General features: G+C 41.0%; 5 protein-coding genes across 5 annotated transcripts; 2 read left to right on the top strand and 3 right to left on the bottom strand.

The window, feature by feature from the left end:
- The first annotated feature begins 546 nt into the window (after positions 1-546).
- Positions 547-1964, top strand: LOC146669226 (uncharacterized). Its single transcript, XM_085407861.1, has one exon. It carries the CDS (start codon positions 570-572, stop codon positions 1962-1964), a length of 1395 nt encoding a protein of 464 aa, XP_085263987.1. The 5' UTR covers positions 547-569.
- A 4180-nt stretch (positions 1965-6144) lies between these two features.
- Positions 6145-7562, top strand: LOC146669225 (uncharacterized). The gene has a single exon (XM_085407860.1). It carries the CDS (start codon positions 6168-6170, stop codon positions 7560-7562), a length of 1395 nt encoding a protein of 464 aa, XP_085263986.1. The 5' UTR covers positions 6145-6167.
- A 15675-nt stretch (positions 7563-23237) lies between these two features.
- On the bottom strand, positions 23238-26862 carry bhlhe40 (basic helix-loop-helix family, member e40). Its single transcript, XM_085405723.1, has 5 exons — positions 26340-26862; positions 26182-26245; positions 25987-26094; positions 25462-25585; positions 23238-25297 (listed from the first exon to the last, which is right to left on the bottom strand). The coding sequence occupies exons 1-5, from the start codon at positions 26414-26416 to the stop codon at positions 24441-24443; spliced, it is 1230 nt and encodes a 409-aa protein (XP_085261849.1). The 5' UTR covers positions 26417-26862; the 3' UTR covers positions 23238-24440.
- A 1660-nt stretch (positions 26863-28522) lies between these two features.
- Positions 28523-112518, bottom strand: itpr1b (inositol 1,4,5-trisphosphate receptor, type 1b). Its single transcript, XM_085405722.1, has 61 exons — positions 112342-112518; positions 111194-111307; positions 103968-104038; positions 95405-95520; positions 95194-95280; positions 94560-94718; positions 92281-92379; positions 92082-92165; positions 91667-91813; positions 91395-91499; positions 91133-91177; positions 90989-91018; positions 90340-90494; positions 88154-88253; positions 87916-88076; positions 87629-87770; positions 87383-87541; positions 87122-87294; positions 86028-86147; positions 85754-85945; positions 85419-85670; positions 85182-85323; positions 84935-85088; positions 84538-84731; positions 84320-84458; positions 84167-84221; positions 83892-84057; positions 83598-83765; positions 83450-83512; positions 83221-83358; positions 82965-83090; positions 82655-82855; positions 82310-82561; positions 82035-82160; positions 81756-81884; positions 80592-80712; positions 80322-80506; positions 78577-78725; positions 77814-77925; positions 70276-70311; positions 69311-69358; positions 68422-68551; positions 64184-64368; positions 57115-57298; positions 56509-56771; positions 55207-55407; positions 53649-53759; positions 53193-53288; positions 52988-53122; positions 52488-52595; positions 51380-51572; positions 47838-47960; positions 41104-41279; positions 40655-40819; positions 40362-40551; positions 39964-40056; positions 39011-39159; positions 37862-38027; positions 35957-36117; positions 31511-31672; positions 28523-30142 (listed from the first exon to the last, which is right to left on the bottom strand). Exons 2-61 carry the CDS (start codon positions 111283-111285, stop codon positions 30056-30058), a joined length of 8271 nt encoding a protein of 2756 aa, XP_085261848.1. The 5' UTR covers positions 111286-111307; positions 112342-112518; the 3' UTR covers positions 28523-30055.
- An 8257-nt stretch (positions 112519-120775) lies between these two features.
- setmar (SET domain and mariner transposase fusion gene) lies at positions 120776-125624 on the bottom strand. Its single transcript, XM_085405721.1, has 2 exons — positions 125495-125624; positions 120776-123275 (listed from the first exon to the last, which is right to left on the bottom strand). The coding sequence occupies exons 1-2, from the start codon at positions 125585-125587 to the stop codon at positions 122478-122480; spliced, it is 891 nt and encodes a 296-aa protein (XP_085261847.1). The 5' UTR covers positions 125588-125624; the 3' UTR covers positions 120776-122477.
- Positions 125625-132049: the final 6425 nt, after the last annotated feature.

Here is a 132049-nt window from a genome sequence, read left to right as displayed (position 1 = left end):
ATCAACACTACTCGGATGTAAGCACCCGTGTATAACACAATAGGCAAAATTACGCTTGCTAACCTTTCCACATCACAGGCTTCACATTAAATAAACATTTTTTCAAATACTCACCATGATCTGAGACCGTTTAAATATTTTGTTACTCTGAAAATATGGCAGTATGAAGCTAAACCTTTAGCTTGACGGCTAAAGCAATGCTAAGATTTACACGGAAACGATCAGCGGACATCGTTAAAGTACTATTGGTCTACATTCTTCTTCTATGGTAGCAGCCTGGGCAGAGTAACAGCCAACTTTAAACTGCGCCATCTGTTGGCACCAATTACAGTAGAAAACATGATTGCGACAACACGTTTTTTGGGGAAAATAACAGAGATTGAAACTTTACTGATAATTTGTCCAAGTTGAAAAATGCCCTCCTCCAAAAATATCACGTGACAACCTCATTGCCTTACAGAATTATGACGTCACACACGTAGAATCTTACCACCATTCTTTCCTTTGATCCAAAAACCTATAAATAGGGGTGAAGCGCAACGACTTTTAGTCCGTTTCTCGCAGCCTTGATGTGTGCAGCATTGAACCGTTCGCCAGAAAAGCCTTTTGAAATATTTGGATCCTTTGCAATTGTAACTGTATCCAGACCCAACATGTCTCAAAAAAATCCAAAGGGACAAGAAGTTGACCCATACGCTCTTCCTTGGGATGAGCCACTAGACTCTTCCCTTTCCTCTCTTCCCTGGTGTGACCAAGTGGAACTAGAGGAAAAGCGTTTGGAAGAACTGGAGGATGAAGCGCTCAGAAACGCAGAGAAGATTAAGTTCTTGATGGAGGAAAATGAGCAAAAGAGCGCTCAACTAAAAAAGTTGTCATTCCAGCTTCAAGAAAAGGAAGCTATTATTGAGGGGAAACAACAGGATCTCCATGACATGGACAAAAAGAACCAGGAGCTCCAAGGAAAACTTGATGAAGCCCTGCAACAAAATAAAAAACTTGTCCAAGAGAAGAAACAAGACGGCATGAAGAAGAGAGGGCTGCACAGCAATCTCAGAGACATGGAGCTAATGTACAGTGTAGACAAAAAAAGGCTTGATCGCACAGAGCAAGCAAATGAGAAGCTCCTCCAAGAGAAAAGGCAACAGGAGTTAAAAGAAAAAGAAATGCATTCCAAGCTTCAGAGAATCAAGCAACACAACGAAAGCTTGCAAGGAAAGCTTGATCAAGCTCTGCGACAAAATAGAAAACTCCTCCAGGAGAAGATGAAAGACAGCACGAAGAAGAGAGGGCTGCACTCCAATCTCCGAGACATGGAGCTAATGTACAATGTTGACAAAAAAAGGCTTGATCGCACAGAGCAAGCAAATGAGAAGCTTCTCCAAGAGAAAAGGGAACAAGAAATCAAACAAAAAGAAATGGATTCCAATCTGCAGAGCATCAAGCAACAAAATGAAAGCTTGCAAGGAAAGCTTGATGAAGCTCTGCGACAAAATAAAGAAATCCTTCAAGAGAAAGAGCAGCTGGACAGAAAGCAGGGAGACATGGAGTGCCAACTCCAGCTCATGGAGGGAAACAACAGGATGCTGCAGGTAAAGTTCGAAGAGACACTGCACAAATATCAAGACCTGCTTCAAGAGAGAGAACAGCTGGTCAGTAAGCAGAGAGAAGAAAAACTTCTTCTCCAGGAGTTTGAGAAACAGGAGGCAACATCTAAAGTGCTGAAAGAAAGGTTGGAAGAAAAACAAGCCGTAATAGAAGAAGTGGAGAAAAAATGCAACAAGCTGCAGAAGCAAAACACCGAAACAATCGAGGAGCTGAAAATCCTCATCCTCGAGAAAAAGGTGCTCGTGGAAGAGCAGCTGAAGAAAAAGAAAAAACGCTTCTGCTTCTTCTGGAGGAGGAACACTCCTTCTTTCAGTACTGCCAATGTCGCCTCTTCCTCTCCCACCTCTGTTCCAGCTTAATCCCCCCCCTTAACTACTAACACCTCTCCCATCTCCCTCCCGTTTTTTCACAGTCACCCCCCAACCAGTCCCGACAGTTGACTGCCCCCTCTAGAGCCTGGTTCTGTCATAGGTTTCTTCCTTTAAAGGGAGTTTTTCCTATCCACTGTCGCCTCGTGCTTGCTCAGAGGGGATTGTTGGGGTTTTCTCTCCTCTCTCCCTTTACTTTCCATCCCACCCACCCCCACCTTTTCTTTTTTCTTAATAATTGAACAATAAAAACAATTGGTCACTAATTAAATGTGTCAAATCAATGTCTTTATTCAAGAATACAAGAAATGCGTTATAGCTGCATGTGTGTTTGTGTGTGTGCATAATATGCATACTTTACGTGTTGGATCCAAATCCCACAAGGAATTAAATAAAACAAGAAGACAAACAAAAACAAATATTTCTCTCCCTTCCCAGGTCAGGAATCAGGATGAGGAAGAAATGAGGTCAGATCAGTGCAGGTTTTTGCACTACTGACATAAAGTTTCTGCTGATTAAAAAACAGTATGTCGATATTTCTGAAATACATTTGCAAACAAATAACTTTGACAACTTGTGTTTTTTCATAAAAGAAAAAAGAAAAATCAGAGAGCAGAGCTGGTAAAACAGCTTAGCTCCGCAGGTTACAGGAGATCAGATGCCAAATACTTTTCATGACAGTCTTCGTTATTGCATAAATCTCCCCTTTTATCATTGATCAGTAAATCACTGCATATACATTCATCTAACCGTTATAATTTCATGAGTAAAGACTCTCAGATGACTGAATGGCGGTTTTAGTAAATGTTGAACTTTATTGTGATTTCTATTTTTAGAATCAATTGCACACATTTTGATTTCGTTTTGCAAGCTGCTGATTTCACACAGATCCACTGCCCAAACGTGCCTTTGAGTTTTTCATCATTTAACAAGAATAGGCTCAGGCAATCATTGTGGAATTAGGCTTTGGGAAGGTCTGGGGACAGGTATGATGGTGGTGGTTTTAAAGCACTGTGGCACAACAGCTTGACTCAGGGAGATGTTAAAGATGCCCGCTAGGACATCAGTCAGCTGGTCAGCACGGGCTCCGAGCACGCGTCCAGGTATATTGTCTGGTCCAGCAGCTTTGTGTGGGTTGACTTTAGTGAGAGTCCTTCTCACACTGGCCGTGGACAGGGACAGCACTTGGTTGTCTGGCAAGCGGGTGGCCCTCTATAGTCCGTCTTGCGTCCCATTTAAGCAAGTGCGTGTTCACACTGCCCCTGGATGTCCTGGCCTCTGAGGTTAAGGTGTACGGCTCCTGGTTGTCAACTGACCAATTTATCATGGCAAAGCCTGTGGTGGACAAAAGACAAGAGGCTGATTATAAAAATGATCCATGCACGCCTTATGACCTACAGCATGTACAGTTAACACAGCTAAATGGCTGTGAAATTGTAAAATTACTTTTGAAATAAAGCTATTCAAAGTCAATTAACTGTGACTATAATAATAGCAATGTTAGCCAGCAAACAAAACGTTAGCACTAATTAAAATAAGCTGCTAGGTGATGTTACTGTTTCAAGTTCTCTCATTGTTTGACATGTAGGGCAGATATTTTGGTGACACTGAGATCAGCCAGACACTAAACAGCAGTGTAATATCAACGCTAGATTAGATGTTTTCTAATCTGATAAAATGACATTATTCCTGTTTATAGAAGATGTTTGTCGTCTGTTTGTTTGACTGACAGGAACAGGAAATAGTGGTTGGAAATTACTGTTGGTGTTACATGAGGGTAAAGAAGGGCTTTAAGCACCTGGGTAAAAACTGGACCCATGATGAAACACTACAACAAGTACAACATATTCTTCAGTTTTAATATGTGACCATACTGTGCAGACTGCTGATGAGTTACACGGTTACATTTCATTAATCATTGTTAAACTAAAGTGGTAAGCAGTTACTTTATCCTTTCACTTAAAATTTCCAGGAAAAACACTACCTTGGCTACTTTTGTGCTTACATTTGATCTATGCTGGGTCACTACTTTTGCACTATAATGCTGCTGCTGACACCTTGGTTCACACTGACAACTAGAAAAAAAGCTGATAGGAAAAGAAGGATGGAAAATGCCTGGAATTTAGTTACACTTGCAAATACTGCTGCCTCCAAACTGCAAGCATCAATAAAATGTTACAGTATTGTTTTCTATATCTGTGCATATATCCTTATTGGTAGTTTTCTCGAAATAGAAGCTCTTCATTTAAAAAAAAAACCTCTGATAACATTGCTGAAGCTAGCGCCCACCCCTACTGCGCATACTGCAAATATAAAACTGATATATACTTACATCATGAAGCAGTTGATGTCTGGTTTCCGACAAATACAGTAAAGAGGTGCGTTCTCCCCCTCCATACCAGTGTTCTCAGGCACTGGTACATGGTCAGTGTCAGACACTTCACTGTCCTACAACATACCACATAGGACCACATTAGAAATGACATGTATGTAGACATGCTAATTATACCTGGCTAAATGGATGCAGTAACAAAATGTTACTAACTACTCTAGTTATTAGTTTCCAGATGTGTGCAGTTGCTCCAGTCTTACTGACAGTATACTGTTTCAAACACCAGTGCCAACATTTTATTTTTTAAATCTTAGTATGATTCTGCACCAAGACTTGTGGCCTGTTGCTCGGTAACTTATTGTCTGACTACATTAACTACAGTTCATAAACATCATTCATTTTCTCCTACTTATTTTATTCAGGTTGTATTTCAGCTGTCATAGGGCAAAAGTACACCCTGGACAGGTCGCCAGTCTGTTGGAGGGTTATTAGAGAGACTCAGACAACCACTCACACCAACAGCCAACTAACCTAACCCCGCGCATGTCTTTGGAGTTCAACACCAGTCTGGCCGAATCACAGATAAGCAGGGTGTCTGTGCTGCAGAGCACAGCTGTGTCAGAGACTCTCGACATCAATGTAGCGTTAAGGATGCGGAGCGATGGGTGCACTAACACAATGTAAATATTAAAGTTCTCGCCATTGTCAATATGCTGTTGCGCTCTTGTTCGTATTATTGCAACCATATCTCGAGTCTAGCTTACCCTAAAAGTTTGGAGAGAATTGGTCTGTTAAGAAACGCAATCGATTGTTTGGGACTGCTCTAGCCATCACGTCGCATAAACAACTCTACTTCCGGTGGGAAAACTAATTAAGGGTAAAGTCGCACTAATAACACCTACCACTCACGTTCATAAGCATACACTATGATCACTTCCACGCAGTAACGTTGTAATAAATATAATCCCCGGTAAAGTCAATTAGCGAACACTACTGGCATGTAATGCCAATGGCGACCATTTCACAAACTGTAGAAAATGCTCAAAATGTTGTCGGCACCAAAAGTGAAGGGCTGACAGTTGTGTTTATATACGAACCGTAAGCGCTAATGTTGGTTAGCATCAGCTAAAGCGAGGAAGTTTGACACTTGCAGAGGCAGTGAACGCAGAGAGAGCTTAAAAACGCATTGTGTTTTTGTTTTGTTTTTTTTTTGCATTAAGACGTTGCACACAAAATTACAGCTATAACGGTGACTTAGCTGCTCGTTGGATAAACCCATGGACCTTAGAAAAGATCAACACTACTCGGATGTAAGCACCCGTGTATAACACAATAGGCAACATTACGCTTGCTAACCTTTCCACGTCACAGGCTTCACATTAAATAAACATTTTTTCAAATACTCACCATGATCTGAGACCGTTTAAATATTTTGTTACTCTGAAAATATGGCAGTATGAAGCTAAACCTTTAGCTTGACGGCTAAAGCAATGCTAAGATTTACACGGAAACGATCAGCGGACATCGTTAAAGTACTATTGGTCTACATTCTTCTTCTATGGTAGCAGCCTGGGCAGAGTAACAGCCAACTTTAAACTGCGCCATCTGTTGGCACCAATTACAGTAGAAAACATGATTGCGACAACACGTTTTTTGGGGAAAATAACAGAGATTGAAACTTTACTGATAATTTGTCCAAGTTGAAAAATGCCCTCCTCCAAAAATATCACGTGACAACCTCATTGCCTTACAGAATTATGACGTCACACACGTAGAATCTTACCACCATTCTTTCCTTTGATCCAAAAACCTATAAATAGGGGTGAAGCGCAACGACTTTTAGTCCGTTTCTCGCAGCCTTGATGTGTGCAGCATTGAACCGTTCGCCAGAAAAGCCTTTTGAAATATTTGGATCCTTTGCAATTGTAACTGTATCCAGACCCAACATGTCTCAAAAAAATCCAAAGGGACAAGAAGTTGACCCATACGCTCTTCCTTGGGATGAGCCACTAGACTCTTCCCTTTCCTCTCTTCCCTGGTGTGACCAAGTGGAACTAGAGGAAAAGCGTTTGGAAGAACTGGAGGATGAAGCGCTCAGAAACGCAGAGAAGATTAAGTTCTTGATGGAGGAAAATGAGCAAAAGAGCGCTCAACTAAAAAAGTTGTCATTCCAGCTTCAAGAAAAGGAAGCTATTATTGAGGGGAAACAACAGGATCTCCATGACATGGACAAAAAGAACCAGGAGCTCCAAGGAAAACTTGATGAAGCCCTGCAACAAAATAAAAAACTTGTCCAAGAGAAGAAACAAGACGGCATGAAGAAGAGAGGGCTGCACAGCAATCTCAGAGACATGGAGCTAATATACAGTGTAGACAAAAAAAGGCTTGATCGCACAGAGCAAGCAAATGAGAAGCTCCTCCAAGAGAAAAGGCAACAGGAGTTAAAAGAAAAAGAAATGCATTCCAAGCTTCAGAGAATCAAGCAACACAACGAAAGCTTGCAAGGAAAGCTTGATCAAGCTCTGCGGCAAAATAGAAAACTCCTCCAGGAGAAGATGAAAGACAGCACGAAGAAGAGAGGGCTGCACTCCAATCTCCGAGACATGGAGCTAATGTACAATGTTGACAAAAAAAGGCTTGATCGCACAGAGCAAGCAAATGAGAAGCTTCTCCAAGAGAAAAGGGAACAAGAAATCAAACAAAAAGAAATGGATTCCAATCTGCAGAGCATCAAGCAACAAAATGAAAGCTTGCAAGGAAAGCTTGATGAAGCTCTGCGACAAAATAAAGAAATCCTTCAAGAGAAAGAGCAGCTGGACAGAAAGCAGGGAGACATGGAGTGCCAACTCCAGCTCATGGAGGGAAACAACAGGATGCTGCAGGTAAAGTTCGAAGAGACACTGCACAAATATCAAGACCTGCTTCAAGAGAGAGAACAGCTGGTCAGTAAGCAGAGAGAAGAAAAACTTCTTCTCCAGGAGTTTGAGAAACAGGAGGCAACATCTAAAGTGCTGAAAGAAAGGTTGGAAGAAAAACAAGCCGTAATAGAAGAAGTGGAGAAAAAATGCAACAAGCTGCAGAAGCAAAACACCGAAACAATCGAGGAGCTGAAAATCCTCATCCTCGAGAAAAAGGTGCTCGTGGAAGAGCAGCTGAAGAAAAAGAAAAAACGCTTCTGCTTCTTCTGGAGGAGGAACACTCCTTCTTTCAGTACTGCCAATGTCGCCTCTTCCTCTCCCACCTCTGTTCCAGCTTAATCCCCCCCCCCCCTTAACTACTAACACCTCTCCCATCTCCCTCCCGTTTTTTCACAGTCACCCCCCAACCAGTCCCGACAGTTGACTGCCCCCTCTAGAGCCTGGTTCTGTCATAGGTTTCTTCCTTTAAAGGGAGTTTTTCCTATCCACTGTCGCCTCGTGCTTGCTCAGAGGGGATTGTTGGGGTTTTCTCTCCTCTCTCCCTTTACTTTCCATCCCACCCACCCACCCCCACCTTTTCTTTTTTCTTAATAATTGAACAATAAAAACAATTGGCCGCTAATTAAATGTGTCAAATCAATGTCTTTATTCAAGAATACAAGAAATGGGTAATAGCTGCATGTGTGTTTGTGTGTGCATAATATGCATACTTTACGTGTTGGATCCAAATCCCACAAGGAATTAAATAAAACAAGAAGACAAACAAAAACAAATATTTCTCTCCCTTCCCAGGTCAGGAATCAGGATGAGGAAGAAATGAGGTCAGATCAGTGCAGGTTTTTGCACTACTGACATAAAGTTTCTGCTGATTAAAAAAAAGTATGTCAATATTTCTGAAATACATTTGCAAACAAATAACTTTGACAACTTGTGTTTTTTCATAAAAGAAAAAAGAAAAATCAGAGAGCAGAGCTGGTAAAACAGCTTAGCTCCGCAGGTTACAGGAGATCAGATGCCAAATACTTTTCATGACAGTCTTCGTTAGGCGTTTTATTAGTTCAATATAGCAATCATTCTATGTTTGAGTAGTTTACAGAACCAGCAGTTAGCAGCTACAACTCTGCTGCTTCAATTCAAGCATGCAAGCATTCCTTTATACACAACATTTCAGTCAGGTTGAGGTCTGGGCTTCCATGCTGCAGATTTGCTTCTGTACCTGGGGTCATTATCCTGTTGCATGGCCTAATTTAGGAGAAGCTTTAGCTGTCGGACAAATGGCCTCACATTTGACTCTAGAAAACTTTGTCATGCAGAGGAGTTTGTCACCTGCAAGCTTACTATCTCTTGTGGCTGCAGAACAAGCTCTTTTTGAAAAAATCACCACCCTTGAACCAGCATAGTTGACAGTTGGTTTGAGGTGTTTGATTCTTGCTGAAGGTCCTGCTGTGCATTATGGCCAAACCTCCACTTTGGTCTCAGATGCAGCTCTTGGGTAAAGAGTATGTGTGGGGAGTTTGAGTGTGTGTACAGTGTCCATTTCGTTTTGTCTCCATGTTGGGCGAGTGTCGAGTATTTATATATGTGTGCATGAGGGTGGGAATGCATGTTTGTGTATGTGTGTGTCTGTGTCAGGTCGGGTCTTAGACAATCTGGGAACATCTCAGGTACCCTCAGACGTCGGTGCATTGGTGGTTCTTGCTGTCCAGGACTGGGCGCTCAGGTATGTACCGGTTCACTACCGGTACCTGCTTTGCAGGGTCTGGCGCCTGTGGCTCAGTTGGGTCCCCTCTGGGGGGTGGGGGGGTTCTCGGACCCCAGGCCTCAGTCTGCTCTGGCAGCTGGCGGAGCCCACGGACACGTCACTGCAGCTCCCTGTGGCTTCTGCACCGTCCCTGCTGCGTGACCCCACATCTCGGGCTCTCCTCAGCTCCTTCCGGGAGGGTGGCGCGGCTGCCCCGCCGATGGTCCTCCTTGGGCTCTCGCGCTCTGGGGGCTTCTGGATGTCTGGGGCCTGGATCTCCTGCATGCCTGCTTCATGCCCTGGGGGGCAGGGCTATGGCTCCCCACAACCTCTAGCAGAAATTCACATGGAGAAACCTTTTGAATACAAGCGCACTCATCTACACAGGTGTGCACACGGGTGATCACGGACACAAACTATATCTATCTTGGCTGCTATCGTGCGCTGTCGGTCTTGTGTGCTGCAAAATAACATTCACTATTTAGTATTTATTGTTACTTACACTTGTCTAGGTTATTGCTGTGGTCTTCATATTGTTTTGCTCTCTTTTTGCTTGTTTTCTTCTTTTTTTTCTCTTCTCTCACTGTCCCTCTTCCTCTCTGTTTTTCTTTCCCTCCCTTTCTTTCTCCCTTTCCCATCCCCCAGTCATGTCTGTCCAGTCTGTAGTAAATAAAATAACAACAACAACAACAACAACAACAACAACAACAACAACAACAATAATAATAATAATAATAATAATAATAATAATAATAATAATAATTCGCTTTGGTGGCCTCAGAATCTCATCTCTGATTTTTGCAGATGATGTGGTTCTGTTGGCTTCATCGGGTGACCGCGGTAAAGTGAGCCGTCATTTGTGAGCCGCGGTCAAGCCAGCCGCCTCCTATCCGCCGCATAAATTTCCTTGCGCTTTTACACCAGTCTTTACGGTAGCGCCTTTTCGCTTTATATCCTGATTGAAAGCCTAGACTCTCGCACACATGCACGCGCGTGAACAGTCACACGCACGCGCGCACACAAATTACAATGGAACAGCCCAATACAGCCATCGTGACAGTCTGGTTGCATATTCAAAAATTCATTAAAAATCATTCTTAAAAGTTGATGCCAAGCTTTCAACACAATCCTCTTCTCGGACACCTACTTTACCTCTGGGCCAGTTTTTACCCAGATTTACTGTAATATTACTCAGAAATCACAGTAAACTCATATTCAGTGCAATACAGTCAATGCACTACAATTATGTTTATTTCAAAAATTCATTAAAAGTCATCCTGAATAGTTGAGGTCCAACTTTCAACACATCCCCCCTCTGGGACACCTACTGTACCTGTGTGCCAATTTTCATCCAGATTTACTGTAGAATTCCTCAGAAATTAAAGGGTACTTGTATTCAATGCAATACAGTCAATACAATAGAATTATGTCAATTTTCAGAAATTCATTAAAAATCATCCTGAGTAGTTGATGTCCAACTTTCAACACATCCCCCCTCTGGGACACCTACTGTACCTGTGTGCCAAGTTTCATCCAGATTTACTGTAGAATTCCTCAGAAATTAATGGAAACATTTATTCAATCTAATACAGCCAATGCACTACAATTGTGTCAATTTTCAGAAATTCATTAAAAATCATCCTGAGTAGTTGATGTACAACTTTCAACACATCCCTCCTCTGGGACACCTACTGTACCTGTGTGCCAGGTTTCATCCAGATTTACTGTAGAACTCCTCAGAAATTAATGGAAACATTTATTCAATTCAATACAGTCAATACACTACAATTATGGAAATTTCAAAAATTCATTAAAAATCACCCATAATAGTTGAGGTCCAACTTTCAACACTTTCTTACTCTGGGCGTCCTACCGTACCTCTGGGCCAAGTTACATCTCAATTCACTGTAATCTTTATCAAAAATTGAAAGAACAATTCTATGTAAATGCTGGCTGTGTGTCCTTTCAAAGTGACACTAAATAACAGAACTCAGGCACATCAGGGAATAATCCAAAAGGCGGATTTATTAAACAAAAACAACATACAAAATATCTCTAACCCATACTACATAACCTAAAAAGAAACAAAGGGACACTTAGAAGCACAAGGAAACAATACTGAAAGGGCAAGAGACACAGTCCAAACACAATCCACAACTAAAATGCCAAAAGAACAAGTCATCCCACATAGCAGACGGGTCTTGCCTGGATCTGGTGTCAAGCCGGCACTGCTGGCTGACTTCTGGCATGGTAAGATGGCACTGTTTATGTGATGGCATGCCACATTTGGCCTGATTGGGTGAATGTGACATGTTGTATAGAGCACTTTGAGTAATATGGGTGAGTAAAAAAGTGCTGTATAAGAATCAGTCCATTCACTGTCTGAACAGAGTTTCGTCATGTTACTTTTGCACTATTATGTTCCAGCACATGTTGTTATTACATGGCTTACATGGCTAAGGTACACATTAGGCTGACATCTGGGGCCAGAGCTGAAACTGTTCTGGGCCAGCACAGGGCCAGCAGTGTGTCTGCAACTGGCCTTGTGCTGGCTCATGTGTGGGCCACCTCTGGTAAACCAGATCTGGGCCACCATAGGGCCGTCATTCTTTGCGGTACGCAGGCCATGTGTAAGCACATTGTGTGGGACAGATCCAGGCCATACCAATTTTGCTATGTGGGAGGAATTATGTAAAAATAGAAACATCATAAAAATGAAAATGAACATAAAGTAAAATGTACTGAAAAGAACATCAGTATGGCCATCATTATTTGCTTGGAAAGTCTAAAGTTCCATGGCTTTGAACAGCCAGAGAACACAATGCCCAGCTTAGAGTGACTAAAAGTAACTTCTTTTAACATTCTGTCATTCTGCTTCTATATCAAAAATCCACTAAAAATAGTCATTTGAAAAAAAATATTCGCCACTTTTCATCAGTTTGGGTTCCTCTGTTTATAGCAATTTTTAGAAAAGAACCCAATACCTTTGTCACTATACAGTTGTACAGTGAGATACAGAGCATCTCCTACTCATTGCAAACATGCTGGGAGGGTGGCTCTATCCGCCTTAGTGCAGCTGCTGTACCATACTGTGATGCAGTAAGTTAGTAGGCTCTCAATGGGCGAGTGGTGGAAGGGTGAGCTGTAGTCCACAAAGAGCATTCTGGCGTAGCTCTGCCGCTGTTCTAGGTGACTCAGCACCGAGTGGAGGGTGATGGCATCTTCTGTGAATCTGTTTGCACGGTATGCAAACTGGTGGGGGTCGAATTCTGGGGGGAGGTAATCCTTGGTGTGCTGAAGGACTAGTTTCATGATTACCGGTGTGAGGGCCACAGGGCAATAATAGTTCAGGCTGGTGATGGGAGACTTCTTTGGTACTGGGATGATTGTGGCTGATTTTAGACAGGATGGGATGGCTGCTTCATCCAGTGAGAGGTTGAAGATTCTGGTGGAGATGAGGGTGAGCTGGTGGGCGCATGGTCTTAGCACTTTACCACGTATTCCGTCTGGACGCCTTCCTGGGGTTCACTGCTAGGAACACTCATCTGACATCGTACTCCGTTACAGTGAATGGAGCGGTGCAGGAACCAGGTGAGGATGAGGATGGGAGCAGGGCTGAGGCAGATGAATGCTGCTGTTGTGGTGTTTCAAAGCGGGCAAAGAAGCTGTTTATGTCCTCTGCTAGCTGCACACTCAGGTTTTCTGTTTTCACAGTTCTGCCTCTGTGGTTTATGATGTCTATTATTCCATGCCATGTGTTGTTGCTGGACAGGTGGGACCCCTTTTCAGGTCAGCTCGAGCAGACCTGTACAGAGCTCTGTCAACAGACCTACAGGGAGTGCAGAATTATTAGGCAAGTTGTATTTTTGAGGAATAATTTTATTATTGAACAACAACCATGTTCTCAATGAACCCAAAAGACTCATTAATATCAAAGCTGAATGTTTTTGGAAGTAGTTTTTTTTTTTTTTTTTAGTTATTTTAGGGGGATATCTGTGTGTGCAGGTGACTATTACTGTGCATAATTATTAGGCAACTTCACAAAAAACAAATATATACCCATTTCAATTATTTATTTTTACCAGTGAAACCAATATAACATCTCCACATTCACAAATATACATCTCAGAATCAGAATCAGAATCAGAATCAGAATCGTGTTTATTGGCCAAGTACAGTGGGGCAAAAAAGTATTTAGTCAGCCACCGATTGTGCAAGTTCCCCCACCTAAAATGATGACAGAGGTCAGTAATTTGCACCAGAGGTACACTTCAACTGTGAGAGACAGAATGTGAAAAAAAAAATCCATGAATCCACATGGTAGGATTTGTAAAGAATTCATTCGTAAATCAGGGTGGAAAATAAGTATTTGGTCAATAACAAAAATACAACTCAATACTTTGTAACATAACCTTTGTTGGCAATAACAGAGGTCAAACGTTTACTATAGGTCTTTACCAGGTTTGCACACACAGTAGCTGGTATTTTGGCCCATTCCTCCATGCAGATCTTCTCGAGAGCAGTGATGTTTTGGGGCTGTCGCCGAGCAACACGGACTTTCAACTCCCGCCACAGATTTTCTATGGGGTTGAGGTCTGGAGACTGGCTAGGCCACTCCAGGACTTTCAAATGCTTCTTACGGAGCCACTCCTTTGTTGCCTGGGCGGTGTGTTTTGGATCATTGTCATGTTGGAAGACCCAGCCTCGTTTCATCTTCAAAGTTCTCACTGATGGAAGGAGGTTTTGGCTCAAAATCTCACGATACATGGCCCCATTCATTCTGTCCTTAACACGGATCAGTCGTCCTGTCCCCTTGGCAGAAAAACAGCCCCATAGCATGATGTTTCCACCCCCATGCTTCACAGTAGGTATGGTGTTCTTGGGATGCAACTCAGTATTCTTCTTCCTCCAAACACGACGAGTTGAGTTTATACCAAAAAGTTCTACTTTGGTTTCATCTGACCACATGACATTCTCCCAATCCTCTGCTGTATCATCCATGTGCTCTCTGGCAAACTTCAGACGGGCCTGGACATGCACTGGCTTCAGCAGCGGAACACGTCTGGCACTGCGGGATTTGATTCCCTGCCGTTGTAGTGTGTTACTGATGGTGACCTTTGTTACTTTGGTCCCAGCTCTCTGCAGGTCATTCACCAGGTCCCCCCGTGTGGTTCTGGGATCTTTGCTCACCGTTCTCATGATCATTTTGACCCCACGGGATGAGATTTACGAATAAATTCTTTACAAATCCTACCATGTGAATTCATGGATTTTTTTTTCACATTCTGTCTCTCACAGTTGAAGTGTACCTCTGGTGCAAATTACTGACCTCTGTCATCATTTTAAGTGGGGGAACTTGCACAATCGGTGGCTGACTAAATACTTTTTTGCCCCACTGTATATGTGCAGACACATACAGGGAATTTGGTTCCGGTAGATGGTGGCTCTCAAGCACAGCAATGTAAATCTCACACACACACACACACACACAAGTGTCTATATATACACATTACACATACATACACAAAGCTGTGTAAACCAACTATAAATAACGAATCTAACCTTATATACATAAAATACAGAAATGAATGAGGTGGAATGAATACTACAAAATGTACATAAGGTGCAGTTGCAGTCTGGCAGTGGGAGCAGTGTGACAGGTCAACTGTTAAGAAGGGAGATGGCGAGGGGAAAGAAACTGTTCCTGTGTCGGGTGGTCCTGGTCTGCAGGCTTCTGTACCGTCTGCCAGAGGGCAGCAGATCAAAAAGTCTGTGTGCAGGGTGTGAGGGGTCTGCGATGATTTTCCCTGCCCGTTTCCTGGTTCTTGAGAGGTACAGATCCTGGATGGAGGGCAGGGGGGGTGCTGATGATCCTTTCTGCTGCCCGTACAGTCCGCTGCAGTCTGCTCCTGTCCTGTTTAGTGGCTGCACCATAACAAACTGTGATGGAGGAGCACAGGACAGACTCAATGACCGCAGTGTAGAACTGGATCAGCAGCTCCTGTGTCGACTGTACTCCCCAAGTTGTCTCAGGAAGTACATCCTCTGCTGGGTCTTTTTGAGGATGGAGTTGATGTTGGTCTCCCACTTCAGGTCCTGGGAGATGGTTGTACCCAGGAACTTGAAGATCTTCACAGTCGACACAGGGCTGTCTGATATGGTGAGGGGGAGCAGAGTTGAGGGATGTCTCCTGAAGTCCACTGTCATCTCTACAGTCTTAAGAGTGTTCAGCTCCAGATTGTGCTGACTGCACCAGAGTACCAGCCGCTCAACTTCCTGCCGGTATGCAGACTCATCACCATCTTGAATGAGGCCAATGACAGTGGTGTCATCTGCAAACTTTAGGAGTTTGACAGCAGAGTTATTGGAGGTGCAGTCGTTAGTGTAGAGGGAGAACAGTAGTGGTGAGAGGACACATCCTTGAGGGCACCAATACTGAGGGACCGGGTTTCAGAGGTGATCTCCCCCAGCCTCACTTGTTGCTTTCTGTCTGTCAGGAAGCTGGTGATCCACTGACAGGTAGCTGGTGACACGCTGAGCTGGGAGAGTTTGGAGGAAAGAAGTTCAGGCACAATGGTGTTAAAAGCCGAACTAAAGTCCACAAACAGGACCCTGGCATAAGTTCCCGGGCAGTCAAGGTGTTGCAGGATGTAATGCAGCCCCGTGTTCACTGCATCATCCACTGACCTGTTTGCCCGGTAGGCAAACTGCAGAGGGTCCAGCTGGTGGCCTGTAATGTCTTTCAGATGGGCTAACACCAGTCGTTCGAAGGATTTCATGACCACAGACGTCAAGGCGACAGGTCTGTAGTCATCCAGTCCTGTGATGGTGGGTTTCTTGGGAACAGGGATGATGGTGGAGCGTTTGAAGCAGGAGGGAACTTCACACAGCTCCAGGGATCTGTTGAAGATGCGAGTAAAGATGGGAGCCAGCTGTTCAGCACAGGTTTTGAGGCAGGAGGGTGAGACGCCATCTGGTCCGGGGGCTTTCCTGGGCTTCTGTTTCTGGAATAGTCGGCTCACATCCTGAGTGTGTATTCTTAGTTTCAGGGAGGAGGAAAGGGGGGTGAGAGGTGTGGTGGAGGTTGTTGAGTCTGGATTGGAGAGGGTGGTGGTGGTCGTTGAGTCTGGATTGGGGAGGGTGGGGGTGGTGGTTGAGTCTGGATTGGGGAGGGTGGTGGTGGTCGTTGAGTCTGGATTGGGGAGGGTGGGGGTGGTGGTTGAGTCTGGATTGGGGAGGGTGGGGGTGGTCGTTGAGTCTTGATTGGGGAGGGGCAGGGTGAAGGGGGGAGAGGTGGAAGGTGTGTTGGGGGTCAATGTCTGAAGCAATGTCCCTGGGGAGGGGAGGGTGGGGCGTGGGAGTCTGTCCGTCTCAAACCTGCAATAGAAAGTGTTTAACTCGTTGGCCAGGTCTTTGTTTGCTTCAATAGTGGGTGGGGGGCGTCTGTAGCTGGTGATTTCCTGCAGGCCCCTCCACACTGACGCAGGGTCGTTGGCTGAGAGCCGTTCTTCCAGCTTCTGGGAGTAGATCCTTTTAGCTGCTTTGATCTCCTTGGTCAGTGTGTTCCTGGCTTGCTTGTACAGGACCCTGTCACCACTTCTGTAAGCGTCCTCCTTGGCCTTACGAAGATGTTGGAGTTTAGGAGTGAACCATGGTTTATTGTTGTTGTATGTGCAAAAGGTCTTTGTTGGCACACACACGTCTTCACAGAAACTGATGTATGATGTCACAGTGTCCGTGAGCTCATCTAGGTTCTCAGATGCAGCTTCAAAAACAGTCCAATCAGTGGAGTCAAAACAGTCCTGCAGTTCCTGCTTTGCTGCGTTAGTCCACTTCTTCACAGTTTTGACTACAGGCTTGGCACGTTTGAGTTTTTGCCTATAAACTGGAATAAGATGGACCATGCAGTGATCAGAATGTCCCAAAGCTGCCCGGGGCACAGAGCGATAGGCATCTTTTAGAGTGGTGTAGCAGTGATCCAGTATGATGTTGTCCCTGGTGGGGCAGTCTATATGCTGTCTGTATTTAGGGAGTTCGTAGTTTAGGTTTGCTCTGTTAAAACCCCCAAGAATAATTGTAAAGGAATCCGGGAATTTCCTCTCCAGGGTAGTAATCTGGTCAGCCAGCTCGCACAGTGCGTTGTTCGCGTTGGCCTGTGGAGGGATGTAAACTCCGACCAGCATGAAGGAAGAAAACTCCCGCGGTGAATAAAAAGGTTTACAGTTGATGAGAAAACTTTCCAAGTGTGGGCTGCAGTGTTTCTGTAACACTGTGACATCAGTACACCAACCTTCATTAATGTAGAAGCAGACTCCACCACCCTTTGTTTTCCCTGAGAGCTCTGTTTCGCGGTCCGCCCGGTGAAGTTGGAAGCCCGGCAGATTTAAGACAGCGTCTGGGACTCGCTCACTGAGCCAGGTTTCAGTGAAGCAGAGGGCAGCAGAGCGTGCAAAGTCCTTGTTAGTCCGGTTTAAGAGCAGTAATTCGTCGACTTTGTTTGGAAGAGAGCGGAGATTCGCGAGGTGAATGGAGGGGAGTGCCGTGCGGAATCCTCGCCGACATTCAAAAACAAAACAACAACAAATCAGCGACCAATATAGCCACCTTTCTTTGCAAGGACACTCAAAAGCCTGCCATCCATGGATTCTGTCAGTGTTTTGATCTGTTCACCATCAACATTGCGTGCAGCAGCAACCACAGCCTCCCAGACACTGTTCAGAGAGGTGTACTGTTTTCCCTCCTTGTAAATCTCACATTTGATGATGGACCACAGGTTCTCAATGGGGTTCAGATCAGGTGAACAAGGAGGCCATGTCATTAGTTTTTCTTCTTTTATACCCTTTCTTGCCAGCCACGCTGTGGAGTACTTGGACGCGTGTGATGGAGCATTGTCCTGCATGAAAATCATGTTTTTCTTGAAGGATGCAGACTTCTTCCTGTACCACTGCTTGAAGAAGGTGTCTTCCAGAAACTGGCAGTAGGACTGGGAGTTGAGCTTGACTCCATCCTCAACCCGAAAAGGCCCCACAAGCTCATCTTTAATGATACCAGCCCAAACCAGTACTCCACCTCCACCTTGCTGGCGTCTGAGTCAGACTGGAGCTATCTGCCCTTTACCAATCCAGCCACGGGCCCATCCATCTGGCCCATCAAGACTCACTCTCATTTCATCAGTCCATAAAACCTTAGAAAAATCAGTCTTGAGATATTTCTTGGCCCAGTCTTGACGTTTCAGCTTGTGTGTCTTGTTCAGTGGTGGTCGTCTTTCAGCCTTTCTTGCACTGAACATAAGTTCCCTGCAATTTCTGAAGAATATTACAGTAAATCTGGCTGAAACTTGGCCCAGACGTACAGCAGGTTTCCCGGAGGAGGGATGTGTTGAAAGTTGGACCTCAACTACTCAGGATGATTTTTAATGAATTTCTGAAATTTCCATAATTGTAGTGTATTGGCCGACTGCATTGGATACAAGTACACATTAATTTCTGAGGAATTCTACAGTAAATCTGGCTGAAACCTGGCACACAGGTACAGTAGGTGTCCTAGAGGAGGGATGTGTTGAAAGTTGTACATCAACTACTCAGGATGATTTTTAATGAATTTCTGAAAATTGACATAATTCTATTGTATTGACTGTATTGAATTGAATACAAGTTTCCTTTAATTTCTGAGGAATTCTACAGTAAATCTGGATGAAAATTCGCACACAGGTACAGTAGGTGTCCCAGAGGAGGGATGTGTTGAAAGTTGTACATCAACTACTCAGGATGATTTTTAATGAATTTTTGAAAATTGACACAATTGTAGTGCATTGGCTGTATTAGATTGAATAAATGTTTCCATTAATTTCTGAGGAATTCTACAGTAAATCTGGATGAAACTTGGCACACAGGTACAGTAGGTGTCCCAGAGGGGGGATGTGTTGAAAGTTGGACATCAACTACTCAGGATGATTTTTAATGACTTTCTGAAAATTGACATAATTCTATTGTATTGGCCGACTGCATTGGATACAAGTACCCTTTAATTTCTGAGGAATTCTACAGTAAATCTGGCTGAAACCTGGCACACAGGTACAGTAGGTGTCCCAGAGGGGGGATGTGTTGAAAGTTGTACATCAACTACTCAGGATGATTTTTCATGAATTTTTGAAAATTGACATAATTCTACTGTATTGACTGTATTGCATTGAATACAAGTTTCCTTTAATTTCTGAGGAATTCTACAGTAAATCTGGCTGAAACTTGGCACACAGGTACAGTAGGTGTCCCAGAGGGGGGATGTGTTGAAAGTTGTACATCAACTACTCAGGATGATTTTTAATGAATTTTTGAAAATTGACATAATTCTACTGTATTGACTGTATTGCACTGAATACAAGTTTCCTTTAATTTCTGAGGAATTCTACAGTAAATCTGGATGAAAATTGGCACACAGGTACAGTAGGTGTCCCAGAGGAGGGATGTGTTGAAAGTTGTACATCAACTACTCAGGATGATTTTTAATGAATTTCTGAAAATTGACATAATTCTATTGTATTGACTGTATTGAATTGAATATAAGTTTCCTTTAATTTCTGAGGAATTCTACAGTAAATCTGGCTGAAACCTGGCACACAGGTACAGTAGGTGTCCCAGAGGAGGGATGTGTTGAAAGTTGTACATCAACTACTCAGGATGATTTTTAATGAATTTTTGAAAATTGACACAATTGTAGTGCATTGGCTGTATTAGATTGAATAAATGTTTCCATTAATTTCTGAGGAATTCTACAGTAAATCTGGATGAAACTTGGCACACAGGTACAGTAGGTGTCCCAGAGGGGGGATGTGTTGAAAGTTGGACATCAACTACTCAGGATGATTTTTAATGAATTTCTGAAAATTGACATAATTCTATTGTATTGACTGTATTGCATTGAATACAAGTACCCTTTAATTTCTGAGGAATTCTACAGTAAATCTGGATGAAAATTGGCACACAGGTACAGTAGGTGTCCCAGAGGGGGGATGTGTTGAAAGTTGGACCTCAACTATTCAGGATGACTTTTAATGAATTTTTGAAATAAACATAATTGTAGTGCATTGACTGTATTGCACTGAATATGAGTTTACTGTGATTTCTGAGTAATATTACAGTAAATCTGGGTAAAAACTGGCCCAGAGGTAAAGTAGGTGTCCGAGAAGAGGATTGTGTTGAAAGCTTGGCATCAACTTTTAAGAATGATTTTTAATGAATTTTTGAATATGCAACCAGACTGTCACGATGGCTGTATTGGGCTGTTCCATTGTAATTTGTGTGCGCGCGTGCGTGTGACTGTTCACGCGCGTGCATGTGTGCGAGAGTCTAGGCTTTCAATCAGGATATAAAGCGAAAAGGCGCTACCGTAAAGACTGGTGTAAAAGCGCAAGGAAATTTATGCGGCGGATAGGAGGCGGCTGGCTTGACCGCGGCTCACAAATGACGGCTCACTTTACCGCAGTATCGGGTGAGGGCCTTCAGCTCGCACTGGAACGGTTCGCAGCCGAGTGTGAAGCAGCGGGAATGAGGATCAGCACCTCCAAATCTGAGGCCATGGTTCTCAGCCGGAAAAGGGTGGAGTGCCCACTCCGGGTCGGGGATGAGTTCCTGCCCCAAGTGGAGGAGTTCAAGTATCTCGGGGTCTTGTTCGCGAGTGATGGGAGAAGGGAGCCGGAGATCGACAGACGGATTGGGGCTGCACCGGTCCGTCGTGGTGAAGAGGGAGCTGAGTGTAAAAGCGAAGCTCTCAATTTACCGGTCGATCTACGTCCCTACCCTCACCTATGGCCACGAGCTGTGGGTAGTGACCGAAAGAACGAGATCGCGGATACAAGCGGCAGAAATGAGCTTCCTCCGAAGGGTGGCTGGCCTCTCCCTTAGAGATAGGGTGAGAAGTTCGGCCATCCGGGAGGGGCTCAGAGTAGAGCAGCTGCTGCTCCACATCGAAAGGAGCCAGCTGAGGTGGTTCGGGCATCTGACAAGGATGCCCCCTGGGCGCCTCCTGGGTGAGGTGTTCCAGGCATGTCCCACCGGGAGGAGGCCCCGGGGCAGACCCAGGACACGCTGGAGAGATTATATCTCTCGACTGGCCTGGGAACGCCTTGGTATTCCCCCGGACAAGCTGGAGGAGGTGGCTGGGGAGAGGGAGGTCTGGGCCTCTTTGCTTAGGCTGCTGCCCCCGCGACCCGGCCCCGGACAAAGCGGATGAAGATGGATGGATGGATAATAATAATAATAATAATAATAATAATAATAATAATAATAATAATAATAATAATAATAACAAAGGTCAATCAAGTTACCATAATGATCCACTTGGTAAAATTAATTCATTGGGCATCTTTCTTGGCCTTCAGACAATAATTCTGATTGCTAAAGTACCAAACGGGACAGGCAGAATAAAAGAAAAGAAAAGAAAAGAAAAGAAAAGAAAATAAAATAAAATAAAATAAAATAAAATAAATCATCATTTTAGGGGCAGCCTGCTCGTCCCTTGTGAGTACACAGCATCTGTGTTAGTCTTTCATTTCAGGCTTGTCCTCTTCACCCCAAGTCAGCATCCTGTCCCAGGATAGACACGGGCCACGTACCCGTCCTCTTTCTTTTAAAGTCCATCGCCATCTCTTTTTTAAAAAAGTTTTATTCACATTAAGAAGCACACGATTCCTTTCAGACAACTCCATAAATCATCCACTAGTGCTCTACACTCCTCCTCTGCCCATCATTAATATGTTCAACCACTACAGAATTATCAGAGTACTTCTGTAAGTAGGATGACCTGGATTTGTACTGAAAGTCTGAGGTGTACAAGGTGAACGGAAATAGAGACAACACAGTCCCTTGTGGATCTTCTGTACAGCACACCAACAAAAATCAGACAGAGCTCCACATTCTTCCGCCTGTTTTGTCAGGTATTCATCCTATTTTAATTTAAGAATGCGCTGAGTAAATAAACCAATTAAAAACACACTGGCACAATTAAATGTTGTTTTTGATTATATCCAAGGCTTATTAGACTCTGGTCTGGTTCCACCAAATCATGAGAAAAATATCTGAAGTATAGTAACGGCTAAATCGGTCAGCTGTTGTCATTTTATTTGCTCGTTGTTTGGTGCTGGTGAACAGCTGTTAGCTACAGGTGGAAAAAATTGACCTCACCAATGAGTTGGGTAAAAGAAAAGTATTTGAATTTCATTACTAATGGAAACCCATTTCACACCCCATGAAGTAATCTGAGAGACTTACTATTCATTGATTAGTGCAGTTTTCTGCAAATTCTGCAAACACACGCTGACCAAGGCAACAGTGAGAATGTATTTTATTTTGATGAGTGCTTTCAGCAAACTTCTATAAAATGTAATCGTTACTGAAACGTTCCCTGAAATATTTTGCTCTTATTAAAATTTATCACACGAAATGAAGCTCTAATTCCATAAGGTGGCGCTTGTGTCGCATGGTTGGATTAGTCAGGCGCATTTGCAACCTTAACAGTCTTTGTAGACTAAATTTAAAAAAAAAAAATCAACATACTGTTTACAAGAAAAGAAAAACTGTCATTTCCACGCGCCTCATGGAGACGTAGTCTGTGGTAAGCGGCTCATGATATCGGCCTTGTTATTTTCACTATTACTACAGCTACAGCTGCATTACCACGCAGGAAACAGCCCCCAAACGAGCGGCAGAAGGTCGGCGGAGACACGTATTCCATATTAAACACGAAAGTAAATCAAAGGCTTAAAAGTCCTTTCCCTCATAACCTCAAATACCATTTTCAGTGTGGTCTTCTAAAGCTGCCAGACACATCTTATCTCCAGACATAGGTATGGCCCACTTGAGAATTAAACCACAAAAGGTAAACTTCTCGTAATTCGGTGAACACGAAGTTCATGCCCACTTTATTCTTTTTTAGGAACAGTATCTCCAGGTTTCAGACTCACACTATGGATCGTCATACTAGTGGGTTATAATGGCAAGTTCTTCCTTTCCACTGTTACTCATCTGTAATAGCCGACGGTTAAATAAATATGAACGATTCCTTTGCACATTTCTGTAGATATCCTTCGAAATTGAAAATGTTCACAACCTTTACAGTAGTCTAAGACACGCTATTGATTTACAGAGACTGTGCTGCTTTATGGGTTATGTAAGTGTTATGTAAGTATGCCTTGTTATGAGAAACTGTCAGGGTGGCTGGCTACAACACGTTTAAGCCAACAGGCAGTCCAACACAAATTCCACAGGGAGGGGAAAAAGCTTTATTAATACTTTAATATATATCAATAATACTTTATATACAAAATATGTACATCCTTTGCATTACATTTCAAAATAAAAATCCCAAGTACCTCTTTCTATACAAAACTATTATATTTGTTTTACTTTACATTCACTCTCTTTGCCACAGACACATTTAAAGCAAATATGTTTGAATCACCTGCCACTGTTTGTGTCTGTGTTAAAACGAGTAAAGGCAACAGCGTGAGCTAAAAACAGGCCTGGACTCGACTGGAAAGCAGTGGGCAATATGCAAATCAGGCTGACGCCATATGTATACTGTACACGATGTCGCAACGTACAGCCAATCGCTCCCTCAGCCTTTCCCTACAAAATACACTCAGTGGGTCACGTATCAAAAATAGAGATGTACGAGTAGTATAAGCAAAAGAAATAATTACAAGACACTGCTTCACAGGAACTCCACCTAAAAAAATGCAGAAACAGTCATGAGCAACAAATGAAATCATAAAAGCGTGTATGGCCACATCATTCATCGACAGACATGAGTGACACACCTCGTACGGCGACAACGCCCTGAATTCTTTGAACTCTAAACTCTGCGTTCATTTAGCTTTGCCATAACTGAAGGAGTTAAAGGGGCAATTTTTTTTTTTTTGTTTTGTTTTTTGTGGTAGGTCTAAAACAATAGTTTGTTGCATTTACAGGAGCAACAAACACTGAAAGTAGATCATCCTTAAAAGTCATTCAAGCAGCATCTACGACGGAGCTTTTGTTCAATCTTTACATTCATTACAGACTGGCGTGTGTGTTTGTGTGCGCGCGCAAAGAAAATAGCTCCAAAATGTTTTTAAATGGGGTGTGTGTTTGTGTGTGGAAGGGTTAGTCTACACCTTACATTCTAGGTTAACCTTTGACATTCAACAATAAGTGCTGAGATGACAGGTATTGCAGAAAAACACTTGCGCGCTCCCTCGTGCACTCTAAACTGACCGTATTAAAACTCACAGTATTTCAGAGCCATGCAAAAGGTCTAACATGAGCCTTCTCGTGGCCATGCCAGAATCCCCACAGAAAGTCTCATTTCACTTCAGGAGCTCATGGTAGATGGAGGTGGGACACAATGGGTCAAACTACAGCTGCTGTTTAATGGGATACCAGTGCTTTCGTGTTCGTTTATCCCATTCGACATTCAGAGGACACGATTTGTGACACATCTGCTCAGTCTTTGGTTTCCAGATTCAAGGGAGCGACCTGCTTTAAAGCTTTGTGAAACGTGGGGGAGTCCATGCGACTCTGGTGGTGTACTGGAGATCCTGCCCTCGGGGACATGGACATCATCAGAGACGAGGGAAGTGCCTCTGGGGGTAGGCCTGCTGCAGAACCGCTCATGCCTGGGTACATGACAGGCAAGCCCCCAGGGTACCAGCATTTCTCCAGCATGGGCAGATACGCTGCTGCTGCGGGGGGGATGAGGTAGAAGGGAAGGCAAAACGGGTTCTGGTTAGGGGAGAAGCTCAGGTAACTACCAGGAACTCCTGTCGTGTGACTGGAGAGAATTTCATCTTCCGGGGAGTCCGATCTCAGCTTCTTGGCCCGAGGCTCATCATCCTCCTGCTTGATGGCACTGGCCATGCGCTCAGATCCCGAATGGTTGAGCTCCCCCTCCATCGAGTGGCTTTCTGACCACTGGGCTTTGGGGTCCCGCTTGTCATGTTCTCCCCCATAGCCACTGTCAGTGTCTGTGTCACTACCGCTCAGCTCCCCTGTCCCGTGGGGATAAGTCCTTTGAATGACTGGGACGCAGTTCTTAGCAGGGCCTTCAGAGGCCCTTTGTGGCTGTCCGGCGGATTTCTTCACTTTTTCAGAAGAGCCCACATCCTCATCCGGCCGAAGGCTGCTTTGATGCTGCAGGACTTCCGCTGCTACCTTTTGGATGTGAGTGATTACGTGCGAAGGAGTCAAGTCCCTGCTGCTTTCTTGGGTGGCCATATAGTGCAGAACCTCTTTGGCGCATAAGTGAAAGCCAGAGCGGAACATCTCCTCACTGCTCTCAGCGCTGTCAACTCCATGATCACCTAGGTGATTAAAAAAAAAAAAAAGTTTAAATCCTCTTTACAGCAAGTTTTACCTCAATAAAACACAACAGACCACACAGTGCCAGCCCCAGTGATGCCTCTGTACCATTTCCACTTCACAGCCTAAACAAATACGAAAAATAAAAATGAAAACTCAAACTTACCAAGCTGCAGGTCCTTCTGTAGAGCGATAATTTTCTGCTGCTGCTGCTCCAGGAGAGAACTCAGGGTTTTCACATGCTTGAGAGTGAGTTCCAGCACCACAGCTTTCTCCAAATGACCCAGCGTCTAAAACAGGAAGACCTTCAATAAGCATGTTGATCTTTCTTATGTAACACATTCTGCAGCTGAACAGAGAACAAGTCTGGAACACCCGGGAAGTCATGCAGTCCATGTACACACGTACAAAAACTTCTAGTAACAAATTTTAAAATAAGAGCAATTAAATGAATTTTTTTTAAGTACGATTGCAATTAAAATTTAAAAAATAAAACTTTTTAAAAATTATTATTATTCGGTTCTTCTCTTAATAAAAAATAAATATAGATATATGTATATAAATATATATATTTTTAAGGCTTCAAAGCTGAACTGAAAATATGGCGCAAACAAACTGCTCAGCAGAACCATGTGGCGTCTCAGATTCTCTGGCTGTTAGCAAACCTGCCATATGCTGAAATAATACTCACTGTAAGCTTAAGATGTTCTGGCAATAAATCTTTCAGTTGGGCAATGCATTCGTTTATTCTGTCGCGTCTCTTCTTCTCGATAAGTCGGTGGGGCAACTTGTAGGTCTCCTGGAGAGGGTTGTGAAAGGTGGTCAGTGAAATTCTGCTCAGATTTAACTGTTTAAATATATTACACTTGTAAAAACTAGAACTTACCTTGCTCTCATTATCTCGCTTCATGCCCCTCCTGGGTTTATACACATAAATTGGAAAATCCACTCTTTGGAGAGAAGATTAAATTAGTTGATTTCACAGAGCTTCAGTATAAAGTGCAGAATGACATTTTTTTATGTAATAGAAATTGCTTCGTTTACCCTTGCATGTCAGCTATATCCAGAGAGGGGTGTTTTGGCATACAGGGAGGTGGTTGCGCGCTGGTAATCCTCTCCATGTCGATTAAATGTAAAACCTGAAGAAAACGCTTTTTTTTTTTTTTTTTTTTAAAAACTCCAAAATTTGTCCCAGCAGCCGCAATTCAAAATGAAAAAAAAAAAAAACTTTCCAAGATAAAAGAAATAAATGAGAAAAAATTATTTCCTCTTATCCAGTGTGAGTGTGTTTTCCTGTTGTGAGCTGCAGTCGAGCGCAGCTGGAGTTTTGTCGCCCTTAGGTCCGGGACTCAGTAGTATGTCTAGGGAGGCTCCACGCCCGGCGCAATGTGTGAGAGCTGGGTGGATTTCTGACTACGTGTTAAATAAACCCTGTGACTGCAGGCACGTCTCTCAGCTACAGACACAGACTCCGCTCCGTCACATGAGCCTCACGTGTTGGACGGTGCTTTCAACTCCTCACCTCCCCGCTCGCTCCGCCCCCTCTCTCTGCTGCTGGAGCACACCCATTTGTGTAGTACTCCTCCACCGGGGCCGAGTCCCGTGTACCACCACGCTTCGGATCTCGGGGGTTGAGTCGTGTTTGCAGAGCAGAGCGTGTTTATGGAGGCAGAAAGTAGAGCAACAGATTTCCCCTGGACAGTTAGGAAGTGTGGAGCCGTTTTCCCCATGTTAACTGGCATAGTAAGCTTCATAGTAAGCTGCACTATAGAAACACTAGCATAAAATACTATAGCCTCGACGCTGAAATACAACTTTTTTATTTTTTATTATTGGGTATTAGCAAAAGGCCTACATTTTGAGATGAAACAAAAAGTGTGGTAAAATTAAGCGAAACTAGTTAACATGTAGAAATTATAACGCAGAAGAAGCTTTTATCATTAAGTTGCAACACTTGTTTACAAAAACTCTTCCAAGACTTTGCTCATTTTAGACGCTTTATTTTCTCACGCTAACATACTTACACTGGGCTCAATGCGGGCGAGACAAACAGTTGCGACACGATGAGTCACGCGATAATTATCTATGGGGTCTCAACGTTTCAGTGCGGCCAGCGGACCACTCATTTTAACTCTCCGCATTTTCAGAGCCTGCCAAGTGTCACGCGCTCAATGTGGCGTGGACACCCGTGTAATTTCATTCTGTACGGGTCTGGTGTGCGGCACGTGCACGTGCACCTGCGGCAGGATGACAGAGTCCCTGTGGTGGAGCGTTTTCTTTCTACATACCCGCACCGTGCTGGTACTTATTAGACCTGCTTGTACCCAGCGCGCTGTCACGTTGAGCTCCTCATGGCCGGGAGAGAGCCGAAGAGCGGATCCCTGTCGGTGACGTCAGTCCAGCAGACGACCGAGAATGCCCGACTGGTCGGTCGGTTCCACCCGCCGACGTCCCGAAGCAGACAGACTAAATATAGAAACAGCTTCAAAACAACGGAGAGGAGGGAACGGGAAGGGGTTGCAGATAAGATTTTGCACTTAATTCCGATAAGGGGGGGAGGGGTGCCAACTACTGTTTTCAACTCATCTTTCCGTTTTCACTGTTCTGTGGAGATGCAACTGTCTGCATTTCTTATCATTTCACACAATTAGGTGCCAAACTGTGTGGTTTTAAAATAATATTAACAGTATCTGATTACCCCGAACTGTGTGCATATAGCCTACTCCCATTAGTGTAGAAAATTTGCACTCGTTCTCCGTGCCCTAAAATATTAGTTGATATAAGTCAATATAAGTTGTTTAAGAATCATTGTAACCACGCTGCACCCTTAAAGTTTGCATTTACAGATGCAGAAAGTCTGCACCTACTACCACCTTCTTTATGCAAGAATCGGCATTATGAAGCATGAGCTTCTCTGACCACAGTTTATCTGCTGAAAAACACTCAAGCAAGAATGCTGATTTTGCACCGAGGGACTCGTTTAAGGGTTTTGGAGGGATAATTTTGTAGAAAATTGTTTACATTTTTCTGGAAATGACTGACAAATGAATGGCTCTTGTATGCAGACATTTCATTAAAAAATGAATTAAAAAAAAATCTAAATATCAGGACACCAACTGATTGAACCTGGACAGTTACACATTAAGTAGAGCTTGGTGAACATATACTTGGCTGTCAGAGAATCAGGAAAGTCCCTGATCAATGAGGATATATTCTACTCAGATGTTCCTCGTTTCCAGTCAGCATATACAGATTCTCTGAAAGCCAGAAGAATAATTCGGGACGTGGCCCAGTTTAATTTTTAAACCAAACTTTCCGTGTGAACCCATATAGAACATTTTGCTTATTGCCAGTGAGCGGCATTTGTATTTCAGTATCCATTTGTGTGATCAGATGAAGACAAATTCATACATTTTTCTGCTTTATAAGTCTGCAGTTACTGAAATAAAGATACAAAGGCAGTATTAAAAGAAATGAGTCATGTGGTAATGTACGAATGTGTGCATTTGTAAACAAAAACACATTATAAATCCTGTAAAAGCACATCAATAACAAACACAGCAAAGGGAGTAAAGGATAATTACATCAATTTTAATAAATAATTCTACTCCAGTATACAAATTGATAGCGCCTAAATTTTTTTTAAGTAATTATAATATTCATAAGTAACCGTTTTTCCCCCCCTCTTGTCATTTTTCTATACAAAAGCGAAGGTAAGCAACAAATTGTATATACACATAGGTAGTCCAAAAATGAGAGAAGTCTAACAGTAGCAACTAATGAGTTTTGGTGGAAATAAAAGTGACTCAGCACAAGCAGCAAACATGTCTCAGACTTAACTCGAGGACCAAAAACGGGCACAAATGGAAGAAGTCTGCTGCAAAAACTGGACAAATTTATTATTGTAAAAATGACACAACTCCTGAGCAAATATTAGCATGAGTGGCACTAAATGTCCTTTACGACCCAGTTAAATAAGAAAGCAAATATATCATAAAATTAGTTAGCGCTGAGATATGACACTGTTGGCTTTACACAGGTGAAAGTAAACTATCCGTATATATTGCTCTCAAACAATATGCTATCTATACTGAGTGCCGTTGCCCCTCAACAAGTACGCACATTTTCAAGAAATAAAAGAAGAAAGTAAAACTGAGAAGGCCAGCTTATTAAGTATTATCCCTATCTGTGTGTAAGTACAGGCAACCAACAGCTCTCTATTTTATCCAGAGACAAAACATCGGGCTGTGCTTTTAAATAAGACAAAAATGATGGAATTTCAACCCACACACCAATGAGGTTGCATATTTAAGTTAATATATTGCACAACATACAAAAATAAGACGTGTAATACTGCTCATTATTCTAGAAATATAAATAGAGAACAATAACATAAAAAAAAGAACAACAAATGGGACTATTCCCTCTTGTCCAGTCAGCTTTTTCCCCCCATTTCAAGTTCAACCAGTGAAGGCCTTGTGGTCAGAAATCCAAATGATTTCTACCTAGGAAACATTTGGCACCAGTTCTGACAGGCCTGAACAGAATGAGGTGGGTGAGTGTCACGTTCTAGAGTAACACATGCGTGGTGGGTAGAGCTACACATCGCCTTATGACTACCTATGTTACAGTGTTTCCCTACCGTTATAAGTTACACTCAGTGCAGTATACATTATGTGCAACCTCGGCGTGAGGAGTGCGCGCTCCACCTGGGCGCAAAGCCGACGCGGAGCTCCTTCAGGGCTGTGTGCCGGTCGACCTCACGCAGGCTGCTGAGGGTTGACGTTCATGTGCTGAGGGTGTCCCAAAAGGCCGATCCGCTGCTTCTGCTTCCTCTGCTCTGTCATCTGAGGGGAACAGAGAGGGCTCGTTTTGTTAAAAGAAGAAAAAAGAAAAAATTATTCCACCTTCTCTGCTCTGCAGTCTTAATCGATTCAGTCTTTCGTAGCACCTTATAGAAACTGACAAAATGCAGCAGCAAACTCTGCATGCAGCTCAACTGAAACACATTCTTCTGAAATCCTGCCAGCCTTGTCATCCACTTTGCTGTGTCTTCTGACGAAAGCAGCCGAATACAAACTACTAATCCTGAAACTCAGTCAAGAGAAATTTCAGAGATCAAGAGAAGCGCATGAGTCAAAACGCAGGTGCTAACCTTTATACGAGCAGGAACAAGAGAGGGTTTTCTGCTAAGAATTTACTTTAATTGACATAAAGTGGTGATTTGCACCTCGGCAGTGAAACACAACAATATTAAAAGTGAGAAGACAAAGTGGTCCTGTAATGAGTGTTCCAGCAGAAATAATTCTGCGCAGAGGGACGTGTTAGACAAAAATATCATTTAAAGTCAGACAGCAATAGCATGCTGTCCTTTTTGCGCTATAATTTGCTAATTATGGCAATCTTTTGAGTGACTCAACATGGAGAGCGCTCATGGCATAATTTTCACTCTCCGGTGAATAAACGTTGGTTTGTTCCTGAGAAAGTAAAGAGTTTAAATTCATCAAGCGAAGGAAAAGAAATCAAAGCAGGCTGTGCGAGCATTTGTGCGTTGCAGCGCGATGTGACAGATGTTCCTGTGCCCGTCATCGCTCTTGGAGGCACAATAATCATTTCCCCCACTGTCTGGGTCAAAATGTCTCTGAAACATTCACTTCCTCACAAATAGTTCTCATTTCGAGGGTAAAAGGCTTTTTACAATTCTGTTTACTAGAAACAGCAGACAATCGTCTGCAACAATCGTCTTGTTTTCCTGGATATGCAATACCAGCAGAACTGTATCCTTACACAACTTCTAGTGTGTCTGCTGAATGCAAAAAGTAAAATCTTTTACAGAATAACCAAACTGAACTGAAGTTTGGTTTAATAACGCACCGAAATAAGACAGATACAAAGAAAAAAGCTTAGCTAACGGGTCTATAATCCAGAGAAACAAAAATGTGCTTATAACTCAGTGATGAAAATAAAATCAGATTGAGAATCTCATGAGCGGTGCTGTGAACTATGACTCACCACCTTTTGCATTTAGAAAGCTTTGCATCTAAAGGGCAATGAGGAGCAAACAAACAAACAAAACTGAAAAAACGTCAGCTTTGCTCTTTACAAAAAGAAAAAGAAAAAAACCCCTCTAATGCTTCATGTTTTCTCCCCCTGACAAAGTGTCAGACATCAAAATCAGATTCTCGGTCTTTTGATCAACTTTAGCTCAAACCGACCTGTTCCTTGAGCTCGGTCAGCTGGCCTGAGAGGTTGGACACCAGTTTCATTGTGGACTCCAGTTTCTCCTGCAGATTTCTGATCTCATTTTGCTCCCCATCTGCGTCACTGCTGACCAAAGACATGGCCCGCATTCGTGGAAACCAGTCCAAGTTGTGCTCCTGGTAAACAGAAATTTGATTTGTTAGGAGAGGTATGAAGACACAATGAAATGTATTTATCACGTTCCCCGTGACTGCCTTCAGGGTGCTGGAACCTTTGCAATTTTCTAGGAAGTTTTTCACTTCTCATTCTAATTTTAACTCACCAGAACAAGCTTAAATGGCAAAAGGCCATATGAAATTTGTACTCCCCCCCCCATCTAATGCCCAGTTTTAGTGTCTGGCTTGTGTGCAGTGATTTAAAGCTGACTCTAAAAGTGGAATCAAACTAATTAGAATGGGACTTTCCATATTAGAATCACATGGGATACGCAGGCATTCTTGAAATCACTCACACGAGGCAGCTCACTTGTTTGATCTGTTTCTATCACGCCTAATCTTAAAGAACAGACGATCACACTGGCAGGCGTACAGAAATTTTCTCATATGACTCCACATTCTTTGCATCATATACACAGATAAACACCGAGATCTCGAATGTTCTCATCACTACTTCAAAATGCTCTCTGAGATATATATATAGATATATAGATATATATATAGATATATAGATATATAGATAGATAGATAGATAGATAGATAGATAGATAGATAGATAGATAGATAGATAGATAGATAGATAGATAGATAGATAGATAGATAGCAATACTAATATATAAAAAAAATAAAATGTTAATAATGTTATTTAGATGAAGCAGCATACAGAAAGGCATGTCATGTTCCTTAAATCAGCACAACGATCTGCCCTAATGCTGCATGAATGAAATGCAAGTGTGCGGCACTGCAGGCACTGTCCAGAAATCGTGCAGTGCCAAAGAACTGGGCTGAAAAAGTCCCCGCGTTTCAGTGGTCGATTTGGAGACATCGACGCAAGTGAGGTGGCCGTGCATACCGCAAACCAGCCCTGGGTCAGACGGCAGCCCGAGGGGGAATCACACAACACTAAAATAATGAGCAGCAAACAGTCATTCTGAAAGGAGGAGAGGACGGCTGTGAGCAAGTTCCACTTCCTGAATGCAAAGAGACAGAGGCTGTGTTTACTAGTTTACCTGCCTCCTCCCACTCTAACACGCACTTCTATATCTGAGGACAGCTACTGCAATATTTGGTACGTGTAAGAAATTAAATTAAATAAAAAGATACAAATGTGCCATTTTGATTATTGGAACGCTCCAGTTTCTCTAAGAAAGATTGTCATCTCTCGCTGACTGTCACAGATATAATAATTTGAAAACACCTTCCTGTTCCCAGACTCGGCTCTGCTTAAAAAAAACAAAAGCAAAACAAAACAAAAAAATCACCTAAACACGACAGAGGTCATTTCCCCCATTTGGATGTAGCCCACAGGTTGCAGCCACACGTGTGTTTGTTTGACGACTTTATCACTTAACGGCCTAGCCTTCTTTCCATCCCCAGTGTTTACATATGAAAGCACTTCCAGTAAACTGAGAAGTGCAGGCATGACTTAAGAGTCTACAACGTGCTGGTTCAATGGAAATGACGGAAGTACATTTTTCATTATTAAAACCGCACGGGCCATGACAGAGAAACAGGATGCTGTGTGGTTAAAATAGCAACACAAAACGTCACAGTCATGCCACAAGCCACCTGATGAGCTGACGACCCACTCACTTTACAAATATGCAAATAAAGGCCCCCCCTTCTCCCCCCTCCCAGAATTATCACAGTCTTGAACGTTTACGGCAGCGGATGATTGGAAATAGAGCAAATAGAGCATGGGTGTCATTTTTTTTTAAGCGTCGGACATAATTAGAAGTAGGACAATTGGTGCAAACTGAGCATCGTCTTTTTTTACTGTTTTCTTTTTAACACCTTAGATATGACATTTCACCCAGAGCCCTCCACCATTGACGTCAGTCCCAGTCATTGTCAGAGTAGTCTGACTTCTACACCCCCTTATGTCCCGCTGCTTCTTCCACGTTAGTGCAGCATCAAAAAAATCGAAACACAGTGGGAGAGAGGCAGCTCAGATTGAAACACAAGAGCCTGAAAATATACCATCTGCTAATCAAATCACTGGTAAATACAGTGGAATATGTCTGTAATAAAAGAAAAGAAAAAACAAGAGCTAACAACTGAAAAAGCTATAACAAAATAATTCATTAATAACTCCTATTACTGTTGGCAGAAATTATATTCATTATTATTATTATTATCGTCATGCAACTTTTGTGCATTCAAATAAAGTTTAACACAGCAAGTATCCAAAAATTGGAGAAAAATCAGAAACCAGCACAGTTGAAATTAGCTGTATGTTGTATAAAAAAATAGATGTATATATGACTGTACGATAATTTATTGGCACTACTGCACTCTACATTATTATGGTTTAAAAAATATGAATATTATTGTGAAGTTTTATTTAATGTAGATAACATTACATGTTTACTTACATTTTTTCATGCAGGATTTTTTTAATATCTAAAAAATAAGTTAAATAAGTTGTATGGTTTTCCGTCTGCCACCCAACCAAAAAATAAAACCAAAAAACTCCAATAAACCTCATCCCATTTTAAAAGCTGATAAAACGATATCCTTGCACACAACGTGACTCAATTTAACCTCTGTGAATGATTTACTGAATGCGTTTTATGACAGACGCTCTATGAATGATATACTCTTTGTAACGAGACACAAGGACACTTGCTGAGAGTTGATGTTAAGGATGACTGGGCACGCCAGCATCTTTCAAACAATGTGCAACTTCTTCTGTTTGGCTAAGACCCTTAACCCAGTCGGAATGAACCCTTGACAAACGTATTTTGGCTCAGTGGGAGTACACCGCTAATGAGCGAGAGGACAGGGAGTTAATCCCAAATCAGGTGGTTCCTCACAAGACTAAGGGTAGCAGATCAAGGCAAAAAGCAGGAAAGTGGGCTAAATGGCATCGAATGAGAAACTGGGTCAAAAACTGACAGCAGCACAAGTGCGTCAGGGGAGCAACCACTTCAGAAACAGGGGCTTTCCTGTGGCAGTTAAAATGCTTTCTAATTGCTCACAGACTACAGGTATGATGCAGCAATCAAAACAATCACTTTTCAGACCCTTTTATTTTTCTGAAAGGCACAATTCTACAGATATCCACTTGAATCACTTTCTCCGCTGGCTGTACATTTATCTGATTGGCATAAACACGAGCACTTGGCATTTGCTATCTTATAGTATTTTATGATAGCAAAGCCTTTGTTGGAACTAATAACAGTGATGACGTACTTTCTATACAACACATAGAAATATGCATTATGTCAGGATAGAAAAAAGTAAAATAAATAACCCAAGGTTTCAGTGTGTTTGCATGCCAAAGTGGCTGTCATGTGGTGATGTAAAGGGTGCATGCATGTGTGTTTAATGATTAAAACAATGCATGCCTCCTTCGGAGGATTAAAACCTTTTATGCCAATGGCAGACTGTGCCTGAATGTTAATTGTCCATTCATAAAATGGACTGATGTGATAATGCTTTGGAAGGATTCAAGGTCACAGAGGTAGGGATTACATAAAAGCAGAGCTGGTACACTAGAGCACACGAGGTGAAAAAAAATAAATATTACTGCCTGTCACAGTGCAGGAAGCGAAAAAGACTGCAGTAATCACTTCTGTCCGAACCCATATAAACCTTTACGCCTAGTCGAAGCGCCTACAGTGTTCTTCACGAGTGAAGGTTAACCTCAGTTAAGACCACAGCGGTAGCAGATACAGTGTTGCACCGTACGTTTTGCTAATGTAGACTTTGAGGCACACCTGTAGCACTGAAGAAGATGAGCGAGAGCTCTATTTTGAGAGGAAGGCAGCTAGAAGAAAGTGAAAAACAAGTCGATTACAGAATTTCCGGAGTGTCTGTGAATTTGAAGGATATAAAAAAAAAGAAAAAAAGATTGACGATCAGGTAGATGTATCAGTCTGTAATATAAGTACCTAGTAGCTCAGTTCTTAATTAGTATCAACCCCAACAAAGCAGAAAGCAAATAGATGGAAATATACACTGTTGAAAAACAAATTTAAGTAAATTCATATTATTAGGAACTGGGACTCGCATACTACCTTACTGAAGTAGCTTTAGCAATAATTAAATTAACGTCTAAAGCAAAGAAAGAAAATATCCACAACGTACCTAATTAAAATAAAGGTCTTTCAACATCTTCTTTGGGGCTTTTTTTAACGCAACTGAAATCAAGACTCGGAAGACTTGCAGCTACACTAGTATTTACTCCAATAAGACCCTCATTAAACTAGTGCATGTGCATGTCAGTGACAACATCCTTACCCGGATCATTTCAGCCACATAGCTCTCTGGGCCAGTGTACTCTGTTGAGTCCTTGACCTTCACCAGGACAATGAAGAACAAGTAGTGCCACATGTTGTGCTCAACTTTGATGTGCTCTTCAAAGGTGACCGTCTTGTTGTCAAACTTATCTCTTTCCAAACCTAAAAATAAATAAATAAATAAATAAATAAATGACATAATTTCTCTCACACACACACACACACACACACACACACACACACACACACACACACACACACACACACACACACACACACACACACACACACACACACACACACACACACACACACCAAATAATCTGTCCTCTTTACTTCTTAGGAAAAGTGAGGAAATAAATTTTCTTATGCAAGCCTGCATCATCATTTTTGTGACCTAAATAATGACAGATGATGATCTTTTTTTTTTTTTAAAGACAGGAAATGGGGGTATGAGGGAATGGGCAGACAAAACAAGCAAGCACAATTTCAACTTACTACTGATTATTTAGTTGAAATTACCCTCCTGACATAAAAAAAGAAGAAAAGAAGAAAAAAAAGTGGCGGTGCAGTGACAGATGAGGCCAGTGTCTGAGTATGTGTACTGTCTAACATGGTCAAGACCCATATGGTAACAGGAAGAAACACTCCTCCTCCACATCAGCACCTGCCATGACTAACCATTCATTCTGGGAAGAGGAGGCGTTTGGTTGTTTACCCAGAAGAAAAAAAAGAAGAAAGAAAAAAAGCCCCCATTTGAAAACAGACCTGATGTGAAGTTGCATCATAGCAGGAGCATGCTCATATGAGAGCTGAGAACAGGGCACTCGTTTGATTTCCCTTAATTTCATCATCATCATCCATTTGCATCGTTCACACCCGCAAAATTACCGAGTCTGTAGCGAAACGTGTTGCGTATTGACTGTAGCTTCGACTCGAATGGAACTAAAAAGGCATTTCCGCTTTTTCTTTTAAACTTGAAGAATGGAGTGCTACTAGTACATAGAAATGAGGGTTAAAAAGACAGGAAAAGAAGTGTCAAAGGTCATGAGTCATATTCCCATAATGCTGACATATTACAGCGTTTGCCGAGTAGGCAGAATGGCTCTAAAAGTAAAACTAGAATTACCACCTAGCTGTTGTAGGCCTCCTCCAACTAAACAAGTTTCCCTTCCCACCTTTGTTTGAATGTGTTTGAATTCTCACCAACTTCATCGACTCATTCCATTAGATATCAGTGTTTGTCATGGCAAGCCTCACCTTTGACACTAATTTCTAATTATTTCATTCAAAAGAGGTCCTAGATGTCAAGAAATTCAGTCCAAGCCTTCCTGATATACTAAATTGGGGATGCACATACATAAATTTCCTTGCCTTCATCATTTCAGCACTATTGGATGTGTAACTTTATTTATAAACTGAAGATAGCATGATGGACAAAGACAAAGACCCACAGTTTGGGCAGAACCTTCAGAATAAAAATATCACATCCAAAATAATGGCCCGTATTTATATAGCGCTTTACTAGTCCCTAAGGACCCCAAAGCGCCTTACATATCCAGTCACATCCACACACTGGATGAAAGAAAATGTTAAGCTGTGCGTTTAACTTTGTGTGAAAGAAGTGTGCTTTGAGTCCAGGTAACCATATGTTTGAAACTAACACAAGAGCAGGACTGATGTGAGGTCATGTAATGTTTCATAACCCAAATCTAATCAGTTCACACTGAAGTCTGTGAGAACACCAGCGAAACGTATAAATACCTCCCAAATTAAACAATTCTCACTTTCATGAGAATAGGACAGTAACCTTGAGCACAAATTAAAATGGGGCCATTGAAAGCATAAATAGCAGCACTTAAACAGTCTTAACTATTTTAAAAAGTTATTTTGCTTCTTTCCTCACCGCAAATAAAACATGTTGTCTTCAGAATTTCCTCTTTCTTCTGCTTCTCACTTCTCAGGTCAGCAAATGTGTCAATAATGACACCAAAGATGAGGTTAAGGACAATAATGATGACCATGAAGAAGAAGAGCAGGTCGTAGATAACCCTTGCTGCAAAAAGTGGTTCCTGTTGAAGCCAAAGAAATTGGGGGGGGGGGGGGGGGGGGGGGGATTGAGACAGGCAATGAAAGCTCGCACGTTATGTCAGCCAATGAGAGCATTTTTCAGTTTAGAAGGTCAGTGAGGAGCAGAGAGAAAAAACAAACAAACACATGTTACTAAATCATTACTCACAGATGAAGCTGAACAAGTTTTCAAAGCAGTCTTACAAGTACAAGCACTGACCTGTGATTCTGAAAACTTCTAAGAGAATGCATAAAAATATTATGTCCTTTGAGAGGAGTGTATATACATATATAAGAACTAAGTTAACATATTGGTATGACTCAGTGCCCTTTTGCATGGGTACAATCCAGCTGTAAGGTTGTGTTTGGCAGGCTTCTGAACAACTGAAAACAGTTGTGACATCAATGCAAATGAGCAATAAGTTATATGAAGTTAATAAAAGTGTGAATGATTCTTTGTGCCATCTTGTGGGTTGAGTTGCAGGTCTAATGCGTGGTCGTTACAAACTTGTCTTCATCCTGTGTGTTTTTGCTATGTTTGGAGCTTTGAAAACATCCTCCTTGTAAAGGACAACTTTCAATCACAGACTTTCAGACATACTGGACTCCTGATAAATGGACTGGTTCTTATATAGCGCTTTTCTACTCTACTGGAGCACTCAAAGTGCTTCGTATCCTCTACTACACTTATTACCTCATCCAACACATATTAAATTGACAGCATGTCTACTTTTACTTATAATGTTTAATATTAAATTCCTTATTACAAGACTAAATACACCTTTAAATATCTGTTATCTTCTCAATTTAGCTGAACTCGAGTTAGACTTATTGTGCATGGTAGGGGGATGTGCCAGTACGTCTCATCTGTGTTGCTAGACTTTAAAGTAAAAACAGGAAAACCGATATTTGGTCATTTTATGACTCTTCTTCACACCCTCAAAGGTGTGATCTCTCCTCATTGTTGGGTTCCTGTTTTTTATACCTCTTTGGATGGTTTCCGTAGGACGTCCCCGACACCTCCCCCACTCCTGAGGCCGTGGCTCAGTACTGTGACAATGCACATGAGCAAGGAATCGCACGTCCGCTCCTTGTCCTCAATCACTACCGCTGACGGCTGGATGGCAAGGGAAGCTACAAAGACACAGCGAAGTGTTACTGTAGGATCCTTTAAAGTTTACTCTGCATTTCTATCATCCAGCAAAAATACCTTTATATATGGTTTCAATAAAATAAGTGGCTACCTTACTTAAAGATTCAATTATATTACCAAAATAAATTAGGAGGTTTTAATGTGACTGAGGACATTCTTCAACTTCCCACACAAAGGCTAGTCACCAGACTACCCTAATTAGCCCGCCTGGTGATGACGGATGGGAAGCTCAGACAAGGTCAAGCTCCAGCAGTTTGAGGATTCGACATGGTTGGCCGATCAATTTAAAGGTGCTACGTGTTCACCTTTGAACGATGGCTTTATCCCAACAAGGTCGGATGGTTTGCAAAAACTCATTGTTTGCAGTTAGAGAGTCCCCGCACCATCCCTGGGTGGACCCATCGACCTGCTCTAATCTCTGACCTTTCAGCTATGGGCCCCTACATCAAGTCTTAGGCTTGGTACTGTGAGACCACAAAGTCTAAAGAGTCTAAACCCCTGGTGTATGACCCAGCTCCCTGAAAGCCCCCAGTTGGCCCAGTCAGTTTTAATCCCATGACCACCCAGTCGCCTAGATTTGTAGCTCGGTGGGACGAATCTCTTCTGGGCAAGTCAGAAATGTGTGAGAACATAAAGCCCTTCACACAAACACGTGCACCCAGCCTCGTGGAAAAATTCAAGAGATTCACAAACAAACATGGATTTACACTTAAAAAGAAACCTTCGACCCAAGCCTCCACCCCATGTACACGCACTCACATTTACCTTTCACTTTGTCAACCTACCATCCATCGTGGCCTCTGCTGAGCAGTTTTCTCCATTTTCTTTCTGACAAACTCCACCAGAGAGGAACTCTCCCACCATGCTGGCTCCATGCTCTGTTCAGTTGGGAACGGAAGAAATTATGCAAGTATCCAAACTATACAAGGTTCACATTTGAGAGTCAAACACTCATTTTTATGCAATGCATTTTTGTGGCGACGAATAGTGATAGTGTAGCTGGATGCTAAGAGCAAGTGAATGTACAAAGATCCTCCACACTTAATATTTTTCATCTTTGGTTTTTTTTAGTGATTCAGAATGAATGAGGAAAAACATTCCATGCGTTCTGGCATCTGGGTAAGGCATGACATGCATTTTGGTTCCAGCAAGGAAATGGCAAGAAGCCTGTATTTCAACTTACCGAGAGTTTTGTTGGGTATCCGGTCCACAGCCAAAATAAAGTCGTCCTTGAAGAAGATGTATCCCACAATAGAGAAGAGGTAGACGAGGATAAGCGCCAACACAGCTGTCAGAACAATTGAGCGGCCATTGCGGGTTACGCTCTTTATTACGTTCAGCAGGGTTTCTTCTCGGTAAACCAGGTCAAAGAGCTGGAAAGAACAAGGGTTTAGAGATGTGTGTGGAACATCTGGAACTGGGTTAAATCTCATATATGAAATGTGTATAGGATGAAGTATGTGTGAGCTCACATACTAGTAGACTGTAAAAGAAGACATGGACAAAGACCCCCAAGCTGCAGATAATCAAATAGAGCAGGTGGTACAAGAACTCGACATCCATAATCATGGCTGTGTATCCACGTGTAAAGGTTCCTCTGTTTCCAACGAAGCTCATCAGGAAGATGACCTTATTACATAACTGAAGAACAATGGAAAACACACAGCATGTATAATCAGTATGGTAAGGTTTGTTCAAAGGCAGTGCAAGAAGAATTTCAAACAGTCATTGTTCAGACTAATAAATATATAGTGCAAGTGCTGCATTGTCAGCGTAGTGTGGAATCTCCCTGACCTGATATACAAGATTTAAGATTTAATGAGTGACATTTGTATTAGCGGCTGTTTGAAGGCAAAATCTTGCTTGAACAGAGTCCGTGTTTCTGTACTGCATGAAAATTAAATGTCAGGTTCATGCCCACTTACATTAAAGCCTCCTAGTAGGAGCAATGTGGGCTCGAGGCCCACCGAGAAGATCAGGCGCAGGATGGTGGAGGCAATGAGTGCCCTGATACCGTGAGGCTGAGGCAGCACTATGACAATAGCCAGTGAAACCAGCATAGCCATCCACAGCAGGGCAGACAGATGGGGCTCCAGGGTGCCTGAGGATGAAGGAGACGTCATTAGGGCGAGATGAGAAAGCTTTCACTCAATCTTTTCCATCACAGCCAACTATTTTAAGTAGTTATTAATTCTTTTATCAAGTCAAATGATAATCCAGTCAGTCGGGAGTGAGGCAAGTCACACTCGCCAACATCGGTGCGCCATGACATAAATGCATCAGTTTATCTGTTTAAACATGAAAGCAGCTGTGTGATCGTTGCAGTGAAGCAAACACACAAGCCCTTTTCAACAAGGCCATCTTTCAGATGTATTCATTCATAAAAAAGCTTCAGGAAACAGAATAGTAAGCCTTTCATTTTTAGAGAAGGAACAAGAGTTGTTTGTGCTAACTGTGGTATCAGAACAATTGCTACATTGAACAAAACATTTGTGCCACTACATCAAAAAGTAAATGACACAAAGTGGACATCAGGTGAAAAGTTGAAGCTCACTTATTTTTAGTTGTGAATGTTGATGCCTTACAGAAATCTAACTCACATTTATTATTTGTTCTATATCAGTTAATGTGGTTCAGGAAAGCAGTATTATGAGCTCATGGTGCACTGGCATCACCCCATAATCTGATTTCTTCATGAAAACAAAAAACGAAAAACAACTTTTGTGTCAGGTTTGCTTTTCTCTGAGCAAGGACGAAGAGCACTTTCGATGTCTCCCTCCATTCCCGTCTTTCTGAAGCCTCCTTCTCGTCTCTCCGTGTATACCAATCACATGACAGGTTGTTACATAACCTCCCACTGGCTAAAAATATACTTTGTTCCCGCCAAATGTATCAGCGATGCATCCCAGGTACTGCATCGTAACAGGCAGCCTGGGCGCTCAGACTTGGCAGCCATCCCAGACACAGCAGCTTTGACGTCACACACCTACTGTCTAAGGCCATTCATCTCTCTTACTTGCTTACTCTGCAGTTATAAGAAGAGAAGCGAGACTGACCTTCACATTGAACTACTTGCACTACACTTCACATATCCACATGGCTTGCATTGTTGACAGACAAAAACAATCCGTTTCTCCTCATATTATAGCAGCCACCTGTGACAGGGTGGAGGCTCTGGCAGTTTGACCACCTGACTCGGACCTCGTCATCGAGCTCCTCCACTTGTAGTTATTCCGGGTGTTTATTTTTAAGGCTTACACACTTCTGCTTGCTACTAGAAGTTTGCAACCACAGTTTCTCTCCAAACAAACCGCTTACAGCGAACCATCCACGGTCACTGTAAGTGAGGTTTTCAATAGTATTTAAGGGGATTCCATGTAGCTTAAGACAGTATGAAAGTGAGGCCTGCTATGTCTCAATGGCAAACTTGCAATAAACAACATTTCTGACCAATTTAGCTTCACTGGTAAAATTTGATATTTCTTTGCAAGAAGCTGGTTTTAATATTTAAATGAAGCATCTCAGCTGGTAAGAAAATAGGGCATGTTATGTTTTCATGCACGCATCTGTGTGGCGGTAAGCATTCACCATTTCACACTCATCCAGGCTGGAGAAACTGATCAGGAAGGCTAGCTCTGTGGTCGGCATGAAGCTGGACACTCTGGTGACAGTGGCAGAGAAAAGGACACTAAAAAAAACTGCTGGACATTATGAACAATGATGGGCATCCTCTGCACACGGCCATTAACAACCAGAAGAGTCTGTTCAGTGACAGGTTGCTTCTCCCCAAGACAAGAACTAACAGACTTAAAAACTCCTTTGTCCCACACGCCATCAGACTGTTTAACTCCTCTCTGCAGGGGAGAGGGAGGGGAAACAGGAGGACAAAGGAGGGGGGAAGAACTAAGCTGTAGTGCCTCTTCACTTGACTGTGCAATACCTTTTGTGCAATACTTTTGTTAATAGTCAATGGTGCAATAGACCTCAATACTTTAAATGTGCAATTCACTTGTATTTTTATTTCTATTTATTCTATTTATCCCCTTCGTATATTTTATCTGTATATGTCTCTGTGTATATATATATATATATATATATATATATATATATATATATATATATATATATATATATATATATATATATATATATATATATATATATATATATGTGTGTGTGTGTGTGTGTGTGTGTGTGTGTGTGTGTGTGTGTGTGTGTGTGTGTATATATATATTATTTTCTGTAACTCTGTAACTTCTGTCGGTGCTGTGCTTTTGGAGACCGAATTTCCCAGAGGAACCCACCCGAGGGATAAATAAAGTTTTATCTTATCTTATCTCTTAAATGCCTAAATCACCTAATTTTGCAGTGAGTGGTGTATCCTGGAATGAACCTCTAAGCTCTCAGAAGGCCTTTAACACTGAAAACCACATCAGGTTTCTGAAGCTAAGCTAACAACCTCTTTTTTTGTCTGCTCTACACCACTGCAAGGAAGTTCAAACAAAAGGGACCTCGCCGTTTGACCCCAGACAGAACAATTGAAAGTTTATGCGAAAAACAATGTGCGTCTTCTCTTTGCACTGGAACAATGGAGGCCTTAACGGCTGAGGCTTTTCGCGTCCCCACAAATATTGCCCTGAAGCAGAACTGAGAAAAAAAACGGAAGGGAATAAGAGACGGCAAATCAAAAAGAAAACTGAAACTTCACACAAAAACATGCTCAGGTCTGCTTATTCCTTTGGCTTGTGAAGAATCTCCTGTAATCACTCAGAATCTCTGTTTGAATGAATATTCAGTCTTTGAAGTTACAACTTGTGACCAAACACCAGACAGAGTTTTCCCTACCCCTAAATTTAGAAATGAAAGCCTCGTGACAGCCCAGACTGATCTGGGATTATAATCATTTGGGGAAGAAGGTCAAATCTGGAGATCTCAGGGATAATAACTTTTTATGTCCACATCCTTGTTGGTTAAAAGAAAAGGAGTGTATTTAATGTATTTTAAATGAAGATCAATATTCATTACGCTGGTTTGTTTTGGGGTTTTTTCCCACTTTTTTGTCCTTTTTACTCAATACATTCAATTGTTTGTAGGCATTAAACTGACATATATTCTTCAGGGTGATTACTTCATACTTTGTAGTGCCAAAATCTACACTTTAGGCACAAGAGACACGACAGCTTTAGAGCAAATCAATTAAATCAGCAGAGCACTGAATTTCTGTAGGTGCTTATATGCTTACATAATTTCCATAGTTGTGAACACGGGGTTAAGTAAATGCATGATGGATGATGGACTTTGGTTGACATAACAAAACCTAACCATAACCCATGTCAGAAACTGATAGGGCATGAATGGAGCATCACTCTGAAGACACTTTTTGCTAAAAACAAAAGAGAAGAAAAAAAAAAACTGTTTGGAAACACGTTTAAATCTAATCAGCGTCGGCAAACGGTGACTCTAAAAGAAGGATGGCACACAGAAAATACCGATGTTAAGGAATGAATAACACCATCTGTAGTTTCAGTATCGAAATGAATGGCCTCAGTTTTTAAATTCTGGCTAAGATTGGATCTCAGTTTGGTTTTGTAAAAACATAAATGCTTCTAGATGCCTTGTAGCATTTGTTGTGTAGTTCTGGTTTTGTGGGGTGGGGGTGTGTGTATCAATCACAAAGTCCGCTCTCGTCTTAACCCTCTCCAGGCAGACGTTGCAGATTTGCAACAGTTAAAACAACAACCTGATTACCCCACATACATATTTTATGAGGTTTTTTTACTCAGAAGTACCACTGCAGGACTTGGTTGTGCATTAGCAACAAAAAACTTAATTTGAGCCTGAGAGGGTTAAAGTTGTGACCACTGCTGTCTGGCTGTATCAAAATGCAGAGGTCCGTTTCAGAAAATGGGTTTAGTGAAACTGAGAGATGACGATCCACTGGGTTTTTTGTTTCAGACAGAGCTAAATAAAACTCTGGGTTACTCATCAGTTATTAATGGAGTCTGAATCCACCTGTTCCTTGGCAGGTTTTCTTCAACAAACACAGAGTTTCTTTGCGATGTCTTCCCTTTTCCTAGTCTGAAGCAGCTGTGTGAAACTTGATTGGTTTCCTCATTGATACAAAAACTTTAACACCAAGTGCATGTCTTTATAAACATCAAGCTGTTACCACAGAATTGCTTTAAAATGACAGCTTTTATGAAGAATCGGCCACCAATGTGATGACAAATGCTGCTGACCAATTTTTAGCTGTGAATACAACCTTTAAATCTTCCTTCTTTATAGCTCTGCAGATATCACTGAATCATACACCAGAGCTTACTTTACTGATAACCGTTTAGATAAAACATGTCTGTGAGAAGACAATGATCAGTCATCAGTGTCATTTGTCATGTGAGCACATGTGAAACAGCTTTATCACAGTTAGCAAGTCATGTTGTGTGTGAGTGAAGGACAACGTGGTGCAGTCTTCCACTTTAATAGGGAAACTTTATGATTTCTGTCATAATGTGTTCTGATAGCATTTCATGCTCAACTACGTTCACACTTATACATACAGTCATTTTGATCAATAAATAATAGCATAATAGCGCTTGGTGTTGAACTAAACACTAAATACTAAAATTCACTATGACTGGCATTGATGCAGTAGTTTGCACTTTCTCTGCGCAAGAAGCAGCAAGAAGGCTCCTGGGTGAAATCTCGTGTCATGTTTTCCCTGTGCTGCGTGGGACCTCTCTGGGTACTGCCTCCCACAGTCTACAGACATTCATGTTCAGTTCATTTGTGATTGTAAATTGACCTTAAAAAATGGTTTGTACTGTAAAGCATTATGAGTTCGCTTTTACATTTAAAACTTCATTTAAAACAGATCACTGCTTGGACAAATATTTATCAGTTGTAAAGCAAGACATCTGCCATTTGAAATCTTGCTGTATGTGTCCCTGACGTGATTCTGGCTTTTTAAGGTGGTCACAGTATTAATAGTCTGGGTGAATCTATCACATACCATAATTACCAGAAGTCACGCAAAGAGAGAAAAAAAAAAAAAGACCTCAGAGGAAAAGAAGTGCAAAATCAATATTTTATGACACCACTGCAGTTCAAGATCCAGCTCTTCAACCGGGATTGCATTCTCTTCACAGCTGTAGCGATGCTCACACCTCCCCAACTTTGGTTAGGGAGGTGTGAGGCTACACCCAAACCACAAGCACGGGAACATACAGCATTCTGTAAGGTCCTTTAAAGCTATGCACTCACAATTCCTTTAATCTGATCAAGTACTGGCTGCAACTGTGGAAATGAATATTAAAAAGGTCTAAACATAGAGCATTTCGTAAAGGATGTGAAAATTGGGATGCAAATCAACAAGCCAGACACCCCTCATACATCTCTGAACAGCAGCCAGATCTCAAATAGATTTTAGTTTTTTTGTTTTTACTTCAGATTAAAAGACAGAAAATAAGCAAATGTGACATTATGTAATTTTTTGAGACATTGGACAGCTAAAGGTATTTAATTGTTGCTGCAGATATCCACATTCCTTGGTAGATGCTAATATAACCAAGAGTTGCTAACATTAATCAGATTTCTGATAACACTAGTTTTTCCACTTCTAACATCTGTGACTCCAGCACACACAACACCTTTTTTAATTGCTCTGTGCCAGTAACAGAAACTTGGTGAAGGAAAAAATAAACTATTGCATTTCTCTGCATATATCAAAAAGATTCCTGCCATAACTTTACAGGCTAATCTACACTTTTTAGATCACAGTTTGCCTCGAGTGGTCGAGGACTACTTTCTGTGAGCTGGAAGGTCTAAATATGCTGAGGTGTTGCGATACACCTGATCATAAAATGAAGAAATTGAAGAGTAAACACTCAGTTTCTTTCCTGTTCTTTTTAACCAGGTCTCTGATAACACACATGTTGCACTCTCTGCATCCCGCCCCACCCCTGATCTCAGCAGTAATGCTTGTGTCACTCACTCCCATTTCCTGTGTTGTAGTAGTCACACTCATTGTGTTAACCACAGTGCACACACACACACACACACACACACACACACACACACACACACACACACACACACACACAACAATCAGGGCATAAGCAATCTGTTATTCTCAAGTGTTAAAGTTGTAAGTTGTAAGACGAAGGGTCTGTCATGGTGTCCACATGTGTAATCTTCAGCTCAGGCACGAGAATATAAGCAGCCATGAACTGAGACATGCTAACAGGATGTTCACATAAAACAAAACTCTGTTTATCTGTCTACAAGCTGTAGATTTCTCATAATGCTGCTTCAAATTGACCTACACAGCAAAGCTTATCTCACATTTCACCTCGGACACTTCTGCTACAGCACACCACCTCTACTGCTGGGTGTTCGACCATAAGCAGCTCCGAGGATCGAGTCGATGAATCGTTTCTACTGTTAGTAGCCATACACTATGAACCAGATGGCAGTACCTACACAGAATATTTACAATATTTGTTCTGTGTTTAAGAATATTATAGCATGATCTCAGCTGCAGAAAGACTTTTTGTTTGTGTGTTTTAAACTCTGATCCAAAAGAAAACTGACAGAAGTCATCTTAACAGGGCAATGGCAATGACTGGGTATCATACACAGAGAAAGACTGAGAGTGACTGACCTCCACGGATGCCTTCCAGAGGGTAGAAGAAGGCCACGAGGAGGTTCATGAGCACAGCCAGGTTGAAGGAGATGCTGCTCCAGAATGACATGTTCCTGGAGCACCAGTACAGGATGGGCTGGGCTAGAGGACAGCATAGTGAAGCACATTAACACAGATGGCTATGCTAAAGCACTCAGATGTAGTGCGTACATGTTTGTACTCCAAAAACTGTCCAGTGTTTCAGACCAACCAAGTTTCACTTTCAATACCTTTGAGTCAAAGCTGAAAAAAAAGATTTATACAGATAACCAACTTTGCACCAACCCTAAATTACATGAACTGCTTGAACTCTCTCTGTCGCTGTCGACAAACACTGAGCATGGCAACTATAAAACTGGTGCCATTAATAGTTTCTTTCGTAAAGCCAATTCCAGCTACTCCCTTGTCACAAGTGGCAACCACAGCGAGCAGCTCTGCTTCTTTGGTTTAGAAGAACCAAAACTCGCTGAGTGAATACTCTGGATATTTGATTTGGTTAGTAAATTTGGTGTGAAACACAGTCAAACAAGTCAGAATGCGAGTGTGTACATTTACTGCTAACATAACCACCTAAACAGAATAATCTGGGACACCTCAAATCCATTTAAGTACTCAAAAATCACACACATTTCACATTTGAAAAAGGAAAAAAATACCCTCAAAAAAGCCCAAACAAACTTGGGACTCTGTGGAAAATGTAAACAAAAGAATGCAACAATCTGCAAATCATTTAAACAATAAGCATCTGAATAGAATTTCAAATTATGATTCATCAGACCACAGGACATTTTTCACTTCTGCTCAGACCATCCCGAATTACCTAAGGCACACAGCAGATACTAGTGTTTTGCTCAGTTTATTTTATTTGATGTTGTTGCACGGTAGTATGAACATTTGGAATTTTTGGATGCTGAATGTTTTCTGAAGTATCGCCGAGGCTTTCAAGTGATTTACACCTGTAGGTTTTCACACTGTCCCTTGTTTTCAGGGATTTCTCTGGATTCTCAACATTTTTATGATTTATCATAGATGATGAAATCTGGAAATTCTCCTCAGTTTTCCAAATCATTATAACCTCTGTGCACTGCTGCATTTAGTGACCCAGTAATTTACTGACAATCTGCTCATCAACCAAACTACTTCCACACATAGACATACTATTTCAAAGTTGGTGAATCCTTTTAAATTTGCCGTATTTCTGCTTTATATGTCCTAAAGCCTCACTGAAGTTTAGGATCGGAGTTATTTTGAAGGTGAAATCAGAGTCACATGTTTCAGTCAGGTGTGGGTGGGGGCTCGGTTTTATTCAACGAATGGGGATTTATCAAAGTCTGACTTTCATACATTTAGGGAAGTGATTCACAGCACGAAAAGGAAAAGAAGTGTGTTTGCAAAACCTAACTTAAAAGTCTGAGCACCAGACTTTGTGTAAAAAGAAGAAAAGGTCATATGCAAGGTCACAACTGAACTGCAAGTAACATCCGAGCAATTAAAGGCGACGCATCGGCTTATGTTCATGTTAATGAATGCACCAAAAACAATAGTGTGAGTGTGTGTGTGTGTGTGTGTGTGTGTGTGTGTGTGTGTGTGTGTGTGTGTGTGTGTGTGTGTGTGTGTGTGTGTGTGAGAGAGCGTAAACAGATCAAGGGGAAAGCCACTGATCTTCAAAAACAACACTGCTACTGGTTTGACAAATAAGACCTTGCACAGAACCTTTGTTATAAACGAGAATTTTTGCATTTGGAAAAAGGACAGCACGACATCTCAGCAGCCGAACTTTATATGTGAAGCATGGTGATGTCAGCGTCCTGTTTTGGGCCGGGTTTTGCTCAATCGAAGCACAGGTTAACAAATAGCTTCTTAGTCTTAACACTTAATATGCGGTTTGTGCTAAAGCGTTGAAGTTTAAAAAATAATGCAAATTATTTTGCTGTTGATTCTTTTTGTTTATTTTCCATTTTAGACAGCGACAGAGTTTTTTTTGGAAACAGGGTTTCGCACTAAACGCTTTTCCTCTTTTGAGTAAAAACAACTTGCACGCACATATTTGCCCACACACTCACACAGACACAGCATATTAGACCTTGGTCAGGAGATCAGTATCGTGGCTAATGCTATTTTGAGGTCGGCTATTCATTAGAAAAAAAGAACTGTGGGTGGGGACTTTTGGCAACAGAAGTCACTATATTGATGACAAGCGGTTAGCACCAGTGGAACAGCACAGTCTCCAGCTGTGCTGATTCATTCACATAGGAAAGAGGCTGGTCTCTTCATATTTTTTTTTTCCACATTATAGGCTAACGCTGTCTCTTCTGGCCTGACCGTATGACGAACCACAACCTTTTCTTTAACCAGCAAAGACAAACAAAAGCAAAAACTGGCAGAGTCAGGTAGGCAGTCGTCAGGAACCGGACCTGACCTTAAAGGGAAAGTCAAAGTAGTGCTATTGAGTGCATAACTAAAATAACTTAAGATTAATGAACAACAAAAGATTAAAGTGAAAATGACATCAGGGCTGAGTTTTTAATGCTTTGCCTTTGTGTCCTGTTCCTGCTTTCTTTTAGCCCAGCTTTGATTGATGTCAATGTGAGAATAACCTTACAGCTGGTATGCAGGTAAAGTACATCAAACCATTAATCCCATTATGTTGGGAAGTTGAGGCTTTTAGTTTCCAGAAAAACAAAATACAGGAACCTGAACATTGTAATATCACAGCAGTATACTTTTGTTTTTATCGAGATTAGAAGATGTGATAATATCACAACATTGGGAGCTATATGCTGTATGCTTTGCTACTAATATTTATTATTAACAAACCAACTCAGTGATTACAGTGCAATTTAAATATAAGCAGCTTATAAAAGTTTACATGCTCTCTCGACTTTCATCTCTCCAGGGTTCAGCATTTTGGCAGCCTCTTTCAGACGTGGACCCTCATCACAACATGTCTCTATGGGTCAACTTTATTCTGCTACCAAGAAAGAACCGTTCTTGCAAAACTTTGAACCAAACTCATTTTTGAGTTTTTGTGTTTTCTTCGTGTTTGTGCGAAGTAGGTCCAATTTACTCTGATGCAACAGATCTTGTAATGCTGCTGCAGCTAATCTCTGACAGATCAGTGGTTAGCACAATTCAAAGTTGAAGCTATGAGTGAGACCTGTCTGAGGGTACAATATAGCTGTGAGGTTCTGTCTGCTGATAAAACATTTGAAAACCCCCATAAATGCTGTGGTAGTTGAGGCCTTTATATTCTTTATTGGGATATGCGTTTTTGTAATAATGTTATATGTGGAGGACACATTTGGAGTAATCCTACTAGAGTGAGAGGGAGGGAAACTTTGTGCTTATCCCTCATGCCAATATGTAAAACATAACCTGTATGCAGTGTATGTGTCAGAAAGGGGCTTGGGGCCTGGAGGGATGCAAGAAGAAAGAGCGTAAACCAGGCACTAGTTCATAAAGAGTTGAGGAGAAAGACGCACAGGGAACGGTGTTTGTGTTACCAGTAGCCTCTTGAGTACCTCGCAGCTTCTTCTGCCAATTCATCTCATTGAAGAGATCCTCAGAGCGCAGGAAGAAGTCATTGATCTTGCTACCTTGCTCATCTCGCTCTGTGGTGTAGTATACACGCAGCTTGGACTCTTGAGTGAGGAACTCGCAGATGTTGGGCACAGGGAAGACGATCTGCTCCATTGTGCGATCCAGCCGCACAATCTGGACACCAAACAGAGCAACAGTCACCGATCAAAACATCTGTGACTGCAGCAGGTAAATAATTCCTTATTCTTTTCTTATATGAAAACAGTTTGTATCCTTAAAGAAGTCAAGATTATTGTAGTTATAGTAAAAAGAAACTGAAAACTAAAACAATACTGTGGAAAAAAAAAAGATTTTATGAGCTAAACAAAATAAATAAAAAACAGTTTTATTTATTAGTTTGGCAAAATCTATCATAACTTGACTAACGAGGCTTTGATGGATAAGTTTATTGAGACTAAAACCAAAAAAATAAATAAATCTAAAACACTGAAGCTAATAAAAATTAAAGTAAATCTAAACATTTTCAAACAATATGAACTAAACTGAAACAAGCAAACCCACTCTGGAAACTCGCTGAAGCTGAACTGAACTAAAAGCAAAAAGTAAAAATAGTGGTTATATTTTTTAAAATGAAAAATATAACCACCATGACACCTCTGATTCAAATGGACTGCCTGGCATAAACTGCTCTTTAGAGGAAAAAAACAAAAACAGGGTTGTTTTCTTTCCAAAAGCAGCTCATGAACTGAACCAACAACTTGAGCTTGGAATACTGCCAGCAATCTGCATTCCTCTTACTCATCAAGTGCGCCAAACATGCCAAAGGTACTCGTTTTTGTGTTTCTTTGTGTCGTGTGACAGAATGACAAGCCAAGAAAAAAAAGTATCACATGCTCCAAGTCAATAGTTAGGCCAAAACATGTCACAGTCCCCTTAAACCAACACTGGCATCTTGCAACAGAGATGTTAGATAGAGTTCATCCAGAAATAAAACTGTGGGAAAATGATGAATTGAAAATAAAATACAAGACAGACGGCAGCAGGTGAACATTAGCGGAGTTTATTTACGACATGGAGCCAGACACTGACCTCAATCTGAGCGGTGTGTTTAGCATAGAACTCCAGGGCCTCGTCGCCCTCGCCATATGTCCCTCCTGGCTTTAACATAGCTTGCAGCTCCTTGTTGTGGCGGGCTAACTGAAAACAGATGATTGACAGACACTCGTCACAAGTGTTACTTCCAGCATGTCAAAAAGGTTGGGCAACACTGCTTGTATTTAGGTTAACTCTACATGATACTTTTCCTTTTTTTGAATGTGTCAGCTTTCATTCCCCAGCAAGGTTGCAGGGTGGGGCTGTTTAGCCCCATGATTAAGATAAGATAAGATAAGATAAGATTACCGTCATTCCACTAATTGATTGTATAAACAGGCCCTCTGTTACCGAGCAGCCCACAGCCTGAAAGCTTTCAAAGAGGAAATGATTATAAAATGAAAAGTATCATGTGTTTTCAGGAGTTACTGGAAATCCACTGGTCTTATTTGCTCATGGTGTGTTCCCCTTTCCACACCTATTTTATAGCGGCTTACTTGATGTGCCAAGATGTAGATGTTATGACCAACATTGCGTGGAGACGCGGAGTGCTCCTCCTCTCCATCCTCACCCTCCTGCGGCTCCTCAACCTCTATCTCTCCCTGCATGTAGGCCTTTTTGATCACCTCCACCTGCAGAAAAAGTTGACTGTCATAACAGCACCTGCTTGTTACTATGCAACTGTTTGCACTGCACACATACCAGCTCTTTAGGTCTCATGTTATACAGTATCCTCTCGGCATTCTCGCTGTCATGGCGACTCTCCATAATTGCAAGAAGCAGCTTGGAGGCATTATTCTGGGCAAAAGATGACAAGAGACAGATTGGCTTTTTTACCTGCTTGTCAGCATTCCAGACTTCCAGAGACAGTAAATCAAATGCAAGTGTTCTTTCACGCTTTACTTATGCAATTTGTGATGGAGCACAGGAAAAACCCGTGCTGGCCAGCCCTGATTTTGGGTAGCTGATTCTACTTTCAGCTACTGTCAGTGAAACTGCAATTCCATGAATTTGAATGTTGTATCTAAAGCTTTTGACACTGTAATGACACAACTACCACATTACTTCTCCTACAGACATGTAACACCTGCATAATCAAATCAAATAACACCTTTTAGACGGATTACTAAAAGTATCACACCACTTCAGAACACTCACTTTGAGTTCCAACACCAGATCCATCCTCTTCTTGCCAAGGGGGTTGATGTCATTCAGGATGAGAGCAATGATGATGTCAATGCCATTGCACTCATGTGTGGCAATGCAGTTCTAAGGAGCAAAGAAAAAGAAATGGCAAAACACAAGCTTGACAGTAGTTCTGGGTTAAAAGAATGTTTAATCTCTGCTGTTGGTGTTTTTCATGATATAATCAGTAAAACCAGCAGGACAGCAGACCAATTGTTTTTTCTTTAGCAGTAATAAGATAAGAGTCTGATCCATTTTCCTGTAAGTCAAGCTCTTCTCTTTTTTCTGCATCTATTATTTGTACTTATGCACACTTACAAATAAAGATTTTAATAAGTGCGAGATGGACGAATTGGAGGGTTTTATGTCTGAAATGGCAAATTTGATAGTGCATCACAAATTCATGCAATGTGACAGCTGTCACAAACCTACAGCCAGTTATAAGGTGCCAACTTCAAAGACAACATTAACCGGGTCTCTCAACAGATTACGTATTCACTAAGAAAGTGGAATTACAAGAAGAGGAAACAACAGTAAGTTATCCAAGAAATCTGGAACCATCTATCAGGTGGTATCTAGAAAACAACCAGCACCATTCTGAAGGCGGGAGTGGCAACATTATTTACATCTCATATGTTCTTTGAAGGAATTCTCACTCTAATTTCAGGGACTGTAAATTTCACGCAGTGTTATAAAACACTCAATTAAGTTTCTTAATCTTTATTTAACCAGGAAGTGAAACTACTGAGATTAAGAATCACTTTTCTGAGAGCGTCATGGGCAGAGGGTACGATCAACATCCTGGAGAAAACAGGTGGGATGACAAAAAAAAGGGCATAAAAAACAAACAAACAAAAACAAAACAACTTTGTTCCAGATTTCATTTGAAGCCAGATTGCCCTCAGGTTTTTATTCCCGGCACGGTAAGGTAGTGACGAGGCAGGTCACATATCATAAATACTGGGCACGTTTCGGAGGCTTCACACTCATAAATCACACGAGCTGTCAAACATGTACCACACCTCAGAACTGAACAATAAGTGTGGAAGCCAAATGGTTTGGAGTGACTTGATACAATTTTACAAACAGGACATGCAAAGCACAAATAAAAAGAATTCCAGCACTTGTTCCCGTTTATTCTCTCTTTGTGAACAAAACGCTGTATTTAGTCTGGCAATGCCCCTCTGGCACTGTGTAAAGGAACTGGAATCAATTCAAACAGAGACTGTATTTAGCCAGTTGCTTGTTTAGTCATGCCAGTTTCACACTTGTTATAAAAATGACCTCACAGCGGCAGGAACAGAGGATGCCGCCATCATGTGAGAAGACTACTAACCTATGCCAAAGAACAAACAGAGGCGTCCTACCCGGAGTAGGCTGGTGTTAGCGTGCTTAGGAAAGACAAGAGCCTGACACATTCCTGACTACAGAGAACTCAAACAAAACTAGCATCACGATCACAGCCGGTCATCGATTTGATAGCTACAGAATATAAAAAGCTCATCTTGCACACAGGTGTACAGTGTGTTACCTGGTTCTCGTGGCAGGGGCCTTGGCAGTATTCAGTAAGGCTCTCCACAGTCTGGTTGATAAGTCCTACATTCTTCTCATTGATGTAAAGTCCCAGAAGCCCCAGTCCTCCTGTGGTGCTGCCACAGATGCAGTCCAAGAACTGAAGAGTCTCACACACCAGATTATAGTTGTTCTTGTTATTCTGGTTGCGTAGAAAATTCTACAGAAGGACAACATGAAAATAAACACTCAACATGGAATCTTTCTTTACTTGGACTCATCTCATCAAAAACTTTAAAAGCCCCTGTAGGGAAACATAAACACTTTGTTAACAGTTAGTCACAAAATTAAAATATATGTGATGTGGCATGAGGTAAAACCAAGAGATTTAATATGAGATGATTCACGAGAGTGTTGGAATCTGCAGAGATGGTTGGCAAAAGAGAAATTCCTCTACTTAGGTAATCTAAACCATTTTCTCTTTCTCGCTGACGTAAGAACTAAATATAAAAAGTCGTGATGGCTTTTCCAAACCTACTGTATACGGCAGCAAGACAATTACTGCAGTGACATCTTTGGAAAGAACACAAACATCTCAGTGAACTGATCATCTGTGCAGCGAGGCTAGCGGTAAATCAATATCTGGCTCCTACACAGGTTCAGAATGGGAGAGACAGCACAGAGCCAACCAGCATTTAATGAAGGCCTGTCCCAGTTTGGAGTGCAAGAATCAGTGCAAGCAGGAAGTTTTCTGTCTGGGCTGCCGGAGCTAGCCACTACCAAACACGAGCACACTCATCATAGTGAAACCAGACCAGCACATACAAGACTGTGTCAGGAAGTTCTGCAACTGGTGCCTATTTTCAACAGTTTCATTTCTGTATAAGATGGTGTGATGACTGAAATTCAGAACACGGGACAGAAAAAGTTAACCCTGCTCCCATCAGCCCATGGCAGCCTATATATTATATGTATATATATTCAAGGATTCAAGGAGCTTTATTGTCATTCGCATCATGTTAAGATGAGGTGGAACAAAATTATGTACACACGGTCGAGCGAAAAGAACCAAAATAATGAAGAAACAGCTTTTTTTTTTAAAGTAATAAATATATATATATTTTTAAACAAACAGAATAGCAAGTAATAAAATAATATAATAAGTAGGAGTGAAACAACCTGAGTACCAGTATCGAGAATGGTATAAATACTTTAGCAGCAAAGGGCATGATGACCAGCACTGATAAAGTGACAGTGTCAGTAAGTGTCGTATATATAAATAAAGGACTTATAATCAGAAGCTGGTCTGATGATGGCTGACCTGCAGCTCTCTGTTGTGGTTCTCACACAGCAGCTGCATGAGGCGCAAGATGGGCTGCATGATAGTGATGGTAACGCTCATCTCGCCCTCTTCCTGGCTCTTATCAGCAGTTGGAACAGGAGAGCCATCAGCTGCAGCTTGGTGCTCTTCGGCTTCGGCCTCACGACGATAAGTTGTGTAAGCCTTCTTGGTGACCGCAGAGGCCTCAACTAGCTGCTCCTTCACTTCCTCAGTCACCATCGCCACTACCGGCATATCTTTCACTAACCACAGGTAAAGAAGAGGCAGTCAAACACCACAGACCATTGGACAAGACAACGGTTACAATGACCGTTCACTTGACAAGTTAAGAATTTATGTACTGATCCTTGCTGTCATTTACACATACAGAGACATGTAGAAATGATACATGTGATAAATAATAATTTTGTACACGGCTATAATTAATAATGAAGAAACGGATCTACTGCCTCGTACGAAGAGTGCAGCAGAGGTTTGCTTTTCCAGTTTTTCATAGTGTCATATGTGACTTATTTGACAATGCAGTCAAACACTTCCTTCTCTAGCCTATTGTTATGTTGGTAACGCCAACACTTGTCCGCTGACCTTTCTTGCGTGCCGGTGTGTCTTTGTCTGGTGGTTCCTCGTCCTTTTTCTTGCTGCCCAGGTCACTGGTATTGACAGTCACAGTGGCTTTGATCTCCTGCTGGGCCAGCTTCATCCGCTCATAAAACACTTTAAAGAATTTCTCAGACTTGTTGTCTCCCGTTAAACGATGGAAAAATGACCTCTGGGGTGGAGACACAAAAGAAAGAAATTAAATAATACGAGTCGCTCAGACAATATCCTTATAGGTTTTTAATTACCTTATAGTGTTTACATAAAAATCGGCATTTACACCAATATTTTAAACGCATTTTAATCTCTTATTGGCATTTCTTATCATTGTCTCTGCTAATTGTTCTGCAGCGCTTTTAGCCAGAGGTTTAGTGAGAATTAGTTATATAATCCTGCTCTCACAGTGCCCGGAAAACATGCTCTAAAGGCTCACCTGATTTTACACTATCTGCTCTCTGCTCCTTATCAGAACTTGCTTCTGGCACCCAGAGTACTCAGATGGGTCTTAACATGCACAAGTACATGACCAAGGGCAGAAACGAAGACGAGCTCTGGGATTAGCATGCAGCCACATTTAAAAACATGCACACACCAAAAGAAGCAACTACACAACCTGTCGTGCAACCTGTACTTCACACGAGCGTACATGTAAGCAGGAAAATGCACACAGCTGTATAAACGTGTTCATAGAGTAGGGCTCACTCGTGCTGAGTGCATTTGTTTAACGGCAAAAAAGCAATTACTTTTTGCTTTTATAAGCATTCAAACATGAAACACGAGACATTTTCCTCAAAAACTTCTTACTCATACTGGAGCAAAGGAAATATTCTGCAACCTACAGCTACGCAAAGGCCAATCTGGCTTGAAAGCCCTGTTACATGGAGCTGTTGTTTTTCTGCAACAGGCTCATATGTTATGTCCCATTTTCCTCTCAACAATCCCTCCTTACATAAGACCTGTAATCAGCTGAGTGGTTACAGTGAGGGCACAGAGCGCCAACACTGTTACATCAGCCGCAGAGGGCGAGCAGTGAGGGAGAAAGAAAATGGGAGCGGGAGAGGAAGAGAGGAAAACCCTGCCCTACTTTTCACTGCCAGAGCGGCACGAAGTGAGCGTGTGGTGTGAGAGGGAGGTGGAGAAAGGGTCCGAAAGTGGGAGGTGGGGTTGATGCAAGCAGGAGTTATCACGTACTGAGATTCTGGGGCAGCTTTCAAAGTCTGTTACATAAGACTCTCTCCAGGTTTAGCTAAACTCAGTTAAGTTTGAGGAAAAAGGAGCAAAGCATAGAAACAGTACAACATCAGCAGTGCATTACGCTGCATGAGATAAGCAACATATGCGCAGGAAATCAAGACAACTGTTGAGACATCTTTCTGCAAAAATCACCTGACTCAAATCCCAAGAGGAGCAGAGCACTCAGTGTATTAAGTTGTTTCCCTCCCTTCCTTTATGCAACAGTTTCTTTTTCAAGCCGTTAACATCGTGTTGTTGACGAGGGTCATTCACTGATAGTGATCTGATTAAAAGTCAGACTTATGCAAGCAGGCAGACTTCTCCCAACAACAGCTCCAGGACAGCAGCTTTACAAGATAACTATATTAAACAGAACTCATGACTGCGGCCATAAAAACTCAATTTCTCCACTAATGTGAAGAAAAGTATTTTGTCAACACTTGCTTGTTATTTTTACTGAACAGCAAGCAGCAGCTGTTTTCCTGTCTGCACACAGTCAGGGTTGGACACCTGTGACATGTTAAAAACATTAAAAACTGTCAAAAGACAGCACAAGTTGCTTACTCACACTCCTTTGTTAGATATTTCCAATTTTTTAGAAGTTAAAGGCTGTTTTGCTAAGCAACTCTACAGCTCTGTAGCTGACAGGAAGATGTAAATCAGCATTGTTAGATGGCAATTCACTCAATAAGTGAGTCCAATTTCCTTCAATATGACAGGATCTCAAGCCTAACTCAGATAATCATTTATACACATGTTGCAGGCTAAATTAGCAACACTAATAAGGATACACCTAGACAATGAAATGGGTTTGTATAAAGACTTAAATCCTTTCTTGCACTTGTACTGCAACACTTTGGCATGGATCGCATCTTTATTGCTGGATTGTAGGACCTCATAAACAATAAGGCTTTAGATCTGGTTATCGGTGCTGAGTAGCTACAGCTTGTTGGAGGTGGAGCAAACAGTAAATTAGGTGGGTGTGAACTCAAGTTTTGTCTTATCTGTGTACTTGGGAAGCAGTCAGAGAGTAAGAGTACAGGTCCAACCACATGCTAACTGCCACATTGTGGCTTACTTCCTAGCAGAGAGAGAGCAGAGCTAGCTATCGTGTGCCACGATGAGATAGAATTGAAAGATTTTAACTTTAAAAAAAAGTCCCGGTTACAACTTTTATAACCCTTTGAAGAATGTGCCTAGCTGCAGCTTCTTTGCTGACTGCTGAGTCATTCTGTAGAGAAAACTGCCATCACCTAGTGAGTCTCTGTTTGCCATCTGAGGCAGTTTAAACGTCTCCCACTAAAGAGCCAATAAGCCTCCTGGAAGCAGTTTTGATTCTGCTGCTTTAGGTTGACTTGAAATCTTCCTCCTATCTTACAGAATCAATAGGACAGCACAGCAGGCCCTCCTGTCTGATTATTCTGCACTTCTACTTTTCCCTCCATTTCCCGTCAGCTGCTACCCCAGCTTCTGGCATCAACACGAGCCGGTTATGTAAGGCCTGTTTATACCACCAGCTCTCCCTTTCTTTTTATCCATCTCCCGCCTTTGCAGCCTGACACCTTGGTGAGTGACAAAGCCATCTCTGTGCTTATTGGAGGGCTTCAGTTGCGTACTCTGCCACCGCCCAGCTGGTATCCACAGAGATCTGCTCTTTGAAGCTATAACAAGACTTCCAGATAGCAGGTTTAAATCAAAGCAATCTACACGTGATTGCGTTTTCTCAGAAATCTGCACGGGCAACCATCCACACAGTCTAAAAATGTATGCAGTGACTTCAGCAAGTAATGATTGAAAGAAAAAGGTACACATGGCAGGACTGAAATAATTGGACCTCCATAAACTATAAACTGGGATCTAAACAGTAATTTCCTTGCCCACGCCGCAGTTAAACGAGAGCTGGTATGCTGAGGGCACCGATGCCTGGAAACTCACTTTGCAGAATCTTTTTAAAGCTTTCCAAGAGGTAGCTGTGAAGTGAAACTGAACCGAGAAGAGGCGGGAGGGGGTAAAATCACACTTGGAGGGGGCTGAGGGCAGCGGTGTGCCACAACAAGCCTATTGAGTAAGAGCAGTCGCACCTGTTCGTGCCTGTGACAGTTAGGGATCTGAGGTCCTGATGACAGCGATCACAAGATGGATGGGGGGCTCGGAGAAGCAGAGACTTTACACTTCGTCTCTTACATAACACATAGGCACACACTCCCACAAACTCTAAGGCTGTTTATCAAATAAGCTTTATAGTCTCTAAGTATAACCTGCAGTATGGCTGCGTACATGTGTTCATGAAGTGGGCATTTGAGTATGCACGAGTGAGGTTTTATGATCGCTCTAGTTTTGCTGTGTGCAAGCTGAAAATTACTCAGGGGCTGTCACAGTGTTTTACTGCTCATCTCTGAACCACCTGGAGGGCACGAGCATACGTGTCAGGCAACATGTTATCCTGTCCAGGGTGAGCTGTGCAGGTTTTGGTCATAATATGAGAGTTATGTAGGTCAAAAAGTAATGTTAGACCTACAGCATGTATGCTGCACAAGACAGGCAGTGCGTCATTTTATTGTCAGACAAAATTGACAGAAGTAAAGTTGGCAGATTTTGTTTACTTAAAATAAATGTTGTTACTTTATGTATTTGAAAGTGAAGATCTTATTCTCACTTAGACCAACATAGTGAGACGCCTGCTACGTGACTGCTGAACATGAGTATGAACACATGCGGGGTTGACTTACTTACTGGTGACAGCTCTGCCCTTTGGGTAGATATGTAGATAAGTAGATACAAAAAGGCTTAAAAATGTACTGACAATGCATCAAAAACATCTTTTGTTCGTCTACCAATAGTTGCGTGTTTGATGAGGTGCATCGGTGACATCAGTGAGTCCTAGGTGTTACTAAACAAAGTTGGCATATCTTGACAGGCCTAGATTGGATTCCCATGACTCGGTGAAAGCATGATGTTTCAGATCTCCAGTTTCTAAAGCTCTATTTTCATCAGACAGACACGCCTGGGTAGAAGAAAAGACAGGTAGGACTGTGCTATGACCCATTTCTTTCTGTCTTTACTAAGACATTGACTCCTTCTCTCAGGGCTGTGATATTAAGTCCAGCTAGCACAGAGCTCTGGGCCCTGTGTGAACCCTTTCTGAAGCAAAGGAAGCGTGCGCTCTCTCTGTGTCTCTCTCCCTCTTTCATTTATTTATTTTCTAGAAATTCCATTGGCTAGGCTACAAACCTGGATTACCTAGAAAACAAACAAGCAGCCTTCTTGGAGAAATCTGGGGCCATGTTGTTTTCCTGCTTTTCATTTAGACAACAAGAACCCTTCTGTGCTAAAAGAAGGGCAGGCAACCAATCGTTGTGTAAGACAGGAAAATGTGATGCATCTGCTGATATGCTGTAAATTAACTTTGGATCATACATGACTCCTCAACAAAGCTTACTTGTCCCAGCATCATTCCAAGGAAGCAGAAAAACACATTAACTCAAAACAGGACCTTACTTGATAAAAATGTTCTTATTTAAGATCATGAACTGCTTTGCTTATCAGGTTCACTTTGAGGTGCTTCTGTACCAGCAAGTGTAGGCCTCGTCACAGTAGGTGTCACAGGTAGAAATGTATACATTTACTAACGGCTCAAAACTGCTTCTACACTTGTAATGTGCACAAGAGACTCACTGAAAGCTGCAGTTAAAGCAACAAAAGTAAGCTACAGACTGCTTTCAGTAGTGGACATCAAGCTTTTTAATTATGCCCAGAATTTAAAAAGTTACAAAAGCAATCCTAAAGAAGGCTACAGGTCTTTCCAAAGGTAGCAGCAAAGACTGTTTTAGGCCCGCTTCTTTTCTCTCTATATCTCCTACCCCTTGGGTCTATTTTCAGGAAACATGGGATTTCTTTCCACTGCTACGCCGATGACTCCCAGATTTATTTCCCACTTAAAAAGATAAATGGCTTCTCAGTAGACCCGCTGCTCAGATGCCTTGATGAAATAAGGACTTGGATGGCTTTGAACTTTTTACATTTTAATGAACAGAAAACAGAAGTGATGGTTTTTGGTGGCGCTTCTGAGGCCACTATTATAGATCTTGGTTCACTGGCACAGTATGTTAAACCAGTCATCACTAATCTGGGAGTTAAAATAGAGGCAAATCTTAAACTTGAAAGCCAGGTCAGAGCTGTTGTAAGATCTAGCTTTTTTCATTTGAGGGAATTAGCCAAAATAAAGCCTATCTTATCGAAATAGCATTTTCAGACAGTAATCCATGCCTTTGTTACTTCTAGGCTGGATTATTGTAACGCACTTTATTTTGGGGTTAGTGATGCGTCCATTAGGCGCCTGCAGGTTGTGCAAAATGCTGCAGCACGTCTTTTAACTGGAACAAAAAAGTTTGAGCACATTACCCCTATTTTAATTTCACTCCACTGGCTACCTGTACATTTTAGGATTGTTTTTAAAATTCTCTTATTTGCTTTTAAATCTCTTAATGGCCTGGCCCCCCCCTACCTCTCGGAGCTACTACAACCATATACACCTGCCCGTTCCCTTAGGTCCGCCAATCAGCAACTCCTTAAGGTACCGAAAACTAAGTATAAACTTAAAGGTGATCGTGCTTTTGCTGTAGCTGCTCCAAAGTTGTGGAATGATCTGCCCTTGCATGTTAGGCAGGCCTCTTCTCTCTCCGAATTTAAAAGTCTTCTTAAAACATATTTATTCGCTGAAGCCTTTGGCATTGATTAGAGGGGTTGACTCAATTTGTTTTAACATGTTTCAATTTATTGTATCTATTTATTTTATCGTATCTCATTTTAATTTTCTTTACGTATGCTATTAACATGTACAGCACTTTGTGAAACTCTGGTTTTATGTTAAAGTGCTTTAGAAATAAAGTTGGTATGGTATGGTATGTATGAAATTTAACGGCTCTCTTTCAAGGCCTTTAAGGATCACACCTTTCATTGCCCTCTTAAAAGGAGCAAAACATGACCCAGATAGGAGTCTGTTAGAAGGACTGGGGCTCTGTGTATTATTCACCTAGACACAGAGAGAGGCAGCAGCTTTTGTAACAGGAGTCATGTGAGAGCCTTTGCATACAAAGTCAGGCCTTGTCAGGTAACGATACTATGCAAATAGGAGGCTATTATGCAACAGCCTTGTTTATGCAACACAAATACTAGAGCACACATGCATAAACCACAAAACCAGAATATTCTGATAGACAGCTTATGAGCAGCATGCACATACAAACACACACACACACATGCACAGACACACAGACATACAGACACACCGCAAGGCTGAAATAATGCAATAGTACACAGTGGTTTTCTCCACTCTCATCCTGCTTTCTGTGAGGTTTGCAAAGAGTTAGTGTTGCCGTAGCAACCCCTGCCTGACAGTAGAGAGGTGATGACGTGCTTGGCTGCACAGCTCGGACATCTCCCAGCAGGCTACTGTTCATCTTCCTTTCTGGTTCTTGGCCTGAGCTTTTTTTTTTTTTTTTAAACATAGAAAATGTGACAACAACATGCTTTCTGTATTGTTGTGAAGTCGAGCTTTTAAAATACAGTCAGGCGGATACTCTGACAACAAATATGCGCCCTTTTCCTGAAGGCATCTTTAGCCTGTGTTGTTTTATGTTGACAGCAGCAGAGCAGCACCGACTTAAATTCTTGACATTGCAGGTGAACACATGAGATAGCATCTTATTGAGATTCTGCTCATGCCTCTGTGTAGGGAAAGGCTTCAGTGCATTTAATTGCTGGTTAGACTTGTAAGTGGTGAACTTTTACTTGTGAACCCTGTGACCCACTCCCCCCCACTTACCTGAATGACTGTGTTTCCACCCTCCAGGAGTGCAATGGCTAACAATATGCTCTCTTGGAAAATCCGATCGCTGGTGGCGTTCATGATGAGGTCAATGACCAGATCAGAAGCCCCTTCTTTGTCCAGGTGACACTGGACCTCCGCTAAGCTCAGCTCCCCTCGACCTCCGACCCCAGAGCTGACAACTAAGGGCAAAGAAGTCAGAAGCCCGATCATTCCCCTTCACTGTTTCCATCAAAGTACAAAGAGCAGCAGTTTTATCTAGACCAGGGGTGTCAAACTCAAATACACAGTGGGCCAAAATTCAAAACTGGAACAAAGTCGTGGGCGAACATTAATATTTATTGAAAAAAAAATCTTCCTCCAGATATAAGAATGAATCTTTTCTTATGGACTCAAATAAGTTTTGCTGGAAAACTGAATATGGAACAAGCAAAGCTTAATACTAAACAATATATATATATATATTATCTGTATAATACCAGTAGGCCAGCTCTAATAGTAATTTGGTATGGCTTTGGTATGGCCAAATTTGGCCCGCAGCCTAATTACATTTGGCCCGCGGGCCAGAGTTTGACACCTATGATCTAGACACTGAGTGAAAGGGAACATTTAGTGCAGAATTTATTTAGGAACTCTGTAAACTAGCTCAACTAACAAAGAGAGTGGGATATCAAACATGAATACAGGTGGATTACTGTGACTGTTAGTATCAGGTATTTAGTGCATACGCAAAACAGTTTACTGCTGGCCTTCAGACCAACCTGAATAACCAGAGAGATACTATAAACACTGGGTTATACCCTTATTACCTCTACCAAGGACATTATGTTTTAGTGTGAACATCATTCTGACATTATGTCTGTAAACATGACAGCTTAAAAAGTTTTGACTGAAGTCTGCTAAAACTTTGTAGGGATGTAAAGTTTTTAGCCCCACCAAGGTATTCAAGGGCAACTGAATGACCGACAATGACCGGCAAAAACAAAAAAAGCCTTATAGCTTACTTCTTCTTGTGTATTGTCAATATACGTGTATGTGTATGTACACACACACACACACACACACACACACACACACACACACACACACACACACACACACACACACACACACACACACACACACACACACACACACACACACACACACACACACACACAAATTAATTAATTATTCCCTTAAAAGTAAATACTGCAGAGACAGTGAGCTACTGTGGCGGAGGTTTGTGTTCTTTGAGTCCTTGTTTGGATATTTGTTGGTTGCACAGGTATTTGTTTTTTTAATTTCAGGATTTGTATCTTTTTGTGTGTTTTTAAAAGGTGGACACGGCGGACAGTGCTGTGCATTTAGCTTATAAATATAGCTAAAATCACAATGACATTTGGGAAATTCCTAATAATTATATTTTTAAAAATCTACATGTGGTTGATTCAATCACGAGCGATTGTTTCAGTTCGGTTTATTTTATTTAAGATGCTATTGGGTAAGGAGGAAGTAAGGCGATTTTGAGTCATGTAATAAGCCACAGGTGTCTTTTCAGCCACCACACACTCAAAGAAAAGAAAAGAAAAAAAAAGCACGTTAGATGTGTCTCTAATCCACTGAGGTACTTTAACTCCTACTGCTGCCAACCATAGCCAGTAAGAGAAGAACTGGTGAGATAACAGCACCCATCAGAGCCGTCTCTGGCTGGGCGAGTCACTGAATCAACAACACATCCCATTCTAGATGGAGCTTGGCTCTTTGGTCGCCTGGCAACAACACGACCTGCGTTATGCGGGAGACAGAGCCAGTACGCTCAATAGCAGAGCCCCTCAGGTCCAAGGGCTTAAAGCAGTGCAAGGCCACAGCTGTGAATAAGATCTTTTTTTTTTTTTTTTTTCATGCCTTCTAAAGCATTATAGACCAAATATGAGTCATCGCTGATGAGAGACACGGCGTGACTCACTGGAATAGGTAAATGTCACTTACTAATAATCTATAAAATTTATGAATGTCAATCTCATGTAAGCAAAAAGAGTGAGGGGGGATAAAAATACCACTTTAACCGTTTCCTGTACAAATTCCTGATTTGGTGAGACCCTTGGTAAATAACTAAGGACACATTTGCAAATCCTTTATACTTTACTGTATATTTCTTTGCAAATATCAAAATGGCAAAATATTAAATGTTGATAAAGGGACATTTTATTCAGTTTCATTGAGGCAAACTGAGGCATTTTCAAATCGGATGCCAGCAGTATATATTACAATAAATTATATGTACTTTTTTTTTTTTTTTTTTTTTTTTTTTTAATGGACCATAAAAAAAAAATACAAAGGTTATTTACTTATTTATTTATTTATTGTTACGGTAAGTTAAAAAAAAAAAATGTATACACATATGACAGTTCCGGAAGTACTGCTGCTTTTTCTCTGTCATTTAGGCCTAACTAAGGTGAAGTGAATAACTATATTTTTACTAATTAGGCCCACTGGTCAGAAGCTTAACCAGAAGCAGAAATTCAGACAGCCAAGAAGAGTTTTACTGCAACTTCCTTGGCCCAAATGTCGTTCACCACTTGCCTTACTCACCAGATTTGCCTCCCTGTAACTATGTCCATTTTCCAGAAATGAAATTCAAGTTTAAGGCTCACTATTTAGCCACAGTGGAGAAGAAACAGGCATGGCAGTGGTACAAGTGCAAGCAGACAGATGCAATGGGAAAATAAGCAAAGCTCAGAGTCCAGAGTGGCAGCAGAAGATGACCTTGATGGCTTTAATTTGACCTAATAAACAGGTTTTTTTTGTTTTTTTTTTTAAATATGCTAACATTCAGATGATGGCTTTTTCAGTTAAGCGCTTGCTTTTTTTGGCAACACAATGCCAACCCACATTCTCAACCTCTAAAATGTATCCAAAGTTAAAGAGCCACAGTTCAGCCTACCCGTTTCCACTGCTTCACAAAAAATCCGAAGCAGTATGACAACGGAGGACCAAGACAGCCTGAGCACCTGAAATCACTTTCAGTACTACAGCAATGAGTCTCTTCAGTTCCTAAACACTGAAGACTTAAGACAGTGGTAAATGTCAATTTCAAAATTCATTACAGATTCAACATTTGCCGTGTTGTCCTTTACTATTTTCAAGCAAATGCACAGCGTCTATCAGGTAAATGACTGTGAATGTGGGCGCTGAGTTTAAAATACAACATTTACAAAGTATGTTCCAACACAATGCTCGGAGCACGCTCTGTTGACTGCTACCCACTGGAAACTGTCACTCACTCACTTTTCCTTGTAATCTGTGCAACTAACAGAAATATTTCCAGCATTATAAGGAATGTAAAATAATCAGTAAATACTTTGTTGCGAATTTGTAAATAATTTAGACTGTTGACAAAAACCAATTACTCTGTAAAGAGTTAAATGACACAAACTCTTTTATTATTGTCAAAGTTAAAAGTTTTCCTCCTTAAGAAGGTACATTTGATAACATTTCATTTATGTACATGAGCATCTGGTTGTAATAAGTAGCAATTAACCTATTTAAAAAAATACTGAATAATAAAAAAAAGGAGGGGGAGAGAGAAAGTCTTTCTGGGTAAAGTTATTTTGAATACTGACAAACAAAATGTGGTCAGATTAGTCTATGATCAATTTACTTATTTATTTTTAATTAGGTTAAAACTCTGTGTGAGCATTGTTACTGTATTTTCCCATGTAATTCATCAAAACAGTAATTTTTAAGCAGCTTGTTTAGTTTAAAAAAATATCTGAATAAAAAATAAATAAAATTACTTTTACAGAAGCTTCTGCACACATGCTTTGACTTGGATATAAATAATTATTTCCTAATGAAACTGTAATGACTGCAGCTATCAAAACAAACGGTTTAATAGAACTAGATGGAGCTATGCAGCGATAGATGGAGATAAATAGCTGAAGCAGACTGCAATGGTTGAAAGATTTCATTACAGGAGCTGAAAACCTAATTATTTAATAGCTCTACCCAATTATTGAACTTTATTTTAAAACCACATTTCCATAATTGCACAACTGAAGCTGAAATTTTTCATGTGTTTCTAGCTAGCAGTCATATATTATAGCTGGCAGGCTAAAAACTATTAGGGATCTAATTTTTATGTTGGGTGTGCAGCGCTGTCCCACCTTCCCCAAGTAAATCATTTCATTTCATCTTATCTTTACAGCATAACCATGTAGACACACAGACACGTAGAGCATCGTTACACAAACCTGTAGGTGATTTCCCTTGCGCTCCAGGCGTGAGTGGGCCGTTACTGAAGGTTGTAAGGCTATCTCTCCTCTGGCCAGCTTTGATATTACCATAGTATCGATTGACCAAAATCTGCCGCAGAGCCTCTCCCTACCAGGAAAATGAATGTTAGGAGATGAAGATCTATTTCTGCTATAGAAATGGAAGTTGAACCCAGAGTTACCATGCTGACACAAGACTATCAAATTGATACAGAATTGCACTCATAGTAGTATGTCCTACATACACAAAGCCACAACATAAAGCCATAAAGGGTTACAAGATTCCACATAAACCAAAAATGAAACTTCATTTTGTAAAATGAATTTCTGAAATCTCCTCGCTTCACTTGAAAGGTTTCCTTTTGGTTTTTCATGTCATCTTGGTGTTTTATGGCATTTTATGGCCATACACGTGCCTTGAACTTTTGTGCAAGTAAAACAAAACTTAGAAAGAAAGAGAAAAAAAAATTAAATAAAGATAAATCTTATCAAGATGTCCACCTGGGAAAAAATAGAGCACACACACACACACATTTTTTATTTGATCCTTGCACTCTGACCTCAGTGATGTTCAGAGTTGACATTGTGCTCTTTCTCGGTCTCAACATATGCATTAACCCTCGGCCTTGTATGTAAATCACAGCAGTGTGTCACCTCTGTGTCAGTCTGTAGCAAACACAAAGCGCAGACTGAGAACCCACATTAGTGTTTCCTGGCTGATCTCTGTCACATGTTTTGTGTCATAACTGGGAGGGGAGTGAGTGAGTGCCATGCTGTAGCAGCAGTGCAACAGTGAGGGCATCACAATCAGTCAGTCAGTAAGATGCAGGCCTGTGCCAGACCACAGCAAACCAAACTCTTTACCTACCCTCCTTTGATCCTCCAGTTGCTTCAGCGGCTGGTTGGGATCAAGCTCCTTAAAGGTGAGGTGAGTTAGCAGAAAGCATTAAAATAAGAAAGAAACAAAAAGGTTGGAAAGGAAAGTTGGGGAAAACAAAAGTAGGGTGTCAATACAGTGCAAATTAGTTACTTTACAAGCATGCAGGAAACTGGGTGCAAAATTGATCATGCAGTTAAGAGGGAAGTGGTTGTGTCAGGGAAGATGTGAGGTCGAGTCAAAGGCGTGCAGGGCTTCATGCAGAGGAGGACTGACATGCTTTTTTTTTTAACACCTTCAAGAAGTTTTTGAAGTAAAAATCGTACATTTTTAAAATCTAAAATTATAACCATTTGTCAGACTACCTCCCTCATTACTTTACGCTCACAGTGGAAAAAGTGCCTAAATTATTTACATAAAAGAATGATAGACTGCTGGAGGGAAAGAAACAAGCCATGAGCCATGAGAAAATAAACACTTCAGGTTACATAACAGAGCAGTGAGCTACTGACACACACTGTAAGCACCAATCTGGCATGGAAAAACACCTCACCCATGACTCCAACCCCCACCCCACCCTTACAGCAACCCCAATGAAAGGAGGTCAGTGAATTGGACTTTCATCAAAGAGCTAGAAGGACAGATGAGCGGATGGGAGAAATGACGGAGGCAGAGAGGAAAGGATGAGTAGAGAAGCGGAAGACTGTATGCAAACAAGGGCACATATGTAGCAAGTTCCACAGAAGCAGCAGTGGCAGAGGGGTGATGCAGGAAGGGCGGGGGGTGGAGATAAAAGTGGAAATGCATAAGGAAAGGTTGTGACTTTTCTTTGTTTAAATAAGGATCTGGAAAACGCACAGCACAAATAATACAGGATGGTGGCCAATCATGAGTATGAGTGATGATCAGTACTGACGCATGTTAGTGGGCAATGGGCCAATATGAGTAAAACACACCTCGGCCGGGATTTCGGGCTCAGGTGGCGGTGCCAGCTGATTGGAAATAAAAGGACGCAGTTAGTTGGGGTTAGAAGTAGTCGGATTAGTTAGGTCACTCCATCTCCAAGAGCAGCTTCCAAAACCAAAACTTTCTATTACCAGTAACGTCAACGATTCATCATCAATGTGCAAAGAACCAGGAGCAGAGAAAGCAGACACAAAATGATGTTTGTTTTTTGTTTTTTTTAAGTGTTTCTCAGGGTTTGCTTGATGACAGAGCATGAGTGATAAGCAGCATTACCACATCGCAGCAAAACAGCAAAAGCTCAGTTGCCCCCACCTCACCACAGACTGCTGGTTATTAAAGCAACACTGGTGTGTTTGGTATTCTGTGGTTCCCTCTTAATAAAATGATAATAACATTACAAACCAAAGATGGCAGAAGCAAATATGCACACTTTGATTCTTCTAAGGATAAAAAGAAATAACAAGAGATATTTATGACTGAGCGTGTTTTCAAACCATAGTCATGATATGCTTGGTTTGACTACAATCATATTGTTACAATCATATTGTTACAATTGGAAAATTGCCTAAAAATAAATTAATAAATTAAAAAAGTAATTAAAAAAGTAAAAAATTACAAAACCTTTCCCATGCTAGCTGTTTGAACAGTAAATGTATGTATTGCATGGTCAGAGATGCAAAAAGTACAACATATTTTCAATACATATCTTAAAGTAATGAAACCAACTCAAACCAACAGATACATAATAAATTCAGAGAGAGAGAAAGAGTAAAAAAGAATAAATAAAAAAAATAACAGAAATGCTAATAATTTCCTACCACATAGTAAAACAATGAATACTTTGATGGCATAATTGTACAGAGACGCTTTTTAGACATTTACCTTAAATGAGTTAAAACAAAATAAAGTGCTAATGCTAGCCTACCCAGTAGATGATTATTTTCTGTGAACGGCTATTTAAAAAAATAAAAGTCTATACACACACACACACACACACACACACACACACACACACACACACACACACACACACACACACACACACACACACACTGCAGATAATGCAAGAAAAAAAAAAGACTAAATAACAAATACACAACCAAACATGGGTTGTTTCTGTCTCTCTCGGTCATGACTGGGTTACCAGTCATGCTGCTTTATGCTGATTAATTGTGCAACTGGACAGGAATTTCCCTGCATCAAGTCTCCTTTAATGTCAACACACTGACTTCCACAGAAGAACGGTGATGCATCACACATCATGCAACTTAAGTTATATTCAGCAGCTAGTTAGTAGCAAAACTAACTTCTCTTAATATACTTCAAAAACTAACACGTGCATCGAAATCTGACCGTGAGGACAGCCCGACCCTATAATTGCCAGCATTTTTAACGTTTCCAGAATGTGTGATTAAAATGACTACAGAGGCGAGGCCTGGCAAATAAACACAATGGCACTGTGAACACTTGCAGTAAATAGTGGCAGCAAGGGTCACATGGTCTCAGTGACCAGGAAAATCTGTTGCACTTTCTCTCGAGAGTCAGTTTTCAAACCATCTCTCTATTAAGAATATTAGAACTAAAAGCCTAAACCTACATAGGATTAGATGGAGCTATATTATCTATTTTTTCTATATTTTTATAAGTTTACCGGGAGTAGAAAGCTGGCCCTGTACCATGTGCTCATTACTACCCAAGTTAAGGCCTCAATTTTCTCATGGCAGTCCGTCTAACCTAACTTGAGCTCCAGCAATCCTACTGTCTCCTGGAAGACGTGTCTGAAGTGCTTTTATTTCCAATTACCACTGGAGATCACACATCAGTGGAGAGTTTGAAATTCCAGGAAAACAGAGAGGGGGAAAAAAATGCTTTTGGCTCTTATGTAACTGCTGCTTGATAGCTGGCTTGAGCCCAAGAATCGTGCAACTTAAGTTAAGGAAACTGGGACAGCGCAGCCTGTTGCTGAGAAACGTCCGCAGCTCCCCCTGTTGAGAAGAAAAAGCAGAGCAGCTCGGAGTCTCCAGAATTCAGTCACTGTAGTGGGCAGAAGGATAAATGAGGACAGGAGCAGGCTATCTGAGGCAGCTTGGCAGAGAGAATGATGGGAGTGGCAACTGGTAAATACAGAGAAGGCTAAAAGAGGAAGTAGGTAAAGGCAAAGAGACAAAACAATGTTTGTGTGGGGATTGGAAACAATGTGGTGACAAAAAAAAATGCACAAGAAAAATAGAGGAAATAGTAAACTCAAAACCTCCCAAAAACAAACTCTGATTGGCTGAGATAATGAAGAGACTGTTATGGGTTGACGGTGGACAAAAAGAATTTGGCGAACTGGAAAAAGACATTTGCGCCCACACAGAGAGACCGCAAAGAAATAGTTCCCTTATATAACCTTCGTGTCCGGTTACACGCTCGGCCTCAGCTAATCTCTCTGTATCACCTGAATTAGAAGGAGAAATTATCTCCATCTCGCCCCCTTATGCTCGTGCAGCCTCTCAAACGAAAGCCGTGCACACGAAGCGAGAACAAACGCGCAGCGATTGATGCGATAAGGCCTGACAATGAGTCCGCCTAGCTGGTCAGGTCTTGTTTTCTCCCGGCTTGCATTTGATCACGTTGCTATTTCTGGAAGAAGGAGATAAGCTATTCCTAATGGGTGAAAAGTCATTCCACTTGATCCTGCTCCCTCATCAGCCTGACTGGATATGCAAAATCCAGTACAGCGTCTGGGCGTGCAGCAACAAGAAGCACGATGGAGTCTGTCAGACAGTAGTGAACTAACAGCTGCACTCATTCCTAGAGGTCTCTGGGTGGGTGATTCTGAAAGAGAGGGGGTGTGTTGTAAAAGGTCAGGGAGCAGCAGCAGGCTACACACTTGAGTTACGTAACTGCTATAATGGCAGTTTATCTTGCTGCTGATGAGGGGAAGTTGGGGTTTTGGCCCGTCTGCCTTCCTGCCATCAATCTGAGTACCCAGAGACGTGCTGCCAGCCATCAGCCACGCCGCTTCATGCTGTTGTTAACGCGAATGAGTGGCAGAGAACATGTGCCGAGTGTGTGGACATTCTTAGGATGCTGCACGTGGGAGGAGTTGATGAAACAAAGTGGTGCTCTGTGAGAACAGCCCTGTTTTTGTGGAAGCTGGGGATTTCCATCACTTGAGCAGTATATACGGGGAGAGAGGGAAGGAGGGAAAGCAAGACAGAGACATAACAGAGAAACTGAGAGCATGCTGCTTCCTGCAACTCTGGAAAGACCCTTTCCGACAATTTCTCCATTTCCTTACTTAACAGCTTTGTTCACTTCTCTTACACACAGACGCACGCCCTGCACCACACTCTGGATTAAGTGGCTATTGTGATGTTGGCGTGCTTTTAACTTCAGTGTTTCCTGCTGCCACAGAAACGCTTCCTCCCGTGCAATACTTTCAGTTTTAATCAATTTAGTGATTACAATACAAGCTCCCAACTAGGCTAAACATATAGATATATAAGCTTTCTATTATTCAGAACATTAAGGTTTCAGTACATTTTAAATCAAACCGTGAATCACAAGGTCAAGAATTAACTTTGATGCTTTGATGAAAGCCAGCAGAAGTCCCGATAAAAACCCAGTGAAGCAGAGAAATGGGTTCAGGTCTTTTTATCCAATTAGAGCAGAATTGGAAAAAAATACAAAGTGCTTTACAATAAAACACTTTAAATCTGGTTCCAGTTCTTTTAAATATTTAAAGAAATTCCAATGCTAGGAGGCACATGTTGAAATGCTCAATAACCCTGGCCAGAAACCGAAGAAGACTGTACCAATTTAAAGCAACAATACAGTCATTAAAGCAATACTATAGCCCTAAAACTGAGTCTAGAACCCACAGTTCTATACTTAAAATGGCTAAACTATAGCAGCTAGCCTGAGAAAGCTGAAGGCTGGTGAACAGACATCTAGTATGAGTAAAGATCTGGCAATAGGTCAGTAGGAGAAAGAGCAAAGTGTGAATAACTCCTACAAAATGAGCTTAAAAGATTTGTAAGTTTAGCTGTAAACATCAAATAAAACGAAACTCCTCACAAAACATCTACATTCGTGTAAAATAGTAATCTTTTCGCAATACTGGTCTGAAGTAACATTTCAGATATGTTGTGGTTGTGGCGGCACCCATAATCTTCAGAGAGCAGAAACATGTTTCATCAGCTATTTTAAAAGGCCACACGGCCCGATGGCCTGTTTTACAAAGCTAATAGATGGAGTATCCCCAGCTAAATATACACTCACACCTGCTCTTGTAATTGTGGCAAAGGGCTTAGAAGAAAAAATATGCCATCTTATCACCATCCATCATCAGGGGGCTGTGCGACATTTAGAGTGACTCGTGCCACAAATAGAAACAGCTCTACGATGTAATGCAGTGTAACAAAATGGCCTTACAAATGTTACTGCTAAGCCGCCTGTGTGCTGACAGTGACGCACTGAATGAATACATTTATCGAGGAGCCTGTATTAGCTATCTTTAAAAAAATACGAGTACAGAGTTAAACAAAAAATTTAACCTGCACAAAAATATAATCGTTGTTTGATGGATGGATAACTTTTGTATACATGCTATATCCAAACATTAGTAACTATTGATTATAAAATGTCTCTCGAATTTCTCAACTACTTCAAGAAAGTTTGAACCAAGTTATGCTTTACATCCATGTCTCTGCAGACTTCTACTGGATATGCAGTTCTGACAGTCCACAAACTTGTAGCAATGACAGCAGACAGTGCTTTAAAAAGGGCACAATGCAACGAGGAAGACGATTCAAATTCTAGCAGGTGGATGCTTCACACCCAGCTTTAAACCACATGCACAAAAGATCTATTCAATAAGCACAGTCTCGTCTTGAGACCCCAAAATTAACACGACCAATCCAGGGTCTAACCAAAATATGTTAACTTATGTTATTTAAAAATAACAGTAACAGTAAAATCCTGTAGGATATATTCTACAAATGTAACATGTCTTTACCTAAACAGTTCACTCAAAAAAAATATAGAACAAAGTACAGCATGGCACAAAAGCACATACAGTATACTGACAAAAGCACTGGGCCACACCTCAGTCCCATTACCACAGCTGAATAAAATGCAGTCTGCCTTTACAAATATTTATATATATTACAAGCTTACTGAATTCACGTGTGGTACTGTAATAGGAAGCCACCATTGCAAAAAGCAGTTGCAACAAGTGAAATTTTTCCCCTGCTGTATATTCCAGCATTAACTGCACATGGTATCACTGCAAAGTGGAAGTGTTTAGGAACCACAAAAACTCAGCCATGAAGTTGCTGAGCTGCAGTACTTGGTAGCTGCACTCTGTAACTTCACCAAGTGCTGACGTGCATAAAAGATACATGACTCACTAACTTCAGAGATCAATGCACCTCTGGCATTAACATCAGCACAAAAACTGTGCACCGTGAGCTTCGTGGGTTTCCATGGCCCGGCAGCTGTGTTGGTGGCCCAGTACTATTGGCCATATAGAGTTTGTGAGGCAGACATTTTAGCATTATGCTACTTATTTCCATGAAATTCAGGAGCAACTCTTAACAGGCACACGGCGGGGAAATGGACTAAGCTGCTGACACAGATGGGGGATTGAAACGCTAGAAAGCCTACGTGAAACACAAGCACATCTATGCTGTTAGTGGGAGACAAATGAACATCGCAATAGTAAGTAAAGTGATCAACCTCAGCCACATCCATTTCATCATCAAAGGCAATCAGCTGCAAGAGAAGAAGTATAGGAGGCACAGAGTTAGTAGAGCTAGATTAGTGAGTTAGAGCTCTGTAACAAGTGTGCAAATGTAAAGCCTCTGAAACCCACACACAGACACACACGCAGCATGTCAGGTTAGTAAAAAAGGGCGAAGAAAGGGCTGTCAAGGCTCAAAAACAGAACAAGTTAATTGCAGTAAAGACACCTTTTTTACATCATCATTGCATCAAATATTTTCATGTTAAGAGAACTGACTATAAAAGTGCAAGTCTTTGTTTTTAAACACAGTTTGGTTGAGAAGGTGAAATATTTAGTATCTTTCCCCCAACCAGTTGCTTTCTTTCCCTCCCCGTTTATCAACACAAAAATAATGTCTTCATTTTATCAGTTATGGTTGAGTTTTGTTAAACAATAAAACATGAAATAGTCCATCCAGCAGATTTTGAAGTTGAAATTGAAGATCTAATTAAAAAAGTTTAACCATTTTCAAACACCACAAACCCCCCCCCCAAAAAACTAACTAACAAAAAAAAAAAAAATAAAGCCCTTTCTGAAGGGCTTTCATCACAAAGAAAGCAAGCAGATTTCTTTCCAGAATGAGCTCAGTCTGTAATGGACCTAACAGGTTCAGTATGCAAACCAATAAAATGAGACTGTTGTGATTAAAGTACGCTCTCCTGTTAATCTTACTTGGCCTGATTAAAATGTTCTTGAAGCTTCATAGATTCTTACACCAAACTCAAAGGGACGTTAGCCATCATTCCCTGTTAAATATCAGATTTAACTATTTTTTAAATCTCTATTAATCTCTAAAAAAGGCAAAGAGGAGCCCCGATTTGAAATAACCATATGTTGATGTTCAATTATCCATCTGTTGAGGAACCATTCCCATGCAACAATTAGGACCTGATCCCTTACAAGCTTCTTACTTTTTCTGCTTGCCACACACACACACACACACACACACACACACACACACACACACACACACACACACACACACACACACACACACACACACACACACACACACACACACACACAATCCAGTCATTACTAAGCACTCAAAAAAACTAATTAAAAAAAGTGACTAAATCACAGGGTAACGTACAACAAATTCCCTGGCAGCAAATCTAGATAAAAATAGTTTTATTTTAGCAGTTAAAAACAGCAAAAAGATTTTTGAAAGTTGTTTTAATGTTTTCATCTGATATTAAAGCGCTTTTACTCCTTTTACTGGAAAACAAGTTGGCACAGTTGAGACAATTTATTTAGGATTAGTATAAGTGATCATTAGTAGCCAATGAATGGTGCGTAAAATGGTTGAGAGACAATGTTGGATCATGCACATTGTTAATAGAGTTAATAAAGCTGATACACATAACACTGTTTTTTTTGTTTGTTTTTTTAATTTAAGGAGGAAAAGCAACATGGGAATCTTTTTATCATTACTTTTTGCAGACTCTTAAAAGCACTAAAACTAGAAAAGAAAAATCACAAACTGCCCTGGCTGCAGGAATATCAAATGAAAGACTTGATGACGTTCGCTGTGTATGAGTCATTTACTTTTTTGTGTTCTACAGAGGCTCCAGAGGTAAGCAGAGAACACTCAGTTTTGTTTTTTGCTCTGTGATGTCGTGTCTTACCCTAGGTTTTGACGCAGAACATCCTGACATGTCAGAAAAGTGTTGTAACATTTTAACTTGTGTGTGGGAGAATCTTGTGCAACACTAGAACCAGAGAATGAGAAACAGGAATGAAGGAGGAACATACCTTCTCCCCATAGCCCCGGTCTTTTGACATCATTTCCCTCAGTGTCTGCAGTACTTTGATGCACAGGCGCTCCTCGTTCTCTTCTAGCAACTGTTTGGTGTGTTTGATCAGTCTGATCAAAGAGAACAGGGGCGGGGGGGCAGAATCAGCACAAACAATAGAAATAGACTGATGAACTCATCACCTTCCTCCAAAACTCTATATACTTCAAGTCTCACAGTGACAGAAATCATTTCTATGACACAGTGATTATCCTCGTTCTAAACAAGAGACTTGGAAGTTATGGGTCTAAAGCATATTTAGGTGCCTTGGGCATAACTGAAAACGGTGATTTAAGAAAATGACTTCAGCTGACTACAGCAGATGCTTCATGTTCACAGAAAACTTAAAGACTAAGTGATTCCCCAAAGCCAGTGCAGGCTGATGCCAGCAGCCACAGTTGAGATAGTTTTCTCTGCTTTTTCACCTTCAGACGTTTCAGAATGTTACAGTAGAACTGATTATGAGGAACAAATTTACTGTGCAGAACCACATGAATATCTAGGAAATAAAACAACAACAAGCACGCTCCTGGCCCTGCTACAGACCCTCCTCTGCTGAAAAACTAGTCTCATCAGGTTGACAAAGATGCTTGTCTCCATTCACGTTTGAGGTACACGACAAAACTACAAATGCACACATGCGAGTGGTTACAAGGGGACTTCCAAAAGCGTTCCAAAAATAGCAACAGCACTGGAAGTGGTTCAGACAACTTTAGACTCACTTTGATATGAATCCTCCACTTTCACATTTCTTGCGAGCGTCCGTGTTTTCAGGGAAGAGCAGTTCCGGACGATGCAGGACATCCACCAGCACCGAGAGCTCAGCCTGGACCAGAGGTCTCAAACGGTCCTCTAGGGCAGACACGATGTCCTATTGAGCAGAACCAAAGGTTAGAAATAACCCAGAACTGTGTTTTATGGCAAACAGCTACACTGTTATAATTAAAACAGTCTTCCTATTCCTGCATTTCGTTCAAAGACATCCAGCTACAGTCAGCCTCACATTATTTTGCTTTAATATTAATTTAATATAGAAACAGGAAGGGACACATCCAGTGCATTACACATCAAATCACACCATAATAAACACCACCGTGCCACCTTTTGCAGTGCACTTCCTGTCACGCCTGGTGATGATTACTGTGAAAATGAGTGATTCCGTGTTGGGTGCTGATTAAAGAAGTTTGAGAACATCAAGAGGTGGGAAAAACCACTAAAGCTGTGAAACTCCAGCAGTCTTTGCAAAGACAACAGGAATTTGTCTTTGCATCTAAAACATCACTGAAAATGTATTTCCATAACAAAACAGCTTTGCTTTATCGTTGGAATTACAGGATAAAAAAGTCCTAAGGTTTCATAAGTAGTATCAGCAGAGTGCAGACTGATCCTTGGCTTGATTTTTCAGTCTTCCAGTGAATACTGAGTCATGTCTTACTAGAGAATAAGGTGGAGCAACATGGTCTGCTGCTAAAACCACATATTTTTCTAGGATGTAATTGGACACATCTTTTATGGTTTTTGATTGCCACACAGTTACCAAAAACATTATATCACCCTGTGCATACTGGCAACAATTAACAGCAATGGTGAGGGGGCTTAATTAACCCATTGTACTTTCACATTGGAGTTTTCAGTTATGATAAAAAGGCAGACCGAGCTGTCTTCATATAGTGTTAACTTTCTTCCACAAAAAAACCCAAAGAGGAAGTGGAGATTCACTGCACTCATTCTACTGCCTGATAGGTAGAAACCTGTGGTAAATATCAGACAGTCATGTTGCTTTAAGAGACTTTTATAGATTTTAATCACTTCTTCTTCAGAGAAATACCAAATACCCTAAAAGATAAGACATCAATATTAGAGCAAAACTTTCATTTTTGAAAATTTGAATTTTACTGCAAAACACAAATACTATAAACAATGAATCAGTACAGATCCATTTATGTAATCAGTCTGGAGAGAAAAGCAAAAAAGCTGCATGTTTATGCTGTGCATTTGGAAATGTAGGACATCTACACCCTGTTTAAGAGAGCTCCTGTGTGCCAGACTGACAATGGCACAAATGGTCATATTACCACAACTAACAGAACTGGATGTCCCGTACCACCATGCCATCTGATGTGTCGATAATGGGCTTCATAAAAGCACTTACTGCTTTCTGTGCCCCCTGATATATTGGCCTTCTTTATGAACACACAGGTACACAATCTAAAAATAACGTTTTCAAAAGATTGGTTAAAAAAAAAAAAAAAGGCAATGCATTTACTTTAGCAATGTTTAATGCAGTCAGTGTTTTTTTCTGTCTATGTTTGCATTATTTTTTTATAGCTTTTATTGCTTTCATTGATGTTTATGTTTCATTTTACAGGATTTTTGGCTTACGATTAAATAAAGCAGACAAAAAATTTAAATGGATGAAAATGGATTAAGTTTATTACACTGAAACAGCAACAGACAGTCTACTGACCTGTAGCCTCTCAATGATGTTTCTGTAGTCTTTTGAGGTGGTCAGGCCGGAGTCTCGCCTGGATGTGTTCTTAGCAGACAGTCTCCAGTTGAGGATGCTCTTCTGCACGACATTGTTGGACTTGACAAACAAGTTGTTCACCTGACTGTCCAGGTCCACTGGGATAGCAATGGCTCTGCTCTTAGCTAGGCAGAAGCAGAAAGTACATATAATATGTGCCACTTTTTAACACTGAGAGGTTCATAGTCTGTGTTAGTCTTAATATCTTACCCACGTCTGACAGTACTTTAATGCAAGCCTCAACTGAGGCCTTCTGGACAGGGTTAAGCCAGTTACAGTGGTAAACCCTAAACACTCCTTGAAGAAGCTGAACAAAAACGGGCTGACGGGTCTGTAAGACAGGGGGAAAACTAATTACATCTTGCCTTTCAACAAAAGAAGGAAGGAGGAATCGTGGTGTAAAGGAGGGAAACTGTTAACAAATATTTAATAACACACAGAGTGACTATTGTGCTCTCTGAATAGCTTGAATTCATAACCCAGTTTGTGGTAGATGTGACAACGTGTGCATATAAGGGCATCAAAGGCAGACGGGTTAACAGCTTAAGATCCATTGGGCAAGCTTCCTAATCACATGCATTCCCCTTAAAACAAACCAAACCGGTGTTTAACAGAGAGTACAACAGATTTCTACCTGGCCACAGCCCTAAAGTACAATAAGTACCTCAGTCATCTTTCCAACAATGGCTGCCTGTTGCAAGAGAAAAAGGAAAAGGGTTGCGGAATTATCACGTAATGGTACACTTTAGCGAGCGTAGTTCCCAGGAAGTGCAGTTGCATAAAGGATAATCGCCATTTTCTAGTGGAACCAAATAGCAACAAAAAAGCTCCATACACAGATAACAGGAAACAAGTGTCTAACACAAAAAACCTCAAAGTTACTGTACCAAGGATTTGGAAATTGAAGGAGGTTATTGGTCATGACTTATTGGAAAGTCGTGGGGGAGAAGAAACAGGGCTAGAACAAGGTCTAAGAAACACAGTAACCACATTGCATCAGTACATCATCTGCACCAGCAAAGTCCCAGCAAAACCTTGTGCAACACACCCACAGATCTGGGAAGAACAGAGTCTGTGTGCTGACTAAACTATGACCATATAAAAACCCACACAGTGAATACTTCTTCACATTCACAGCCAAAAGTTGGGAAATCAAATTTGGGGAAGTGCTAGCATTACTTACATATATATGACGAGCCAGCTATGTAAAGGGAAAAACGTTACATTTCATGGTATGTACGGTACATGCATGAGTACAGTTCCTTTTTTTCCCCCCAAACAGTGCTGAGAAGGTGTCTGATTTCTAGTCTGCACAAAGGACTCGCAGTAGCAAAACTGCTTGGAAAATACATTAAAAAGACATGCCCATTTTACCTGAAGGCTTGTGCTCTGGTCAGAAAAAGGAGAGCTGAAGAAACATGTGACAATGCTCATGACTGTTTCGGTTACATAACGCTCCAGCATGGTGTCCGCGTGCTTCCTGTCACTGGTGTTGTTGCACACCTAAGCAAGGATAGAAGAGACGTTAGCATGACACACGGCCACTGGATCGGACTTCCTGCATGTGGCCGACGGGTAACTTGCTGTGTGTTCACTTCACGATGTGCTGACTGGATTCTCTGTCTATTTATTGTCAAATATTTTGTGGCTTACCCTACAAATGTCCACCAGGAAGTTCTCAAACAGCTTCCACATGTGGTTGGATGTATAAATCTCCTTCATCTCCACCTCTGTATCCACATAGCAGTGGTTCAGGAAGTTGATATAGGCAATCTTCACCTGTTGGATTGTTGGAAACTAAATGAGTGCACTGGTAATCAAGGTAGTTTTTAAAAACATGTATTCCCAATGCTCTTCTCGATCAGAATAAACTAGAATAAAGTGTATTCACTCAACTTTAAAGTGAGTGAAGAAAAAGTCTTCCATACCTCAGGAATGCAATCTTCATGGGTGACAACCCGCACAATATCATCCAGGGGCAGCAGAGAGTTGCACTTGATCTCGGTGTAGACGTTCTTGCCCTCAGTGCAAACAGCCAGCAGTTCGACCAGGTGTATGTGGTACATCAGGGGACTGTTTTCATCCATGCGATCCCGCTCTGAACGCATCATCTGGACAAGGGTCTGAAATGAGGCACGGTCGTTGTAGAACACCAGGACATCCTCGCCGGAGTTTACCAGCTGAGTGGGAGAGAGTCACAGCCGAGTGTACAGTGTTATTCCCAAACTGTCGCCCCTGTATTAGACACCACAAGCATTACTCAAACAACAGACCTCTGCCATGACAATGTCCTGACACTTCTTGATGAATTTGTTCTCGGCCTTGACAATGGTTTGCAGAAACTTGAGATACTGGACATGCCGACCATGCGACTCAGTACAGTGGACAAAGTGCTGAACCACACGCTCGTTAATCTCGCTGCAGAGCTGGAAGTTATTCATGAAGATGTGCTGCATGGTGACAGCCTCCAGGATCTGGGAATGAAACAGAAGAGAACATACATTTTCCCAATATGTGGTATTTTGGGATATTTAAGTCTTCGACTCGCCCAAGGAGTAGCTGTGAGATGCTTGTGATGCTTACCCCCGGGTTGAGAAATAAGTTTATATGCTTGTGGAGAAGAGCCTGGTTCTGCTGATTTCCTGCACAGAAATTCTGCAGGAACTCGTGGGCCAATTTCATGATTTCCTGCATCCGTACATCCTCACCCTGGTGCAGATAATACAGAGCTTCTTTTCAGTTATGTAACATTAATGGACAATTGCAAGCAAAGGAAAGCAATGAGGATCTTTAAAGCTTTTTAACGATTCTGCATTTGTATTCTGTTTCAGTGTCTGACCTTCTCATAGGGGATCTGTAGGAGTTCTAGCACCACACTGTGAGCTCCCATGTTCCTCAGCAGCCTCTGCTGCTGTTTCCTGCTCTTTTTCCCTGAGCTTCCCTCCTGGACACACAGCTTACTGAGGCGCAGCAGGATCTAAAAAACACAGACACACACAGAAGCAACATTTTAATAATCAGCAGTAAATCTAAAATGAAAATATAACTTAAAAGGCAAACAATTATACCTCTTTTACAACTCTGTAGTTGTAACTGCTGGTACTTTCAGTCTTCTTCTTGTCTGAATCTCCCTGTAAATCAAGAATCAATTATGAGTCCTTTCAATAATAACTCTACATTCAGGAAAACCTTTCCACATTCAAATTTTCAGCGTACCTTCTTTTTGTTGTCAGATTCTGAGGGGCCATCTCCGTCCATCCCATCTTCTCCTTGCCTTTTGTAAACCCACAGTTCAGACTTCTCCACAATAGAACGCAGCTGGTCCAGATCTGACTTGATCTGCTTGTAGTTCTCAACATCCTGACTGGTCACCAGGAGCTGGACCTTTTAAGGTTTAACAAAAAAATTTTTTTTTAATGTTTTCATCAAATTTAACTTCATCTGTAAAAAGTCAAGTTATTAGAATTATTTCAGAGGACTTGCTATTAAAATCAGGTGTGGATGACTTACTTGTTTGAAGGCCATGAGGACCTCTTGTCTCTGGCTGAAGTGTCTGAAGAGCAGGTGAAGCGCTCCAGACACGAGGGGCGGGTAGTCATGCATGGTCAGGTGCAGAAGGACCCGCAGGAAAGTGCGACCACCATGGTCATCCAGGTCTAGTGGGGTGTTTTCTTCACTAAACAAAAAAAATGACAAACACTACCTCAATTTTACTTTATTAAAAAAAACTTACTACAGGCAATTAAAGCCCATTAAAAAACTTAAGAATCCAATTTAAGAATCACCTTCCTCCAAAGATCCCTTCTGCTTGTTCCTCAATGTTTTCAAAGTCAAAATTTCCTTAAAAAAAAGAAAAGAAAAAATACTTCAAATAAGTTCTTTATAATTATATACATATATGTTAAATAATGTAATTAACAAGGTTAAGAGTTTCACACCTGGCATCGGACCTGTGACATTATTGGATCCATTCTGAATAGCAGTGTTGTCTCCTTGTGGGTTGTTCTCATCAAATTCTCGTTTGAAAATACAGAGCAGGCAGGAGATCCTGTAGTCTAGCCGAACGTTCAAAATGAACTGAATAAAACAGATAAAAGTTACAATATAGTCGAAGGATTTTTAAAAAATAATAATGATAATGATCCTGATGTCGTGCCTGCAGAATCTCAATGATCTTGAGCTTTGTGTCCATGACCATGATATCTTCTCTCTCCGGTTCAGTCTGAGTTTTAACCACATCGCCCTCAGGCTGATGAGTTGGTGTGGTGGGCAGCAAACCGCCTCCTCGCAGCACCACCTGGGTCATCAGCTCCCCAACTCCGTGAATGGACTTCATCACATTACTGCCACCTATAATACAGACAGAGCAAGAAAACATTCAAATCTGCATGAAGGAAAAAAATAGTGAAATGAAACTCTATTTAATTTTAGGTCAGATGTTATTTGTTGATACTATTTCTCCTTAAAACTCTACACACCTGGAAAAGTGAGAGCTTGATAAAATCGTTGCTGCAAGAAAGTATTCAGGCTAAGGGAAAACATTCACTCTTTACCTTTGTTTTCTTCTTCCTTCTCTATCTTGTTAATGGGGTAGATGGTGTTGACATGTACACAGTCTAAAATGTTCAGTAAGATCTTTGTCAGTCGAAGCAGGTCACTGAAGTTGTAAAAACCAAAGTATATGAGGTTCCTTGCCAGGTTCACGACCTACAAGCAGGAAAAGAACCAACAAATGATTTACAACTTTAATAAACGGATGTCACTTCTCATCTGTTCATACCACAAACAAAGAAGCGTTACCTCGAAAGTAAGCTTGTTTTTCTCCTTGTCAGAGAAGGGAATATTCTGCGACACCACCTCTCTCAGGTAGTTCTCCACAAAATCCATGGTGAGGCTGAAGCGCTCTTTGATCTCATCCCGTGTGGTCCCATCGTTGTCATAGCTGGATAATTAGAGGAGAATCGCTTTTAAAAGACACTGCGTCGTTTCTGAAATGGCGATACACGCCCCTTTAAAGGGTTTATGATATGAACTCACTCATCAATAGCGATTTTAGATGGAATCTCAGACCACAGACGAGCATATTTGACAGGCGTGACCTGCTCCTGAGGGTCACGGTCGACATGCATGTGCAGCATCAGACGGCAGAAAGATGCTCTCAAGTCGTACGGCAGGTCTTCATCGGACATACAGCGCAGGATCAAATCCACGTCCAGCTGACCGGAGATCTTGTTGATGGCGAGATATTGACGGTCCAGACACATCCGGGCAAAAAGGTTCAGCTGGCACCTGGGAAGAAAATGGATTCTTAGTCCTTTCTAAATCTGAGCTGTAATCTTTTTATTAAAATTATCATCATAAAGACACGACACCTGTAGTAGCTGACCACCTCCTGATCCTCCTTCTGGCCTTCCTTTGCATCCTGGGCCAACTCCCGGATGCTCTTACTCCGGATCTCCTTAGAGTTATCTTTCCAGAAGAGCCACACCTCCTCTTCATCTTCCGCCTCCACTGGATTGTCCTCGTTTGTCGCCACCTCAATCTCAAACCTCGACAGAACCAATCTGGTACACAACACCAACATTTTTTGTAAGCTCTCATTTCAGTTTACCACATTAAAGCACCTGATGAAAATGAGCATCTCACTTGGTTTCAATGAGGATGTCAGCATTGCTAGAGTCCAGCACAGCATTGCAGATGAGCTCCTGTGTCACAGGGATGGATTTGTTCATGGACACACAGAGATCTGACAGGTAGTCCAGAAACCTGGTGACAGATGACAATATATTAAATTAAAAAATAAAGAAACAAATTTCAGACTACAGTGGAACCCCGACTTACGAAATTAATTCGTTCCAGAGGGTCTTTCGTAAGTCAAAGGTTTCGTAAGTCGAAGCACCTTTTGAGTGAGGCGATGCGGCTGAAGACGAAGGTCTTGGTGGAGGCTGAAGAAAGCATATGTATGCATGCATGCATACGTACGTGCATATGTACATAACATTAGGGAATTTAATTCTAAACATCAAAACTAAAACTTACATTTACGTTAATTAATGTACGTACGTACACTGTGCAATGACATTTTTTTACATTTTTTTAAACTCGCTCATATTTATGCCTTATGCCGGCCCCATTATGAATGAACGATAGGCTAATTGCAAACGAAAAGCACACAAAATAGCGCACTGCAAACAACAATACGTCTTTCACGTGGAACAGCGAAACGCATTTCGCAAACTGATTTCGTTACACGGGCATTTTGTCGTACCACGGGCAAAAATATTGCCGTTAAGTGCCTTCGTAACTTGAATTTTTCGTTAAATGGGGTCTTCGTAAGCCGGGGTGCCACTGTACATACTATCCTATGTGAGGAAGAATAAATAAACTACTGTATATTAAAATGTTCTTGGCCGTTCCCCCTGCCTCAGTACTCTAACATTTCAAACAGTCCTCTCTGTTTGAACCACTGGATCCACCTCATTCACACATCATTAACAGCAATTTACATGACATAAACAAAATACATTTACGCACTAGCTGTCAGCATATTCCCTCTAGTACCGAGGTCCTGCACAAGCAATTCCACTCATATTCGTACTTCACTCATTTGAATACGTTTACATAGATTTGCATTCCTTCAGAGCTGCTAAATAAGCAAATCTGACCCAGTCTAGCCACAGGGGCTCCTTGTGTTACAGTTTGAAGAGAGCAGCCAGGGCGTGTCTTTCTGTAAGCCTTACCTTGGTTCCCGGTTCTTCCTCACTAGTGTGACGAATGTGTCTATCTCAGCAGCAGTTATGTGTTTTTCCAGCAGCTTCCGGTTGTTGTGAAGTAAAGCAGTTATTGTGTCTTCTGCCAACACATCATATCCTATCTGTTTCTGCATGAAGCGAAACTGTTTGGCTATATATTCCTGCAAATCAGACAAAGGAGGGGGTAATCAATGCAGAGAAAATGTCACACTACCCAAGCTCTGAGTGAAGCTGTGGTGTTGAACCTACTTGGTTCTTCCTGTAATCTTGCTGGGAATGGCGGAGCACTCTGTAGCAAAGCCTGCAAATATGTCTAAACGGTGCGTGGCGCTGGTCTCCCAGCTCTTCCAGTCGCAGCATGGGACCATCACCACTGTCAGTGAAAGGGGCTTGAAGAAGTTTGAAAATCTGTAAAAGGCAACAGGGATTTGTTTTAGTGCCTAAAGTGAACATTTTAAACCAGTACATAAACTGTCTCATAGGTTTAAGGCCTACCTGTTTAAGAATATTCTGCTCTCTCATGAGTTTCTGTCTTTCCCTGTTAGGTTTGTTGACCATGATCTCCAAGACATCCTGCCCACTGTTGGGGATGTCTACCACGAAAAAAACTAAATCTTCCAGGAGCTTTGTCACAAACCTGGAGAGGGTACAAGTTCCAACTCAACAGTTTAGTCTTAATTTCAGTGAAAAATGTCCTTCTATACTTATACTATCCAAATAAACAACTTACAAATAAAATATAAAGCCCAATAAGAAAGTTAGCAGTCTGGTGTCATACATACCTCCTTTCATTTTGTGTAATGGTACCCTTTTCCAGCTTTCCAGCAATGGACGCCAACACTTTACTTGCATCGTTAGCAAAGTCTAAATCACGCACTTCTGCTGGTGGCACTGGGACAATGGCAAACGCTTCTTTGTCTTCCTTTACTGCTGATGTTCCAATCTGGAAAAAACATCAAATCAATCACTGTAACTGTTAATAAAGACTCATTCGCATGTTGATCCACAGCAACTACTCACCCGTAGCATAACAGGCTTCTCCTCCTCTTTGTCAATGGGGAGGTTGGTGCTATGAACCCATGTGTTGGTGCACAGATGTCGTAGCCTCACATAGGAGCTCCTGTAAATAAGAGAGGAAGCTGATGTGATGAAATAAAACAAAAGACAAACAGAAGCTGCGAATCAGCTACAGAGCACAGTGGAGTGTGATGGGGACAAGTTAGCATAGCGCTTCAATAATCAGACTAATCATGGAGTAAAATCATTGTTAGCCCATGTATAAGCCTTTGGTGCTATCAACAGCTACAAACGCAACCTTGTTTTAATGTTGTGGGCATTCTGTGATCAAGAATAGATACGAAGGCACATTATATTTTCTTTCTTTAATAACTTTCTAAATCTTCTGTTTTAAATCCCGTTGTGTTTTATGAATATTAGACAGATTTAAGGAGGCTTTGAGCGTTCAATAAGACAGACAGCTCCATTCAACAAGCTTTTATTCCACTCTCAGGCCAAGACCTCCATTTTCAGCTCACAACATGGCTCACAATTAAGACCTACAAAAGACCATAAATCAACTCCTGTCTGAAAAAACACAGAAGACCATAAGCACTCTGATTAGATTTATTATTGGACGCTGTTATGTGACAAACGTGCAGCTGATAATTGTAAACAAGCTTCCTGGTTCTGGAAAAGGCTGCTTACAGTGGCTTCCTCAGGAAAGTGTGTTGTTTGTACAGATTAGCCAGCAGTGACCTGTACAGTATTATCTCTCTTACATTAAGCACTCAACCTTTACACATAGTAAAGTTTGAGCCAACTACGTCCTTCATTCTCAAAGCATCCAGCCAGCTCCACGTGTGTGAGTGAGTAAGCGTGTGTGTGTGTGTGTGTGTGTGTGTGTGTGTGTGTGTGTGTGAGAGAGAGAGAGGTCTTCAGCACAGACAGCAGCCATATTCTTGGCAGGCATTACATAACCGCCTACTGAGGCTAACAGGCTTACCTTTGTGTACTGGTTCTGCCAGGCATTAGTTAGTCCCCTGGCTGAAGTTTGAGGGACAAGGTTATTTTAGGTTGGAGTGGGAGGCGTAGTAGTAGCCTGCATCATGCAGACACACACCTGACTATGCCACACAATAGAGGCTTTGATAGAAGGTGGGGAGAATCTAAGCTCACCTTATGTGCAGTGACAATGACGATTACACAATTGTAATGTTAGAACGACACATTCTCTCTTTAACACAGTGATGTCAGCTGGAATTGAGAAACCAAACTGAGGCTCATTACGAATAAGCCAGAGGCTTATCACCAACCTTAGGACAGAGACTACATGATATATTGCATCGTGCGACTGCTTTTGTATCATCAAATTTTAATCTAAGAAAATAAATCCAAAAAACATTTCTGCCAGATGTTTTTGTTTTTTTTTTAAAGTGTGTTTTTAAGTGATAGTGCATGTCATCTTAGAAAACTGAAAGTTTTTCCCTTATTGTGAACACTATCCAAACCTCAGCGGTTTCCTGTTTCATGCCATACTGGGACTTTCCTAACTCTCCTTGGTAAGTTTCACACAATCTCAAGCTTACCAGTGTGACACACACACACGCACACACACGCACACACACAGGCTCCATGATTTCTGAAAGTAAATAAAACAAAAAAAACAACAACAAAAATTTACCCAAACAACACAACTACGTCTTTGTCTCTGGTTTGAAAGATGTGTCAGACCACTCATAACAAAACTGGCCCTTGTCCAGCCTTGCAAAACGCAGTCATCACCTCAGAAACTCCCTTTCCACTGCCGTTCCAAATTCCCCCTCACAATGCACATGAGTCAAAAGTTTACTATTGTCACTGTTTGAACTGCTGAAGTCTTGACATCATTGCGGTCTTTTTGATTAGCCAAGGTGTTGTTGAGATATTTGTCATCTGCATATTTCCCCCATATTTTACAACATTCCTGATGCTTTTTCCCCCCCACTGAAATAACAAACAAAAAAAACACTACTGAGGCATCTATGAAACCACTTATTGGTCTGATTGGACGTGTCTGAACACTAATCTTAACATCTTTTATGATTGTACACTAGGAACATTTTACTTTTGATTTCTGCATACTGTGAACTTGCATAAATTCAGTGGCTTCAGAAGCAGTATTTGTGGCATGCTTATGTGAATAAAAAAGTTTGTGTTAAATGCCAAACCTGGGCACCATGGAGTCCCCGCCTCTCAGAGTGGTAGGGTCCAGCTCAAAGATGGAGGAAATATCCATACCATCAGGAACAGGCACCAAAGTGTACATGATTTTCTCCTGTGGACCCCGCAGGCGACCACGTAAAGCTTCATTATCTCCATCCAACTAAAGGAAGAAAGCATGCAGTGAGGAGGCGCAAACCACTAAAACACAAAATGATTGCAGCTTACGGAAAAAATATGGCTACACTATTCAACTATACTGAGGCAAAGGCATATCCAGGTTGTCTTCTTACGTCAACCCACTAATCACCAGCTAATCTGATTTTACAAATTAGATTTAATATCTGATGGAAGTTGAAAAAAAACCAAACAATTGATCATACAGCTGGACTTTGCTGGACCAACAGCATGATCAAACCATAGATAACAACACTGACACCTAATGGCAATTTCACTTAAGACATGCATCAGGTAGGATGCTAGAATGGTGACACCATGTGGTTATCAAGTGCAACTAAACACACACAAAAAAAATGAACAGGGTGCCACAAAAACTGCAGCGAACAAAAAGGCAACAAGCATGCATGATCAACATTGAGACAACAAGAAATGTTTGAAATACGTTGCTGCAACTATGTAAAGACTGTGTGACAGTACCTGGAAATTAAAGGGTGTAAAGTCCACCACCTAGAGCAGGAAGCACAGACCCAGCAGAGATTTTAACAAGCAAGATTAATAACGGTGAGGCAACCAGCAGGGCATTGCAGAGCACTCAGGGGGGAAGCGATCAGGCTTACTTACAGAGGGCCGCTGCTCGGCATTCTCCTCCTCAAAGTCGGGATTAACCTGGCAAACATACATTAAAACAGCCTCCTCAGCATCATTACTTTTCATATTGCTGTCCCTTTGCTGTGCTTTCAACATCCCAGCATGTGTATATACAGTAACAAAGCTTTGAACCAAACATTTCACAGTATTGTTCTGGAAGCTCATGACAAAGTAGCATGGGTACAAAGTGATAACTGCAAATCAAAAATACGAAAGTAAACATGGTGACACACACCTCACCCATCTCAGCAGCCAAATAGCACCCTGTGGCCAAATGTTTAAACCTGAAAAGGCTGTTCCAGTAGCCTGCACCTCCCCTGCATGGGTCATGGTGAACCACCTGGCAACGGCAAAACACGCAAACACAAATTACAATAAACCCGCATTATTTATTTGAGCAACATCACTTTTACTGTGCTCAAAGATAGTGGTGAACATTAAGTTTTAAGTACTCAATTATCAGAAAACTGAGCTTCAAAGGCATTGTGCATTTACATAATTACTGACCTCAACTTCCCACAGTGCTTTGCTGCTTGTGGCAGAAGTCGCAGACTGCCGGCCGGTTGTCCTAAGAAAAACATATTGCTTCTTCCTATAGTCGTCACAAGTGAGAAACTTCTCCTGCTCCGCATGGAACAACCGGACTACATCGCCCTGCAGTTACATTGATAAACACACGTGGACAGTTACCATGGTTTTTATTCTCTTTCGACTGTTTTATTTTCAAACTTAAATGGTGTTTTTAGGTTATTGTTGTTCCTATTAAACTGCGTTTCATGTGTTCTAATACGCCTGCTTTGTAGCCAGTAAGGATGTTATATGTACATTTGGGGAAAAAATGCTTAATGTAAAAAAAAAAACAAAAAAAAAAAAAACAACCCCACAAAAAAACAACCACATGCAGAAATCTGAGCTCACTGACCCCCTTGAGTATCGTTTCCTTGTTGTCGCTCCATTTCATGAAGAGAACAACTTTCCAACTTGTGTTGCAATTCACAGAATTAACCTGAAAGATAGGAGTATTTTATTTTACTTCATATATATATAAAATAAAGTGTATGTGCATTCACCCAGAATTGGATGGACAGAAATGAAGTTTAACAAAACTGTGTGTTTTGTACCTCATTGCACCCTGGGTTGTCAACTAGCTGGTGGCTGCTTGCATGCAGAGGTTGTCCAGCATTGACGGGGTTAAGGACTACTTTATCTCCAATCACCACCTGCAGGAGCAACAAGAGAAACAAAGAAAATGGTGCATTAAATGGAGGATGGTTGGGATAACTACTGTATATTATTTTGCAATACTGAAACAAGCTTCCAGTCAACCACTAGGTGGTGCTGTAGACCATACTGTGTGGGAAAGAGCCTGAGGAAAATAATGAAATTGTAGCCCTTGTCTCTAACATTACATATTCACCACATATGACATATGAGAGCAGGTATTAGAAAATAATAAAAAGAAACTTCAGTCTAACAAACATCTTTTGATCAACAGCTGATTCGTTTTTGCTGCACACAATCTGAACATTAAAAGAAATTTGAATTAGGTGAAGTAATTTAAAAAACAGTCTCACAACAAGTTTGAAATCTCTGCCTTTCAGGCAAGGAACCAGATCAACTTTAATAGACAAACTTCTACTTTCTGCAACCAGTCCAGCTGACAAGTATGAGACATTTGTCCCTCAAAGAAAAACCTTCATATTCAAACAGAATAGTTAAAGCCTTTAGCCTCTCCTGTCATTTCCACTGGTGGCGCTGGTGGAATGTATAAGTTCTGCACTGGAGCAGCCCCTGTTCCTGTGTAGGGAGGATGAATCATGCAGAAGAAAAACTGGTCCAAGAGGATTAATAAAATGCAACTTAATTAGCTGATCAGTCGTCTTAACTCTATTAGCTTCCATCCACCAGGAGTAGAAAAAGGAGCCGGAGGATTAGAGGTTATGTCAGTGTAGTGTGTGCTCTTTCCATATCACCGCATCTTACTTTCCAGGTCAAAACCTGGCACCAACAATATCCACAACATAACTACACTACTAATAGTTAAAGTGTGTTAAACCAGTAGCCTCCAATGTAGCTGCTAGAGGCAAGTGTACCACAGGTAAGGCCAGGTAAGGTAAATCCACTTCTATTTAACTGCACACACCTAAACCTGCAGACTTCTTAAGAGGTTGAGTGCAGTTACATGAATATTTTTTATTTTAATATTTCAGATTTCTTGCACCTAAAACTCCCAAACACAAATACAAAAACAATAAAATCTATAGTTTTCCATTAAATCCACTTAAAGAAGGACATTAACTGATATGCACTCACTGGTCACTTTATTAGGTATACCACTTTAACTGTAATACTAATCACTAATACAATGCTAACCAGCCAATCAAATGTTAGCAACTCAAGTCAATGGACATAGACAGCACAGCCTGCTGATGTTCAAACCATTCAACTTCGAGCTGACAGGAAGACAACAGGACATCGCTGAATACGCAGCACGCAGATGGGCTACAGCAGTAAAAGACCAAATTCTAGTCAGCCTAGAACAGGAAACTGACGCTACATTTAACGAGCGCTCATCAGGATTGGACTGCAGAATATTGGAAAAATGTTGCTTGATCTGAGTCTTAATATCTGCTGCAACATTTGCACAGTGGGGTCAGAATTTGGCATAAACATTGTCACATCTAACCTGAGTATTGCTGCTGACCATGAGCTTTAGGAGCACAGTGCACCAATCTTGGCTTAAATCATTAAAGCACCTTTAAGATGTGGCGGAAGGAGACAAATCTTCAGCAACTTTGTGATGCCATCATGTCAATAAGGACCAAAATCTCTAAGAAATGTCCCTCACCAGGCTGAATATCTGCCACAATTAATTACGGTAGGTCAAAGGGGAACAGGGTTCAGCCTGATACCTAATAAAATGTCCAGTGAGTGGATATAATAATTTATTACTATGTAGTTATATATTTAATAAGAACTGGCTTTTAAGTATTTAACATTATCATTGTAAACTAGTAAAACTGAAGCAAATGTTTACAGTACTGACATAATTTGGGGCTATACATTAAAAATAAATAAATAAGTAAATAAATAAACCTGAGCCGTCTAAAGCAGGTTGCTGAATGTTTGTTTGTTTGTTTGTTTTTTTGGATACTGCGAAAACAACTGCAAGAACCCAGAAACAAACTGGGAGGACTTGAAAAAGTTTATCAGTAGTTTAGTAGTCAGCAGGTGAGTGTACAATTGCTAAATGTAAACCTATTCTGGCGTTCCAATTTTCTGCGCTACACATCAGTCTACGTAACTCCTGTTTTCAAACCTCTTTAAAAGTCTAAAAATATATCCTTGATTTCTCTTGCTGAGCATAATTAACTTGACTCCCACACCCTGCTCTACCCACACTGTCTCCCAGGGATCTGAGCTTGTAGAAAGGCTGGATGTAGAACCAGGATCCCTCGTTTCCTGCAGAGTCCAGCGTCACTCTCATGGCATTCTTCTCCAACAGTGCAGGTAAGCGCTTGTTCACTGTCAGGTATTTATTGCTTTTCAAGTGCAGCAACTGTTGGCAACAAGAAAAAACAGAATCACACGGTCACAACCCCCACAGCTACTATCATAATGAGACAGTGGAAAGAATTACAGAGCATGGATCATATAAGCTGACTGATACAAAAGCCTTTTATTTATTAATATTTTTAAAATGATCTCCCCTGAAACCAGTTAACCAACAAGTCACTGATATACTAACATATACACTGTATAGCTATTTATCCATGACCTACTGTATATACTGTAGTCCTTGTGGGTGTCATAGACTACATTTCTAGTTACCGATGACCTCATACTCGAGTGCAAAACATTCCTTTGTAATGTGTAAAGATAATAGAGCCTGCAACAGATAACTTTACAGCACATCTTTGTGCTGTAGCAGTTATTTAAAACGCCTCTTTCATTAAATAGAGTTATCTTCAATCTTAAATACTGCAGCTTTTCTGTTAAGCAAAGAACCTTATCTCACTGGGCCTTAAACGCACCTGAATGACATTTCCATACTGGATAACTGTCCCCAGCAGCTTTCGGTTTTCAGACTCATTCTGCTTCTTCTCAAGATCAGCAGCATGCTAATGCACAGAACAGAGGTACAGAGATGGAAACATGCAGCATTTTTGTCTGTGCACATTTTCTACACAACAGCACAAAGTTACACAGCACTGCAAGATGTTGGAATGGTGATGTCAGACTTACATGAAGTTTAGTGAGGAGGACTGTGTCAGTAGTGCTGTTGCCTCCAGGTTTTGCTGCCTTCCAGAACTGTTTCTGTGCCGAGTATCTGTTCATAGGACACAGTTTGAAAAGGCAATCTAGGGGGGAAATAAGAAGAGGAAGGCGAAAAGTTACACTTCATCTTTTCATATCAGCAGTGGTCTGCTTGACCTCAGCAAACAGAGGAATGTGTCAGTAGAACAAAGCAAGGTTTTGGCACACTGTGGAACTGAAAATGATGACCTGTGTGCAATTTAGTTTGATAGTTTTAAATGTTGAAAGACTAGAAGTCTTACAGAGTCGCACCAAACACTGTACGCTCCTGAGTTTAATTTTGAAAAAAAAAAAAAAATATATATATATATATATATATACACAAGTTATTTTGTCAACACAAATGGCACAGGACACTCCTCTCCAGAGTTTGTGCAAGATGTTCAATACAATATAGTACTTTACCCTGCATTCGTTTTACAAGATATAACCTTAATACAATATCATACTAGAAAAAGTTGCATTTCCTGCTAAAATGCCGTGTAGCAGAAATCATGTCCCGAAAACAGCTGAAGAAGCTGAACTGCCTGCTGAAGATGGCTTTATTTGAAAGGGTACACTGAAGAGTGTCAAGAAAGCAGAGGGAGCAAGAGCGGGGAAAACATGCAGGTAGGACTCGAACCTGCACCGCCCGCTCTCTGGGTGCCTGCTTGTCCCAATGAGGCAAACCTGCACTCATCCCAGAGAGAAATATGACGAAAGAAAAAACTGCTTCAAATCCAGAGTTTGAAATCTGAGAGAAGGACAGGTTTCCTATCCTGAAACAAACGTAATTCATGGAAAAACGGTAAACGGTATCAAAAAAGTTCTTTCAGTGTCAGTAGTGTCTGAAGCTATACTGGCACATGGCTCATGTCTCTGGAGTTTAAGAGATATGACGAGTTGAAATGTTATAAAGCTTAATATTTTAAAAACTATAAAAGTTATGAGCAACAAAAGATGTACCTGGCATTAGCAGAAATAACAGAACAGTTTAAAATTTGAATGGTTAAAAGGGAGCAAAGAATAAAGAAACAGGAACTCAATAGGTTGATGTAAGATACGAGTATGAACATAAATTTCCCCCACTGTCACAATGAATGCTGGTCAGCTGATTGGCCCGATTGCCAAAACAGTTTGGCTCCATAACAGAGTTAATCCCTACAGACGTACACACTAAAGTGCCCTCAAAGTTTACAACATTAAACATGTTTAAAGCTTTAGGTATAAAAAGCTTTGAATTTTATGGACACCTACTTCCTAAAGAATATGAGAGTTAGGAATATGGGCAGATTCAGCTGGCATAAACAAATATTTTTAGAGTGTTACAAAGCAATAATAATCAGCTATGTGTGACTGTGCGGTACATGGACAGGCTGCTAGTATTGGCTGATGACTTATCCAACATTTCATCCAAACATGGTAAATTGTGGCTCCAAGTAACACAGTGATGGACAAAATGCTAACACAGAAGCTTGAAAATTGCTAAATCTAAGAACCAGTGGTTGATTTCACTGTGACACCGACGACCTGAGCATCTTCACATTTAGCTGTTCATGTCAAGATTAAGGATAAATTGCCAGTCTCTCAAAAACAACACCTCAAAACAGTGAACTACTAAATCCACAAATAGTAATGATTATAACAGTAGAACAAAATAAAATTTACTTGTGTTGCAGGTATTTATAGATAATGTTTGCAACATGAAGTAAATTAATCGTCTTTTATCTGGTCAGACTGAATTACCCACTAGAAGCAAACATGCTCAATTCTTTATAGTATACTGTAGACACTGTACTGTATATGCTAAGTGGAACAGGAGACCCAGTGAGCTATAAATGTGGTACAGTTTTTTTAAAGCCCGAGTGGATGCTGCTGTTGGAAATGCAGCCACTGCAGGAGCGTCCCAGAGTTATCTATCATGTGGCATGGGTAGAAGAGGGAGGACAGGATGACAGGAGGCCAAGGACCAACAGAGAAAAGTGGGCTGTGGCAAAAACATCTGTCTGATGGGGTAGGCAGCCAGGAAAAGACAAAAATAGACTGGGAAGAACCTAAATATTACGGGCAGAGAAGTATTTGCTTGAAGGAACGATAATAACATGAGAAAATAGTGTAATTTACCTAAAAGACTACATTTTTTACAGCATTTACCACAATTAGGCTCAACCAAAAGCGAAAGAAAAACAAAAAGAGATGGAAGTAAGAAACTAACACATTACAATCGCTAACGAGCAACGAAATTGAGTCCTTTCTTTTAGAGCAGTTAAAAATTTGAATTTTTAACTGCTCCAAATCCAATCTTTGAACAATAAAACTCTAAAGCACACCTTTTGCACACTTAACCAATTATTATGCAAAGAGTAATAAGTATGTAGGTTTTTAAGGGAAAATCACTGAAATAACAAAATAAAGACATTTATATACACTTTCCTGTCATCATTGGCATTTTAGAGAGCATCACGAGTTGTCATAGCAGAAAACTACAAGTGGATCCATTTTACTGAATGGTAGCGTCATTCTACTCTGTAACATCAGTGAATAATGAAAGAAAAAAAATAGGTAAAGCAGTATTTCCTGTTTTAGAAATACTGCTTTGTAGAAAATGAATTTCACATTTGGCCTCTGATTTAAAGCTCGCAATTTGCTCCAACAGAGTGAAGTGAGGCAACCCTGATCCCTGATTCATAGTAATAACTGTGAATTTTATCTGGGTTTAGGAAGTAAGACGAAGCTACAGAGACTTCTACAGAGAATCATATTTTCAAAAAATGAAGGCCTTACACAGTGCATCCAGTACAATACCCATGCATTACCCTTTTACGCTAACATGAGGGCAAGTGAGTAATTTTTCCACTCATAAAGACCACTGCTTCTTTCTCTTTTATTGGTCCCTGTCTCTCTGCCTTAGCTCTGTTAAGCCTACCAGTGTAGTTCCCCCAGGCATCCTAATGTAACAGAGCAAAACAAAACCCTCAGAGTAGGTGTTTTCCCAACTGATTACTTAACATTTCCTGTTTCTTTAACAAGCTAATCATGACAAACTTCAAAAGGAGATGTCAGTGCCTGAGTGATGGTTCTTAAACATCTCTAATTCAATCTCTTGCTTGATTTCATGACTTTGGTTTCCTAATTCCCAACTGAAAGCTGTCATAAATAACAACCTTTTTCATTCATTTAAATGGTTTAAATTCACATTTTTCATTCCTCATGCGCACTCAAGCCCTACTGAAAATACTTGTGAAGAAATAATATGTTTACTCTGAGCCTGGAAAAAAAGAACAAGATTGGTATACATACATTCTTGAAAAAAATTAAAGGGAAAATTTTCAAAACATCTCAATAGGGGGAAAAAACTCCCTTATCCTGATAGGGACTGAGTAATGTGTTAGGAATTAAAAGATACCACATTTTTTGATAGAAATGTAGCAGCGACACCGACCCTAGCCAAATGCAAACTAGCAAAAACAGTCAAAGATGATGAGGAGGAAACATGTCAGCTCTAAATCATTTTGGGTGTTGTTTCAGTGTTGCCCCTCTAGTGCACCTGTTAATTTCATTAACACCAAAGCAGCTGAAACTGATTAAAACCCCCTCTCCTACTTAACTGTACCGTTAAATAGCTCAAAAGTTAACTGACTTGATGGTAAATTAATTTAAAAAAAAAAAAAAAAGCAGTAAAGTGAAAGAAGTCAGGGTAATAAATGAAATTCTAAAAGGCCAAAAGCTCTTTGTGGGTTTTCTTACACATTAGTTAATATTTGGCTGTATTTAAAACAGCAGGTAGAACAGAAATGGGGACATTTATTTCAAATATTTTACTTGCACATTTGGTGCATGACGTACATTTTGGGCACCAAAACAGCTCTGATCCACTGCATTGTAGACTTCTCAACGAGCTCTGAAGGTGTCCGGTGGTTAAGAAGAAGATGAGGCCTCCAGGGATTTGACTTGCTTGTCCAGCACATGCCACAGACAGCTGATGCTACATCACATCAATTCCCAAAGCAGTCATGAACAGTTTCTTACAGTGTGGCAGGGCAGGTAAATTTACATTTTTAAAACATCCCATGCAGTATGCGGTCTGAAGCATAGAATTCACATAAATGCCAAAACCAAACGTTTCCCCTGCTAACCATGGCTTTTTGCTCTTGCCTTTTTTCCTCTTAGAGCATCTTGCTACCTGTTCTTTCTCAGGTAAATAACAAATGAGTCCAACAACACATTCCAGTTTTTACTAATTATATGCAAAGTGCAGCTTGGATGGCATCTCAAATTATATAATATTTATCAGTTTTCTGGATTTTGTGTTTCTAACAACAAAAACAGTCATAATATTGTGCACGAGAGGACGACTGAGCAGAGCTGAGCGCCAAGCTTTCCTGTACCCACAAAGTTTTATATGCACAGGTAAAATGACATGCAATCATGGAGTTAACCTGTATGTGAACATAGACTGACATACACGTAGATTTAAAATAAAACTGGTTCCCTACATACATCCTTGAGATAAAGACTTTTTAAACAGCTTACAGGTTCTATTATTACCAAACCAAGACGTCAGGATTTAGCTCTGGTTTCACTCTGTTTCTATTGAACACTCGCCTTAATAGAAGAGGTGATACTACTGTCTGTGGCTGGATTATGTATTACTTCACAATACCACCCCCCCCCAAAAAAAAAAAATCTCTTTATTGCTTCCTTGACTCATAAAAATGATCTGTAATCTAAATATACCATTTTATTTAGGATAATATATGTAAGTTTATGTCATAAAAGGAACCCTAGCATGATACCAGAAGTTAGGGCTGGGCGATATGACCCAAAATTCATATCTCGATATTTTTTAGCTGGATGGCGATATAAGATATATATCTCGATATTTTTTTTAAGCCATAAAGTAAGAACAAAAAGAGTTCTTAGTCAAAGCTGTGTCCCAGATGTCACACAGGCACTTTTATTAACATACAGCACAGATGTACATGAAAAATTACTCAAAATTAAATTATGAGCATTCATTAAATAATCATGCTCCATAAATAAAAGAAAACAAGGTTGTTTTTGTGCTAAACAAAGAGCTCACAATTGTGCAGTCAAAATATAAACTAAAAGACGCTGAGCGTAATAACAAAGACAGATTTCACAGCTGCTCTGTTCCCAAGTTTTGCTGTGTGACTGACAGCCTGGAGTTTGAAATCCGCTTCATAACCACGTCTCTTACAGGTGCCATTTATGGTCCTTATACACACACAATACGGTAATATTACGTTGATGCACAGTACGTATCACTCCGCGAAGCTCCTCGGTAGCCGTAATGCGCCGACAACCTATCAAGCGGTGCAGCTCCGTAGCTGACCAAAGTCGTACTCAAACATTTTGACAGATTGCTGAGCGCCGTGTACCACATAAAATCGGTTCGCGGCCATCAAGCACAACCAGAATTCATACATAAGGCGCGCTATCAACTTTTGAGAGAATGAAAGGATTTTAGGGTTAGCGCTGTTAGCGCTGTTAGCTCGTTAGCGCGGTTAGCTCGTTAGCACGTTAACGCCGTCCAGCCCCACGCATGGGGCGATGCGCAGTAACTCGTTAACGGAGATTTGCCGTGTCCGTCTTGTCGCTGCCTGCACGTGAAGCGATGGGGGAGGAGGGGGAGTTGTCTTCAGTGAAGGCGAGGCGGAGTAACGTTGCGTAGAGACAAAAGTGGACGAAAGAGAGGCAAACTTGCGGCTCCACAACTATAATTATAACGTAACATAGACTATATCGATATAAAGGATATTGTCACATCTTATATCTCGTATAAAAATATATCGATATGTTTTAAAAACTCGATATATCGCCCAGCTCTACCAGAAGTACATTTATACAGTTCCCCTGTGCAGTTACTGCAGTGTATTCATTAACCACATCTCTGAATATGATTTGAATAGGTCAGTCAGACATGAACACATTTCTTTGCATCCTCAGCTGGAAAAGCAGGCCTTGTTTAAACTCATAAAAGACTGCTGCCTATCTGCTATTCATCCAAATTTTCCCTGGTACAGAAAAGCAGCATATAAGGCTTTAAATGTGCAAGACTCATAAGGGTAGTGTGTCTGAACTGTGTGCTGACGACAAAAGTAATTCAGACTGTGAGAAGAAGACAGCGTCTCTGGATATTTTTTTCTGTGTACTAGTTTTAACTTCCAACTTCACAGAAACAAAATGTGTTCCCAAACCTAAGCTGTCATTTCCACCACAGAACTGTGGCCACTTTTACTGCAGTAGCCTGAGGGCAATGTTGTCGTAAAGAAATCAAAAGATCTGCATGATTCCTGAAGTGTTAAAAACATGAATAGGACCCGCTAAGGACAATTTACTTTATATTGTGGCTGGAGCAGTTCCTGGTTGACTGCTCCCACTAAGTGGTTATGAAAATTACACCATTTTATTAAACCTAAAATGCTCCACTCCCCCAATAGTGACTCAATCAGATCCCCATGTCATCACACACAGCTGCAAATGTTCTACTTTGAATCTGATGCTTCAGTAAATCAGGTCAGTCTATGGTTAGCATGCTATGTGGAAAGCAATTATAGCTAAACTATGAATATAACTGAACAAAGAAATGGTTCACGCATGTGGTGTGCGGTGTTTTCCTACACAGTGCCAAACAGACAATACAGCTACACTGATGAAAAGCATAATGCATTTTCAAAAGAATACCATGATTTAAAGAACTAAATTAGTTTGAATCAGGTATTCACAGGTTTTAGAAGGAAGAACAGGACGAGTTCTAAGCACTAAAGTGAAAATATTCTGTGCTTTTTAAAAAAATCTTAGTTATGCATTAAGACTAATTTCAGGAAACACAGAAATAAAGTCAGCGATTAAAGAATGTGTATGAAAACTGAAAGAGAAGCTAGAAGAAGCTAAACTCAGTGATTCAGAGCATGTGACACAAATTATCTACATCCGAGAGGTACACTGAACACCATCTGCATAAAAAAAAGAAATATGATAAGACTGAAAGTCTTTTGTTGTACCTAACAATAGGTTGGCCCATGAATGCCCATCATAAAGGCTTTGGTTATATTTTGTAAACACTGTTGGAGCTCACGCAGCTCTTAACAAAGCCAGTCTGATCTCAATGAATGAGGAAGGTGATGTATAAATCCTCTTTGATAGCGTTGGCATACAATCAAAAGCAGAACTATACTTGGTGTTCAAAAGCAAAACACAGTCTTATTGTATTTTTAGACACATGCCTCCTAGTTAATCTGTGCATGTGTTCACGCTGTCAGTTTAGACCCTGCTATTTAGCAGGGACGGCAAGTTCCTGTGACAAGCTTTTTGTTTACAGCTGCCTGGCATTCTGCCTGAAAGAAACTACATATAAGAACAATAACACAACCACACGTGATAGAGACAAAGCTATTATGTCCACACAACAACACTTGCTAGACTAGAAGACTTGAATCTGAAACCATCAGCGTACTAGTCGGGAAACTGCTTACCCTAGGCCAGTAGATATAAAGGATCAGCCATTTCTGGCTGCCTGGTACTGATACTATATGAAGATAACCATCAAAATGACACTTCTTTTTATTCATTCTTGATTTTTCTTTTGGTCAAATAATGTGCAGGTTTATCTTTGGCTTTTTGGCTCTGGGCACAGACTATTCTCCTCCTGGATATCATCACTCAGGGATGACCTGACATAAGAGATCATCAATTGAGACATGACAGGGACACTTGAAGTCCTGCTAGGCTTCTCATGTCTAATGAGACCAATTTAATCTGTTTGGAAGGAGCACTGCTACAAGTCAGTGGATGTGTCCTTGGCAGCTGTGCCATTTCACTTGCAAAACAACTCAAAATAGGGTCAGAATTTGTAATATGAACAGCAAAATTCATGAATCCATCACAGCTAAAAAGGGTTTGCTGTACAATGATATGTCAAATGTATTCTTACTCCCTTTGCTGCCAAGAGAGTATATCTGAACAGTACTCAACTGCTTCAGGTAATTATGGCAACGCAGTCCTTCTAGGTTTTCCCTACTCGACATCCTAGTATAACCATTGCCCTTTCCATCTCGAAATTATTTCACAAGCACAAAAAAAGTTGTGCACACAACTTCCAAGTTAGTCACCTTTAATTGTGAGGGTTAATATCCAAAAAAAAGAGTAAAGACTATTTCAAACCATTTAAAATATATTGTTAGTTGTTCTGAAAACAAACAGGGCTTATATAACTTATTGGGGTTGTATTATACTCTGCATTTTCTAAATAGTTAAATAAAAGATCCAAGCAGAAAATGTATGCATATAATCCATCCTGAGCATGGGCACAAATGACCACAAAACAATTTGCTCATGAGTAACAGGTGAGACTGATGCGTTCTCCTGCATGTTTCTACGGCATCTTTCAGTTTGAATGTAAGGCAGCAGTGAGCATAAAATGGCAGCAACACAGACTCATTTCATGAAATGTTCATCAAGAGAGAAGCGAGTGATTTTTAGACCTTACCTCTGAATTTCTTAGGGGGGTTGTTGAGGTCACCTGTATCTGGTTGTACCACACAGCGATCATCCACAAGCCTGCACAGACAGCCATCATTATGAGTGAGTCAATAAGGACATATGCAAATGAAATTTGCTTTAATCCTCAGAAGGGTTTAATAACTTTTTGAATAACAGCATTCCTAATGATATTACGATATTATGAGAGAGTCATATTAAATTAGGGCGATAATTCAGGTAAAACCCATCACTATCTGGATTATTCTAATTCATGCAGCTCATGTACCCAAAATATGACTGAATACAAAAACAAACAAAAAAAAACTTTTCTTAAATAAGCAAAGTATTGTGTTTCCAACACTTTTTACTTTATTTGTTCACTGTAGCATATTCTATGGAGCCCTGTAGAGACAAAAATGGTTATTGTGTGGCCTTGAACTAGTAACATATAGCTACCAACTCAATAACTTCTGGCCACAAGTTGGCGTTTCATGGGAATGAGGTATGCAAATCTTGTGGCTGTATCTTAACTGTTTATAGTCAAAATTAGGGATGCTGCTTGGGACAGGAATTTTGAACAGCCACATTCTCTGCAGAGCCCAAAACATTATCAAAGACCGTCTCACCCAGGTCACCATCTGTTTGAACTGCTGCCTTCTGTAGGCGTTACTGATCCATGAAATCCAGAGGTACCAGATTCACTCACAGCTTCCAAATCCAGTAATCGCTCCCAACAAATAAAGATAGCTCCATAACGGTTTTATACTGTGCCCTTAAACATATGTCATTTTATGTATTTTAAATATATTTTATGTATGTGTTTATTTTAAAGCACCACATTAGAGCAGAACACCTAAATTCACTGTAATGCCAAGTACAATGACAATTAAAGGCTTTCTGATGTCTTAACAATTCAAAAATCGTTTAAACAAGCCAAAAATGGAGAAGAAGTCTAACAGCAAAACACTCAAAATACCGAAAAGCATAATCTACCGGAAAAGGTTAAATACTGACCATGCAAACAGTGCATGAGTATTCAAGAGACATACTTTAATAATCAAATTTAATGCTTTAAATGTATGGAATATAGGCCACACATGTTTCTGTTTATGCCATCACAGAATTATGCAGGCACGCACACACACAAACACACACACAGGAACAAACACCCCAAGTGTGCAAATGTAAGGAATGCTAGCAGCAGTATCCCGCTTTTCTTGCATGCTAGCATCAACATAGCTGTATCAAAGGTGGTTACGAATTGCTTTAGTTGACTGGTCATATTGCTGCTTTACCCTGACACAGCCTATATAGATGCTCTCAGCTGTGCTGGTTTACACAAGTGTCATGCACTTACTCTTCACCTAGCTTGTTTAAAGCCTTCACACAAAGAGTAGGGGGCATAGCCTTCAGTCAGGGCTGCAACCCCTTATAGAGACAATGGCATCATAAAATCTTAAAACCAATGCTCTAATGCTTTTATGCATTTATAGAATAATTTGTTTATATTTGTAGTATTTCTGGTGCCAACTCCCAAAGGTAGCAACTTTTAAACATGGACTTAACTACTAGTGTACATCCCTCGACCAAATATCCAGAATCTATGAGTGCTGTGAATGTTGACTCACTGGCCTGGATTTGTGGGACACTTAAGCATGTGCTGACCAACTTTAATCACCTCAGTGCGAATGCGCAGAACATCAAAAAGAAAAAAAAGAAAAAAGAAAAATAGACACACAAACAAAACCCTGAAATTGACTTAACTTAGGGGTACTGCACTGACCGGTCAAAGTTCACCGTACACTGTTTTAGACTCCACTGTACCCTTAATGATGAGTTTTAACACTTTTGTATTTATCAATAAAGATTGTTTGATGACCATTAGAATAGATTCCAGATGGTAGCTCCAGTAATCTACACTATATTGCCAAAAATATTCGCTCATCTGCCTTCACAGCCATATGAACTTGAGTGACATCCCATTCTTAATCCATAGGGCTTAATATGTTGTCAGTCCGACCTTTGCAGCTATATCAGCCTTAGCTGTTCCACAAGGTTCAGGAGTGGGTTGCTGGGAATTTTTGACCACTCTTCCAGAAATACATTTGTGAGGTTAGACACTGATGTTGGACAAGAAGGCCTGAGTCCGCTCTAATTCATCCCAAATGTGTTCTAAGGTTGAGGTCAGGACTCTGTGCAGGCCAGTGAAGTCTTTTACACCAATCTCACCCATCCATGTCTTCATGGACCTTGCTTTGTGCACTAGTGAATAGTGTTGTGGTAAAAAGAAGGGGCCATCCCCAAACTGATCCCACAAAGTTGGGAGAATGAAATTGTACAAAATGTCTCTAAATGACAAAGGATTAAGAGTTTCTTTTACAGAAGGGGCTGAGGCTAACTCCTGAAAAACCCACCCTCCACCAAACTTTATACTTGGCACAATGCAGTCTGAAATTATTCTTATACCAATCCTCGTACCAGCAAACCCAGACTCGGCCATCAGATTGCCAGTTGAAGAATTGTGAGTCATTACTGCAGAGAACATCTCTCCACTGCTCTAGAGTCCAGCGGCAACATGCTTTACACCACTGCATTCAACACTTTGCATTGCAATGGTGATGTAAGGCTTGGATGCAGCTGCTCAGCCATGGAAACCAATTCCATAAAGTTCTCTACACACTGTTCTTGAAGTAATCTGAAGGCCACATGAAGTTTGCAGGTCTATAGCAACTCACTCTGCAGAAAATTGGTGACCTCTACACATGATGTTCCTCAACATCTTCTGATCCTAGTCTGTGATTTTACGTGGTCTACAAGTTAGTGGCTGGGTTGTTGTTGTTCCCAATCACTCCCACTACCACTAACAGCTGACTGTAGAATATTTAGTAGCAAGGAAATGTCATGAATGGACATGTTGCGCAGGTGACGTCCTATCACGGTACCACGCTGGAATTCACTGAGCTGATGCCTAGGTACTAGGTTGATGTAATGCACCTGTGACCATGGATGTGATTGGAACTAGGGGTGGGTTTTTATAATCGATTCATCGATTAAAATCGATTCTGGCTTGGATAACGTAAAATCGATTCATTAAAATCCTGAATCGATTTTTTAATATAAATTTATTTTGTCCGAAATGCCAGAATCTCTGGTGACATCTCACAAAATTTCAAGAACCACCAAACAGTAAATGAGAGCAGGTACAGGGATTCTTCACATAGACTTAAACACAGGGCGTGACCCGCGGATCAGAATCAGTTAGATGTCGCCTTTCTCACAGTCGGGGCTGAAAGTGAAAGCCGACAGCTCGCTGATCCGGGTCCGCGCTTTGTGTTCACGCCCTTTATGCGCTGATTCTAAGGCTGTTAGTTTGATCTCTCTCCAAACAATATTGACCGAATCAGCAGCAAAAGAAGATCCAAACGCTTCACATAAACATCGTCATGAATTCACTCTTTTACTGTTTTGCTTCCATTGCGATGCGCAGCTCTCTCTCTCTCCCTCTCCCTCTCTCTTTCTCTCTCTCTCTCTCGAACAGTTTTGCTTTCTTCATTATTCGCTTGCTTGTTACGCACAAGTCTACTGTTGTTTACAGCGCTGTCGGCCGCTGTTTTTTTCCCTTTTACATTCTTCCGAAAAGAAAACCTCATTTCTGCTGTTCAATACTGAACAAATTTAAACTTTTTAAAATTATTCAAAATGCAAAATGCTTAGCCGTGTCTCTAATAAAACCGCTGTAACGTCAGAGGTAATGTTCATTAATTAATGGTTTTCTTTCGTTTTTGATGTACTGCAGAATATTTTTTATAAAATCCCAGGCCAGGAAAATCACCTACATGTTTTTCTGTGTTTTATCTTCAGCTACTTTGACACAAAGGCATCTGCTGTGATGCTCACAGCTTGGATAAAGTCTTGCGAGTGTCAGCTTCCTTTTTATAGATACAAAAATATGTAAATGTACTGATCTGAATTATATTTCTGACTGTCAAAATTTCCCAGATTTAAACTGAATCGAATCGAATCGAATTAAATCGAATCGTGGATCGAATCGATTCGGGACCTTGTGAATCGGAATTGAATCGATTCTAGAAATCAGTGACGATACCCAGCCCTAATTGGAACACCTGAATTCAATGATTTGGATGGGTGGGAGAATAATTTTGGCAATAATGTGTATCTAGGCAGAGGCTGCTCTCACTATGACTTTTGATGCACACCCAATCATTCTGTTCTGAAAGCAGACCTGAAATGTGAAAGCAACTGCTCAGTTCAGAATAGAGAAGCAAGGTTAACTCTAGTAGACGTCCAAGGTGTAAACACTTAATGTCTTGCCAGCTCAAATATAACAGAGGAGCCCCATCCCAGCATTAGTAGCTTGTAATAATACAAATTTTTTAACTTATTCAAGGTATTGTTTTTTGGTGTGTCAAGTGTACAGCACTTTGTTTTCAGCTGGGAGTTGTCTGAAAGTGCTATATAAATAAATTGGTTGCTTGAAACTAATTACTAACTGCTACTTTCCTCCGTATTTTACATGCTTCTACAATCATAGATGAATTAATCTGACACAACAGTATATGCAATATTAATTCTGCTCTGTCACAGCTCTGTCAGTCAGAAGAAATACAAGTTTCATTGTCATGACAAATCTTTTTTATGATGTCCCCAAAATGTTCCCAAGCAAGCAAAGACACACAATCTCTCCAGCATGTCTTGGGTCTGCCCCAGAGTCTCCTTCCAGTGGGACTCACTTTAATGACCTCATCTAGATGATGTCCCTGGAGGCATCCTAGCTACCTCAAATTTCTTCTGATGCAGAGGAGAAGCAAATCTATTCTTACCCACTCACAAATAACTAAGCTCCTCAACCTAAGGCTGAGCCCAGGTAATCTTTGCAGATATTTTTGCTGCTTTGTATCTATTTATCGTATCATTTGGGGTACCATCCACAATTTATCACCATAGGTGAAGGTGGGAACACAGACTGACCAGTACATTGACAGTTTCAGCCTTACTGTCAGCACTCCCTTTGCTGCAAAAGAGAAATCTGTCCAAGTTCAGATGTGACACCTGAGTTCAAAGAACTGGACAGATATTAGGTGTCTGAAAGCCTTTTTTTAGAATCCAAACAGTGTAAACCACCACATTTCAAAGGGGTTTGAGAAGTTGCTGAAATCATTCCTGTAGCTTAAAATTATAAGCTGTAAGCAATTCTCCTGTCTTTCAGGGCCTCTATTTTGGGAACATTATTCCTCTTTGAATCATAGTTTTCTAAATCATCAACCTCCAGTGAAAGCACAAATTTAAAGTCAGTAGTACGATAATTACAATTCAGGGGAAGCCCCTGGGATAACTATAAGACAGTATATCGGCACAAAGAGGACACTTGTGTAGGATGCACGAGCAGGTTGATTCAGGTGCATCTTTTTATAGATCATTCTGTACACACTTGCACACTGCAGGAGCCCTGTGACGATGCAGAAGTCACATGTCGTGAGAAACTTCGCTGCAGAAATGAAAAGCTGATCACCTCGATCACACTGATGCACCGATGGGCCGAGCTCCAAAAGAAACATGAAACTCAGGAGTCAGTGAAATCCAAGGGCAGAAAGTGGCCTTCAGGGCTACACTATCATTGATTGTCAGCCTTCCCGCACCAGTCGTGATCCAGGTAAATGCACCTGTCTCTCAGGAGTGCAACACTTAATACAATAAATCTATTTATAGGTACGTCCTCTAAGCTATTCCCTTTAACAGAGAGCGCTCACAGAAGCGGATGGGCTGGGAGGGGGGATTACTTGGCATAACAACACAAGATAGGAAAATTGACAAGCTCCGTCATGGTGGTAGCCTTCAAAGCTGTGCTCACATTTGTTGCTATGGTAGGTGACGCATAACACTAAAATTGTTTAAGAGCATAGCGTCTGAAGGCAAGGAGAAGGGCTCGACTCATCCTCTGGTAAACGGCAAACTGAAATAGTGACAAGGCAAGAGCAGAAAAACTGCAGCTCTTAAAAGGGAGAGGGAGGACAGGACAATACAGATGCTGTGCCCATTTTCACCTCAGGAGAAGAAAAACAAACTCCCCAGGACAGCAAACAGAAAGAAGCAGGAGGGAGAGAAACAGGCTAATTCTGGGTGCTGAAGCCTAAGATGCCAGACGCTGGACAGGAACATTCACATCAATGATCGCCCGCTGTTCCTCTTTTAGCCTTCTGTTTTTCCTCTGTGTGCCAGTTGTGTGTCAAGACTTTCTCAATTTCCACATAATGAGATGCACTTTTAACTCACTGCCTACAATTAGGAAGGAGTGGAGATGTCAACTAGTTGAAAACATGGTACTCAGCATGTACCGGGAGAGTAATTTCAGGCACAGAACAGCAAGCAAACACAAAATAAATAAATAAAGCTACAACTACAGGACCTAGCACTTCTCAGAGAGAACACTGGACTGACACAGTTATCCAGAGTGACATGGTATGTTGCTGTGTATTCATAGATAAGAAAAGCTACACATTTGACTGAAATAAGTTGCAACACATCAGGTACACACAGCATAGATGTCCTTAAATTTGAAGATTACAAGCACGGTGTATCAGCGTCTTCTGTAAAAGCTGCTAGAGCTGGTAGATACTGTGTTCTATTTTAAATAATTTACTAAGAGACAGCATTTACCAGCCACTGCTGGTAAAACCAAGCAACAAAACTGCAGCATAACGAACAAGTTCTACCCATTACTGTACTAATATTTGAGCTAAAATATTGATGCCTGGCCATCTGCAAGACAGGCTAAACAGTGTGCAAAATAAAGCCTCCAAAGGACCAAACCCTGTTACGTTTTCCTGCCTAGTCCAAATATTTTTCTATCCCAGTCTCTGCAATACATCAACTGAACTGGAAACACCTGAAAAAACCTCATCTTTCTTTTTCATTAATTTTGGTTAAATCAGTTATTCACTATCACCTTTTTTATGTTGACTAAAGACTGGCCAATCTGATATTTGTTAGAGGCCAATATATACATTGGTATCGCCATTCATGTTGTACATTATAAGTGAAGCTTATGAAAGAAAATTGGGTGAGATACTTAAAGAAAAACAACACTTGGGTCTTTTGGCCTTGGCTCGAAACAACTCATTCATTACATGGGTTAGTTTGTTCGTTTTGCAGTGTGTTGGAATAGGGAGATGGTGGAGGAGTCATGAAAATTAAGATAAACACAGGAAGGCTTACCCTAAAGTGCTGATAAATCCACTGGTGGAGCCTTCTGCATACAGGGAACAGATGTCCCCGATATGGAGGAAACTGGACATTTTGTCTGACATGGTTTCTCTGTGGTGATAACACCTGCAAAAAGTTGACAACATGAGAATTTAAAGAATCATGACAGACAGCAAATACAAGCAAGCCATACTTATTTAAGACATTTAAATCATTTCATGCAGTAATACAATTCAGGTGTACCTATACTGTAAGCTGCAGTGGTTATGATCACCTATTTAAACTATTATTACCTTTATGATTTTGCTACCCATTGTTTGTCTACTTGATTTTTTAGGCCATTCTCAGAGCACCACCTACTGCAAAATCACCAATGGCTATAACAAAAACTACTATTATAAACATTAACCACAAATAACTGAACTACAAAGCCGTCCATTCCCCTTGCATGGCTTTATTTTGTTGCCAGTTCTGCCTAACAGTACAGCTTGTACATATTTATGCAATATTCGTTCATAGATTTGTTAGAAATGAAACAGTAAAAAGCTTCATGTGTATTGTGCTGTTATAGCTGGGTGAAAGCAATAGGTCTGGTATTTAGGTGACCTGTTTGTTTTCAGGCTACGAGACCTCAGCTCGAATGAAAGACCACCAGCTATACCTTCTGTGGTCTATATAATCTGTGATTTTTGCAGTTACTAAGAACCACCCAAAACCTATGTCACCATCATTTCAGACTGAGAAGCTCATTGTCTGTAACACTGTAGCATCAAACATCACTAAGGGGCAAACATATTTATAGTCCTGGATGTGATTGTGAAGGAACAGAGACATTTAACAAAAATAATAAAAGATTAAAATTAAAAAAATGAAATCAGAAGTCTCAATCCACGCTAGACATGTAAACTTTCTATTCCCTTCTCTACTGCCCTGTGTCAAAGCACGTAAACTAATTTAAACGTCTCGTGGCACATTTGAACCGAGTTGCACGAGCATTCTAGCTACATTACATGTCAGGTCGCACGAGCTGCAGCAAGACAACAGAAACAAACGAGCGCGTGGGCTACTTCCTTGACAGGGATGCTTGCATCTCAGTGACAAAATGAACAAAGCCCGAGCCTGGAAAAAAAAAAACTAGCGCGCACAGGCAAGGACTTTACCTGACAGAACTAAAATGAAGGCGTCAAAGGATAGAGGCAGAGAGAACCGCGGGAAGAAGTGGGTCAGCACGGGATAATTTCCACAGTCCTATCCTCGGTTAAGTCCATGGCAGTGAAACTCCAGGTAAGAGCAGCCTGAGCGACGTTATCTCTGACAGCTGAATGCGTCCTCGGCAACAATCCTCTTCTTACCTCCTCCACATGTCACCGCAGGAACGCCCCTTTCGTTACTATTTATAATACGGCAGTGCTTCTTGGGTAATGTAGTTCTTTAGGCATTTAACTCAAAAACAGAAACAATTTTCAACCTGGAGCGGAAATACGTGACCTTAATTATTGTAAATAAATACAATGTATTCATGCCCAGTGGCATAATAATAAAAAAGTAAAATATGTATATATTTTAAAAATGTATAATTAGCCATAAGAATGAAGAAACTATGGTGTCTTTTAAATACTCTGTAGATAAATGGTACTCTATCCGAGCACTCAAAGTACATTATGTAACTTGCCTAACACAAACACTCTTTCTATCTAACATTGATATTCCAAGAGATGCATCAGAGAGCAACTCAGGGTTAGCATCCTGCCCATTTGGCATGTAGACTGGAGCAGTCAGGATATCGAACTTACAACCTTCCGATAAGCAAACGACCTGCTCTACCGCCTGAGCTACAGCCACCCCATAACTAACACTGATAAAACGTCTGTAATATCACATGCCGTAAGCCTTTTGAATACAAATAAAACCCATAGACACGTGTTCTGGACTAGTAAACATATCTCTGGGGGGGGTCACATCCATGTGACTTGTTTTTTTGTTTGTTTGATTTTTTAGTGTCTACATTATTTTACGTATATGATGTCAAAAACAGAGGCAATCACACTGCCTTGTAAAGAGGGGGTCATGCTGTGCATGCCAAAGTGAAAGGACACGAGATAAAGACATCCATTGTGTGGGCAGCCTCCTGTCAGGAACACTGATTCAGTCGCAAGCAGTCAGATTCCTGGGTTTGTAATGTATTTATTTGCTTTGCTTCCATTAAATTAAATGGTCTATGCATCCTAGAAACAGAGATGGACCTGCCTACTTGCCAACAAGTTTTTAAATTTGTAAGGTAAGCTTTGGCAACCTCACAACCTCAGTCTCTCTCAGTCAATTTTGAGTGATCTATTTTTTTTTTTTTTTTTTTTTTGCAGCGACCCAGTAAAACCACAGTGTGTCATTTTAGGCTACTGAACTGGAACAGACTCTTCTGTGCACTGAAATAGTTGTAAGCACTGCCAGATGCCAAATTTACAAAGATTAATAAAAAAAATAGGAAGGAGAAAGTCCTTAAAGTGATCCTAGCAATTCTTCCAAAACACGAATATCTGAAAATCCTTAAAAGCTTGATTAATTCATAATGAGTCATAATTGCAATTTCAATGAGGAAGCAAGAGATGTACGAGGAGAAAGAGCACTTTCATCCCAAAAATGGGCCCAGTGGTATTAACCAAGCCCATCAATTAGCTCTTGATTTGGTTTCTTAGCTACCGGATGTGGAGAGATTGTAAGAGGACTAAATGGGGTTGGATAAGTGTCCATTACCATAAAAGTGCTTCTTTTCACTTTCTACATTCCACATTTGCTTTTTACACACACAGTGGGGTCTTTCAGATGTAAATGGCTGCATGTTGTTATGTAGTAGAGCTATCTAAGGCCAAAACCCCTCTGATATTCATGCTCTTATGCTCTGTATTCTTTGTGTTGACCACATCTCGCAGTCTACTTGTACAAAACCACTTATTATTACTGCGTGTGTTACGTCACTTTCTGTACAGTGAATTGCTCTTCCAGCTTAACGGCTGTCCAATCCATCATCGTTACCCAACTATGAAACAATCTCGATCAAAAGAGCATTAAAAACCACAATGTAAAAACAGACTGCCCGAATCATTGGGGGACAGATGGGAGGTGGGTGACTTGTCTCTCAGCATCACTGTCAGGACTTCACGACATCAGACACTAACCTTTCTTTACTCTAAAATATTTAGAAGCTTTGGTTGAATTTGACATTAAGTGAAGTTGAACACAAATCACTGAGTACTCAGTTGTCATGGATACACTGTACAGACGACTGGCTAGGGAGGAAGTTTATAAATATAAAACTGGACACAACTGCTGCTGTGTTTTGTGAATTGCAGAAAACGATGTCAGAAATGGCTTGATTTGTAGCTTGGTTAACACAGTGCCCTCTTTATTCTCTGGGTTCCTTTGGTCAGCGTTTTAATTCTAGTAGCCTCCTTTAACGTGAAGAAGTCACGTGCTCCAGGAAGACACACACACACTCACACATAGGATGCATGAACACAACAGACTCCGCGGTATAGATAGATATGAGGCAGGATAGGTGTGGAGACAGCTTGATCTCTCGTGTAATTTAAGGGTCGTGGACAAGAACCCAAGATTGGTTGGAAGGACGGGTGATTCATCTCGTAGCTGACGGAGATGCACTAAATTTACAAATGACTATCAAATTAGCAAATACAACATCTGCATGCTGGGAGTGCAACGGAGACAGTGGGATGACAAAATGCAGCGACCATCTGTGTGGGAGCAGAGATTGTGAGACTCATCATTGTGCATGTGTTACAGCGAGTATTCTCATGCAGATTCCAGGCCTTCCCTTTGCAGCAATGTGTAGGCACAATGGCTGGTAGTATTCTCTTCTGAGCCTCTGATAGGCCCTGTGTGGGCCACGCTTGCGAAACCAAGCCCCGCATTCATCAGAAATGATGGTATACAAGCAAAATAGGGGAAATTGAGGAAAAGATATATTAAAAGGCAACAGCTCAGTTTAGATCATTTCTTGGTGACAGAGTGTTCACTGTTATAACGTTAAGTTCCCAAGTCCACATCAGCTCTACAGTGTTGAAAAAAGGAGGAAAGGAGGGCTCTGTAACCCTATCACTCTCTTATTGGTGTTGTGGATCTGGGACAGGAAACCACTCAAGGCATGAAGCCACTGGGAGCAAGAACCACAGATAATGACTTATTAGCAATTTCAAGCTAAATGTAGAATACTGGTAGAACTTCACTGTCATGGTTCCTGTTATACTTCTTTGTTTGGTTTTGTTTCGAGATTCTCTTGCAGTGGTATTTTCTAACACTAAGAAGTGAAGTTAGTTATTTCCTGTTTTTACTTTGACGGCATGTTTTATTATGTGTCCTGTTGTGATACTATTTCTTCCTTTCCATCCTCCATGACTTCCTGTCCCACTGTCTTAGCTTCACGTATTTATTTCCCACCTATGCCTAATCACCAGTCACCCAGTGTGTATGTGTGTGCATGTACTAGTCCCTTCTTTACCCTGTTTTGTGTAGCCTCTCCAGTGTTCCTGTACCAGGTTCTTGCTTTGTGTTTCTCAGTTTGTTGCATCAGCTTATAAAGGCTCATTTCTGTTTTAGGTTGGCTGACTCCTGGTGCTTTTTTAATACTACTTCTGAATCCCAACGGAAATTATTTTTATTGGACTTCCTAAACCAATAGCTTAGTCAATATCAGCATGCAACATGCACAACTGTGCGGCAGATGGCGTAAACAAATGTGCCGTAAACAAATGTGGTGTAAAAACACACTAACTGAGCACAGGATCTTCTTGCAAAGTCTGAAAAGAGACAACAATCTGCTTTCCTCTCCTGGTCTCCCAGCCTTTTTCAGTACGTGACGTATGCAGGCTGTGAATGACATCACACCCCCGTGGAGTCGAGTCCACACATGGTACTTCAGTTTTAGTCAGATTGCACACACAGAACCACATGCAGACAAGTGGTAAGCAGGGTAGTTGGCAGCCCCAACGATGCATGAAAGCAAGCTGCTCGGAGGAAGCTTCCTGTACGTGCTTAGTGGTTGACCAATGACAGCAAAAGAAGTGAAATAGGAGAACATAATTAACCAGAAGGAGATAAGATAAGAGATTTTTTTTCATCTCAAAGCTGTAAAGAAATACAGATCCTAGCTATTTTATAGCCTGTAAGACAACAGGTATTAGTAAGACACTGGGGCATAAAGTAGAGATCTACCTCCCTAAAAATACCAGATAATTATGCTGGTATAATGGCCTGCATATCCCCAATGGAAATAGTCTGATTAGACCAGCTGCAGAGATTTTCTAATTAGGCCTTGTGATTTTTTTTTCATATAAGAAAAATCATTTTGTGCTGGATCTATATTCAATTTATAGCAAATGTAACCCACTCACTCTAAAAAAAAAATGTAACAGTGAGTCTGATAGCATCTAGATAGAAGTGTGCTTTGGATATTTCATGGCCGATGAGTCTCCTCTTCAAAAGCAATGTGCCCAGACCAGAGGATCACTTCACCACGTCACCTTGGTTACGGCATAATCAATATGACACTCCGTATCCATATGTCTCCCAGGCGTCTGATGTGCACAGGTGGACGTTAGCAGAGTTTCCTGTGTGACCCAGTCCCACTGAGGGAAACAATATCTGGAGGAGGAGACAGTGGTCTGAAGTCACTTATTTAACCTGGAGAACATGTTCCATAAGCTGTTTTAAAGACGGGTAATCATTAGGATCAGGAGGATGGGAGGACTCCAGCTTCACTTTCACTGCATGCTATAAAGTAGCAGCTTACTAAACTTAGTCTCTGTTATATGGTGGAAAGATATGACAAGACCAATAATGGAACTGGGGCTTATATTTTTCAGTGAACTGCTGCACATGATTTAAATATCCTTAAGTGTAATAGCCTGCAGATGAGTTGTCTTATGCCGACACGCACTCTTGCTCAACCAAGCGTTTAAACCTGTGAAACAGCGGGTCATTAAGCAAAGCTTGTGATTGCAGTGGAAAATAATGACAGTGATTATATCAGTGGAAATCCTTGGCATAAGTGAGGTTGTGATTAAACCGGTTATTTTCAGGTTCTCTAAAACTGATATCCATCCTTTCAAGAGTCGCCCTTCAATTTAAGTCACACTAATAATGGTGTGACGTTTCGCTGAAGCATTTCCTAAAGTAATAATACACTCCAAAGGACAGGTCTGGTTAACAACTTGTTGTATGTAAGAGTAGAAAAAATGCACATATGTGGTGTTCTGATCAGTACTGAGTGCAGCTGTGGAGGCGGGTGCTTCTTGGGCTCCAGAACTTCCTGCTGAGCTTGCTGCAGGTGCCCTGGGCCAAATTTAACTTCACATCTGTGAAGGGAGGAGCCACGTTGAAAACCCTCTTTAACGCTACCTTCCTTTAACACTGAAGTGAAACTGCAAATTGCAATTTACTCCGCTAGATCAGAGCACGACAGGGGGAGGGAAGGAAAAAAACTACTGTGACTCCTCAGAAGAGCAGCCAGCAGTCCTATTGAACGTTGAGATACTTTGCTCTGATGGCTTCAATGAGAACAAAAAACAACTTATTTCACACATTCGACAATTATGTCAGCACAAAGGCCAATGTTTTATGTGTTCTGCTACAACCTGAGAGAGCACAGCTAGTCAGGTGTTGTCAAGTTCTTTAAAACACATTAGAATTAATGACGTGTTGTTGAAAGAGACTGCAGATTAAAATATGTCTTCTCTTAACACTGAAACAACAAAGTCAAGAGTTTTAAAATGTGTCCCAAACTGGAATTTGAAATGCCTTTGACATATGAGGCCCCGCAGATATCTGTCATTTTTTCTTTTCCCCTTGATTTGGCTGCGGGATTCAAGACAAGGACATCTGCTCCCTCATCAGAGAGGTGCCCCACTTCTGAACAAATGGACTGCCAGTTGTAATTTCTCCACTGTTCATTCACCCTTAAATAGTGTCTCGCTCCTTTATCAATGTGATGCATTGCTCACATAAGGATCAAGGTGTACCTTATCTTTTGTCCTTTCGAGCTACACCAGGCAAGACATTTAGGTAAAGCCTATCAGGCCAAATCAAAGTGGGGGCAGTGAAGCAGAGGTGTCATGATGAAAACAGACATATTATATAGAAGAATGAAGAATTGTTCTTAAAGGAAGACTGAGTGCTCTGACAGCACTGTACTCTTCTATTCATCTCTGAGTTCAATTCTAGTCTATTTATATAGCGCCAAATCGCAGCATGAGTCACCTCAAGCTGCTTTATTCTGTAAGGTGGAGACCCTACAATAACAGAGAGAAAACCCCAACTTATGGGCAAGCACTTGGCAGCAGTGGGAAGGAAAAACTCACTTTTAACAGGAAGAAACCTCCAGCAGAACCAGGCTCAGGGAGGGGCATCAGCTGGGAATGGTTGGGGGTGAGGGGAGAGAGACAGGACAAAAGACTCGTGGAAGAAGGGAGCGAAGAATTAAACATAACTAATGATTCTCCCTGTACACCAACTGCTGCACCTCCACCCACCAGTCTGTCAAGCTAATCAAGTTTGCAGATGACACCACCGTTATTGGACTCATCTCGGACGGGGATGAGTCTGCCTACAGGAGGGAGGTTGAATGTCTGGTGTCCTGGTGCAGCCACAACAACCTGGTGCTGAATGCCCAGAAGACAGTGGAGATTATTGTGGACTTCAGGAAGCACACAGCCCCACTCTCCCCCATCATCCTGACTGACACCCTCATCACCTCTGTGGACTCATTCCGCTTCCTGGATACCACCATCACCCAGGACCTGAAGTGGGAGCCCACCATCACCTCCGTGATTAAGAAAGCCCAGCAGAGGATGTACTTCCTGAGGCAGCTGAAGAAATTCAACCTGCCAACACGGACGATGATGCAATTCTACACTGCAATCATCGAGTCCATCCTCACCTCCTCCATCACCGTGTGGTACGCTGGAGCCACTATCAGGGACAAACAGAGACTGCAGCGTGTTGTGCGCTCTGCTGAGAAGGTGATTGGCTGCAGACTCCCATCTCTGCAGGACCTGTACACCTCCAGGACACTGGGGCGTGCAGCTCGGATCTCAGCTGACCCTTCTCACCCTGGACACAGTCTGTTTGACCTGCTCCCCTCAGGCAGGAGGCTCCGGTCCATTTGCACCAGAACCTCTCGCCATAAGAACAGTTTCTTCCCCTCTGCTGTTGGACTCATGAACAATAACCGTATGACTGTTCCCACCCCTAACACATGACCCTACACTGTGTTCACTGCATCATTCCATGTTTAGCACTGATCATCACCTGCACTCATGTATATATATCTATCTAGTTAGCACTTTTAATTCTTATTTTTATGTTTATTTAAGCGTTATATGACAGTATGTTTGCACTAAGTACCGCAGCAATTTCCTAATGTTGTAAACCTGCTCAACATTTGGCAATAAAACCCTTTCTGATTCTGAGCAGAGTTTTGTATAAACACAGAGTGACAAAGAGATGAGTGAAGAAGAAATAGTGCATTGCGGGAAGCCATTTTCTGTCCTAATGCTAAGTATGGTGACTAACTGCTTGTTTACCCTTTGCAAAAGAGACAGTGTTAAAATTGTCACTGAACTTTCTACAGAAAAGACATGAAACTTATTTCTATGATGAATTAACCGTTACTAAATCCATCATCATGAGGCACTCTGAGATAACAAAGATCATAAACAGGAAGGTACAAACATGCCATCTACCCAGCTACAGTGTTTGCTTTTTGTTTTACTTCAGCGATAACCCATGACATGTTTATCTGCGCCATTCTAACGCAGCAATAAATTCTTGGAGTCGGTTAACTAATTTCAGTTACACAGCAATAACTTGAATGCTGTATTTTGACATGTTCTTAAATTTCCCAATTTAGGATTCTGACACCACATAGAAACCCAATATAGAGCTGTAGTGCATGTTTTTAGTATTCAGAGCTATTTAATTTATGAATGACCCGCTACAAAAAAGAATGTGTACTGTCAAAGGTTGCACAGTCTCACTTTGAAGTTATGTTAGCAGAAGTTCTTTATGCAGATATCCAAGTAACATTTCATAAAATAAATACCAAAAATTCTCGAAAAGATCCAAAAGAGTACATTTTAGTCACACTGGTATGAAACAGCACGTCATCCTATTGTGGAATTTTTTGGACATTCCAGTTTCTTGATTTGTCCTGAACACTGATTCAAGCCGCTACCACACACATGCAGAAACAATGACCGCAGTCTACGGTCAAAATCCAGTCCCACAGTGACATGGCACTGTAAAGCATGTTTGGCTTATTTTTTTCCCCCGACTGGTGGAGGGAGCTGGGAGGGTGTCTGGTAGGGAAGTTCACCTCATGTGATTATTAACTGCTGGTTGCTAGGTGACAACCCTGGAAAGGAGCCATACATGTAGCAGCCAGGATTTGAGCTCATCCATCGTGCACCTCCGAACCAACCGCTGCTGTCCAAACCACCGCCTGTACACACAGCCGGTTGCCATGGGGATTCCAGGGACATTGACTCAAAATAAAATGACATGAGTCATGATTTTGAAGACCGATTGTTTTTCTTCTTACACTCTGTTCTTTTTTTTGTTTTTTGTCTTTTTTTGTTTGCACTGACAGTGGAATCTAATTTTTCACAAAGGCAAAACAAAGAAAAGACCAGAAGAATTCTAAGGACTTGACCTTAAACTAAAGACATAGCAGATGCTGCACACACGAGTTATACAAATGATATATAATATGATGTATAACTTTGTACACTCTTCTCTTTTATGTTACATATGCACAATTACTCCTGTTCTGCATTTCTCTGTTAATGTTGAGTCCAAGGCCACAGGCTCAGCAGCATCCAGACACTTTGCCTGGCTATTTCTGACTACATGCTACATGTTAGCATCTGCTGTATAACACTGGACATTTGTACTGTGTTACTGGAGTCAGACAGGGGAGGTGTCAGACATGTTGTGTATTTTTTTTTTATAATACCCAAAGTTTAATTTAGCACATTTTAAAAATGCTTTAAAGCTGGGGTGTTTTTCAAATGTCCAGACTGATGCAAGGGATCTTCTCATCCAACTCTTTGGAAGAAAAATATTAGAAATCCAAATGACTCCTTTAAGTTTGAACGTGGATCAGATTAGGCTCAACGAACAGAAAGAATTCCAGGTAACCCTAAGAGAGGAAGGAATATAGGTTGATACGGCACTTTGCTTCTCCACTGGGTGACACGAAAACCAATCAACTTGACAGCGGTCTCCAATTAACAGAAGACTGCCACTCCTTCCACCACCACCACCACTGCCGCTAGTCTTTCTCAGCCCCACTGTGGCTGGAGTACTGGTCCCATTTCTGGATGAAACATGGTCTCCATCCTAATTAACCCAGATGTGGATATTAATAAGATGAAAGCAGGTCTAGACTAGAAATGGGGCAGATTGAGAGAAGGTTCTGATTTCAGAATGGTCACACTTAAGTGGGACACCTTGCCCCCCCTCCGACAGGGGAATAAGGTCTGTTTCTATATAAACTATACCCCGCGGCTCTTTTTAATTGGTCCCACTTCTCTTGAGGTTTGAGTGCGATGAGAAGCTGAGGATATCTATGAAAGGTGGCTGTGTAGCACAACGACAACAGAGACATGTCAAGCAGATGGAGACAAATGACAATTATCACCTTTTATGTGAGTTTTCCTTTTTGGAATAAAACATCTCACGTCTTTACTTGCACTGAGCTCTACCAGAGGTTCCAATCTTGATCCTATGTGACTATAAAAGGAAACCTATTAAACATCATTCTTTCACACCTGCCAGTGCAAATGACTTCACTACTTCTTCCAGAATCATGTATGGTGTGAGAAATGGGCCAGGACAGGACAATTACTATAAGACTGTAAATCACCTGGGAACAAGCCTGTCCTAATACATGAAATAGATTATACAAGTGAAAGAACAGATAAGAATGTCAGCAAGAATCTAATTGTTCTTGTTTTCATTGCATCATCTCGCAGTTAGTGGGAGACGGCATTAAGACAGTGGCAGGTCAGCAGACACTCAGGGGACCAAACAGGAAGGAAGCAGAGATGGGCACAGACATGACTCATCCAGCTCATTGTGTTCATGGAGCCACCAACATGCTGCGTTGTCTTGTGCTAACAAGCAGCTGAATTAATGAAGATTTTAAGAACACAAAGACATGAATTAATAAGCATCAGAACAAAAGAAAAGAAAAGCTGAAGGTCTCTTGTTTTACAGTAATCTTTCAGCTGAGAATGGATAAATCCAGAGGAAGGAATTGTGTGCAGTTGTTGGAACCACAGCGACACACTTTCTTCTGGAGTCCATCTGTCCTCCTGGCCTGTGCGGCGCCATCGCTTTGCATGGGCAGCAGCTCTGCAGGACGCTGGTTACTGTATCCTCCTGAGTAGTCGAATGTCAGCTCCTCCTGAGCTTCAATGTCCCGTCCAGCAAACAGCGCCAATCTGGGAATTACAGAGTGCACACGCACTGGCACCATGACCAGATTGGGCATGCAGGAGTGGTTGAGAAAGCGACCCACGTTTCCCACCTGGGCGGGGTCCACAAACGTCTCAGTGACGGAGCCCGTGCCCGCGTGCTCCCTTACAGCGATAATGTAATTATCTTCTTCAGATCTCTGGGCAAGCTGTCGGCGCCTGGCCTCCTCAAAACTGATCACCTCCCCTGCATACTCACATACAAATGCCCCGTGTGAGATTTTCTCTAGTGTCCGGACTCCCCAGCCCCTGTCCTGGGTTTTGTACACTTGCAACCTAAACCGCAGCCCTCTCTGCACCACCCGGTTAGAGCAATCGTCACTGCAGGTGCAAAGGGCATTACACTCAAATACAGGTGAGCAGAAACCCGAGTCTGTTCTGTTGAGGTTGAGCAGCGTGCCTGTGCTGTCATACGTCTGGCCATGGGTCTGCAGGCAGGAACAGCTGTCAATGCAGCACGAGTGGGAAAGGCAGGAGCATCCAGGAAGGGTAACTTCACTGGGGTCTTCAGTGGATCCTGGCCCCTGAACGTTATCTGGAGAGTACTGAAAGACAACATAAAGATACAATGAGCGTTGCAATTTAAAAAACAAAACAAAAAAAACAACAACTTGTGGAAATTGTGTAAAACAATACAGATGAAGAAGACAATCCACAGATAGTAATCAAATTCTTTTGTTTTTTTTGGACAGTTTGTTTAAGCATACAAGACTTTTAAGTATCTGAAAACTGTCAACCTCCATTAACAACCACATCCACACACACAATCATAATATGTCCTCTGGAGCATCACGAGTAAGGAGTTGAAGTTTAGGAGGCAGTTATTTCTTGTACTGCGTGTTGGTAATGTGGCTGTGATGCTTTGCTGCCATCTGTTGGTAAAACAATGTGTTGCATTTAAAAGTGCTAAAAACCACCAGGATTTTAGGAGGTTTTTGACACTGAGGGTTTTCTAGATCACTCGGTTACTTTTATACTCATCTTTTAAATGGCATAAATGAATTACAGCATTGTTTCTGTTTGTTTGGCTGATCCGTTTACACAGTATTAGTCTTTTTTGAAACTCTAAAATAACATAACATTGGTATCAACACTCAAAATCATATAAATGAGAGTTACACTGGTGACCTGGAGCAGCACCACCATACATCTCTTTGGCATGCATCTACTTTATGTCCATGTTTGCACAGGGCATGAACAGAAGGTAGAGAGAGGAGCTGTGATTCAAAGTCCACTCTCACTGCACGTCAGTTTTAATTTGTGATCTCAGTTTGAGCTGTCATCGAGGCCACGGCCACAAAGTCAATATTAGGGGAGGGGAATTGTAGAAGTAATTCCAGTGTAATACAAATGTATTCAAATTCCATCTAATAAGCATGTACACTATATAAATGTGTAATGTAACAACCTACACATACGGTGATTGGCACTTCACTCGGACATCTTGTGAGCTTTCTGATGATTAGAACATAATAAAAACACTCATGTTGGCTGAATACAACTGTTCGTATGATAGTGGTGAATATGAAGCTTGAACTCAACTTTGAAAGCTAATGTTAACGATGGCTTAATCATTACATTTTGACCAAAACACTTTCCTTCCACTCCTGGTAATTACTGGCCCTTTATTTATTATTAAAAAATATGTAGTTCCAGCAGTTTCGGTTTAAACAAGACACACAGACAGTAACATTAGTTTTTCATTTGTGTCAAGACTGAAATGAAGTGTTATAATTGCAAGGTGTTAAAATATTAACCACCCAGTAAACAGCTGATGGCAGCATTAGCGATTAGAATTGCTAATGACTACTTTTGGATAATGGTGTGTGGCTACCTGTTACAGCAAACTAAAAACACTATTTTATGCGTTCATGTTGTACCTGTGCCTTTATGACAGCTGGCACAGGCTCGAGCATTGACGTAAAACTAAAAGGACGAGTTTCTGAGAAATGGAGGGAATATTAGTGCTCACATTTTGATTATATTTGCATATTTTTGTGTGTGTCTCATCCAAAATACGTTATACGGACCAAAGTATTGGACACTACCTCTTAATATCTGAATCTCATGACCACAGGTGTATAAAAATCATGCTTCTAGCCATGCTGTCTGCTGTTAAAAACATTTGTGAATGAATGGGTCTTTGTAAAGACCTCAATAAATTCCGGTGTGGTATTGCAACAGGATACCATCATTGCAACACGTCAGTTCTTGAAATTTCTTCTTTTAAAGATATTCCATGATCAACTGTAAGTAGTGTTGATGCTGCAAAGTGCAAGGGTTTAGGAACTTACTAACGCCATTAAGTGACAGGCCACGTCACTAAGTGCTGAGGATCATAGTGTATAAAAGTTGCCCAGGCGGTTTTGGCCCAGTGGTTTTGTCCATATATTGTACAGCTACGTACTACTTATTTATAGTTACATATCCACAGGACAGTTAATCTGAGATGTTTTAAAAAGCTTTTTATGTTATGTTTTTTGTGTTCCCACCAAGTTTAATTAAAAATTCCGATGTCCCATGATTAATCTAAACACCACTAGGAAAAATAGTAATTGGCCTGTATCGTTGCTGTTTGTCTTAACTTACAACACGTTTAATTAAAGTTTTAGTGTCACCACATTAATAAAAAGGCAAGAACTACTTCTATTTTAACCACCCTTACACTAAGCTAGCTAAACATAGCGGCTAAAATATCGGTGCAGTGTTTTGAAATGCTCAAACGTGTTCAAATAGAGAGAAAAGCGAGTTAAAGTATCGTTACCTGAAAAGTATGAAATGCCAGTCCTTCAAATAAAACGGGAACCTCCTCCAGACCTCGACTCAGATCACCGCCGTGCGCGTCAGTCACATTCATTCCTGTAGCTGCCTGAAACAGCGAATCTGCTACAGATGTCAACAAACCAACTTCCGGTGGCTTCATTAGCAACTTTCGCCCTCTAGTGGTGGCATTACACCACAGCAATTAAAGCCTGATGGCCATTATTGACCAGCTGGACAAGGACACTTATTTTTCCACGTGAAAATGAAGAGTTCAAACACAAAATCAATCAGTTTTATGACATTATTTTTTTTTCTTATTACTGAGAAAAAAAACAAAAACTTCTTTCCGTCTTTGGTCTTCAGTTGTTCTTGCATCCTTTGCACTTCATCCTACAGTTGCTTCCAGTATTGCCTGCAGATGGCAGTATTTCACCAGGAAAGCACTAGTATGACTCTTTTGAGTCCTCATCTCCAACACATTTGCAAGAGAGGAAAGCACTTGTTTTAACAGAAGCCAAACATTTTAAAGTGCATTTAAAGTGCTGAACAACCTTATGTGCTTAATGTGCTATACCTTCTGTTTTCTGCGATGGGACTTTTCATCTGCATCCTCATCTTCCATCTCTTCAACCATGCAGAGATTCCATGTTTAACCTTTCTGTGGTGTTACACTGGCATGTGTAATTGATATGCAGTGCTTTATTCTGTGGTGGTTATCAGAAGCAGATGGAGGGAGGTCACATTGTCAGCTGGCATTTCCATGGTGCACACAAGTGACCGAGGATTTTCCTTTGAGAACCAGCCTTCATCTTTGTCCTTGGGCGAAATTAGTGCTGTCAGTAAGCCTGCATCAAGAGTTGGGACTGCATATTCAATCAACTGAAGTGAAATGCAAGCTTTTGACAATAAACTAATTGACAAATTGACTAAGTGGACAACATGAGGGACTGACAAATATAAAAGCTTTTGAAACATGTACCACGAGATCTCCTTTATCTGTTTATTTGTGCAAATTGTAAAATCTGTCAATTTGATCAGTTCTATTGAACAGATTTAGAATTCCCCTTAATTATCCAAAATATATGAGTTTTCATCCATTTGATCTCTATGAGGTCATGCAATGGCAAGTGCTATTTTGGTCCAGTGTGCAGAATTTAGAAGAATATATTGGCAGAAAATTAATTTAATATTCAGTTAAATTTTTATTAGTTTGTAATCACCTGAGAATGAGAATCACTGTGTTACTCTTACCTCTGAATGAGTCCTTTCTTTCTAAGGAGGGAACAGGTTCTCTTCTTTTAGTCGACTGTGTTGCACTGCCGTGTTTCTCAAGTACCCAAGAACAGACAAACCAAACCAAAGAGGCCCTTTTGCTTTTTCAGTGGTGGGCAAGCATACATTGTGGAGTATAAATGAATGGTTGTGGTTAAAAAAACCTCACTGATAGATGCTGTAATATAACACTTATTTTGGTATGATGTACCAAATGCGGTCCAAGGAAAGCCAAGCCTGTGGAAAGGTTGTAAAAACAGAGCAGAGCATTTGGGACTGCAGACAAATACTAGTCAAGTGTCCACACTGACTGTATTTCAAGAATAAGGCTCAGTGCAATATTCTGCTGGGAGATTTTTGTATATTACCTTGATACCTACTGTCTACATGACCATGAATACTGTCTTATGGAAGGGGTGTCTTGCTGCAGGATAATCTGCTAGGCTGCACTGCAGATGCTGTTCTGGGATAGTCTGAAGAACATGACTAAGAGCTCTAAGAGTGTTTATTATCCTCCATATTCCCCACTGCTTGGATACGCTGGAAAAGCAAGTTTGATCCACAAAGACCCCACTTCGCAACTTACAGGACTTATAGGATTTGCTACAAACACCTTTGTGTTTGACACTAAAAGAGATGCTGAAAAGGCCACAGTGCAGTGGATCAGAGCAGTGCTCTTACAATTAATTTTAAGTGGCACAATTGTTAGCTTGTTGCTGTTTAAATAATGCAAAGGCCAAGAAAAAACGTTTGACTAAATGGTGAAAATCAGGGAATTACAAACTCATAATTCATCCTCTGAGGAACTTTTTGACTGTATTCCACCACTTTTTCATTTGGCTGCTGTCAGCATCAATGATGGTCGAATTATGTGATCACTTTTGTTTTTTTTTCACTTTGTAGGCTGATAGTTTTCAACTCTGCTTACACACTGTGGCATTCATTCATTCCTAAAGCACTACCCAGTCCTAACCAGTACAGATATCAGCATGATTTTTTTTTCTTTTGTTCTCAAAATGTCCCTTTTAATTTTTTTTTGAGCAGTGTATATAGGGCGCATAGTCTGATGCCCTAATTAAACAACAAGCTGTATATCTCCAAGCTTACATTTGAAAAATGTTGCTTTTAAATAATTAAATATGAATGTGGTATTTTTTTTCTCTCTCACATCCAGAGGAGGACATAATATGACTTGGCATTGTGGTTGTACTTGTGCTGGTTTATAAAGGAGTGAAACAGCTTCACTTGTTCCAGATGAGGCAGGTTGATGGGGGTCCGTGGTAGGCGCCATTGTTCGGGATCCTTTGATTTTAATGAGAACACACACGCGTCCCAACACAAAGGAGCCGAGGCTGGACCGCAACTGGTTCGAGAGTTAATGAACCAAAGGCTTGAAAAGAGCATGTTCTCCGGGGAGATTATCAACCACGGTGAGGCACTCCCTCTGATACTGTGCTGATTGACTTGGCCTCAAATTGGCTGCGATCCTTCTTCCAGATTGCGAGGCCTGGCCTGCTGGATGCCCTGTTGTCGACTCTGACAGTGGAGAACAAAGAAATTTTCAAAGGTTTTCCTCATCTGTCTGTGTCAGCGCGAGAAGGCGTGATTATGACAAGCTGACCCGAGAGGTTTCAAAGGGGCTTCTTCCAACTGCTCCTCCAAGTTACTCAGAGGCCATCAAAGGCGGTGAAGCAAACAGGGAAAGCGGCGTGTTTGGATCAGTCGCAGAGGCAGTTGGGAGAGTCGTGTTTGTGTTTTTTCGGATTTGGGTGGTTGAAAACAGGTAACTTCGGGTCGCATTCACGCACCCTTTAGCTGTAATCCCACGAGACTTCGATGTGCCTTCCTCTGCTGCCAGGCAACAGCAGTTACAATGTGTTTCACTCAAATGGCAAGATTTTGCAAAACCAATTAAGCAAGGAGTCAGAGGAGTTCATCAGCCTCCTGAGGCAAGCTTCATATTTAGCTCTTCACTCTGAGTTTGAAGAATGAATAAAGTTAGTGAGAAGTTTACAAGAAGACAATAAGTTAGACAGAGCTCCAGGTTTTGATTGAAACTTTTTTGTTTTTGCAGGCATCTGAAAGACGCACAAACAAGATGCTCCTGTCACCCTAAATTACAGTCAAGACCTGCTATATTAAGAATGTCGCAGGCCAAAATGATTAAAACTAGTTAATAAATAAATAAAATTGGCCTTTACTAAGACCCTCAATACTGTCAGCATTAAATAAGAGAAAATCTTGGTCTAAGTTAAATACTGAATACTTTCTCTGTTTACAGAATACTGGACCTGTTAATGAGGCAGTGGTGTCAAACTTGTTTTAGTTCAATCACATAAAAGTCAAAGTGATCCCAGATGTGTCGGCCTAGTAAAGTAATGAAAAAGTGAAAAAGTAATGTCCTAAAATCTCATGCCAACCCTCATTTCTTTATATTTTGTTAGAACGATTAGAAATCGATGCCGTGAATTATTGAAATGTGCAAACATACCTGGAAATAAAATATATAGGGTAAAACAGAGTTTTTAAGAGTGAATATTTGGTATGACCGCCTTTATTCATCATCACAGCCCGGACTTTCTTGTTGTTTCTATAGGTAGTCTTCAAGAATAGTTCCCCAGGTTTCATGAAGAGCATTTGAGATTTCAAGATGATCCTACTCTTCTTGAATAAGTTTGAGTGAGGTGTCTTTTTTTTATAATTGAATGATTGATAGGTCAGTGTTAGATGACTTTGGCTCAGGTACAAAGATTGGACTAAAATGAGTGAAAAAGCAGCCAAAGAATAGCTTTAAGACTTTCAGATAGGGAACTATAAAGAAACTAGGGTTGACTCAAGACTTTTGCACCAGTCTGTATCAGTATATTGACATAAAAGTTTTATTTTATTTTAATTCTTTATGATTCTTCTTCATTTTCTAATCCTGTGCAATGTTGGTTTGAGCAGACCAGCAAAAGTATCACGTAAGATATGATTACAAAGGTAACAGGAGGCAATAATAACAATAATTACACCAGAAAAAGAAATGGAAAAATAATACATTGCTAAGATGGTAAAAGAGTGAAATCTGACTTTTATGTATGATTATAACGAACTCAGATCTGTATTGTAGTCACATTTAGTTACTATAATTAAATTCCTGTCACTCTCAAGAATAACACGCAGTAGCAAAAGTGTTTCGGTGTTTTACAGAGTAAAAATGGGAATAAGAGCACTGCAATCAATGCACAGCTTTCACAAATGAACTCAGCCAAGCAGGATCCCTGTAAAGATGCTGAATCTCTCAAGAGGTTCCATTCTTCTAAATCAAATCGATACCCTTTGTCAATTTCCACTTAGCCTGCTACGGGGTCAGTCCCTGTGTTTTAAATGGGTGTAATAACCAGTGGACACTTTCTCAGCAGGACCTCTTCCACTCTGGAGAGAAAAGAAAGAATTTCTCACTGAAGACGATTTGTTTGCATTCAGCCTTCTTTGACAGACAGGTCAAAAGTTTAGGTAGGTACCTACATTAATAAGGGTCTAAAAGCATGTTCCCTTAAACGTAGCCGTTCACTTCACGTCCATGGAATTAGAACGTGTCAGTGTTAAGTTCAAAGAAATCATTAGAACAATACCATGGCGCAGATTTCACATTAGCTCGTGTCTATGCACATGTTGCGTTTCTTCAGCTTCTGCCTTGTAAATTGTAACTGTCAGAGTATAAAACAGTGGGTGTGCTCACTGTTCACTGCTGATGTTCAGTCCTTGATCAGTAACTATCATGCAGCCAAACGGGCTCCATATTTCTGAAAGCCATATGCATGCTGTCTTTGCATGCACACGGGCATGAAATGGGCTGTCTGTGAGATGTCAGCTTGCAGAGAATGAATCCAATACTCAGCAGTGAATATTTTTTAATGGTGTGTTATTATCACAGCAAGTGAAAAAAACAGTTGCAAACTAGCCTTGTTTCCTTGAATAAAAAAGAAGCTAGGTTATATGATTCTCGGCAAATATTTGCTGGTAAAATTGAATTTGATGTTAAAACTTAAAGTGCCGAATGACTGCACGCCTCTCTCGAGCCATGCGAGTCTGCAAAGCTGTTCTTAAGTGGAATGATGATGTAAGCTAAATGCTAACTGTGAGCGTTGGCCACTACGAAAAGGCTCTCTTTTTATGTGTTCAGCACCAAAGTAATCCATATGGATAAGAAACAGTAAAAACTTATATGATTTACTCATGAAAGTGGCCACTTTCTCATTACTTTCATATATTGTTTTAGTAAGTATCCAAAACATACAAGTTTCATTATATAATTTTTCAAGGGATCTTATATCTGTTTTCACTCTTGTATGCTTTTCATACAAGTTTCACACAAGACAGATACAAACTTTATAAGATTTATATATATCTTTTCCATATACTGCAGATATTACCTGATCTTAAGCAGGCTATGCTCAGAGTTTAAATCAGCTGGAAGTGACAGGTTTATTAATATAGAGCAATGTAGATTCTCTGTTGAAGAAATGTATTGTAGGTGCAACCTGTTGAGGTTAAAAACTACAAAACTAAAAACTACTACTGCAAAACTACTACAGCATAAACTGTGTTTCACTTTGTCACTGGAATTTGCATTTATTCACATTCAGATTGTGATGCAGAAAATGTATTTTTTTTTTAAAATAAAAAATGTACATTTTTTTGGTTCAAATCTGCTGCCAACACTTTTCTTGTTACACTGCTGGAATTTCAGCTATTAGAACCCAGATTACTAAACTGATAAATTACATTTGTAGGCCAATAAGAATACCTATTCAATCAATAAAATTCATTCAACTTTGAGCTGGCGACAGACTAAAGTGATTTCCGTGTCTCCTTTAGAGACAGCGGGGTGGTATCAGAGCTGAACACACAGACTAACCTTTACCTTTCAACTATATGCCTTTTAAAGTTTCACAGCTTTAATGTGCAGCTTTCATCTTAGAAATAAAAAGCAGCACTAAAAGCACAGTGAGCACTACTATAAAGATATCAATATATTTATTTTACCTCTGTGCACACTTTTGATGGTCAAATCGCCAATGAAGCTGAGTTTCTGCAATATTAGGTCTGCGCTCCTGTTTTATTTATAGTGTTGTATTTGACAGTTGCATTTTTTATAGATCTCTATCAGCTGTTCCTCTGGTAATGTCTCTGACTGGAGTAAGGAGTGCTCAATCAATCCATTTTGTACAGCAGAACTGTCAAATGACACGTCAAGTGCCCCCTTTTATGTGAGAGTGCACATAACCTGGAGCAGAAA

Source organism: Rhamphochromis longiceps, linkage group LG5, assembly GCF_057381845.1.
Source record: "Rhamphochromis longiceps isolate RC_006_pf linkage group LG5, R_longiceps_female_GT1.1, whole genome shotgun sequence".
Lineage (NCBI taxonomy): Eukaryota > Metazoa > Chordata > Actinopteri > Cichliformes > Cichlidae > Rhamphochromis > Rhamphochromis longiceps.
Note: the sequence above shows the minus strand (reverse complement) of the source record. Positions and strands in the feature narration are given on the sequence as shown.

Bases quoted from the DNA above. Each gene is read 5' to 3' on its own strand.
- itpr1b (XM_085405722.1), bottom strand. From the start codon at position 111,285: ATGTCAGACAAAATGTCCAGTTTCCTCCATATCGGGGACATCTGTTCC. The intron at 88,077-88,153 runs GTGAGTAGTTGC...TGTTTTTTCCAG, and splicing joins AGAAGCCTGTTATGCTACGG to ATTGGAACATCAGCAGTAAA. The intron at 82,856-82,964 runs GTAAGCATCACA...TTTCATTCCCAG, and splicing joins ACTTATTTCTCAACCCGGGG to ATCCTGGAGGCTGTCACCAT.
- setmar (XM_085405721.1), bottom strand. From the start codon at position 125,587: ATGAATGTGACTGACGCGCACGGCGGTGATCTGAGTCGAGGTCTGGAG. The intron at 123,276-125,494 runs GTAACGATACTT...GTTGTCTTTCAG, and splicing joins TGGCATTTCATACTTTTCAG to TACTCTCCAGATAACGTTCA.
- bhlhe40 (XM_085405723.1), bottom strand. From the start codon at position 26,416: ATGGAGAGGATTACCAGCGCGCAACCACCTCCCTGTATGCCAAAACAC. The intron at 26,095-26,181 runs GTAAGTTCTAGT...AACCCTCTCCAG, and splicing joins AGCGAGATAATGAGAGCAAG to GAGACCTACAAGTTGCCCCA. The intron at 25,298-25,461 runs GTAAGTTTGAGT...TTAATCACCTAG, and splicing joins ACAGAAGGACCTGCAGCTTG to GTGATCATGGAGTTGACAGC.
- LOC146669225 (XM_085407860.1), top strand. From the start codon at position 6,168: ATGTGTGCAGCATTGAACCGTTCGCCAGAAAAGCCTTTTGAAATATTT.
- LOC146669226 (XM_085407861.1), top strand. From the start codon at position 570: ATGTGTGCAGCATTGAACCGTTCGCCAGAAAAGCCTTTTGAAATATTT.